This window comes from Miniopterus natalensis, chromosome X (genome assembly GCF_054644295.1).
Source record: "Miniopterus natalensis isolate mMinNat1 chromosome X, mMinNat1.hap1, whole genome shotgun sequence".
In the NCBI taxonomy this organism is placed as follows: Eukaryota; Metazoa; Chordata; class Mammalia; order Chiroptera; family Miniopteridae; genus Miniopterus; species Miniopterus natalensis.
Genome location: NC_142103.1, coordinates 19,672,636 through 19,816,814, shown reverse-complemented (window position 1 = coordinate 19,816,814; position 144,179 = coordinate 19,672,636). Strand labels below are relative to the sequence as shown.

Genomic DNA, 144,179 nt, shown 5'->3' with positions numbered 1-144,179 from the left:
CTCTGGATCGGTGTGAAATGGTGACCAGTTGTCTGGATAATGTATGTCAGGTGGTCTGGATACATTCTTTCCTTAGTCTGTCAGGGAGTAATCGGAGGGTTATATGTAGGTTTGAGTCCAGGCATTGACTCAGGACTAGAAAGTTTAAGTTCCCAGGCTAGTTAAAACAAGAATAGAATCATTTCCTCATGCTCCAACCTACTTGATTTTAGTAATTTAGCAGCTTGACAATAGTGACTCCATTTTATTTCTTTACTCTTTTCCTCAATCACAATCATATTAATAACAATAACAATCTTAATTTCTATCATTCTCAGTCCTCATTTCAACTCTATGAGATTGACACTATTATTAACTCCATATTAAAGAAGAGGAAATTGAAGCTAACATTGATTAAGTAACTTGTAGAACAGGTCATACAGTGAGAAAGGTTCTTTAAAAGAAATATCAGAACCCTTTCTTCTTTGGTTCCCTTGGAAATTTTTACATAGCAGTCAAATACTAATTATATGCAAATCAATGGCAAACAATGGTGTGTAATCTAGAAATGAGCATATGCTCTTTGGTCTTAGGTACAGGACTGTGGTAACAGAGTTCACACTGGCAAACTCCTGATGCTGAATGTTAGAAGTGACAAAACAGTAGTGGTGGCGTAGCCTACTTAACGTTGAAATTAGGATTACTTGGCTTTATCAAAGACTGATGAGAAATGTTAGTTACAAAGGGTTTCTGTGTAAAACCAAAGCTTCCCTGTTTTTCATGTTACTCTTTGATATTTTTGTTAGCTCTATATCTTTAACAAGGCAAGTTGGTGAACAATTATTTGAAATCTTTCTTATTTATTTTCTCTGTCTTATATCTTCCTTAATTCTTGACAAAATCTCAACTAGTTTGAGAAACTCCAGTAGTTTCTTCTTTGAATGGATATTTACTGAACTCTTACCGTGTGCCAGATCCTGTCTTAAGGAATTTAAATGCAATTATCTACATTGATAGATACAAGGTTTGGGTTGATTTTGATATTTTTACGTGATTAAAACAAATTAGTTCCCAATATATTGGTACAAATAAAAAGGTTGTTTTGTAGAATGTGTTTGTCCAAGATGACTACAGATTGCTAGAGGTGGAAAAACAGACAAACATCTGATATAATTTCTGCTAGCTTGGAATTTTTGAAACCTTGGGACAGAAAGTGCAACAGAACAATGTTGAGACTTTATTTCTTGCCAAAGGCTGGATCTGAATCTTCCCTAAAAGAGAAATATAACACTTATTCTAGGTTATTATCTTTATTTTCACAGAGAAAGAATTCCTTCAGAAGAAGTGACTATCAGTTTTTCCGTATCTGCCCCTTTCACATAAGAAGAAATAAGCCAGAAATTAAGAACTTTGGGTCCTATTTCTGGTTCTACGGGCAGCAATATGGTCTCGTTAGACAAGTAGAAAGTTGAAAGAGAAAGAGCTGGACAGAGAGGCAAATCGGAACTTTACATCCCATATAGTGCCAGAGGTCAAAAGCTTGTCAAGTGTTTGAGAACCAAGAAATCAAAGGTGCCTACAAAGCTAATGGATCTGTAGTGCCGATCTGTACAAATGAGAAAATCCGTTGAAATCCTTCAAACTGGGAAATTCAGGTGGAGTTAAAGATTTGAAAGCAGTCATTGTCAGGAGCAAATCAGGGTTTTTGCCATTGGATAATAGAAGTAGAGTTGGATGAGAGCAGCCTGACTCCAATATTCGGCAGAAGTAAGGGTTCGGAATCCCAGAATGTCATCTTAGAAAACAGGTCTCTGAGCTTGATAGGCTGCTTTCTGATCCCTTTTCCTGCTGAGAGTAGGGATGCCTGGAGGTGCAGGTACATAGATGAAGTAGTCAGGGACTAGCTGGAGGGGAGGAACTGGAGGACTGAAGGTGCACACTAATTGCAACTATGGGAGTGGTAGGAGTTTGCAGAAAAGGTCCAGGAAGGATCTGTTCATGTATGATCTTTGTGCTGTCATTTTTAAAATCTCTTCATTGAATTCCCAAGCCTTTCTGTTTAATTATTTCATGGGAATGATTGCAAAAATGAGTTTAAAATGTTTAGATCTCTTTTGGTGAAAAGGTTCTTTATGAGTTCAAAATGTTTAGGTTGATCCAGGAAGTGTTAAAAAAAAAAAAAAAAAAAAAAAGGAGCAATTTTAATTTTAAAACAGAAAAATTAGTTCAGGTAAAGACTGTGATTTTTAAAAATTGTATAGTTTGGCCTGGTCTTTTGCCTCATTTTAGCATCTCCCTTATTACAGCATAAAGTGAAAGAAAACATCAATATACATTTTTAGATTGTTATGCTGAAATATCTGATCTTGGAGGAAAAATTGATTGGTAATAATTGTTCCCCGTAATATAGTGTTTTGCTTTTTTAGAGGTATGAATGCAACCGATAGGAGACTTCATTAAAGTTTCTGAGAAGCTTTTTTTTTTAAGCCAATGGCTTACTTAAAACTTATTCAACACATATTTCTTGACTGCCTACTATGCACAAAGCATTGTGCTAGGACTTTGGAGCATAAACATAATATAATACAAGGGAGACTGAAAAGAACTGTGTGAATGGAGCCATGTGAAGGGGCTAAAAGGAGGTCAGAGGTAGGAGAGGTATTTCTTGCTATCACAAATCACATAAGTAGAAAGCAACCTGTGTGGTTTTTTACAGATAAACAGTACAATATTCCTTCAACTTTTTAAAAATTGTTTTTAATGATTTCAGAGAGAGGAAGGGAGAGGAAGAGAGAGAGAAACATCAGTGATGAGAGAGAATCATTGATCGGCTGCCTCCTGCACACCCCCTACTGGGGATCGAGCCCACAACCTGGGCATGAGCCCTGACCGGGAATCGAACCATGACCTCCTGGTTCATAGGTTGACAATCAACAACTGAGCCGCACCTGCTAGGCAATATTCCTTCAACTTTTAAATTAAAAATAAAAATATAGAAATTTTAGTATCTATGCCAAATAAAGCAAAAAGCATGTTTCAGTGTTTTATTTTTGTTAGGTAAGATATAAGGATAAAGGGAGGAGTGAAAAAAAGTAAGTGAAAAGCACTGACAGAAGAGATATGCAAAGGGACAAAGGAAATATCCAGAGACACTGGAAGTATGACATTCATTGTGACCTAAATTTGTTTCCTTGTTCTGTAAATTATTAGCTATGTAGCCTTGGGAAAGACTCATACCATCTCTGAGCCTAAATGTCTTCATCTGTAAGATAAACATAATACCATTTCAAACAGGTTTTTGTAAGTATAAAATGGAAAGCATATCACATAGAAAAGAATACAAATAAAGAGAACTTATTTTAATATAATAGGCTTTTGTGGAATAATATTAACACTACTGCTAAATGTATTTTCTGTATCTAGGTAAAATGGGGCTGTCATAGATATCAACACCCAGGATATGGAAGTAGCATGTCTTCCCTGTGCTACTCCACCCCTCCCAACTGCTAGTTTGTCCAGTGTTCTGTTACAGCATTTGCTACCCTATTTGCACTTTATCTAATTATGTAACCCTCTCAATCAAGTGTGAGGTGCTCATCATTTTTATATCTCTTAGCATCTGGCATACATAACAAGTACTTAAAATTTGAGGAAGTAATGAAATCCTCATTTGTTAAAGAACCTACTTATAAGTTATTATAGTTACATTAAAAATAGGCTAACATAAATTAATCTACTCTGCATGTTCAGTTGTTCATCAAAACACCATCTTTTTTTTGCTGTAGGTTTTCAAACAAACCTAAATTAGAATCCTGGTCACTTACTCAATCCCTATGTGCCCAATTTCTCTCTCTATAAATTGGTGTTAATGGCACTTTTTTGCAGATAAATATAAGTGGCATAGAGGATGAACTTGCTAATTTCTTTTCCTTTAATTTTTAATCTCTACTACAAAGAACTCTATGGAATTTCAAAATTCCCAATTTTTGTAATTCTATACAAAATATTGAAATGAAAGATTTTCAATGGCTTTGAAAACTCTATTTTGATTTAACCCATTTAATTCCCACTTAAGATCAGTACATTAACCTTATCACAAGAAAAAAAAATGAAAAAAAATAGTCATTTTTAAAATATGATTGAAATTTATAAAGAACTCATATAACTAAACAACAAAAAATACAAACAATTCAATTTAAAAAATGGGCAGAGGACCTGAATAGACACTCATCTAAAGAAGACATAGAGATGGCCAGTAGACATGTGAAAGTATTCTCATAGTCACTAATCATCAGGTAAGAGCAAATTAAAACCACAATGAGATATCACCTCACACCTGTCGGAAATAATAAATCAACAAACAAGTTTTGGCAAAGATGTGGAGGAAAAGGAACCCTTGTGTACTATTGTTGGAATTGTAAATTGATGCAGCCACTATGGAAAACAGTATGAAGAGTCCTCAAAAAGTTAAAAATAGAACTACCATATGACCTAGCAATTCCACTTATGAGTATTAATCCAAAGAAAATAAACACTCCAATTTGAAAAGATATATACACCCCTATGTTCACTGCAGCATTATTTACAGTAGCCAAGCTATGGAAGCAACCTAAATGCCCATCAATAGACCAGTAGATAAAAAGGTTGTGGTACATATATACAATGGAATATTACTTGGCAATGAAAAATAATGAAATCTTGCCATTTCCAACAACATGGATGGATCTAGAGGGTGTTATGCTATGTGAAATAAGTCAGACAGAAAAAGACAAATGCTGTATGATTTCACTTATATGTGGTATCTAATAAGCAAAATAAACAAAATAGAAACAGACTCACAGATACAGAGATCAGACTGATGGTTGCCAGAGGGGAAGGGGGTTGGAGGATTGGGTGAAAACGGTGAAGGGGTTAAGAACTACAACTTGGTAGTCACATAGTAGTCCCAGGGATGTAAAGTACAGCACAGGGAATATAGTCAATAATATTGTGCCCAGCTGGCATGGCTCAGTGGTTGAGCATTGACCTAGGATCCAGGAGATTTCGGTTCAGTTCCCTGTCAGGGCACATGACTGGGTTTCGGGATCAATACCCAGCAGGGGACGTGCAGGAGGCAACTGATCGATGACTCTCTCATCATTGATGTTTCTATCTTTCTCTCCCTCTCCCTTCCTCTCTCTGTAATCAATAAAAATATATTTAAAAATAATAATAATAAGGGATTAAGTGACTGGCAAGTTATAGCTAGACCTGGGTTCCTGATATTTTAGAGCAAATAATTCTTTGTTGTGGGAGACTGTCAATCATGAGAATAAAAAATGACTCTAGACATTGCCAAATGTCTCCTGAGGGGCAAAGATCACTTCCAGTTGAGAGCTACTGACCTAGACTTGAAATATTTCAGCTGAGGTAAAGGAAAAATTTAGAAAAGGAAGGAAAGTCACTATCCCCAAAAGTATCTACAAAATAAATGCTATAGGAAGAACAGAAAGTATTACTTAATCTAGAGATAGACAGCTCTCCTGTATAGAAGACAATGTCCAGGGATTATTTTAAAATACCTCTGTTGGACTTGCTCAATCCTCCTTTTTAAAGAAAATAGCAGCTTTTGGCATCTATGAGTAAGTAATAAAGAAAAACAGAAGCCAGCAAGGCCAGCAACTTTTCATTTATTGCAGCCCTAAGTTAAGTCTTTTGTTAGTGTCAGCCTGACTTTAATCAGGATGAAGTGCCTTATGAAATCAAGATGAAATCCATTAAAATATTTAGTTATAATTTGACAAACTAAAATATTTTAACGCTTTAGTTATTCACTGTTATCAGTTAGCCATTTTCCTCATTATGAGATACTAAGATGAATATTTGAAGTTTGCAGTGAGGGTAGAAGGGTGTCACCCTAAAAAAGAAAAACAAGCCTGGCCGGGCATGGCTCAGCGGTTGAGCATCGACCTAGGATCCAGGCGATCCGGGTTCGATTCCCTGTCAGGGCACATGCCCGGTTCGTGGGCTCGATCCCCAGCAGGGGGCGTGCAGGAGGCAGCCTATCAATGACTCTCTCATCATTGATGTTTCTCTCTCTCTCTCCCTCTCCCTTCCTCTCTCTGAAATTAATAAAAACATTTTTTTTAAAAAAAGAAAAGAGCCCGGCCAGGCGTGGCTCAGCGGTTGAGCATCGACCTAGGATCCAGGCGATCGGGGTTCGATTCCTGGTCAGGGCACATGCCTGGATGGCAGGCTCAATCAATGACTCTCTCATCATTGATATTTCTGTCTCTCTCTCTCTCTCCCTCTCCTTTCCTCTCTCTGAAGTCAATAAAGACATATTTTTAAAAAAAAGAAAAGAAAAATAACCATAATGAGAATAGGTTATTGTTTTTTGTACAGTTTGCAAAATCTTATGTCTGAAGCTTAGTCATTTATTTCTACCTGTGAGAAAATAAGCAAATAATGGTATGACGAAGCAAAACACTAGGGAAAAATTGTCATTTTGTGTCAAAACATAATCATAATTAGCAATCAAATTTTACATTTTTTTTCTGAAAGTTTTAACAAGGGAGATCTTTAGTTCTTTCTGTCTTAGATTTTGGCATTGCTCCACCTACCTTTTCCTTGGCAAGATCATGTTGCTCTTTTAAAGAACAAAAGGATAATTAATGAAATTGTTTATTTCCCTTCACGCTCGACCTGAAGAAGAATTCACTTTATCTTAAATTTTTTTTTCTTGGCTTCCATTTATTAACAATTTCCACATGATGAAGTCCAAGTATTTTACATAGAATTTTTTTATTATGAACACCCAAAATAAATTCCATATGTGTTCCAAGCCCTGTTCATTCTATTCCACAACTAAATATTTATTGGACCATTTTAGAGTAGACATGTCCAGCAAAAAATATACAGACAGATCAGAGGGGCATACTGTTTCCCACTGAACACAATTTTACATGCTTACCTGCCTCACCTCTTTTGTTTTTTCATAAATGTAATATAGCCCAGTCATTTTAAATTTATTTTCATTGTCTTTTCACTTCTTTTAGGCAATCTTCCAAATTAGTCACTTCAGAAATCATAGCCAACTCAGGATGATTTATGAGAAATACACAGGGAGTAATCTAGTTAGCAAGGTAATTAATTTTTATATTTAAGAATTTGCTACTCCTTGAAATTATTTTCTCAACAAATGTAGTTTTCTTTCTCTGTCAGTTTTAATCCAATTCAATACATCTCTATTGCAGTGTTTACCAATGGTCTAATTTTTTTCTTCACGAAATAAAGTCACAATTATTTGGATTGTACATGATACTTTGGGAGATTTTTCTTCTTATTAAATGAATTATATTCTGCATTGCTAGAATATTTATTTAGCACAGTGAATAAATAAAATTTCTTGCAATTATCCAATTATGTCTCTTGATATATGTATGTAATTTATATTTTCAGATTTTTGTACTATCTCAATATTTATAAAATCTTAACAATTTCTAAAACTGTCCCTTTTACAAGTGATAGTGGTTTTCCATTGGACTTCTAATTGATCCTGGAAAGAATGCTGTGAAGTTTTTATGATGAAATCAAGAGCATATGTCATATTAATAAAATGCTCAGTGTGTCAACTCAGGATCTAGATTAGAGGTATATTTTGGATTTTTCTCTAGAATATAGTTAAGGATTTCTCTCCTTCATAAAATAGTGTTAACCCCTAATAGTTTTCCCAAACAAGGATACTAAAATCTCAGTTGAGCTGGAAATACATGTCTGCTTTGCAGAATAATTTTTAAAATGTGTATAATAATAACTCCAATGTCAGCATTGACTACTGAGAGATGTTGGGGGTAAGCATACAAATAAATTAATGTTATTAGAGCAGAACATTTCTTTCTTCATATAAAATTATTTTATAAAATTTCTATGTGTCTTTATGAGACTAATATTCGGTAATAATCACATTTATTCCTTTTGTTTCTCCTTAAGCAACTTCCTGGGTAGTAATTCATTAGGAATTCTAAAATCTGTGATTTATGTACATCATTACATATTTTCTGATAAATTGGTATATTCAGTTGACTGCAGGTTTCATTTTAAGCTGTTAAAAGAATTTTCAGTATGGAGAACTAACTTTTCATAGAAACAAAGGAAAAAATAATACAAATATCGTAACCATAAGGTTTAAAAACTAATTTTATGTCTCTGAAGGCTGATTATTTGCAAAGCGTTAATGAATGGCAGATTTGGAGTTGAGGGAAAATCTTAGGTTGTTCTTGACTCTCTTTTTTTTTTACAACCTATAGTGTGGTCTTCTACAATTGTCCCCTTACATTGAATATTTTGAGAATATCTGTGATAGGGACTCAACAGGTGCTTTGTCTAGTGTTTCATTCTTACTTTCCCAGCCCCACTCTAATTTGCTTAGCCATGATGAATAACATATTTTGAACTAAGTATATCTAGGCAGATATTTAGTGACTTCCTCCTCTCAAGATATTTGCCCCAAGTATACTCAACGTCCACTCTTCTGAGCCGTGTATTTTCTGAGGACACTCAAAAGGCCCTTAATTTGTGGAGAAAATAATTCAGGTCAGCGAGTGAATGGCGATCTTTGCTATGAGTTTTTCATACAAGCTTGTGAACTTCTTGATAAGGACTGTGTTTTATTTATATGTTTGTCCCCAGAAGTCTGCCAGGTGCCACATAGTGAATAATGAATCAGTGAGCGTGTTGGTTTGGACATTTTTGCAAATCACTTGTTTCCTCTACAAAATTATGTTCATTCTTTTCTATACTATTAAGAATCAGTATTTGTGCCTGGCCAGGTGTGGCTCAGCGGTTGAGCATCATCCTAGGATCCTAGGTGATGGGGGTTCGATTCCCGGTCAAGGCACATGCCCGGGTTGCCGGCTCGATCCCCAGTTGGGGACGTGCAGGAAGCAGCCGATCAATGACTCTCTCATCATTGATGTTTCTGTCTCTCTCTCTCCCTCTCCTTTCCTCCCTCTGAAATCAATAAAGATATATTTTTTTAAAAATCAGTATTTGTAATATTGTAAGTGGCTTCATGAAATTATTTTTCCAGCTTTATATCTTTGGACAAACTAGGTATTATCCATATTAAATCAAGGCATTTGCCAGAGGGCACACTGTAGAATGATCACATCACTTTTAGTCAGTCAAAGCTTCATTGTGCTGAATGCTAACATCGTCTTCTCCAAGCATCATTTTAAACTTGACATGATTTTGAAAGCTAGCCTTTGAAACATACTCCTGGAAAACAGGTGCAGAGAGTTTTATTAGCTATTGTTATCTCTGTGCTTTTGAGAGTACTGTTTTATATATATAATACACTCAGGTTTGAACACGCTTATTTTTAGTCTATCTAAAGTTGGCGTTATAGTACAATGTCTGTGTTCTTTGCTAAACATATTCTGTTAAATTATGTATTTAAATAAGTGTGCAATTAAAATACTTGCACATGTGCTTCAGGTCACTTACTATGTCACCAGGTAATTTAATCTTAGCAGGGTGGTTTGTATTAATAAGATCATAAATAATTTCAGATAAAAACAATGCAGCTTCCAAAACTCATTTTGTATTCATATTTGGACTTCTTATTCTTAAATCAATATAATGGATTAAAATAAGTAATCAACACAATATCTTCATAAAAGACTGCTTCTACATTTGGTGAGAACTCTGGAGTTCAGACAAATTCAACCTCCCTTGTCATAATCATAATTTTATTTTTTATTTTTTTTATTTTTTAAATATATCTTTATTGATTTCAGAGGGAGGAAAGATGAGGGAGAGAGAGAGATAGAAATATCAATGATGAGAGAGTCATTGATCGAACCCAGAACCCGGGCATGTGCCCTGACCGGGAATCGAACCCTGATCGCCTGGATCCTAGGTCAACACTCAACCGCTGAGCCACACCTGGCCGGGCAGATAATCATAATTTTAAATAAAAACTTTATGTTCAGTCCAGGGGGAAAAGATGGGGTGGTTATAAATTTGTCTCATAATATATTGTATCCCTAGTATTCAAGAACATTTTAGGAGTAGGAGTGGGAGTAGTAATAGTTACATTATTCTGTATACAATCCCATGATGTGTTTAAAACCACCATCACCTTGGATTTTGCTCTCCCATATTTATAATAAAAGTTGGCTGAAATGGAAGGTTAAGAAACAAAAACAAAGAGAAAACTCATCAAAAATTCAGGCAGAATCTTTCCAAGAAATCTAAGGGAATTAGATGAGAGTTGATTTTGAAATATTGTCTCATGTCATCAGCAATTTTCATACCACACATACTTCTTTTAACTCTCTTTGTATTATTTTTTGATGTGATAACCATAAAAACCAACATAGAAAGTGACCCTGTGTTTGCCACCACAGAGGTTCAGTGAGAAAATTATTGCTAAATTACTTGCGGGAATCTCTAAATTCCTGGTACCAACAGTAGACTTCAGTGTCCTCCACAATTGTGGCTACATCCGGATCAAGTCAAAGTAAGCTTGTAAACTTGAAGCACTGAAAAGATGATAGTGCCTTCCCAGGTGACACTTAGATCACCAGGAAGACAAAATAAAAAGTTAAAACTAATAAGGTAATATAACTTAAGATTATTTTTAATGATCTACTAAATGTTGCATAAACTCAGTTATGAGACAAAATATTCCTTTACCTGAGATCTTAGAGCCTCTGAGTGAGCGCTTCCTTTAAGTATCCCTAGCACAGTAAGACAAGGAATACTTATTTTGCTAGAGATACCTATTAATTTGCTTTTTCTCATATTCTTCAATATCCATTCCTTTACATTCACAAGTTCATTGCAATAAACACGAGGGAAGCATTTTAAAATATTATATTATATAGCCCTGGCTGGGTTGCTCAGTTGGTTGGAGCATCGTCCCATACACCAAAGGGTCAAAGGTTCGACTCCTGGTCAGGGCACATACCCAGGTTGCTGGTTCAATCCTTGGTCAGAGCCCATGCGGGAGGCAAGTAATTGATGCTTCCCTCTCACATCAGTGTTTCTCCCTCTCTCTCTCCCTCCCCCTTCCTCTCTTTCTAAAATAAATAAAACATATCCTTGAGTGAGGATAAATAAATATATATCTACATATATATATATATTATATATATAATTTCTAGCACCATGATCTTTATTTACTGAAATGTTTTGAAGAGCTATGAATTATTAAATAGCAGAATTATAAAGATTAATTTAAATCTTTCCCATTCAGTAGTAAACACTGGCTGGAAACCACTAGTGCTATGCAAATAGTAACTACAGTGAAAAAATGATTCTTATGGGGATTTGTAAGCTTTTCACTTGGTTAATTGAACAGTAGAGTTATGTGCTCAGCCTGACTCCCCAAACTTGGTAGGAGAGTTAATGAGGTGATTTATCTTACACGTGACAAGTATAAAGTGTCATATAAATGCACCACAATAATAATAATGATGAGCTGCAGTGAAGCTTAATATCATACTTCCCATTTAATTATATCTTAAGATTTGATTCAGCAAACTTTTCTCTGTCCATTAGCAGCAGGAATCATATATTCACACTAGGAAACAAATGTCAAATAGCCTGCTTTTAATATATGGGCCAGTTCTCCAAAGTCATATAAATAGCCTGCTTTATACAGTATTGAACAGAATTATATAGGTATTAGTTCTTCCTGCCTTCAAGTAAGACCACGCCCTAAGCATACTAGAGTAAATGAAAATATACGCATTCTCTAAAGGCTAAGAAAAAATGTGATTCACTGGTGCCTCTTGTTAACTGCAACAGTCAGGTCACCCATTCTCTCTTGCAATATAGTGACTTCTAGGCTATACCTGAGTTTGCTTTACCATTCTTTTTTCACCCTTAATTGGAAATAAAATTTGTAACTAATCAATAGCATATATGGAGATGATGCTTCAAGTTTACTGAACCACCAATAAGTGTTTGCAGAAAGAAAAAGGGGAGTCTTATATGTGCTACTGAAAATCATTAAATGAAGTGTATGTAGCATTCACCTATACCATTTGGATGTGGGGGGAAAGAGTAGAAAGTCTGGAAACAATGCTTTAATTTGACCCAGAAAGTCCACAAGCATGGACCAGAATAGAAGTTACAGGAGCAAAACTGAATGAAAGTACTTATTAAGTAAGAGGTTTCCATTATTTCAATGTATGTTATGTTCAAGTTGAAAGTGGTTTTATTTTTATTGTTTTGAACCCTGTTAAAGATTTACAACACAAGAGGAGAAGGATTTTATGATTATTGACAAAACTATACAATGTTGATGATGTTTCTTGTTCATCTTCTATTTCCTTAGAGTATTAATTCTCTGTGGGCCTAGCATTTGCCCTCTTATTACATAAACTGCAAAAAAGAAGAAAAACTGTCTTGTTCATAGCAGTAGCTTATTAATGGTTTTCTAGGAAGTTTTGCTGCAAGGAAAGGATTTAAAAATTTAAGAATCCTGCTAATTCTTTGAGCAGTTTAGAGCACAGAAGATATTTAAAGTTTTATGGTATTCTCCTGGGAAGCCATCATCTCTTTGCCTTTCCTCACTTCTAAGGTTTTAATTGCTTCAGTGTTTCAGCAGCAATTACAGCCTATTCAGAAATTTTCTTTTCATGAGCTGACAGCTCTGAGTTTTAATTTAGAGAATCTTTTTTAAGTAGGTTATATTTGTTGCCCAAAGTCTCAGAAGGATCTCAGTCTGTGCAATAAGGGATTAATTTCCCATTTACTTACTTTGGATCCATCAATGTTTTACCTGATTCTGTATATTAAGCAAGCAGGGCTCTCCAGTGTTTTTGTTTTCTTTCCTTCTACCATTCTAACAATGTACTGACTCAATCACTTGACTTATTGGTCTACATCAATCCAAATAAAGTGTCTTCTGCTTTTTTTTTTTTGCCATAAGTTTAGTTCAGTTCCTATTCATGCTTGTTCAAATCCAGTAAAGCTTTTCTATTGAGATAGATTGTGACAATGTGCAATTTCTAATTTTTCCCCCAAACTTTGTTGTCCATCAGAAAATATCTTTAAGAAATTTTAAGCCTAATTCTCCCATTTATAGCTAAGAAAAAATACTAGAAAATTAATTAAATAAATTAAAATGTAAACATTTTATAAATGGGTGTGAAGCCATTTTCTCTGATAAAGAAGAGATAATTTTACATAATGAATAACAAGCCTACACCTGCTATATTCTGCTGTTCTTTTGTATCTCACCTCTGTTGTCTTCTAGTCATTTTTCTTCTTTTTAAATTTTATTGAAGTTATTGGGGTGATATTGGTTAATAAAATTATATAGGTTTCAAGAGACTACTTCTTGCTCATGACATCATCCTTATTCCTTCAAGTTTCCTCACAATCATTCCTCCTCCTCATACTTTGATCCTTAATTGCTCATGTTTCTGCCACTATAATAATTTAGCATTTCTCTCTACCTCTTATATTAACTGTATTGACTAACTGTATTTGATTTCTATTGTTGTGTAACAAATTACCAGGTATCTAGTGGGGCTGAGCTCCTATCTGGAGGCTCTGGATAAGAATCTGTTCCCATGCTCAGCCAGGTTGTTGTTGGAATTTAGTTCCTTAAGGTTGTAGGACTGAGGTCCCACAACCTTGCTGGCTGTCAGCTGGGGGCTGCTCTCTGCTTCTAGAGTTAGCCTACATTCCTTTTCACACAGCCCTCTCCATCTTCAAAGCCAGAAACTGTATATAGAATGCTTTTCATGCTTCAATCTCTCTATCACCTCCTTCACTTACAAGTCAGAGAAACTTATCTGCTTTTAAAGCACTAATGACATAAGATTAGGTCCACCTGGATAATCTCTTTTGCTGTATAAAGCAACAAACTCTTGGGAGTGATATCTCATATTTACAGGTTCCTGTCATACATTTAAAGGGGAGGGGATTATGCAAGGATGAGAGCCATTCTTAGAATTTTCCTATCATAATACCCCATTATCATGGAAAGATTTCCAGTGCCTTTCAACTTTTTTTACTGATACCTACAGCATTTAAATACATTATAGTGCACAAATCAGAACATAAATACACATTGCCCCATACACACAGACCCTAAATGTTTCACAAAAGAGTACTTATTCTTACCATGTACAATGTGATGTTATTTTCTATTCTCTTCTATTTCATAAAAAGAAAAGATTACTTTAACCAACAAAATTTAGGGCAAAACCTTTTTTTCCCCATCAGGTTGGAAAAGACAGTCACTTCTGTTTCTCTTTTTGGAAATCCAGTTGGAAATCTGCAAAATTGATCAAAATTGGGTTGAAAAAAATTGGGGATGAGATAATATTTGAAATGAGTCGTCTGTTATTTTAAACAGTAACTTATCCTAGTCTCCTTTTTACATTAGTGACTCTGCCATGTGCACATAAAATTACTTTTCATGTAAGAAAGGGGCTCAGGAATGCAACATGTAGTTGCATAGACTGTTGCATCTAGGTAAGGTCATTTTATTCTGTGTAAAACCAACACATTGCCCACCAATATAAATGACCTTACTTTAGTAGTCAATGTAGTAGTCACTAGATGGCAGCTCTAAAACATGTGTTGACCAAAATGAAAGGTGCCCATAAAAGAGTCTTATTAAAGTGTTAGAATTCTACCCTAGACATTCTACAGAATCTTGATTCTGTTCAACGAAAAAACAAGCATTCATATGGTATAGTTTAATGTCCTCCAGTTTTCTTTTAGAAACATTTATAATAAATATACATTTTTTTACTTTAAGCTATGACTTTTTAATATACTCATCAGACAACTATTGCACTATAAGTGTCTTTGGATCTGTTAGTCGTGAGGCTGAAATAGAATTTTTTAACAACCTTGTAGCCTGATGAAAAACTGGCATAGCATGGACCCTTCAGATCCAAGTTAATTGTTATTCTTAAAAAAGCCTGATTTGACTACCAATTTAATTAAACTCTCTAATAGCACCCTATCCTTCCCTCCTAACACTGATCACAACCTCCAAAGGTATGGAATTGGTTATTATTCATATAAAGTCTATTACATGCAATAGACTTTCTTCTGCATACAAAAAAGGACTATGTCTGTTTTGCCTATTATCTGGTCACCAGCACCTAGCACAGTACCTGACACATAGAAAACCCTCAATTAAGGCTTCTTCAGTAAATTAATAATTAATTATCAGTATGGATTCTTTTCTTTTTTCCTCATCAAGTGTTGTTTTTTTGTTAGGGACCTTGCTAACACTTGGGCACAAATGAGCTTTTTCTCAGGTAGCACCAAGGCTAAAGTGAATCACCTTTACTGCCATTACAAAAGGAAGCAACCACTTTTAGGTCTAGTTTCCATGACTGCCTCTGCAACTTTTTAATGAAATGTTAATATTGAAAAGTCATTATAGGTATGCTAAAATTTTAATGGAGGAAGAGAAGAAATATCAAGCCAATGTGCTTCTTGCAACTGTATATTCTCCGATCCATCTGATTTTATATAACTGCCAGTTCCCTCGTTAACATCAAAGGTCACTGCCACAGATATTGGTCTGTTGCATTTCTCATTATTGAATTATGAATTTCTTGGCAAGAAAAGCATGAGTGTACAGATTTGAAAGAATATATAATATGAGCATAATAGATGTGTTTCCTCATTTTGCTCTAGCAGTTTACACTGGCAGGTGATTTTGTACTCATTCATATACTTTTTCTTTTTTAAAAAATATATTTTTATTGATTTCAGAGAGAGGAAGGGAGAGGGAGAGAGAAACATCAATGATGAGAGACTTATTGATCGGCTGCCTCCTGCACTCCCCCTACTGGGGGTGGAGCCCACAACCCAGGCATGTGCCCTGACCAGGAATCAAACCGCGATCTCCTGGATCATAGGTCGATGTTCAACCACTGAGCCATGCAGGCTGGGCCATATACTTTTTATTATAATAACTAATATAATGAAGCATTGAGTTGTTCCTTGAAGTGAAATATGAATTTTGCTTAAGTGTAAATAGAACTGACATGGTACTCTAAATCATTATGAATAGATGTGAAGGTGTATGATTCTACCCACTTTCATCAATAAAAAAGCATTCTAGCCTGGCCGGTGTAGATCAGCGGTTAAGCATCAACCTATAATCCAGGAGATCGCAGTTCAATTCCTGGCCAGGACACATGCCTGGGTTTTGGGCTCGATACCCAGTGGGGGGCATGCAGGAGGCAGCCAGTCAATGACTCTCTCATCATTGATGTTTCTCTCTCTCTCTCTCTCTCTCTCTCTCTCTCTCACTCTCTCTCTCTCCCTCTCCCTTCCTCTCTCTGAAATCAATAAAGACATATTAAAAAGAAAGAAAGAAAGAAGAAGAAAGAAAGAAAGAGAAAGAAAGAAAGAAAGAAAGAAAGAAAGAAAGAAAGAAAGAAAGAAAGAAAGAAAGAAAGGAAGGAAGGAAGGAAGGAAGGAAGGAAGGAAGGAAGGAAGGAAGGAAGGAAGGAAGGAAGGAAGGAAGGAAGGAACTGGGAGACTTAGCAAAGTTTCACATAAACAGCTTATGTTCCAGGAGAGTCCTGCCAGCTCTTCCTGCCAGAGTTAGTCCCAGGAACAGTATGCATAACACAACCACCCGGTGTTTCCAACATCTAGGGATTAATACAGATTTGAGGAAAACCGTTTCCTTTCCCTTTCTTTCTTCTGTTCCCTCCTTCCCTGTCTCCTGCCCTTCCTTCCTTCCTTCTCTTCTTCCTTTGCTGCTTTTTTTCTTCCCACCTTTCTGCCTGACTTCTATTTGCGAATATTTGAAGAGCCAGGTGATCAGGAGTGCATTCCAAATTGACTTCCTACTGTGTTTTATTTTAGTCTACAGCATTTCCTTCACTTAAAGAGAGAGTATGAGGCATCTGTATTAAAAGTTATACATAAACTAGTGAGACTGTAATCATGTATGACTTAGAGGCCGTTTGCTCTTGCTGAGGCTCAGCATCAAGGGACTGGAAAGAGAATAGAAGACATGGTTCTAATCTAGGTATTGACAAAACTCAACATAAGTACATTGAATAACATTTATCTCGTCTGGATCGGTTTCCTCAACTATCAAAACAGGAAGCTCGATGGCCTTCAAGTGCCTCCTTTCAACACCTTTCTGAGAGTACACTTATTAGACATAGAGATCAACATATATGATGTTCAATTTGGAGAATTTTATAGCTTCTTACAGACGGGGATCAAAGAACAACTGTAAGGGTTGTGGATGAAAAGGGGCCACATGCTAAACCTGGCAAGTTGAGGGGAGGCTTGCATGGTGGCCTTACAAGCTCAGAGACCTAAAGGAACCACATAGGATGGTCTGAAATGAAAACTTATTAACCAAAAGCAGTTTATGGTGGGTGGTCATGTCCTAGGCTAGAATCTTCCCTGACAAAGGTCAGTCTTTACCTTAACTGAGCCTGTCTGTTGTCTTTTTGCATCTAGGATAACACACCTTTGGAATGTCAAAGTAATTTCCTTTTTCCAGACCCCTCAGGGCACAATCTCCCATCAGAGCTGGAGACAACAGAGCCCCTCGTTATTGTTATGGAGTTAATTGTTAGCTGTTAACTATCCTGTACCCACCTATATAAAACTAGTATGTGTCTATCATTTTACTTTTTGTCCAATCCCAGAGTTCCCCCCACCTTTGCTTCCTCCAGCCTCCCTCATCTTTCACCAATAAATTTCATATAACCCACTTAAGTCTTCTCTTTTTATTGTAATATATAAAATAAGGTGCGAAACTGCTGTTTTTCTGGAGCATTTTCTCAATCCATTGAGATTTTTCTTCCTGGCAATTGCAGTCAGTTTGGCTCAAATAAACTCACAAAATATTCTCTACAGGTTTGAATGTTTCTTACCTTGACAGGGTTACTGGAACAGAGGAAAAGAGTGTACACATTGGAGTGAACAATTCTGAAACTGAATCCTGCTCTATCACTGTGGGATTTTAACATCTCAATTTATTTTTTATTCTGATATTGTATTGTCGTCATGGTAAAGATTAAATGAAAAAAATAGCTGAAGTCTTTCTCACAGTGCTTGTCATATAATAATAAATTAGTAACAGTAACAATTATTGTTTGCCCGGGTTGCGGGCTTGGGTTGTGGGCTCGATCCCCAGTAGGGGGCGTGCAGGAGGCAGCCAATCAATGACTCATCACTGGTGCTTCTCTCTCTCTTTCCCTCTCCCTTCCTCTCTCTGAAATCAATACTCCTTTCCATACTCTTTTCATGTTGAGAAATTTCTACATGGATTACTTAAGAAGATTCCTTACTCTTCTCTCAACTTATTTTAAGTTGACAGATAGTGACTTCAACAGTAACACTTCCCAGGGTGCACCACAGTGTCAGATTCATGGCATAAACTTCATATAAAGTCCTATACTAATAGATTCTCTACTGCCAGATGCAAAGTATCGAGCCAAAAGGTATGTGGGAAGTTGATGAATAAGTTCCCACAAATATTGGCATGAGCTGGGTACTTGTTTTATGAATGTAATTTCTCAGTTTTTGCCAAGTTAATTTCAATGACCACTTAGAATAATTTCTGGCTTTCTCTAAGTGGCAGGTGTTTTGTGAAATCTGTAGAATTTTTTAAACCTATATATATATGTGATATAATACAATCAGCTATGAAGATACTATTTTGCCAACTCTTCTATCTTTGGCTTTCTTTTTTTTTAGCTGCTTCTCTATACAGATGGTTTTAATTTGAACCAAAATATTTTAGATATTTAGAAAAAGGTTTTAAAACTCAAAGAGTCTTTCTTACAATGACAAATAATGCAGTAACAACTGATTTTATTTCAGAACTCCAATACCAACAGATGGTCAGAAAAATTAAGTTTGAATAGAAAACAGTACTGATTATATTAGCACAAATATATTAGTTGCTTAGTAACCTTAAGGATAGAGGTAATTTGCCAAAAGTTGCTTGCATAACTTTTATTCCTTTACCTATAGAAGGGATGAGTAAAATCTGGAAAACATTTAGAAATTATACAAATTTATTTTACCATAAATTCTCAATTAAGAAATAATTGATAATCAGTGGAAAGAACAAGAATGTTACCTCTACAAAGGCAGGGATCTTTGCTTTATTTACTGATATATCCCATGTGTCTAGAATATTGTCAATTACATAGTAAGCATTAAAAAAATGTGCTGAATAAATGAATAATACCTTGATAAGCAGATAAACTCTTTGCTTATATTGTCTTACCAAATATGCTGGGGGGGTTTTAGGCCCCCCCCAATATTATTTTAGAATCTTGGCCTTGAAATTTACTAAGAAAAATTGCTGTTTAACCTCTTTAAACCCAGCAATCTCTTTTTCTGTAAAATGAGTTGTGAAACTTAAATTACATGAAACTAATTATAGTGCCTGGCACATAGTAGGTGGTCATTTAATGTTTGCAGATTTTGTTTTATTAATACAGTTCCTACATTTTGAAAAATTAGGGCCCTGTAACATTGATTTAGAAACATTATTTATAAAATATGAAAATAAGACTCCTTGTGACAGTTTTTTAAATGTAACAAAAGAAGTAACAACACCGCCTATGATTTACTACTTAAAGAACAAATGTTCATTTTGATGCACACAATGTATTTTGGTTAAACAAATGCACAGTTTAATCAGCATTGTATGCTGTTTGGAAAAATAAAGCATTATTTAAATGAATTTCTGTGCTATCATAAAATATTGAGTCCCTGAAAGGAGAGAAATAAATAGTCGCTCTCTTGTGGGCACACCCCATGCGACTGCATTGAATACTGCCCTGACCTTGATTTAGATGACCGCAGCTCTGTCTTATTCAGGCTTCTGTCTTTTAGTCGTTTTCTTCAAATACTTTTTGTGTGTGTGTGTGCCAGAAATATGGTTCCTCAAAGAAAGACTTGTTGGAGACAGGATGGATTTTCTTCAAGTTTATTCACAATTTGATGGAAAGTCTCTGCCCAGGAGAACCGGTGTTTGCTTAGCAAAAATTCACTAATTCTTCAACTGAGACTTTCTTTCATTAAAAAAAAAGCGAGGAAGAAGAAGACTATTCTATTTCCTAGCATAATTTAGAAGCTCTATAAAATCACATGAGAGACAAAGTTGCCACACCATAGCTCGGTGGTGATTTGCACCGAACACATTTTGCTTTATAAATTTGCTGAGTGAACAGAGATTTTCGATGAAAAATGAATACATCTAATCAATGCAAATCTTCAATATATTTAGGAACTGATATTGTAAATTATGCCCAGTCAGGCATGATGGAATCCATTTTGAATTTACAGCTAGCAGAGAATTCATACTGAATTTAAATATTATAATACGCATACTACATGTGTGGCTGTCAGAAAACCTTATTTGGATTCACCTTCTTTTAAATTGATCACACTGTTGTCCTGCAAGATTTATAAGAGCTTTACCAAATTAGAGTCATGCCCTGTGTTTAGTAAATCACCACTATTATATCTCCCTTAATAGTTTAGATGTGCAAGCTCAAGTTGTTGTAAGCTGTTGTTAAGTGGACAGGATGGTAATGATGAAAATAGTTTAAGGAATTGATATTGGAAATGTGGTTTACCCAAGGACTACAAATGCATTATCAGCCTGACCTACGTGGCTCAGTGGTTGAGTATTGACCTACGAACCAGGAGGCCATGGGTTCAATTCCCAGTCAGAACACGGCTCAATCCCCAGCAGGGGGTGTGCAGGAGGCAACCGATCAATGACTCTCATCATTGATGTTTCTCTCGCCCTCTTCCTCCCTCCCTGAAATCAATAAAAACATTTTAAAAATTATTTTTAAAAATGCAATATCATAACATCCACTGGAAAGAAAGTCATCAAAGAAGAAAGATATCTATATAATTTTATAGTAGCTAGAAAAACCATTTTTTTCTAGAGAACACACCATCCTTATTATTTTAGGACATGGTTAAAATAATGTTTTGTGTTTTGTCTGTTTTTGTTTGTAACTGAACTGGTGTCACATTAAGGTGCTAAAAATAAAAACTAGATTGGGTATAAAATAATGAAGTCTGCCATCTTTGAGAAAACTAAATATTTTTAATACTGTATAACCTTAGAATGTATCTCATTTGTAATCATAATTTCTTTTGAAAAACTTTCAAACATATACAATTGTATATGTAGAGACAACAGTAGAATGATCCTCCATATAATCACCCAGATTTTATTATTATTAAGATTTTGCAATGCTTGGCTCATCTATCCCTTTCTCTTTCACTCCCACTCTCTTTGTCGAATTACTTTTATATCATTTTGTTTTACTTTAGTATGCATTTTTAAAATTGTGGGTATGTTATGCTAACCCTAAAAATAAAAGACCAAAGTGAGAAGCATCAAGAGTTTGACATCAAAGAATAGATGTTTGGGAACCACTGATTAAGGCAGAAACCCAAATACTGTTCCAATTATGAGACAAAGGCAAGGCATTTTATCAGAAAAGAAAGGGGAACAATTGTAGGAACAGAAATAAGGATCTTCTACAGGTGCTAACAAGCTAAGTTATTCTCTAGCCATACATAGTGGTGCTAATTCCAAGGGATGTTCATAATCATTAGTCCTTGTGGTCAGGATCTCTGCTTTCTCTATTAGTTTTGCAAACAGTTGTTTGGAAAATAATCCTCATTTGGCTCAATCCAAAGGTTATTTTGCCCAATTCAAACATTCCAAAGGTTTGAGGAGTAAGATGTGCAAAGCAGCTCCTCTGGAATGGCTGTCATAGCTCTATTTTAAAATGGCCGTAATTTTCATTTTTAATGTTTGAGGAACCTCCATGCTGCTTTCCATGGTGGCTGCACCAATCTGCATTCCCACCAACAGTGCGTGAGGATATGATTTTACTCACATGTGGAACCTAATGAGCGAAATAAACTAACAAAATAAAACCGACTTATAGGTAGAGAACAGACTGATGGCTGTCAGAGTGAAGGGAGGGTTTGCCAGGCTGGATGAAAAAGGTGAAGGGGTTAAGCAAAGAAAAAAACAACTCATAGACACAGACAACAGTATGGTGATTGCCAGCGGGAAGGGGGATGGGGGAGGTAGAAGGTATAGGGGGATAAATGGTGATGGAAGGAGGCTAGGCTTGGGTTGGCGGACACACAATACAATATACAGATGGTGTATTATAGAACTGTACACCTGAAACCTATATAATTTTATTAACCAGTGTCACCCCAATAAATTCAATAAAAAATAAAAATAAAATGGCTCCACTTATGCCAACTTTTCACAATTCTGACATAACCGGGATGCAATTACCACATCTAACAATTTTAAGAATTCCTTGATACCATTTAATGTCCTAGTTCATACTCAAATTTTCTCAGGTATATCAGAAACACCTTCTTATTTTTTTCTTTTTACTTTAACTTTGGATGAAACTGTGGAATAATGTTGATATTTTAGCAAAATTGCCTACAGTCTGTCTCTATTATAGTAGAAGTCCATGTAATAGAAAACTGTGTTTCTACTGCACACGAATGGGTAGAACAATGGTGACTGCCTATATGTAGAATGATCTTCACTGAGATATCAAAACAGGTGTGGGTGTTATGAAGCATCTGTTATTTCACAGATGCCTTATTTTATTCAATTTTGCAGTAATCAATATTTCATAGAGTTTTAATATCAGGTAACTTAATTTTCCTGCTTGAAAATTATGAATGAAAATATTCAACCACTCAGAAGGGCTTTGAATTATCATGAAATGATTTCAGTTTATGAAATTATGGTGCTTTTGAGGATGATAATAATAAAATCTGTATATTCACAGGACCTTTCTTTTTATTCACCGCCCCCAGTACGCCCACCCCCACCCCCTCACCCCCACACACAGTTTGAAATCATGACCAAAATGATTTAAGGATTTATGTTGGCTTGAACTTCTTGACAGATTTTATTTTGTAAATTGAGTTGTACAGGAGGTACTCTGGGAGGGTAATTAGCAGAATTCTTCCTGCATCTGGCTAGAAAAAAAAATAGTGAAAACATATTGTCACTGATATTTTAGCTTTAATTTTACTGAGAGGAGTTATAAAAGAGGTAGCTATGTTTTTCTACATATTGACACCATCTAATATGAAGTTCACAGAACTGGTGCAAGAAACAGTATTTTTGAAGTCCTTGAGCTGAAGTACTATTTTTCTCAGTAAATTTTAAAAAAGGAAGAAAGGTCCACAAAGCAGTGAACAGGTTTTAGTTGAGCATTAAACCATGAAAGCAGAAGTGAAGCTTTAGATAGCTGCAACACTGTCTGTGACTTCTTTCTTATACTTCACTTTTTCTATAAAGTATCCTAGGCATGATATTTTTTTTAATCAGAAAATTACAATGAAATACTTTTGTTTTAAATTTTTGTGAGCCTGTGTAGTCTCCTAACTCTTTAAGAATGAGACATGTATTTAGGATTCATTTAAGGAAGTAGAGGAGATAGGACAGAACACATGCACATTAATTTGTAGGGTATGCAAGCTGCATTATGAGAATACTCAAGTTAAAAATCCCTTTCAGCCCTGGCCAGGTGGCACAGTTGGCTGAAGTGTCGTCCCCTGCACTGAAAGGTTGCTGGTTTAATTCCCTGTCAGGGCACATACATAGTTTGCAGGTTTGATCTGTAGTCAGAGCATGTACGGGAGGCAACTAATCAATATTTGTCTCTCATGTTGATGTTTCTCTCCCTTCCTCTCTCTCTAAAAATCAATAAAAAAATATCCTCAGGCAAGGGTTTAAAAAAATGATCAAATAAAATACATAAAAATAAAATATGCCAAATGAAAAAACAAAATGGAAATTTACCAAGAAAATAATTTTCACACTCCTTTGAAATCAGGAGGCATTCTCGGATGAACGTCCTGTCTTACATTTAATTTCCAATAACAAGAAATAGAATCTAATCATAACCAAACTTAACTATTTAAAAGCATCTTACTTATAAAATATCATAAAATGAAACACTTATGAAAATACCTGAAGCACAGCATTTCAGAGCCAGAAGGGATAGAGATCATCTATCACAACCCCTTCATGTCATAGATGGAAAAACTGAGGCCCAAATTGTTTCAGTGACTTATCCTAAGTCACACATCAACTAAGTGATAGAGTCAGGACCAGAACCCATGTCTCCTACCACCCAGCCTATTGTCCTTCATGCTATGCTACACATATTTAGCATCTAGAGTACTGAATGATACTCAAATTATACATTATGTAAATGATTTGTTATGAAATCAGTTTTAATTTGACTCATTTTTTTAATTTGTGATATATTTTGATTTCACATTATTAGTCTGTTATTTATAGGTGTTGCTGAATTTTAGTGATTTCTATTCATTGTTTAGTAATAAGTTATCAAACAAAGGAGGAGTTGCTTTGTTTTTTAGATGAGACAGAAGAACCAGGAATAGACTGATCCTTCTACTCCAAAGTGGATTTTTGTTTGTTTCTTTTCCCTTCATATAGGTGATTCTGAAGCTGTGAAATGAAGAGCTGTTGGAAAAATGAGGAGTTAAGAGTTCATTCGGATGTCCAGATGTATCCAGGTACCCTGTTATTTGGCAATAAATACATCTGGGCAACTGATTGAACTTTTCGCTTTTCATGACTCGACTGGAACCCTCTACGCGATGGCCTCCTGCTATACAGCCACAAGTTTGCGATCTCTTAACCTAATGAAATGGGAAGTGGGAATTGCTTATGGGGGAGGAAACACCAATGTAAATGTGAAAACACATTTTCTCTCATAACTAAATTGAATTTCAAGCAACTTAGCAAATAGTGAATTGGGATTTCCACCCCGTAATTTGAAAAATGTAAATCAAACTAACAGAAAATTTTGAACTAGTCCCACCTGTGACACCTGTTATGTGCTTAACTCACCCATGTAAAGGTATTGTATTTTTTATTGTGATTGACAATAACCAACAAATGCTGGCTAATGTTGTTAGTATATTCTAATATTTTTTAAATACATAACGTCAAGCTGTGGATACATAAGTAGGTCCACCTAAATTATTTTCCCGTCACTCTTTTTCCCATATGCCATTTCATTTTATTTATAGCAATTCTTCTTATCTAAAATTATGCTATTTGTTTACATGTGATTATCTGTATATCCTGCTAGATTGTAAGCTCCACGAGAGAAAAGGTCTTGTCTGCATGCCCAGCATCCAGCAGAGTGCCCAGCACACAACAGGCAAGCCATAAATATTTGAATACATGAAAGTGCTATTATCGTGTTGAAAGTTTTCAGTCCTGTACATCAGTCAGAATTGGTCTCCAACACAGAGATATAGCATATGGTTTGCTCCATGAGCTTGGCTGTTTCAAAGCCTTCAGTTTACTCTGCTGTGTGGATGCTTATACTGAGATAATTCAGGGATAGTTCTGCTGCCACCTATGGAGAAAGCAGCTTCAAATTGCGGGGCACTGTGCCCACTAAAACAGATTCTCACAGTGTCTGTTACTACTAACCTGGAGTGATTGAGGCAGCTCTTTTAACTCTATCAATTTGTTTTTGAAGTATTTTACGAAAATGGAGTAGGTCTTGCTGTGAAAACTTAGGGTTTTATATGCTGTAGATTTTAGGAGTTAACAATCTTGCTTAAGTCTCACTAAATTTTACAGTCATCACTCATGAAATATGTAAAACATGAAGAGAAACATTTAGTCAAAACAAATAAGGAGAAAACATGCTGTTTCATTTTAATTCCAAGCACAAGAGGAACAATTACACATTTTTAAACAGTGACTTACCTTATCTAAGGGGGTGGGGCAGGAAAGTGACAGCCATAGCACTAAAATTTGCATTCAAATAGAATAATCTCCTTATTACCAGGTGTAATGAAGTGCCCAGGAGAGACCCAGAGTCCTCCAGTGAATGCTCCCCCTGTTTCACTTTCAAAAGTGAAAATACTAAAATCATCCAACATAAATAATTACATATTCAGAACTGTTAGATTTCTTCATGGCACACTATGAAAGAACATCTAGTTCTATGTTTTGAAAATCTGTATTTTCAAACAAGCCATGGAAAGAGGCAGTAAGCACGCTACTAGCATTGCATTATCCTGTGATATAGATACTTGACTTGGTAAGGATTAAATATTCCCATTAAAATCTCTTAGCTTGAGGCTTTTTGCCTAATACAAAATAACATCTTCTGGCAGAACAGATTGCTAGACAGTTGAAGGTTATGAAGTTGCCTCTCATAGAGTTTGTTCTAAAGAAGATCAATTATCAAATTTTTTAAAGTGGGTTAAATATAGAGCTGTCTGAAGGCAAAGGACTGGATTATTTGATCACTCATAACATTTCAGTCTTAGGAGTTCTGTGAACTCATAATTGTAGAATAAATTAGGACTTGACACTGGAAAATAGAAGATTTGAATTTATTTAACTCCATAGAATAAATTTCTAACTGAGCTTTACATGCTTGCAGATCTTGTGTTGACTGGTAAAAGAGCAGTCTTTAATTACATTGATATAATAAGTGGATAACTCACTAACTTTCTACTAAAATCATAAAGAGTTATTTGATTTGACCATATAGGAAAAAGTGAATTTTTAGTGTGACAGTTATTTGTTTTATTAGAAAATTATTACAAAACACTTGAAGTTGAAAGAATAATTTCTACAATACTCAGTAGTCCTGAGGATAATTTTTGAATTACAAATTCCCCCAAATGTTATAAATCTGTGCCACATTAACACAATCTTCCTAGGACTAATCTAAACATTTGTGATTTATTCACTTTTGATTGAGCCATCTGCTGACAACTCAGTGGCTATAATAATCAGAGGGATGATTTTTGACTTCTGAGTCCATAATTTCTGAACAGTGAAAACTGACAGAAATTAAACCTCTGTATGTATTATTATTTATTCAACTCTTAAATGCTTTATTATAAAATGTCAGACAAGAATGATCTCATTTAACTGTCTATTCTATGATTTTTTAAAACATTCAGTGTCCAATTTGTTCTCTTCAGTATGAGAGAAAATAGTTGGCACCATCACCAGGTGAGCTCATAGAATTTCCAGAAATCTAATGTAAACTATGTCTTTTTATGGGTTAATCTGTACCCCCCAAATTTTGTAAAAAGGTGAAGGGATTAAGCAGAGAGAAAAAAATCTCATAGACACAGACAACAGTATGGTGATTAACTGAAAGGGGAGTGGGGGGAGGTAGAAGAGGATAAAGGAGGGATAAATGGTGACAGAAGGGGACTTGACTTGAGGTAGTGAGCACACAATACAATATACAGATGAAGTATGATAGAATTGTACACTTGAAACTGATATATTAGTATTAACCAAGGTCACCCCAATTAAATTCAATAAAAACAAAACAAAACACATCAAGTAGAAATGATGACATTTTCTTCTTAGTCTCATCAATATCATGTTTGACCAGGTCTGGGAAAGAAAGAAAAAGAATTGAGGACAGAAAAAGTGATTGAAACATAACCAGTCTTCCTTCATTGTCAAAGGGTGGAAAGGGTAATGGTAAAAATGAACTATAAACGGTTAGTTTTAAAAGATGCAAGGAAATGTTCAGGTTTTCAATGAAGTTGTAGACTTCTATCATCTCCAAGCAAAATTTGGACAAAACCACAGCTCTTCCTTCCTTCATTCTTAAATAAATCTTTTGTCTTCACACCTTAAATCTCTTCAAGTCTCTCCTCTTCCTTCCCTTCAATTAACCAATTACTTTGTACCCAGCACTTGCCTAAGGAGTGGGGGAGTTACACGGGAAGTACATTTTTATGTCTCCTCCTCTCAAAAATTTGTTTTTAGTGTTACACAGTTGCTTCTGCCGCAGTGGACAAACCCTTTCAGTGTTTTTTGTTTCCATACCAACCACCACCCCTAATCTGCCGCTCCCTTCTCTCCCGCTCTATCCAACTACGTTCTTGACTTTTCTACATCACTTTGTTGAAATGGTGCTAAGATCACTGGCCATCTCCTTTGAGACAGAACACACAGTATGAACTCTTTTCCTTCTCAAAACACTCTCCCTTGACATTTTTCCTTTCGCTTATTCTTTCCATTTTGTTTGCTGACCTCCCCCTTATTATTGTCTGACTCTAATTTAATATTTAATCTCTACCTGTTTAACAGTTGATTCTTAAACCTAATTCCCAACTATGACTTTACTGGAGTCCAAGTTGTGGGTCCCCCCTCCCCTTTTTCTTGTTGGTTATGTTTTCGCCTTTATCTCCTGGTAGATAACAATGTAGATGCTCTTTCATAAGCTAAATTTAATATGTGTAAACTGATGTGATGTGCAAAGCTGATTTCCCTTTCTCATCGTTGTAGTTTCCACAAATGAATTCCATATGCAGTATCCTACAGACCACAAGGATGGTCACCTGTCTCCCACTGCTGGGTTGGCAAATTGACATGGAAAACTAGGGATCCCTTAGAGAGAGCATGGTGCTGGTCTTCCAAGTGAGTCATCACATTATTGTCTAAAAGGTGCAGCACGTTTCAACTCCTGTCCATGCAAGAGCCGTAAAAGAGCACTAGAAGAGGTCAGACTAGAAACTGTGCACTAAAGAAATCTTAGATCCCATCATAGCCATTTTAAATTTAGAGCTAGACAGGAATCACTTCAATTAGCTGTGAAATGAAGAAATGCCCAAGCTTAGTCTGAGGGCATACTGGCAGAGTCAAAAGTAGCTTTGCTCTTTTTAGCTCATGCCAGCCTTTCTTCACCAAGGTGTTTTTGCTTTCTTTCATTGTTTTCAACTCCAGGATGATCATTTTAACAACCTTTAAGTATTTCTGTGAGTGATACAGATTCTTATAATTTGACATTTATTTCTGAACATGCAGTGGAGATCCTATTTTTGTTTGTTTTCAAATGTTCACACTACTTATGATGATATATGCTTTATGACACGTGACATATGTTGACATATAAGCATAGATTCATGTGTATCAATTAAATATAATGCTCAGGGTGTGAGTTTTGCTTAATTAAAGTTTCATATTAATTGAGGTTACTCTGCAATAAATTCGTGTGAAATTGTATTATTGAGAAGTATATGAAAACTAATATTTGTCCCCCTTTTTACCTTAGCAAATGTAATTACTGTTATTGATGCCTGAAGATCTTACAGTGCTTTAGAGAGATCATGAAAAGGTTTGTAATTTATGCTGCAGAAAGAAATAAGAGATTGGTTTAAATGTGTACTGATTCTAAACTTATTTAGGTGCTCGTTTGTGATTTTTCTCTTCATGCTTGAGACAGCTCATTGATTTCAGGTTAATCAATAATTTTCTGTACACAAAATTATATATATATGTATATAGAGAGAGACATATAAATATGTGTATGTATTCTTATAACATTCTTATATTGTTAAACGATCATAGTTTCTATGAGAATCATATAAATTCTCATTAAAATTTTATTACTCTGTCCATTATCCCCCAAGTGATTTTTTCTTTATTCTATAAAACACAATTATTTTTCAAATTTGAATACTTAAATTCATAGATATTCTTCTTATGTTCACATGACCATGAGAATTTCATTATGAAACATTGGCAGAATCAGAGCAGTATGCAGATCAGAGCATTTAATAAGAATTGTCTTCTTATTATTTGTTTCTCTTATTAATTTATCTTATCCAAGGTTTTAAGAGATTTTTCATTCCTTCCCATTTTTGTACAACTATGGAACATTTCTCATTACAAGATATCACAGTTATCTGGTCTTTTGGTAGAACATGTAATATAACATTACTTACTTTACATAATTTATGTAATTTATGCCTGCTTAGTATATCAGATCTCTAAATTTATCACTAATCCAGGGACATTTTCTATCAGGTTTAGTCAACTTTAAAAGGATGCAAATTTTAACAGCACAGAAAGATATTATTTTACTCTAAAGTTATTTTAGTTAATAAATTGGAGAAATATATATGTAATATGGTACTTTTATGACAATTACTACTTGGCTCTTCTCAATTAATGTAATTGGAACTTTGGAAATAATATTTGTTGTTTAATTTTTCTGTTTATATTTCTCAGGAAAACATACATGTAAAAATGATGACACAGTTGATTAAGTTTTAATGCAATATAATATTTTGAGTAACAATAATGGGATTCTACCATGGCTTCAAATATGGATAATACAATGTTTATGACATGATTATCATATTGAGCTATGGCAAAAACAATTTCAATTGATTTGTTATCTATTGTAATGAAGCATATTTTATTTTGAAACTTTTAAATTACATTACTGTTTGGATACCTGGAAAATAAGAATTGAAAACAATTTTTATATTTTATTATTAAAAACAAGTATTTTGATATTGACTAAGGGCTAAGAAGCAAAATAAGGCCATTTTGTCTCCCTTTATCATTTTTTCTGTCACTTATTTCCAGACCTCCTAGAAAAATGGATTATGTGTTGTCTGGCAAAATTTTATGGGATAGAAATGGTCTGGCTAATGTCACTCTACCTCTCCAACAGAATATTTAGGGTTTCTGGATACCGAAGGCCATAGTTTATGTATTACTATAGTTAAGGGGATTATTTTGAGATAGATTTTTGTGTAGGCAGCACTGTTAGAACTTACAAGTGAAAGATGAGAAATAAGAAGAGAGAATAAATAAGACTAGAATAATACTGCCATTAAATGAGATGGAAAATATAGGGAGGTACATATTGTTCTAGTAAAATTTTATTTCCAAATTTCTAAAAGGAACTAGAAAACATTTCAAAAGTTTACCAACAGATTTTTATCATATTTCTTAAAAATATTTACAAATTAGACAAAATAGATATTTTTTGTTATTTCATGTTTTCAGACTATTCAATTCTCTCCTCTCTATTTCTCTATCTCTCTGTCTCTCTTTGTCTGTTTCTCTGTTTCTCTTTCTGTTTCTGTCTATCTGACTCTCTCTCTCACACACACACCCCTAAATTTTCCTCAGTGACAGCCCACTGCAGACAAGCTTAACAATATCACTGTCCTGATTCTTATAATAGTTTGCAGTCCCCAAAACGAATGCAGTTGGATGTTTGGTGTGGGAAGAGAGTATAATCCAAATCCTAAAATGAAAGATACAGAAAAAACAAGATGGAGAACGGAGAGGTTTGCCCATTCTATTCCCAGTTAGGAATCTCTAAACAGAAAATCCAGAGGTTCTCTCTATATTCATTACTAGAATTCAAACTGAGTATTTCTTCAGTGTCAATGTGAAGGCGGAGAGTGACATGATCCGATCTGTAAGATGGTATTTCCACAAGAAGTGCAACAGAAATTCTGAGCAAATTTGCATCCAGCCTATGGGCAACATTTTAGCATACCAAATATAGTGCATGCTCAGTGGTATGTAATATGCTATGCAAATATTTGGTGTGGTTTTGCATTGAAACAAATAACTCCTTTAAAAAAAATAGCCTACAGAAATCTAAGGTATTCAGTCTGAAATTCTTAAATAACCTGTTTGGAGAGTTTTTACTTTTCCTTCCTAGTACCTTTGAAGATACATTGTCACCTCTTAATAAAAGAAACTAAAAGTTTTTGTTCCAGTCATTTAGTGCAACTCAAATTTGTTTGCAATTTTCAGCATTATCCCATGTGTCTGACTATAGCACTATCGGTTGAATACTAATTAGCTGATCATGAGGGTGGTTACTATATTTAATATAGTAAACATGACCAACTCATTTATTTTGTTATAAACCTGTTTCTGCTCTCTAGAGAATATTGTTGGTTAAAACAAAAGTGTAAGTAAAGCTCTCTATGTACATGCAGATGGCTTCACTCTGAAGAAAAAAAGGTTAGAAAAGTTGTACAAAATGTGTTCACTTTATAAAAATGCTTAAAACTTGTTTTAGTTTTCTGTGTTCCTATAAGATGAAAACTTTTTATTTTATAGAAGCTACTTAATTATTAGATCACAAACTTTGCCCTAATGGTTTGCAAATTAAAGAAACATATATTCTTTTTTTTTTTAATATATCTTTATTGATTTTAGAGAGAGGAAAGGAGAGGGAGAGAGAGAGATAGAAACATTAATGATGAGAGAGTCATTGATCGAGCCCACAACCCGGGCATGTACCCTGACCAGGAATCAAACCCCAATCGCCTGGATCCTAGGTCGACACTCAACCGCTGAGCCACGCCAGGCCGGGCAAGAAACATATATTCTTAATTTCTCTCTCAAAACACTAATTTGAAGCTCTCTGTCCTCCAACAGGGAGAGATTTATATGGGGAGTTGAAGCCCCATATTTAGAAAAGTGTATACAAGAAATTTTAGAAAAATGATGATGGTTGTATATTGCTAAATAATGAAACATCTATTCTTTTTGCCATTTTAATCATGTATATGATATAACATGTTTACCTGTTTGATAAATTTAATATTAATTGTTGCTTATCACTTAATAAGTATATCTGTTTATTTAATTGATTGCTGTGTAAGTTATTTGAACCTTTAACTAATTTTCTTTCTTTTTTTCTCTCCCCAGAGAAGATGGTATTATGAATCCAATCCAACCTTCCTCTTCTCAGTTTTAAACTTTGGTTGCTTAACACTGAAACAATCATGGTGAACCTAAGGAAAGCGGTGCACTCGTTCCTGTAAGAATGCTATTACTTATTACTTTTAAAAATATAGCTTTTTATGGTGGCTTGCTCAAAAATGTTAAAAGAGCTTTTATATGATCATCCAGCTATATTTGCCTCCATCTTCATAAATGACTTCCGTTCCAATAGACTAATATTATGGGTGTGTCCTGTTTAAAAACAATAAATGGAAAAAAACCCAGTAATTCGAACTCCAATTAAACACAACCACTAATGTATTCAGACAAGTAATATGGTAATGATACTTTCAATTAAAATATAATCCCAATGCCCAGGATTCCCTTCTCCGTGCTTAAAACATAAAAATGAAAAGTCCTTCCTTTTTCTTTCTGCACGAACTGAAGAGCCAAGAAAATTAAATGTCTTTATAAGTCTCTGGTTTTATAAAAAAATATTTGAAATTGAAAAAGAATGCATCTGAAGTCAGGGAGCCGGGGTTGGAAGATGTAGCTAGACAGGAAAACAACGCCAGTTGGGGAAGTCTTGATACAATGACCCAGTGGTTAAAAACAATACAATGTAAGATAAAGAGGATAAGTAAAGAATTGGATTCAAATACTGAGTAATTCTCAGCATGATCTAACACAGTCCTATCTTATTTTTAACTTAGTAAGATGTAGGGTTGGTTTCTTCTATTGAGAAAAAATACACAGGGCTCTATGAACCCTGACCAGTACAGTGGAGAAGCCTTGCATCCCTTCGTGTCTACAGTCTCCTCTCTAATTCATGTAAAGGAGCTCACCCAGGAACAGAGTTCACAGAGCAGGGTAGGTATAAAGCACATCGACATTGGATCGTGTCTAGTGTGCACCACTGCAGCCCATCTCCGATGCCATCGGACATTGTAGTAATGACAGTCTCAAGGATGTGGGATGCCAAGGGAGCTAGAGCAGGAGGAAGAGGAAAGGGCGGGCAGTGACGAAGAAAAGCAGAGTCAGGTGTAAGAAAATGAAAGGACAAATGTTCCAAGCGCCTGTGGCAGCTCAGTGTTTGGCCACTGGTCTATATACCAAAATGCAGAGCTACTTTAAAGTGTACCAAATTATTGTGGTATGAAATGAAGGAACTCATATCAACCATTTTTTTCATTCTATTAAGAAAAACAGTGATCATTCATCTCTTCTACTAGTGCTTATTGCCATATGCCATGGAAAACTCAGTAGATTTAAAATGTACTCAGACTTTTAAACTAAATTATCATTTTATTTATCTACTATGAATGTAAAATTATAAAAAATTTAGTAGCAATGAATAAATTATTTGCACTGTTCCAAGAGGACTTGTAATTTCTGTGTATATATTTTATGAGACTTCCGTTGGCTTAATGACAATTGATATAAGCTTTAGGAGCAAGACCTAAATCACTCCTCTTTTCTAAAAAGACTATATATACTTCACTAAACATGTAAATATTAGAAATGAGGTTTAATTATAATACAGCCAATTTTTATTACAAAACAATAGAAAATATGATTGAACTACAATAAAACTCATAGTACTTTGCCCATAAATAGTACTCAGTAATAATTTACTAAATTGAATTGAATTGAAACCAGAGAACTGAAGTAAATACTCTTTCAGGATCTTTCCCGGCACTAATACTTCATTTTATAATTCACAGCAGATGTATTTATTTATTTATTTTCACAATAGATTTATTTATTTATTTATTTATTTATTTATTTATTTATTTATTATTTTCACAATATATGTATTTAGATTCTACAAACTTCCTCAGTAGTTCAGTATTGGCCTCATGGGCTCTTTCATAATTTAAACCAGAAAAAAATTAATGCCAGAAGGACAAGTTTTTATATTAGGTAGGCCAGAAAAGACCCCGGATTTAAAATTACTATTTAAACCTAATCCTGCATAAATAGATATTGTCTAAAATAAAATCAGGGCTTAAATTCCTGACAAATTTTAAAATACACAAATTGGGGTATAGTTATCATAAAATACTTCTGTTTAACTCTGAAAGCAGAAGGCAATCTCCAACATTTACTGAGTGCTTATTATGACAAAGCTACTATTTTCAGGACTTCACATATATCATTTAATTTTCACAGCACTCAGATGATAGAGGTCATTGTCCTTGGACAGATGAGGAAATTAATATTGTAAGAGGTTAAGTGACTAGTCAAAAAATTATTGAGGTCATGTCGTCAGGACATTGGCCACATACCAAATGCAACAAATACAGTGACAGGATGATCATAGCTGAGAGCAAATAACTCACTATTTAGTTAGTCCTCTATTTCAATAATTTCTATTTATATTAATCACAGATTAATTATGATACAGATTATTTAAATCATGTATTATTTTAGCTTTTTTATATTCCAGGAACATAAGACAGCCTATATTTGAAAGAATTTACTGATTACTTCTCATTATTTGATAAAAATTACTATGTCTGTCTCTCCCCCTCCATGTTGCTTAGAATAAGTTAGCTTTGACTAATGAGAAAGTAATTTTAAGCTAGATGTCTGAAGGATTAGTTTTCTATCCTTTGCAGAATGATAAAGTCAAAACATTTTCCTGATTCCTTCATTCTCTTAAAGTATATAGTATATTAGCAAGATATCAGAGAATTTTAAATGTGCTATAGAATGATTATAATATTTTACTTAAGTTTAAATAATGCCAATTATTTTTCAGTCTAACTATTACAGAATAGGTCCACAAAGTATGGTGTGTGTACATGTGTGTATGTATAATCATATAAGTATTATACAATTACTATAATCAGAATCATCTAGTTTTACTACTGTTTCTCTGATTATTGATAAGAAGCAATGAGTCAATCAAATCACACACACATATTTTCTCTATATAGAGATAATATTTTAAGTTCAAAGACCAAGTGAGTGAGATGATAAAATAAAAGCATTTATGTAAAAACCTCATAAACTCAGGATATTGTGATGTCATGTGTTCTATCTTCCCCATTCCAGAAAGAACATTACTTGACCTTCTTGCATACAAAATTGTTCAGCATATATTGTACCAGTAAAGGAAATTTTCTCTTTTAACATAATAACAACCACTACATATAGTCTAGTTGCTGCTTAATATTCATTAAATAGCTTATTGAACATAGAATACACATAAGACAGTCATGCACAGGTAATAATTCTTGATTTTAAGGAAATTTTGAATATGCTTGTCTGTCTTGCCTATTTTATTAAACTAAATGTTAGTTTGCCCAGCTGGTATGGCTCAGCAGTTGAGCATCGACCTAGGATCCAGGAGATCGTGGTTCAATTCCTGGTCAGGGCACATGCTCAGGTTGTGGGCTCGATCCCCAGTGGGGGTGGGGGTGCAGGAGGCTGTTGATCAATGATTCTCTGATCATTGATGTTTCTATCTCTCTCTCTCCCTCTCCTTTCCTCTCTCTGAAATCAATAAAAATATATATTAAAAAATTAAGTAAAATAAATGTTAGTTTTATTGGACACATTAAGAACTTACACTTTGAGAGGACACTTAATGTATGTAACTTGAATAAATCTTCTATCACCATCAGGAGAAATTAATCTGGAATGTGTAAAACATAATCACATTCGTCTGTCTTGCGCTTATCTGCAACCTGGCCTGAAATCCTACTAGTAGAATCCAACAAATTACCCTCATGAGAAATATACCTTTTAAATGACTTAAGAGATTTTCCAGTATAGGAAAGAAGCAAACCCATAGGAATTAATCATCACCACAAACATTTTCTAGCCTAGAAGAGGGCCCAGGAAACATAACACAGAAATGAGGAGAGTTTGAGGTAACAAGAAAGTTTATAGCACAGATATTAAGAAACTATGAACCAGCACAAAGTAACTCTGGACTGTGAGAAAGTAAGAAGAGTTCTAAAAAGAAATGATAAATATGTACCTTTGCCAAAACCCACTGTCTCTCTTTCAAAATCTTGCCTGAAGTCAGCCTGATGGAAACTTATTCCTTCTTAGTTTTGGATTTTAAAAAGGTGGTTTCCAATTCTCTTGTCATGGTCCTGGATACTTAGCTGTGAATCTCCTTTTCATTCTGTTTTCAGTTGTCTTAAAGGATATCTAGAAAAAGTGAATATTTTTAAAATATAAAGAATAAACCATTACAGCAAATGAAGCAATACTGTGATTTCAGATTACTTTCATAGAGTAAAAGTTTAAAATATAGGCTTTGAAATATCAGTAAAACCTGAGTATGGACCCTTCTTCTGCCACTTACTAGCTATATTGCCTTGAAAAAGCTACTTAACCTCTCTGAACCTCAGTCTCCTCATCTACATAATGGGTATAAATCAATACTGGCCTCATGAGGTTGTTTTATGAGATCAAATGAGATTATAGATATATATTTCAGTAAGCTGAGTGCCTGACTCATAATAAGCAGTCAATAAAGAGTATTCTTTGGATAGAAAATATTCTGAGGCTTAATTAAAAGAGTTGAAATGATGATGATGATGATGATTGATTGTCAAAGGAAAAACAATTGTTTTGTATAAGCCATTTATTGTGTTTAAGCAATACAGTGTAGGGCAAAATTTGGTTTACAGTTGTTCATATGGAAAATAATACAATAATTAGTAAATATTAATACAAGAGCTCAGCTAGCCTGGCTCGGCAGTTCAGCATCGACCTATGACCCAGAAGATCATGTTTCAATTCCCAGTCAGGGTGCGGGCTCAATCCCCAGTCGAGGGTGTGCGGGAAGCAGCTGATCAATGACTCTCTCATCATTGTTGTTTCTATCTCTCTCTCTCCCTCTCCCTTCTTCTCTCTGAAATCAATAAAGATATGTTTTTTAAAAATTAATACAAGAATAAACTCTGTGTTTCACATACAACTGTAAACCTACTTTTGACCCACCCACCCTGTCTAATATGTGGCTGATTATTTCTTTTTCTTAATTTTCAGTGTGCACCTAATTGGCCTTTTGGTTTGGCAATGCGATATTTCTGTGAGCCCAGTTGCAGCCATAGTAACTGACCTTTTCAATGCCTCCGATGGTGGACGCGTCAAATTCCCAGACGGGGTACAAAACTGGCCAGCACTTCCAATCGTCATAATAATAATCCTGACGATAGGTGGCAACATTCTCGTTATCATGGCAGTAAGCTTGGAAAAGAAACTGCACAATGCCACCAATTACTTCTTAATGTCCCTAGCCATTGCTGATATGCTCGTGGGACTGCTTGTCATGCCACTGTCTCTGCTTGCAATCCTTTATGGTAAGTACCATTTTGTTAGCTTTTCAATGTCACATTATGTCATGAATTTGTGTCAGGTATCACAGTAAACACTCATAAAGTTTGTTATTTTGCTCGTATCATTTGGAAAATGAAGAAAAAAGCAAATTGTGTGGCAGAAGGAATTGCATGTGTGTGTAATATTAAATCAGTAGCAGTCTTCAAAAAATAAAACCAACATTTCATAATATATTAGGATCATACATAGATACTCTATTGCTCAGTTGTCACCTGTAAACAATGACAGTTGCCTTCCAATGGGACAGTGATGGAATCACGTCCCCACCCCTATATTCTGGGCAGTACACATACTTAGTACCATCTCTTATGCAAAGAAGGTAAAAGAGACTCATCATCTTTAATAAATGTTGGCAAACAAAGTGATTGGCACACAATAAGCTCTCAATAATAGCTATTCTTCATGGAGTCTACAATTTATGTTTTTACAAAGAGACAAGGGATAACAAATTAATTAGTAATATATAAATGCAAGGTCACATTATCACATAAAAATTCAGGCAATGAAAGTTCTGATATATATATTTATTTATTTATCAGTACGTAGGAGACATTTATTTGTTTGTTTATTTGTTTGTTTATTTATGTTTCCATCAATATTTATCCCCCTATAATATCCTCTTCCACCTCCCCCTCTTCCCCCACTCCACAATCACCACACTGTTGTCAGTGCCCATGAATTCTTTCTCTTTTTTTTCTTTCTTCTTTGCTTTTTTTTTTTTTGGCTCATTCTCTCCACGCCACCCCCCCCCCCGAGTTTTGATATATTTGTTTTAGAGAGCTTTTTAAGTTTTCTTTTGATTTTCTGCCATCTCTATGCCCCATTCATTTTAACCAAAATTTGTTTCTAGCTAATATTTATAATGAGCAATCAAAATTACCTCTACAAAAGTATAGAGAACCTGTGCTAGGAAATTGGAGAAACCAGGTTTGATTTCATTGCTGATAGGATCATCTCACAAAGGAATGAAATAATAGAGTCCCTGTTCTCTGGGGTGTATAATGGGATTGGACTAGAAGGAATGATACTGAAAGTGTACCTAGTTCTCAAATCCTAAAATATAATCTCTCATGGAACAGAAACATTATTTATTCTGTTCTAAATACACAGTGATAATAGATTATCTTAATAGACATTTTCTAAATAGTGTTCTCAGAAAATCTGCTTTTCTTAGCTGTATTGTTTTAATGATGCATTAACCTCAAAACGTAAGTATTTTACCAGCTCAGTGAGCATTTTTCCACTCTACGACTCCAAAATTATGTAAGAAAGGGTTATTGGAATTAATGTGCTTCAGAAGGTATACTTTGTCTTTTTCTATCTGTTTCATTTTGCCAGTTTGTCCTTTTAAAAATATATGGGTGATCCAACAACTGACATTAACCTAAATCCAAATCTTGTAACACGTCCATATCCATACTCAACAGTAAAGAGTAACGAGAACAAATAAAGCTATACAACACCACCTCCAAATCTGGAGAAAAACCAAATTCCAAATTATCTGTAAGCAAGAAAATAAACAGGAGATCACAAAGAGCTATCTATGAGGCTCCCACCACACGCTCGTGTGTAGAGGAAGGGCAGTCCAGGAGACACTGCATGAAAGAGAGAGAAGGAAAGCTAGTGGGAAGCTTAAGATTAATCCAAAATCATTGCAAAAAAGAAAGCTTACCCTGGGGGGGGGCTAAGAAAAAATACTTCCCCTCCAACTTTCTAAGTTCTTCTAGCTGGGTTAATAATCAAATTAGCAAAGACTAACAGGAGAAAATAAAAATGTTAATATGCATGCACAGGGAATTCACATAACAGTGAGAATTCCAAAGACAGTGAGGCAAAATTGGATATATATGTCCTTTGGACCGAGATGGCAAGGAGAGCAATGAGATCTAAGATTTCAAACACGAGAATGGGAAAATTACAGGTAATTGAGGAAGAGCAGAACATACACATAGCAGGCAAATTTTTACTTCAGTGGGACAGAGGGACTTATCTAGCTACCAGGTCCCCACTTGGAGCCCCCCCATCTACCATACTCAGTTCAATTAGGCTAAGGCTAACATCCCAAGGTTTCCTTCCTGAAGCTGGCCTTCTTGTCTGAATTTCTTAGACAGGAAAGGGGGGGGGAAGGGGGAAGGCAAAGGCTCTTTCTGAGTCACTTGCTTCTCAATCACCAAAAGGTACAGTTTTGGGGGTAGCAAAACTTTGATTCCCTTCAACCTCAAGTATGAAAATTCTCAAGTTTTTCTGGAGGCTCAGCCTTTAGGGAAGTGACTTAAAAGTGTCCATAAGACTCAAGAAAGCAGTCCTGGAAAAAGAACTCTTAGGAGATTTAAAAGGGTATTAAAAGAAAGGGAGAGTTGAATTATTTTTTTTTAAATGTACAACAAAGGTAAAAAGAAGCAAGAGGGAAAATTTATCACCTTACAAGACCAAAGGTGTCAACTTGTAAAGACCTATGAGCCCTCCCCCATACGGCCCCCACTGTATCCCAAAAGCCCTCCAGTAAAGAATCATACTTGTCATATAGAAAGAAGAGGATGCTCTTGAGCTTAGAAACCATCCACAACCTGCCAGCCATGTTCATACAAATTCAAAGACACAACCAATCTTAATCTATACCAAGCTACTATAATAAATTTAAATAAAAGATAAAAAATCATAAAAAAACAAATGATAGTAGGTACTTAATAAATATTTACTGAATAAATAAAAAATTCATCAAAATAAAAAATAAATCAGAACATGAGAATTTTAAAAAGGCTTTTGATAAAAATTTTCACTAATAAAAAATAGCCAAGAAAAAGAAAACTATATCAAAATACTTCAACATTAAATTTCCTCAAACAAGCATTTGAAGGTGTGAAAAAAAATACCTTGAAGTAGAAATCTAAGAACTCAAAAATGAAACAGACAAAATAGCTGGTCAAGCAAAAGTTGATGAACCCAAGACAATAAAATAGAAGAAAAAGAATAAAATCATATCAGAAATGAGCATTAAATTAAAATTCCAAAGAAAGAATAGATTCATATGAAAACTTCATTAGGAGCATTGAAGCAAAACAGTGAAACAATAGAGAATGAAGGTGAGGGAAAGAAAAAAGTAAAAGGTCATAATGAAAGCGTTTGAGAAGGAAGACCAGCAGAAAGAAACCCAATGTGTGTAATGAGAATCCTTGAAAAGGGCGGGGGGGGGGGGGGAGAACAAAAATTAATATTTAAAACTGTAATTTAGGAAAGTTTTTCACAAATAAAAGAGAGTCTGAATCTACCTATTGATAGGGCCCACCCAGTACCAGGAATTTGACTGGAACAATCAATTCTGACAGATATTTGAGACATTCCATTTTAAATATAAAGAAAAAAATCCCTATTTGCCAGGAATTCCAGGCAAAAATAAGGAATAGCTTACAGGAACAATAAAATTAGACTAGCCTCACAGTGAACAAAAATAACGAAGCAAAGCAACAGTGAAGCAGTCTTTTTTTTAAAAGACAAAGTTGTTTTTGAAAGATTTTTCAAAAAACAAATCTATACAGACAGAAAACAGGTCATTAGTTTCCAGTGTGGGAGGAAGATTCTAAAAGGGCATTTACTTTGGTAATATGGAACTGTTCTTTATCTTTTTTTTCTTTAATCCTCACCTGAGGATATTTTTTCCATTGCTTTTCAGAGAGAGTGGACGGGAATGAGAGAAAGAAACTACATTGATGTGAGAGAGACACATCGATTGGTTGCCCCCTGCACGTGCCCTGCCCAGGGAAAGCCTGCAACCAAGGTACCTGTCCTTGGCTGGAATCGAACCCTGGACCCCTCAGTCCACAGGCCAATGCTCTAACCACTAAGCCAAACTGGCCAGGGCTGGAATTATCCTATATCTTGATTGTGGTGGTGGTATACATATATCTCAAAACGTGAACAACTATAAATCCTAGTATGCAGTTCTAAAAGGGTGAATTTTACTGAATTTAAATTAAACTTGAAATTAAAATATAGAAAAAAAGTTTGAAACAGATATTTCACATCCAAACAAGTTTGAGAAGCGTTTGAGAAGCGTTTGAGAAGGAAGACCAGCAGAAAGAAACCCAATGTGTGTAATGAGAATCCTTGAAAAGGGCGGGGGGGGGGGGAGAACAAAAATTAATATTTAAAACTTTAATTTTAAAACTTTTTTTTAAACTCAGAGAATTCTGAAGCCATAAGCTCTTCTTGAGAAATTGAATAGTAAATGGGATTCATCCTAAAGAGAGATGATTGGGGCCCGGCCCGGCGTGGCTCAGCGGTTGAGTGTCGACCTGGGATCCAGGCAATCAGGGTTCGATTCCCAGTCAGGGCATATGCCCGGGTTGTGGGCTTGATCAATGCCTCTCTCATTATTGATGTTTCTGTCTCTCTCTCTCCCTCTCCTTTCCTCTCTCTGAAATCAATAAAGATATATTAAAAAATTTTTAAAAATTAAAAATAAAGAGAGATGATTGGGGAAACATCAAAAAGGCTGAAGATGAATGATTAATATATTTAATTTTAAAGCTAAGACAAAAATAAAAGTGGTATAAGGGCAGAAGACCACTGTTATATGATGTATATTATTTGCTAAATACTCTATAAAATTTGAAATAATGCAGCTAAAAACTGGGAGAAGAGAAGGGGAAAGAGAAAAAAGGAAGTATAATAATTTTATTGATTTTTTCCTATAATCAAAAGGTGGGAATTAAATGATATTTTAAAAACCTGGCAAACCAGAAAGCAATAGATTTAGTAAAAAACAGGTCTGAGGGTATTAAACATGATACAAATAAAATTTGAAGATGGAAGAGGGGATGGGGGATAAATGGTGATGGGGAAAAAAATAAAATAAAATATGAAAATAAATAAAATGATATAAAGCAAATCTTTTAAAATCAAAAGATATGTAATTAACAGAAGAGAACAAAAAACAAGTAGAGGGAGAAACATAAGAAAATAAAACACAATGTTCTCAACAATATACCATGATGTAATATGACAGTTGAAAACAGTAATAGCAGTATCAGTAATAGCAATAAACTTGAGTGAAGCTAATTCACTATTAAAAATAAAATATTTTCAATTTGGCCTACAAAAAGAGATCCAACTGTATTCTGTATATAAGAGGAACCCTTAAAACACAGTGATTCATAATGGCTAAAAATAAAGAGACGGACAAAGGTACATCAGGCAAATGGAAACAATAGGAAAACAGTGATTTCGATCTTAATATGTGACAAAGTAAATTTCAGGTGGAAAGAGCAGTAAGAGTAAAATAAGATGCTTTTTTTAAACAACAAAAAAGGATGCTTATTTGTGATAAAAACCACAACAATAAAGCTATAACAATTAAGAATGTCTAGGTCCCCAAAACACAGCAATGCCCTTATAAAGCAAAACTAAAGAACATGGGAGGATACATTTATGTGGATATATTCTACTACTGGGAGATTTTAACACATCATACTCAACATATGTCTTTATTATATTATATTAATTATATTATATTATATAAACATTTTCTTCCTCCATTCATCTGTCGATGAACATATAGGGAGTTTCAACATCTTGGTTATTGTGAATAGTCCTGCAAGGAACATAGGCATGCTAATATCTCTTTAAGATGCTTATTTCAATCCTTTTGAATACCGAGAAGTGAGATTGCTGGATCATATGATACTTCTACTTTGAATTTTTGAAGAAGTCCCATACTGTTTTCCATAGCAGCTTCACCATACTATATTCCCACCCACAGAGTACAAGGGTGCCCTTTTTTCCATATCTGTGCCAACACATGTTGTTTGTTGATTTATTGATGATAGCCATTCTGACAGTTGTGAGGTGATATCTCATGGTGGTTTTGATGTGCATTTCTCTGATAATTAGTGATGTTGAGCACCTTTTTCCATGCTTATTGGCCACTTGTATACTATCTTTGGAGAAATGTCTATCCAAGTGCATTGCCCATTTTAAAATTAGGTTATTCAGTTTTTTAAAAAATTGAGTTGTAGGACTCCCTTATATATTTTTGAGATTAGCCCTTTATCAGATACATGGTTTGCAAATATTTTCTCCTATTGCATTTTTGCTCTGTTGATGGTTTCCTTTGCTGTGTGGAAGCTTTTTTGGTTACTTTGATGTAGTCCCACTATTTTGGAGTATAATTTTGATGTCATATCCATGAAATCATTGCCAAGACCAGTGCCATGAAGATTTTCCCCTATTATTTCTTCTAGAAATTTTATACAGTTTTGGGTCTTATATTTAAGTATGGTGGACATTTACCTTACAACAAGATTTTTATTGTGTTAGATGAGTTGATATTAAAGTTCATTTGGAAAATTAAACATGCAAGAATAGCTTTAAAAAGCTGAAAAATAAAAGCTACGAAAGGGGTCTAGCCCTATGAGATATTGAAACATATTATAAAGCCTTTATAATTAAAAGAGTGTATCATTGGACCATACATAGAAAAACAAGAAGAGTAGGGTAAAAAATATGAAATAGATTCAAGTACAAATGAATGTAATATATGACAAAAGGGTTATTTCAAATCACTGGAAAATATTGTTGGCCAACTATATAGTCATTTTGTAAAAGATGAAATTAGATTTTACCACATACCAAATACAAAATCTCTAAATGGATCATAAATCTAATTTTAAAAATAAAACCATACAAATACCAGAGGAAAAGAAAGGCTAACTCATCTATACCCTAGGTTTATGGAAAGGATTTTTAAATATGACTCAAAATTCACATGTAGTAAAATAAAAGATTCATATCTTTGGCACAGAAATAATAATTACAAAAATACATGACAAAACACCAAAAGCCAAGTTCAAATACAAATAAACTCATAGAAAGTATTTGCAACACACATTGCAGTTAAAGAGCTAATATCTTTAATATATAAAGAATTCTTTAAAACTGAAGGAAAAAAATCCAACATTTAATATTTTTGAAAACCATCTAAAGATATGAGTAGCAATTTGTGAATTTTTATATACTTTATATATTTTAAAACATTTGTGAATATTTCAGTTACTCATACACATTTATATATACAGTCCTTAAATATATATCAGTGTTTAATTTCAGTCATATGAGAAATGCAAGATAAATGACACTGATACTGGTTTTTGTCTATCAGATTGGCAAAATTTTAAAAGCTAGAACTGATAAATTATTTCAGCAAGGTTGCATGATACAAGATCAACACACAGAAGTCAATCACATTTTTAGACTAACAATGACCATGTGAAAGCTATAATAAAAATTCAATGTCACAATTGCTCAAAAGAAAAGAAAATACTCAGGTCTAAATGTAATAAAACATGTACTGAATGTGTACACCTAACATTACAAAGCTCTGATGCTAGAAATCAAAGAAATAAGTAAGTTAGGAGACACTGTGTTCATAGATCGGAAGACTCATCATAGTAAAGATGTCAATGATTCCTTTATTAGTTTGCTAGGGCTGTCATAACAAAGTACCATAGACAGGGCAGCTAAAACAACAGAAATTCATTTTCTCAAATTGTGGAGGCTAGAAGTTGGAGGACAAGGAATCAGCAGGGTTGGTTTCTTCTGAGGCCTCTTTTCTTAGCTTGCAGATGGCTGCCTTCTAGCTGTGTCCTCACCTGGTCTTTCCTTGTACTGTCTGTATCGAAGTCTCCTCTTAAGGACACCAGTTATGTTGGATTAGGGCCCAGCTGAATAACCTCATTTAAACTTAATCACATATGTATACATATAAATCTGTACACTGATGTTTATAGCAGCTTCATTCATAATAGCCCCAAACAGGAAACCACGTTCAATGGGTAAATGGTTAAACAAACTGTGATACATCCCTACCATGAAATACTACTGAGCAATAAAAAAGAATGACTATTGGTTCACCTACAACCCTAGGTGATTCTCCAGAGAATTATTCTGAGTGCAAAATGCCAGTCCCAAAAGATCACATGCTATGTGTTTCCATTTATGTAGCACTCTTTACCTGAAAAAAATAGAAATAGAGAACATATTAATGGTTTTCAGGGTTTAAGATCAGGGTGCCAGGGGAGGGAAAGGAATGTGGTTATAAAAGGGGGAACGGGAGGAATCTATGCAGTGATAGAAATGTCCTGTATCTTAATTAGGTCAATGTCCACATCCTGGGTGTGATATTTTACTATAGTTTTGCAAGATGTTACTATTAGAGAAAACTGGATAAAGGACACTCCTGATCTCCATGCATATTTCTTACAACTAACTGCATGCGAAAGTACAGTGACCTCAAAATAAAAAGTTTAATTTTAGAATGTATACATGTGGCATATATAAGTTTTGAAGCATTCTAGACTCATTCCACACTCGGACCTAGAACTATCTACCTCTTGGGGGACCTTCATACCTCTAGTGAGGAATAACACGTATATAAAGTATAAACGTATATAATAATACATATATAATATTTAGGCTATAAAATATAAATGTAGGCTCCAGAAAGTAGATATCTACATACAAAATTGATACCATTTTAGAAATTAGATACTTCAGTGAGGACCATGTTTATGCCAAAGGAAATAGAAAATTAAAAACAATTGGCCTAACTTGTCCCTGACATCATTCTGTTATAGATTAACACAGGTTTCAATTAAATCATAAACCGAAAATCCTATTTTCTCTAAATAATATTCCATTGGTTGTTAGATTCCTATAGCACCACTAACCTCAAATCTATATTTCAACCACATCTTAGCTATTTTTAGTACAGTTTTAATTTTCTCTAGCTACCATTTTAGCCATAGCTCATAGTCTTCAAAAATGTAACAAACACAAACAAACAAAAACAGGAGAATCCGCATAAGTATAAGGTCTAGTCTTTACCTTTCTTTTGTAAATTCTCCTGTAGATTCACAAGTACCCAAATTATTCAGGTGAGCATGACACTGTCTACCTACAAACTCAACTTGATAGTCCATGGTAATGACACTCAAAAAAGTCACTAATAAAAAAAAATCTCTTAGTATTTATGTTCACCAGCAGAAATTTGTTTTTCCTCACCTGCTTAAAACAACCAATGTATTGGTATCAAATAGTTAAAATTTGTCTAGTTAGAATTTTTCATCAGAATAATTTTATATTCTACAATTTCTTCTTTTTAATGTTTTTATTGATTTCAGAGAGAGGAAGGGAGAGGGAGAGAGAGACAGGAACATCAATGATGAGAGAGTCATTGATCAGCTGCCTCCTGCACACCCCCCACTGGGGATCGAGCCCGAAACCCGGCATGTCCCCTGAGCGGGAATCGAACCATGAACTCCTGGGTCATAGGTCGACACTCAACCACTGAGCAACACCAGCCAGGCTATTCTACAATTTCAATTTACAATCATAACTCTATAATTTATCAGTAAACAATACCCAGCTTTTAACATTTCCATTAACATATATTAGAAAACCAGTGGTCCTTGCCCTCTCTATTTCCTGCCAGCTTGACAAGATTCCTGCAAATGGGTAGATATGTGTTGCCAACGTTGTGAAGTTAAGAGGAGTAAAATCTTAGAAAACATACAAACACACACAAAAATAATAAACATTTGTCTAGCCAGGTATTGTGAGATCCTATGCATCTTTTTCCTGTAATTATATTTGCTACACAAAAATTTAATAATGATCAAACTCGTATATAGTGAAATTATAATAATTTATTAAAATCAATATACATAATTGATTATTATTACATTTATTCTGTTTGATGGTAAAGAAATTATAATATCCCAGTTTATTTCAGTTTTTAAAAATCACTATTCAATAACTTCAGAAGGAAACAAAAGTTAACAATGATAATGAATGTCAAACTGAAAGGTGTTTTGTTATCAAATTGCCTTAAGTTCTTATTAGGTCTTTCCAAAATAGATAGTTTTACTGAGATTTTCAAGTATATAAAGTTTTCTTCATTATATACAGCCACACTTAAACAAAAAAAGCAATGAATTATGACCAGAAGAAATTAATACTCAGTTAAAAAGTAAATTAACAATAGAGAAAAAAGAACACATTCAAATCAAAGTTAATACTGACACATAGGTAAATATTGCAGTCAGACACAGATATTTCAGCTTATTGACCCATATTAAAAATTCCACAAAAGCATGCAAAATATTTATTGACTCTTCTGTTTAAACTATCTCCCCTCTTTTGACATGGACCCTTTGACCTTAGATGTATAGAACTATAATAAGAAGCTGAGATGAATAATTTTTTTTCATATATCTTTATTGATTTCAGAGAGAAGAAGGGAAAGGGAAAGAGAGAGAGATAGAAACATCAATGATGAGAGAGTCATTGATCGGCTGCCTCCTGCATGGCCCCCTGCTGGGGATCGAGCCTGCAACCCGGGCATGTGCCCTGACCGGGAATTGAACTGTGACCTCCTGTATCATAGGTCGATGCTCAACCCCTGAGCCATGCCAGCCGGGCAAGATGAATAATTTTTAACATTCATATAATAGTGACAGTTTCTTCCCATGCTCTTGTATAAAAAAAAACAAAAAGAATTGCTTTTCACAAAATTATAGTCTCCATTTTTCAATGGTAGGAATTAAAAATACTCATGCTCAGGTTTATTGATATTTACAATTTCCATATTTGAAGAAATCAATTCCTAACTTCCTAGTGCCTACAGTTCAAGTTAAAATTTTCCTTGGCCTATAATTCTAGGGCTTAAGTAGTTGTATGTCAAACCTTTCAGATTAGCTGTCTTGATTCCTGTCCCTTTCTCCTCTTGAAAAATAAGTATTTTTCTATTACAGAAGCCCCTTTTTTCAGCAGCTTCCATTTGATGGATCTGGTAGTATGTTTGCATATTGGTGTGCCCATAGTTGAGGTCAGGCTGCCTGGTTTGCTAGGTCTTCATTTATTCCTTCTTATTTGGTGGTCTCCCTGATAGTAATACATTTTAATGTTTAGACTCAATATATTCCATGTCTATTTAAAATTAAAACACAAATATACCTACATATAAAATTTATCAGTTTAAAATTTAACTGCTTTGCCATCTAAAGTGCACCATTTAAAATATTAAATGAAGAAAATTTGGTTTCCAAACTCAATCTAAATATAGATCTTGCAGGTTTAAAGTCATCCTTGCCCTTGATTTGCTTTACTAAGTTTCCAAATATCTAAGTCATATTTAACTTTACTCAAGGCTCCTCAGACTAATGATCCCCAATTTATCACTCTCAACTCCTTTAGTTGTTTCTGACTTTTAGTGCTTTTTACCGATTCATTGCTAAGTGAAATAAAGCTATGATGCCTGGCACCTTGCTTGCCCTAGGGTCTGATTTCTCTCTCTCTCTGCATGGAGTAACAACTTCCCAGCACACTTTACTGAGCGTTGGAAATCACCACCTTATTCCCCACCCGTAGAACTCTTAGGCCCGCCTTAGTACCAGCTACTCAGATTCAGTAAGAATCAATTTAACATAATTCATTCATCTGTTCTGACCACTCATGATACATTAGGTGCCATGCTAGACACCAGGGGTAAAAGCAGGAAAAGAAATGAGACATAACTTTATGGAATTTACAATCTAGTTGGCAAGGTAGAGGCAAAACAGTAGCAAAGAGCATCCTCATTTTGGAAACTGTCTTTCATGAGGCACAGATACTTTTGGAGTAAGAAGGAGGGGGCAGTGCTGGCTGCTGTGGCTCAGTTGGCTGAGCATCACCCTATGCACCTAGAGGTCGCAGGTTAGATTCCTGGTCAGAGTATATGCCGGCGTTACGGGTTTGATCTCCAGTAGGGGGCATGCAAGAGGCAGCCAATCGATGTTTCTTTTTCCCTTCCTCTTTCTCTAAAATCAGTAAAAACATTTAAAAGAAAAATGGAGAAGCCAATGAGTGGAAAAAATGCTGTCCCCAGTCATAAACAAAAAGCAATAGGCAAATAAGAAAATTTAAACCACATACTTGCCAATCTACATAGCTTTGCAGGATTAAATTACAAATTATTATTATTATTATTAAAACTTACTGTATGATTTTGTAATGGGTGTTCCCCAAGAGTCTTCCAGACAAGTTTTTATAGCTTTTTTCTTGGGTAATATTTGCCTGCCAATATTTGGGGATACCAGATGAGAGTGATTTCTCTTTCAATGACATTGGGTTGATTTATGTAAGTACAGGGAATCCATTCTTGAACGTTTGATTATCTATCCAGACATTATCACACAATATCTCCCACTGAGCATTCATGATGCTTCCACATACATCTTCTTAAGATTTTAAAAAATTCTTTATAATATTTTACTTATCTTTCTAAAGTAGGACTATGTGTAATAATATACATACATGAATACCTAAATATTCAATGTGGATCCTTGGAGAAGGTAAGTGTATTGGGTTTGTTCCTCTGTTCACTTGAGTCAAGAAATCTGTTCATCAGAAATAAGTCTGGTAGCTAAACCCCTGTGGAAGTTCTAAAGGGGTTAGCTGTTGCCAAAATATGTCATACGATTGTCTATATACAAAGGCTATCAAACAACTACTTAAGTATGTTAATGGGAATTTGAAAGGATTTGAGGAATAGAGGTAGAGAGAGAGAACTAAAACTGTTGACAAGTAACTTCATAAGGCACTAGACTACAATCACTGCATTTCCTCTTCACATTCATAAAAAATATCATTAATTGAGAACATACTATTTCCCAGGTATTCTGGGAAAAGTTTTGCATGCATTAACTCATTTAATCCTCACAAAATAATACATATGATTTTTTTATATTTTGAAGATGAAGAAACTAATGTTTAGAGAAGTCAAGTAATGTGTCTAAGGCTTCAGAGACTATCTGTGGAATCACCAATTGTTAAACACAGGCCAAACAAACACCAAAGCCCTCTTCTTTGTCTTCTTTTCCTTTTATTGTATAATTGACATGCAACAAATTACACACATTTAACATTACAAATTGATATATTTAAACACCCATGGAACCATCACCACAATCAAGATAATCAACATATCTTCACCCTCAAAGGTGTCCTCTGATGCCTTTGTACTCTTGTCCCCTGCCTCTCACTGTCACCTCATTCTTAATCACTGTTTCATGTTACATGTCACTTAGAACATTGTTTTCCAAGAATAGCTGTACTCAAAACATAGAGCTGCTAAATGAGCTGCCTATGTGTTTTACAAGATTACTACATGTTCATATATCACATGTATACATTTTCCACTGTCAAGATGAGGATTTTCAAGAATTCCACCAAAAGTCATTCAGTAGACTCCAGGTCATCCTAAATATTCTGGAAAAGCTTATAGTTTTCAGAAATAAACATGTGATAAATTGAATCTCTCTGATTTCTTTGAATTGTTTAACAAATAACAGAAGACAATCTTCTCACATATATAAAATATCTTCAAAATTTGTATTCCTAGATTTTATTCTCAAAATGAAACAGTTTTCTTATTTGTGTAAAGGTGATACTACATTCCTAAGTAAATGATATATTAAGCTCTAAGGACATTGAAACTTAGTGTTCCCCTAAACTAGAGGTCAGGAACTGGCAGCTCTTTATTTAGCTTCTACCAGCTGGTGAGTTTTGTTTTAGCCTAGCCAGTGATTTTTAAGCTTTGTAAATTGAATACCTTTTAATAGTGTGAAGATTCCATCCCCATTTTTTTTTACAACCTACCTGTCTTACTGATATTACCTGTGTTGTCCTTAAAAGCACTGAAGTTTGTGACAGGCCTCACAGCTTGTATGCACAAAAGAGTCAACCTTGATATTGACATTCTAACATCACTAGCTCATCACCATGTGTTTACAAAGTTACCCCAGTCCCCTAGAAAAATACACAACCGCAGGAGTTGTCTCCCTTGTGATCATGAATAAATCTACCTGTATCATGCACTGCTTGCTGCAACTGTGCTGGGCTTTCATCAAGCACGTATGTATCCATCATTACTTTCCACCATTCACTGTATCTGCTGGTCATCCATCATCTCCCATTGGGCATTCATCATCTGCCATTGGGTGTACATCATCATTTGCTGGGCATCTGCTGAGTACCGCCATGTCTGTTGGGCATTCACAATCTTCCACCAGGCATTGTGGTCTCTGCTGATGCTCTGCCATTTCACCATGAGTGTATTCCATGAGAATGCTGCTTATCTGTCTTGGGTGTTGTCACCTGGTGCTGCCAAAGCTATAATCCCTCAAGATATCCCATGGTGCTGTATTTGCTCCAGTCTTTATTATACTTACGTTCCTTGTAAAAATTAGGAGCACGTATCTCCAAACCTGTGGCATATTTTGTAATCTAGACATGGAAAAGAAATGCTTGTCTGTCCCCTTCACAAAATCCCTCTGTAAAACAGCTTTCTATTTTGTTATCCTTTTTTATTTAATCATTGTCTACTAAGGGCTTACCCATCCTATAGGGCTGATTTAGAGTCTCTTTACTGATGCCTTAATTCTTGTCCTCAACCCTCCAGACAAAAAAAACTTCTCTCTGAAAGGCTAAGCAGTGACCTTGTTTGTCTTGTGTACTTGTATATACCAAGCATTTGCCCCTGTCTCTGACATTTTTTAAATGAATAAGTGAAGGCCTCCTTACCTCTTGTAAATCCATTTATGAGATTAGATACTTGGTATTTCCTAGCTGCATACATCTAGACCTGCGAATCTTTAGTTTTTGGTTCAAATGTCTTCTCCCAATATTTTCTTCCCCTCTTCCAGTATACATAATTATGTCACTGCAAGCTTTTTACACTAAGAAAAAAAATTATTTTTTTAATCCTCACCCAAGGGTGTGCTTATTCATTTTAGAGAGAAGAGAAGAGAGAGCGAGAAAGAAAGAGAAACATTGATGCGAGAGAGAACATCAGTTGGTTGCCTTCCATACATGCCCCGACCAAGAATAGAACCTGCAACCTTTCAGTATACGGGATCATGCTCCAACCAACTGAGCCACACAGGCCAGGGCTTTTCCAGGTAACTTTTAATTCTAAGTATCAAAAGGAAGGATGGCACTCAGTATACTTCCAGAAAATTATAGTGACATATGTTGAGAATAAAGTCCAGAGATCGTGGTTCTTGTTCTTATCTCTAGAGTGTGCTATCCCTAGTCATTCTTTACACTTTATCTCTCTTCTTTCCTCCTTAGAGACATACAACTTTTGCAAATTAATTACTGCTCTAATTCTCCTATAAATTCACAAAATAAATTTATAATGTCATTTTCGTTAACATTCCAGTTCTACCTGTAAAAGTCACTTCACTACAGGTAGATAGGCAGCACTGTCTCGGTTAAATAATAATAACTAACAGCTAACTAAATGCTTGTTTAGTGCCAAGCCCTGATGGTAAAGGAGGTGATAATAACAATAATTATAATAGCTAATCTTAACTGAACACCGTATGGGAGGCAAAACTTTCCTCTACCCTCCTAAATTCAGTGCTGGAGCCCTGCAAATTAAATTAGCAAAAGACAAAATAATGTGATAGTTTATTACTTATGTATATATTGGGCCTTCATAAAAAGAAGTGAAGACCCAAAGAAACAATTAGACCCAGGGGCTTATATACCATTTTAACAAAGACCAATAAAGAGTGGAGAAGTGACAAGGCAAAGGGAAAGGGATTTGGGCTTTGAGGTGTGGTAAATTGTGGGAAGGTAAATATATGGGGGGAAACTACCAGAAGATAAAGGTTTGTTATGCAGGCTCATCTTGTGTAGTCTTGGGGTGATGTGTGTCTCCAGAGATTAAGAGTCATTCTTGTCTTCCTGGTATTGAAGGGGAGACACCTTCACAAAGAGATATATATACTCTGCCTTTAAACAGAAAGGGGGGGAGAATAGAGAGCTTTTCCAGTATCTGCTGTTTCTCAATTGTCTTCAGCTAAAAATAATCCTTATGCCAAAGTGGCATATTTTGGGGTGGGATACTCTGATCCCCATCAGCACTTATTCTCTGTCTGTTACCTCATTTAATCCTCAAAACCAACATGCAGGAAGAACTTTCTTTCTTTTTTTACTTTAGAAATGAGGAAAACTGAAGCACACAATTTTACCTGATTTAGAGCCATAAAAGAGTAATATCCATTTTCACTTAGACCATTGGTATTAAGGGTTCCATTTCCCCAGCTAGTTAGACCGGTATTTGTGCCACTGATCCATGGAAATGTAAACGATGCTGTGTTCTTGAACACTTAAGCCAAATCCTGATTCTTGCTTCCTGCCTTGATGTGGCTCTAGAGACACAGGGTAGCATAACTAAGAAAATAATCTCATGTATATACAAAAGTAATTTCTACAAACCCTACAATGACAATAATAGTTAACAGTTATTGTACACTTGCTAGTACTACACATGATCCTAGCTGACAGACACTCTTAGAACCATGGCTTTGCTCAAAGTCATTTCATATCTGTGCATCTCAGACTCTATTAACACCCCCTTAAGATGCTGAGTTTTTACGTCCAGGTTTCAGTGCCTTTGTGACCTTGGGATTAGAAAATGAAATTAAAAAGAAGTGGGTGAGGGGCATGATATATCTTCAAACAGTTGAAGGATTTTTATGCTCCTATGGATCCAAATGATGAAAGCAAAATAAGTAATAAAAGGTCACAATAAAGCAGATTAGGCTTCAATAAAAATGGTCTTTATTAATGAAAAGCTCTCTTTCAAGGAGAGGAACCACCCATTACTGGAGGTTATACGTAAAATTTCGCTTTGAATAGAAGATTGAAGTAGGATATTTTTCAAGATTTCTTATGTCTTGAGATTTTATAATTAAGTTTCCTACTGATATTACTTTGAAAAAGTTACTTGGAGTCTGAAATTTTCATTATGGAGATAGAAGTAAAGTTTTTCCCCTTTGGCTGCACTCAGTTTCACATTCTGCAGTTTCAGTTACCTGTGGTCAACCATGGTCCAAACATATTAAATACAATTTTCCAGAAATAAACAATAAGTTTTAAATTGTATACCGTTCTGAGGAGCCTGATAAAATCTTGTGCCTTCTTGCTCTGTGCAGCCCACAATGTGAATCATCCCACCCGTTAGTCACTTAGTATGGTCTCTGTTATCAGATCAACTGTCTGGGTATCATAGTGTTTGTGTTCAAGTAACACTTAATATGTCCCCAAAGCACAAGGGTAGTGATGCTGGCAATTTGAATATGTCAAAGAGAAGCTGTAAAGTGCTTATTTTAAGTATAAAGATATGTACACATAAGAAAAAATGTAGAACATATAGAGTTCACTACTCCCCACAGTTTCAGGCATCCACTGAGGGTCTTGGAACATTTCCCCTGCAGATAAGAGGGGACTAATATATAGTGCCTTTGTGAATGATAAGGAAATGAAAAGAAAAATTACTATTTTATACAACAGGGTTACATTTCACATGTGCTTTTTTGTTTCTATGATCTTTATAATCAATTTGATTAGTCCCAGTAAGAGACCCTAGGTGAAAAACCTACTCATTAATTATATATTATTTTAATACTCAGAAGACCTTTTATCTCTTGTTGTCCTCTTAGTGAACATAAAAGAAAATTTCTGTAGAATGAATGGACTAAATATACATAACCCTCATTCTTAAACATTATAAAATGCATAAGAATAACCTACTTAGCCTTTATCTCAAAGGGTAGTAATTCAATCAATCTTGAAAGCTTTCATATGCTAAATAGAATCTCTTACTACTATGAATCTTAACTGCCTTCATTTACCTCTATTTACTCCCAGCACAGTGCTTGATCTGTGTACTATCAGGGGTCCTTGGACTAATTACTAAGTTTCTTTCTTTCTTTTCCTTCTTGTCAAATTTCTATATTCTGAGTGCTGAAATTTGTGTTCCAAATAAAAGATCAAAAATCTAAAATCTTTATACTCTAATTTTTCTTTATTCAAAACAGCAAAGGCAAGCTGTGCACCTTTTGTTCACATAACACTAAGCCCCAGAAATACACTTTATGAATTGGTCTTCCATGACTTGATGGGATTGTTTGTTTTTAAATAAGTCAACGTGCAGTCCGGGTTGAATAAAATTTTTTTCTCAGTGTGGATTTTCTCACTGAAAAATATTTAATAAAATAGGTGGAGACAGAATTTTAATCACCAACCTATTTATCTATATTTCTGTTCTTTAATTGCATATTAAGGGTCTTTATGGAAGTATGTACAATTATAAATTAGCCCAAGCCATTGTAGTTTCTTTATGGCTGTTTTCTATGTCATTGTAGAATCACATCATCTGTGGATTTTAACCCAATTCGGAATGCAGCAGAAAAGGAAGTATTCTGAATCAGTACTTGGAGTACACATAGAATAAGTAGGTCAGGCCATCTTTTGTGGGGGAAAAGCTTTCCTTATTGTAGATCAAGAAAAGAACCTTTAAGTGGAACTCAAAGGACATTTAATTTTTACTAACTGCTTATTTTTCTCATTTACTCTAACCCTGTCTCATGCACTCTCAGCTTAATATCTCCTTCATATTTATAGGGAGAAAGAGTCTTTTTGGTTTTCCTATTTTAGGAACAAGTACAGAGGAGGAAGCTAAATATGTGTCTATTGAACTAATAGCTGAAGCTAATGCATATATTTAATTTCAAGTGGAAAATATATTCAAAATAGAGCATAGATGAATAATGAAAATAAGTTCCATATGTTCTAAGAAATTTCTTATGAGGGGAAGGAGTGAAGTCTCTAATTTTCAATTTCTCAAAGACCTGTCTGTGTATACATGAATTTCACGGGGGTGGCACATATAAATCACTAATTAACCCCTGTTTCTCTAAAAGGGAAAATGGATTAAAAAATAAAGATAAGAAACTATTTCCACTAAACATTGTAATATATGTTGCTTAGTTACGAATAAAAAGAAAATTGTTTAATAGAAAAAACATATATATAAGCTAAATGTATATCAGTTAATTACATACATATTTGAATTTTTATAGTTTCATGTCCTTAGCTCCATTCCTGGCTAAGAAATCCTGTGGTTTAACTAGATCTTTTTGTTCAAATGATTCTTAAATAATTCCATATTAACATTGCGATTTTAGGCAAGTTAGTGGATATCTCTAAGAATTAGATTCTCCTTTGTGAATGACTAGCTTTTATTGTGTAACTATCATTTTGCACATATATTTTAACCTACATTATCTCAGCATCTACTTTATAGGTATTTGTGAATGTTAATGAAGGAAAAAGAAAAATACTTAGTAAAATGTAAATTTTATACAATTTTAAGATATTATTATTTTTAGTAATACATAAACTATATATTTCCATGTCTACCAAAATAAATGTTCTGGAAGTATTTTCTTGCTTATAATATAATATAATATAATTTTTCAATTTAATTATAATAACATAAGGTAAACTTCTTGTAGTTTAAGTAGAGTGGGAAAATTAAATGAACACTTCACCAAAACATTTCATTTCAAAATATAAAGGCAATTTTGAAGACATTTCATAAATATTTTTTAACATGCAATACTATGACAAATTACTCAATTTTTCCTGTCTGTCTTTTTCTTCTAAAAGTTTTATTTTTAGTCACAATATTATTTTACACATAATTAGTAAAATCTAATTAAATTAGTTATATAAATGACTGAATGAAAGAAGAGAGATGCAGTGAGGGAATCTAAAACTGTATTTCTGATATAAAATATTATGACAATGTAATTAAGAACTGTCCAATTTTTACTATGAAATAAACCAAAAAACTCAAAAGATATTGCACATGTCATTAATATGACACTTGTAGCCTTACCTGATGTTCTCTTGCAGTTTTTTTTCAGGCATGTGTTAGGATTACTTGAAAAAAAAAGACAATTAAACAGTACACAACAGTGATAGTTAATAGGAAAAATAAAACCTAGACTCACCTCACCTTTTTTTTTTAATTTTAATTTTTTTTATTGATTTCAGAAAGAGGAAAAAAGAGGAAGAGAGGGAGATAGAAACATTAATGATGAGAGAGAATCATTGATGGGCTGCCTCCTACACATCCCCTACTGGGGGTGGAGTCCGCAATGCGGGCATGTGCCCTGACCGGGAATCAAACTGAAATCTCCTGGATCCTAGGTCAATGCTCAACTGCTGAGCCACGCCGGCCAGGCTGTCTTTACAATTTTGAGGATAAAATGACCTCAATTCTCTGATGGATCTAACATGAAATCTTGATTTTCCTTGAGGTTCTTTTTTTCCTTGTGAGGATGGGAAAAATAACTTCCTGAAAATCACTCATTGTGTTTGCAATTTGCATGTCCGTGATGGATATTGATGCTAAACATGTTTTTGTGTGTTTATTGGTTACATAAGGAGACTTGACTTTGAGTGATGAACACACAATACACTATACAGATGATATATTATAGGATTGTACACTTGATACCTATATAATTTAATTAACCAATGTCTTCCCAATTAATAAAAATTAAAAAACTAAAATATCGACAAAAATCTTACCTCAATTACCATCTGCTGCATTAAAAGATGGAACCAAAACATAAGTAAAGTGATCATGAATAAAATGACCAAAAAATATACAACTGCCCTTACAAGGGCTTCCTCTAGTCCTTATTAATTGTAATTTTTAAATGTTCAGATTAGGTACTATAAAGTTAGCCCATTTCTATACTTTTTCTGAAATTTTCTTGATTGCCCTTCTCTGCATTTATACTTCTTCATCTGCTTCTAGCCCAATTGGCTTTATGTTTATGTTTCAAGACATACCTCATTCTTGAATAGTTCAGATGGTCTAAGGGGGAAATGGCCTTTGAAGGCACTTTCTGGGTTCAGATCACGTGTCCTCATTTCAGGTCACCAAATATTTATTGAATGCTCAGTCTGTATGTAGTCCTTTGCTTGGCATTAGTAATATAGAGATTAATAAACAGAGCTCTAACCCCCAAGGAACTTACTCATTTTTAGAAAAATGTTCAAATAATTTAAATAAGTTACATGGTCTATCACTTGCTAATTTAGTTTCACTAGGTAAAACATCTGATTTTCAACATCAACCTTGAATAATTTCTGAAAAGTTTTAAAAATCTATACTGACTAAATTCAGTGGCTCTAACTAAGGGTAGCTAATGTAGAGCTGAAATATCAAACTCTAATTAAAATTCTTGAGGCAAACAGTGATGAATTTCTCTAGAAATGTGTAATGCCTATGTGACAAAAGATGTTTGGTAGGAAATAAAGTGCTGCCCCATTTGTGTGTGGTACTGTCAATGTGGAAATTGGTATCATTCCTTTTCCAAAAAAAATTTTTAATAACACAAGTATAATGTATTGGAGGTGCTATGTCAGTCCATCTGTCAATGCATCCATCAATAAGCATGAACTACCATTAACTCTCAGTGATATATTTTTAAAATTTATCTTTATTGTTGAAAGTATTACAGATGTTCCTTTTTTATCCCTATTGATCCCCATACCTGACACCTTCCCCCCTGCCCCAGGCCTTCACCATGCTATTGTCTGTGTCCACAGATTATGCATATATGCATATAAATTCTTTGGTTAATCTCTCCCCACCCACCTTCCCCTGAGATTCTTCAGTCTGTTCCATGCTTCTATGTCACTGGATCTATTTTGTTCATCAGTTTATTTTGTTCTTTAGATTCCACATATAAGTGAGATCATGTGATATTTGTCTTTCTCTGCCTGGCTTATTTCACTTAGCATAACGTTCTCCAGGTCCATCCACACTGTCCCAAACGGTAAGAGATCCTTCTTTTTTACAACTGCGAAGTATTCCATGGTGTAAATGTCCCACAGCTTTTTTATCCACTCATCTACTGATGGGCACTTGGGCTGTTTCCAGATCTTAGCTCTTGTAAATTGCACTGCTATGAACGTAGTCAGCGGAATTTTTTGAAGTATTGTAGTGCCTTATAAAATAGATTTTGGTATCAGATGGACATGGGATTAAATCCTTATACTATCATCTCATCTTGGGCAATTGAGCATTTATTTCTAAATAACAATTTCTTCATCTTATTCAAAACAGGAAAATAATTATCTAACTGGCATGGCATTGAGGGTTAGAGATCCAATGTATAGAATATCTGGCACTTAGTATGTATGTAATATTTTAATTGTTATTAACAAAATTACTCTTAGGAGTTGATTTTAGTAGAATCTTATCTTGGAAGTCCTGAATAAAAGTGATCATGCAAATTATATTTGAGTTCACATGTCAGAAACTTCTGAGACTCTGTCCCTGATAAATGATAAGATAGAATAAAATCAAAGAACAGGAAAAAATAATTTACATTGCATAAGTCAGCTTACAAATAGATGTGCCCTCCAACCTTGTGAATAGTATTTGATTAGTGTTTTTTGTGCAATATATATATATATATATAGAGAGAGAGAGAGAGAGAGAGAGAGTGTAAAATGATCAGGCATGCTTCATTTTCCCCTTCATATGTACCTATATTGAGATTTCCATCTAAAAAATTATTCATCTGTTATTATGAAAACAGAATTACCTAGATGATGCTTCCTATGTAAGAGACAGTGAGTGATTGGCAGTCTGTGACCTAGATAGAGGTTTATACTGTACGGTAAGTAATCTTTGCTATCCAGATCAGATATGGAAAACCTCAACTTCCTGGCTAGTAATCCAGTTCCTATGTTGATTCTCTTTACTATCTCTTTGGCCTCCACATAAGCAAAACATATGAAGAGTGAAAATATATAGGAGACAAATAATGAAAGAGAACATTCAAAGTTTTGTGTATAAATCCATGTGCTTAATCATAGGCTGACCAACCTCCCTGGCATTCCATTTCAGAAGACATTTGGCAAAAGATCAAATTGCCTCTTGTTGCAGCAGTATTTTCCAGTTGTCTACATAGGTTTTTCAGATACGAAAGGGTACCTAGACCTGAAAATGGTTCAGTTCAGTGAATATATCATGAGGACAGTGGAAGTAGAAGCAACAGAAGTCTGTTATCTTGGGTGGAAGACTGTAGTTGATATCATAAATATTTAACTCATTTATACACAGTATTTCAATTTATCCTCAAACAACCTTTTAAAGTAGATAAAACTGGTAATTTTCTTGAGCTTCCAGCAGGGAAAACAAAATCCCACAGTGGATACACACACACACAGATATTACGTGGCAAAATGTACAAGAACAAGTCTTCCTCCCTTCCCTACACTCATTAGAACTGTAGAATATGTTTTTTCCTGTGTCCTACAGGTTGGAAGCAACCTTAAGCACCTGTTAACAGTATTGATGTTTTTTCACATAAAATCTCTAATACAGCTTCTTATTTTAAGTAAAAATCCTTTAAACTCAATCCTTTAAACTTTAACTGGGCAGTGAGGCCCTGAGCTCATTCAGGCTCACATTGCCACTACTCGGGAAGGCCACTGAGGGTATCGTTATAGTAAGAAACTAACAACTATCTCAAATAACTCTACACTCTGATGAAAATCTCTCCAGTTCAGAGCCTGTCTTCCCTTTGTTGGACGTCAACTTATTGGTAAGGGGATTGGCGGCATTAGGTATAGGACAAGATTTTATAGGTTTATTTAGCTAAGAGTTCTGTCTTCTGTATGTTTTCTGAAATATGGCAGACTAAGTTTTTTGGAACAGCACTACTAAATAGATATATTGGATATTTGGAAGTGTGTGTGTCATGTGCATGTGTGTGTATGTGTGTGTATCAAAGAGCTGACAATTAGTAAGGAATTATTAGGGCAATATTATAGTCAAGGCTGGAACCCAGATGTAGGCTGAGGACTGAAGCACCTTTTACCCTGTGGAAATATGTCAAACAAGGGAGTTTGAATGTATGCAGATAAGAATTCAAACAGAAGATCATCCCCATTTTAAGCTGGGCTCCTAAAGGACTATACCCTAATATAAGGGTAAGAGAGAAACCTGAACCACACCCTCATTCCTTGGGTCTGCAAGGAAAAGTGCCTTGGAGTTGAGAAATAGAGGGAACCTGTTCCTTACCATTTTTAACCACAAGCCAGAACTCACAGTGGTTTTCAGTAGTCAAAAAATTCAAGCTACAAATTTAGTTGATAATATTCTTGTAATATAGTGTCCCTATGCATCAATAAGGAAACAACAAACAATGCAATTGACAAAAAAACAAAACTGAAAAGGTACTTCACACAAAAATCCAAATAGCCAACAAACATATGTAAAGATGCTCAGACTTATTTGTAATTAGGAAAATTAAAACCACAATTAAAGACTAGTAAATAGCTACCAGATGGACAAGAATTAAAGTGGGACTATACTTATGTTGGCAAGCATATGGAACAATAGGAACTCATACAACTGTTGTGGGAATGTAAGCTGATACAACTATATTGAACCCAGCGTTACACAACATTATTAGAAAAGTGTATGCCCTGTGATCCAGAAGTTCCATTGGTGGGTATAGAGTGTAAAGAAAGGCTTATTCCTGACCACCAAGACATGTGTAAAAGAACTATTTGTAGAGGTATTGCTTGTAATTACCCCAACTGGAATCAACTAAATTCTACGATCAACAGTAAAATGGATACTTAGATTTCTGCCTTTATTAATACAACCAAATTATTATACAGATGAGGACATGAAGGCACAGAAAGGTAAAACAGTTTACTGCAAATCACAGATTTTAAGTGACTGAGGTGGGGTTTGCCTCTAAGCAATCTAACCCTAAAGTCTTTAGCTATTATAAATTTGCTCTGTAGGAAATGAATAGGGTTGAACCATGTGAAATTGACATGTAAGTCAAAAGAGTTGAATATTAGCAAATGCATATGCTTCAACCTCATAGTTCCTTTAAGTTCTGAGCCCAGTTGGCCTGAAATCACCTTGCTCAGCATATCAGCCTCCTTCTCCCTAGCTTTCTCATGCAAAATGATTTTCTATGCTGTCTTTTCTTGGTTTAAAAAAAAAAGTTTTCTTTGCTTTTTTCCTTTAAAACCCATCATTGCTAAAGGGCCTTGGCTGCCTCTTTATTCTGGTTTTCATTTTAATAAGTGACTGTGGCACAAAATAGTCTGGCTAACTATGAGGAATGGAAATAATGAAAGCAATTATAACTGTTGACATCTGCCAAGAAATATAGTCTTTGGCATGCATTTGTACTAGTCACCCACTTCTGGGCAACAGAGTCTTCCCGAATTAAAAAGCCCATAAGAATCTTCTTCTGGGCCACTCTATACCCCAAATGAGAATGAACTATCTCCTCTTGGGCCTGGTTCCCCACCAATTTTAGATCCTTCTAAAATTTAATGGAAACAAGTAAGTAAATGCAATACATCAATTTATACATGCAGAGAAATTTCTCTCAGAATTATATTTTAAGGTTTTAAGAAGGTAGGTAGAGGAGAATGACAAGCAAGTCATGAAAAATTTGGTCACAAGAAAGTCTTTATGATTTCATAATGCAGAATTATCTATCTTTTGAGTCTGGGGAAAAATGAATTAAAAGTTTACAACTGCTAGCCCGGCCAGTGTGGCTCAGCAGTTGAACACTGACCTATAATCCAGGAAATCGTTGTTCAATTCCCCGTCAGGGCACATGCCCAGGTCATGGGCTTGATCCCCAGCAGGGGGCATGCAGGAGGCAGCTGATCAATGACTCTCATCATTGATGCTTCTATCTCTCTCCCTCTCCCTTCCTCTCTGAAGTCAATAAAAACATATATTTTTAAAAAGTTTACAAATGTTTGAGAGAACTCATCTGAAGTATAAGAGATTGGATTAAATGAAATAACCTGTAAAAAGAAAGTTATAAAATGGCTATGCAATTTTGGTCTAAAAAGTGTACCTTTTTCTAATGATTCAAAATTAGGGTTTTCTTTCCATGCAGAAATGAACACATCAAAGCTAAGTTTGAAACTCCTCAAATATTCCTTGGAATAATGAGAAAATTCATTTTCTATATATTTTCTGTTTAGATAAGAGTTTGGAGGATAAGAAAATTCTGTTAAAATCCAGGGACCAGGTCTGCATTTTTTACCCATAGTATTAATAAAAATAGGAGAGTACTATAATTCTTTGTCCCTGCCCCTCCCAGAAAACTATTATCCATATTTATTTCAGATTCTAGTGCTGTTTTATGCTTTATCAATATAACCTTCCCAATTCAGACAAAATAAGTATACATTAGGACAAGGTCAGGGGAATTTTTTTTTGTAAATTCATTATATCTCAATTCAAGTTTTTAACCTCCTACTTGAACTTATGTCTGGGGAAGAAATGACTTTATTAATGTCAGTCTTCTCACAGTACACTTTCCATGGTCTGCTTTTAAAAGAACTATCAGAAAAATTACAGCTCTCAAGAGAGCTGAGGACTCCCCTTCGAGACACTTTTCTCAAGAAGAAAATTGTTTGCTTCAGACTTTTGGCCCAGGGAGAGTTTTGTAGGAAAGATTTTGAAGCAGATTAATTACCCTTTTGTGGTAATTAAAATAAAGGACAACTGGAAATTCTAGCTGCCACAGAATGCCAAATATTTCTGTGTAGTTATTTTGTTACTGTGCAAGAGATTTATGATTCATGTTTTATCATGTCTCACACTTACACAGAACTGAATATCCCATTGTTTCTCATTAACTGCAGGCATACACGCTCTACAGTGTTGACTCAGATCCTCCCAATACTGCAGCTCCTCAGTGAAAATAGAAAATGTCATTAATTCTTTCTCAGTTGATTCTTGAAAGGACGATAACCTGTTTTAGGCCTTTCTCTAAAAGAAGATAATTACCAGTCATTGTAATTACTAGTGGTGTTAATTAGAATTTATCTTAAGTATCTAAGAACTTTAAAAGTAGTTTTTAAAAAATGATATTAAAGTATAATTGGCATACAATATTATATTAGTTTCCAGTGTGCAACATAGTGATTTGACATATATGTATATAAAACTTGCAATGTGATCACCACGATAAGTATAATAATCTTCTATCACTGTACAGTTATTATGATATTATTGATTATATTCCCGAGGCTGTACACCACATCCCCATGTTTTATTTAGTTTGTAACTGGAATGCTGTACCTCTAATTTTCCCTTCACCTTTTTAAACAATCCCCCAACCTCCCTCCCCCTGGTAACCATCAACTTTCTCTATGTATTCTCTAACTCATTGGCTGTGCAGAAGCTGTTCCACCAGCCTTTAGCTGTCTCTCAGGAGGCATTATTCTGTGTGTAGGTGTATATTTAGTTGTTCATAGGAGGAGGTGAGTTTAGGGTCTTCCTACACTGCCATCCTGGACCCCTTCAGAAAATGAGCTTGAGTATGGAGGCCACAATGGGAAATACTGCTGGCACACCCACAGTGATGTTGATAAGAAGGTAGAATGTAAGAACCTTTCATTTGTGTTTAGATAAGAGTTTGAAAGGTGGGAAAATGGTTCAGATATACTCCAGATTCCTCATCTATAAAATGACGACGATAATAGTATGTGCCTCACACGATTTGAGGACTAAGCAATGAAATAAAAAAATCACCTAGAATAATTCCTGGGACATAGTAAGCAACATGTAAATATCACCTATAACTATTATAAAATAACATTTAGTATTCTAAGCATTTTAGTTTCCTATAAAGTTTTAATATTTATCTGCAAGCTTTTAGAGTGTCTTTTGAATAGTGCTGACTTATGTGTGCATCTAAGCACTTATATTTTGGCTACATTTTACATAAAATAAATTTTTTATTCTTAATAAACAATAAGTGAGTGAGTGGTCTGTGAGGGATATTACTGCTTTTTTGTTGTTGTTCAGTCGTGTTAGAGCCTAAAAATATCTCTATAGCACATGTACTAGTTAGATGCCTTATTCTACAAGATATCTGAGAACAAAGAACCCACTGTTCTTTTCAGAATAATCAAAGACCTTGTGGTATTCAAAAATTTCTACAATAGTTCTAAATGTCAATATTTACTTCTATGTCCTTTCAAAGACTCATTCCTTCTATCTCTTCTATTGTTTTAATAATCAGATTGAAAAGCAATTGCTTTTCTATTATATGGATATGTTTAGTGGCATGGATCTCCATAAGTATTAAATTAAATGTTTGAAGGAAATAAAATCCAAAACTAACATTACATTAAAATGTTTTACAAAAACAAAGAGATCTCCGAAATCCAGCCAATGGACCACTTAGTTTAAGCAATATGTGAGTTGGCCCAGTTCATTACAGAAATTTTTGTTTCTATTTTATGGAAATTAATTGTAATAAGGTATATAACAGAGAGATAAATAGATATTTTCCTGTACTTATAAAAATTCATTCATAAGTTAAGTTTTAAAATAAGCACTCAAACTGTTATTTATATATATGTATATATATCAGAGATACAGAGTAAAAAATGATTACCCCTTTCTTTCACTTAGAATATAGCACTTTTATCTTCCCACAAATATGTTAAATAGACCATGACCCTTGTTTTATCTGCATTTAAATGAATTAGAATGAAGCTTTAATCACAAAGCTTCTCAATCACATTTCTTCTCAATCACAAGTTTTATTATGGAAACAATATATTCTAAATATTCTTGATCAAGGTTCAATTCATCACTGGAACATTTGGAAATTTTATTTTATTTTTTTTAAATATATCTTTATTGATTTCAGAGAGAGGAAAGGAGAGGGAGAGAGAGAGATAGAAACATCAATGATGAGAGAGTCATTGATCAAGCCCACAACCCGGGCATATGCCCTGACCAGGAATCGAACCCCGATCGCCTGGATCCTAGGTAGACGCTCAACCGCTGAGCCATGCCCGGCCAGGCCATTTGGAAATTTTAAAGCAAACAAACTAAATGATTAATATCATTTTCTAGCAGTAGCAGTAAAGAGAGTATAACAAGACACTTTTATTTTTTAATTTTTTAAATATATCTTTATTGATTTCAGAGAGAGGAAAGGAGGAGAAGAGAGAGAGAGAGATAGAAACATCAATGATGAGAGTCATTGATCGGCTGCCTCCTGCACGCCCCCGACTGGGGATCGAGCCTGGAACCCGGGCATGTGCCCTGACCAGGAATCGAACCCCGATCGCCTGGATCCTAGATCAATGCTCAACTGCTGAGCCACGCCCGACCGGGCAACAAAACACTTTTGAATTCTGAACAGAGGTGGCTCTTCTGACCATAACAATGAACAGCACCATGAGCACATCAGCCAACTCCATAAATAGAAGAGCATATTATATAATAATAATTCAGTAACATTACAGATGTGATCATATGATTGGCAGAAAAATTAAGTGACCAAACACATTTATCATGGCCTAGTATATAAATCTAAAGATGTTTATGAATATAGGTATGGGTATATGCATGACTGAGGGAATGTGTACTTAACACAAAACATATATACATGAGTACATCAAGAATTGACATAGTCTGTAGTGGGATTGTAAATTGGTGTAGCCCCTATGGAAAACAATATGGAAGTTCTTCAAAAAAGTAAAAACAGCCTGGCCAGGCGTGGCTCAGAGGTTGAGCATCGGCCTAGAATCTTGGAGATCATGGTTCGATTCCCGGTCAGGGCACATGCCCGGGTTGCAGGCTCAATCCTGAGCTGGGGGCGTGCAGGAGGCAGCCGATCAATGATTCTCATCATTGATGTTTCTATCTCTCTTTCTCTCTCCCCCTTCCTCCAAAAAAAAAAAAAAAAGTAAAAACAGAACTACCATATGACTCGGCAATTCCACTTTTGGGCATATAGTTGAAGAAATCTAAAACACTATTTCAAAATGGTATGTGCACTCTATGTTCATTGCAGCCCTTTTACAATTGCCAAGATTCAGAAACAACCCAACTTTCCATCAATAGATGACTAGATAAAGAAGAAGTGGTACATACAGGCAGTGGAATATTACTCAGCCATAAAACAATGAAATGTTACCATTTGTGACACTAGAGTGTATTATGCTAAGTTAAATAAGTCAGGCAGAAAGAGACAAATACCATATTATTTTGTTTATATGTGGAATCTAAAGAACAACATAAACAAAACAGAAACAGACTCATAGATACAGAGAACATATGGTAGGGAGGCTGGGAGGCTGGGTGAAAAAGAAGGGATTGAGAAGTACAGATTGGTAGCTACAAAATAGTCATGGGGATGTAAAGTACAGCACAGGAAATATAGTCAATAATATTGTAATAACTATGTATGGTGCCAGGTGGGTACTGGAAATGTTGGGGGGAACACTTTGTAAAGTATATGATTATCTAACCACTGTGCTGTACACCTGAAACCAATACAAAATAATATTCAAAGTAAATTTCAATTAAAAAATTTTAATAAGTACAAGTTGTTAGTAACAAAATAGTCATGGGGATATAAAGTATAACATAGGGAATATAGTCAATAATATTGTAATAACTATGAATGGTGGGTACTTGAATTAGGGGGGAGACCACTTCATAAATTATATAATTGTCTAACCACTATGCTATGCACCTGAAACTAATATAAAATAATATTTAATGTCAACTGTAGTTGAAAAATGAAATTTAAAAAAAATGACAGCCTACAAACATTTTTCTCAGCCCCTTTTTTAATCCACACAAAGTACAATTTCTTTAAGAAGAGCTAATCCATTGAACTGAAATGAGAGAAGGATAGTATGGAGTAGAAGAAACAAATGAATTTTCTCTTCTCAGAAAACATTACAAAGCTTCCCTCCTACCCCTAAGTTTATAACAATTTTATGTCCAAATAATAAGAAAATGGGATAGCTTGAACCACATTTTCTCCAGTATTTGCCACTTACAGATAAGTAGTGAATTCATTCATTCATTCATTCATTTAAATATTTAGAGTATACTAGGTGCTGGATTTACAGTGGTAAACAAAACTAGTATTGCCCTTTTAAGGAGCTTATAATTTTAAATAGAACTTCAGATAACAGATACACAAGCAAATAAATGCATGCAGATGGTAGGTTTGAACAAATAATTATGAAGTGGTTAAGGGGTTTTAGAGACTTCAGCTTACCAGTTCATATTTCAGATACCTAACTTGAGCTGTGATTTTTTTGATGGTCATTCCCCTTCACTGGAGCTAAAATTATTGGAATGTGACTATCTGACTCAGAATTACCTGGTGTTTGAATCAGCGCTTGAACAAGCTCCTCAGGTGATTATGATGTGCCTTAACATTCAAGACTCCCTTTTTCATATCATGCTGTTTCTTTTAGAAAGACAGTTTCTCCAGTTAATCTTCAAGGTCCACCCATTATTGTCCAGATACATATAAATTTCTATTGTCCAGCAGCACAATACATTTTTTAAGGGTCATTCTGCCTTATTATCTTCTTGACCAAGGTCACATACAGTAATACATTCATCTCAGCCAGTACAGAGAGAATGAGAATTTGCACAATTGCTTTTTAAAAAAATATTTAACAGTGAGATTCTTAAGAAGATATTGATGCTTAGCTGATCTAATCTCTATTGAAGCTATACATTACTGGATTCTCACTGTCCCTCAGACTTAGGACAATTAACTTTAAATATATATATATTGATTTCAGAGAGAGGAAGGGAGAGGGAGAGAGAGAGATAGAAACATCGGTGATGAGAGTCATCAATTGGCTGCCTCCTGCACCACCACCCCCACTGGAGATCAAGCCCACAACCCAGGCATGTGCCCTGACCAGGAATCGAACCACGATCTCCTGGATCTTAGATATTGATGCTCAACCTCTGAGCCATGCCTGGCCAGGCAACAATTAACTTTTGATGGGAAAAGTTAGCATATAATTCAATAGCCTTCAAATAAGCAAATAATGATCTTTTCATTGCATGCATTACCTCTATCATTCAATTCTCACTTTTCTATAGTGGAAAATTATTATAGATTTTCATAGGTATCTTTATCTTCCATTGATCGGCTACTACAAGAATGGTATAATAAGAGAAGGACAGCATAGTAAGTCAGGAGGTCTGAGTTCGAGGTCTAACTGTACTACTGAATGATGACTAATTACAGGCAAATTGGTGAACAACTCCTTAGACTTTGTTTTTTCATGTATTCATTTGTCTATCCATGTATTCATTCATTCAACCAATATATATCTTAAGCACCTACATTGTATCAGACACTCTGTTCATCAGTGTGGTTGGAGCAGTGAAAATAACAAGCATGAAGTTATATTAATGGGGTAGATAGAAAATAAATAAAATAAATGAGTAAATACAGAATAGGTTAGATGGTAATAAGTACTATGAAGTGAAAAAAATGGCAAAGGGGAATAAAGAATGTGTGTGTGTGTGTGTGTGTGTGTGTGTGTGTGTGTGTGTGTATACACAGGTACAGTACTTTAGTAATGCTGCTTGTGCAAGAATACTTAATGGTGACCAATGATTTTAGTATTTGGTTTGCTTTTATGACAATTTCAATCTATGCTTTACTCCCACTCCCTAAATAAGAAAATGACATAAAACTAACAAATGCTTAAGGGAGACACACTAATGTGTATCAGACACCCAAATTATATAACCCAACTGCCTGCACCTTATTCCTAGATTTGTGTTTTGATGCTTGTGTAAGAGGCAAACAATAATAGAGGCAAATACAGGATGAGGGGCAAAAGTAGGTTTACAGTTGTTCGTATGGAAAATAATGCAATAATTAATAAACAGTAGTACAAGAATAAACTGTGTATCATGTACTCACAACTGTAAACCTACTTTTGCCTACCTTGTAATAAACACCTGTTGTTTATTTGTAGTTCTGATTTGTGGCTGTCTCTTTGAAGCAGCAGGATTCAATCAGGTAATATTCTAAGGATGTACCCTTCTTCAATTTGTTGTTCAGATTAGGCACACTTCTTTGAAATGTTGGAGTCTATTCTGGCCTCACATCAAACAGACCAACTCGTCAGGAATCAACCATCCATGCTCCAGACTGGAGTGATCTTGTATTTGCTGTGCTGACAGAGAGCTCTCATTTCTCAGCTAAGAGCACTGGGTGTCAGATTGTAGCATCACAGTGCCTCGGAGACAATGTTGTTGTTGCTTTCCCTTGAGATTTCCTCTTACTGTGAAAGATACCGACCTTCTGGCTTATAGGAATCAGTTTGGATACCCCCATGGCAAGAACTTAAGGTCTTTATTTACAATGAGAGTATTTTGGTTGATGCTAAGTAGCTGCAAACATCTGGGAAATAAAATAAATGCTAGAGGTCTTATTTACTAATTATTGCCACTTTAAAAAGTCTAATTTACATAAGCTTAAATGTTAGCTTTTAATATTTCAGGGAAAATGACAGAAAACATTGGATTTTGTAGAAGAAATATGTCTGTAAAGTCGAATTCAAACAACTCAAAACAAAAACTAAAAATAAGTACATAGAAGCTCAGAACTGGATATCCTATGAGTAGCTCTTCTATACAACCCATCCGGTAGTGTGACCCCACTGTTGGATGGGCAAGACGTTAGATGCAGCACAGGTAGCTGTAAACACATGTATATGACTCTTTGGAGACAGATATACCTTTAGTCAAATCCTAATTCCTAATGCTAATGAATAATATTACTTTCAGCAGGTTTTAAACTTCTATGAACCTTGCTTTTTAAAAAATCTATAAATTGCAGAGGACACAAACTGCTTTTAGTTATTAAAATAAAGTGCTACATGTTCAACACAACAGCACTATCTCCCAGATTCCTCAGAAATAGCTTTCTTTCTTTCTTTTTCTTTCTTTCTTTCTTTCTTTCTTTCTTTCTTTCTTTCTTTCTTTCTTTCTTTCTTTCTTTCTTTCTTTCTTTCTTTCTTTCTTTTTTTCTTTCTTTCTTTCTTCTTTTTTGGTTCTTTAATGATGACAAAGAAATTCCATCCAGACAATGTTCTATTCTATTCTTTACCTTTCTAACACCTGATTTTCGTGTTACCTTTTGTTCCCACCTTTTGCCACTCAATGATGTACATGGACAAAAGCTACTGTAACTGAGGATGGAATGTCCCAACCCCTCCCACCATGCTGAGGATAACATCTTTAGTCAGCCATACCTGGTCACGCAGATAAATATTCCAGCAAAATGTGACTCTCATATGGTAACAGTACACATTAAATTGTTTAGAGAAATGTTCATTGTAGTTGAAAATACCCCTCAGATAAATGTGAGTTACCTCTAAAGCAATTCATCCTAGAAAGGTAAGTTTAATTGAATCTAGCTCCAATATCTCTGGTTTTGCAAAGCTGCAGCCAGAAAAGTGTTGTGATGAAATATCTCATCTTGCAGGAAAGCTATCTTATTGATGGAAAGACCAAAGTTTATTGGCTTCCTTTAGCTGGTTTTCGTGATTGCTTATTACTGGGTATGGCTTGCTGCATATAATTCATGAGACTTCAGTCAAGCAACTTATTTAAAAAGCTATCCTGGCCCGGCAGTCATGGCTCAGCAGTTGAGCATCAACCTACTATCCAGGAGATCAGGATTTGATTCCTGGTCAGGGCACATGCCCAAGTTGTGGGCTCCATCCCCAGCAGGGCCGTGCAGAAGGCAGCCGATCAATGACTCTCTCATCATTGATGTTTCTATCTCTCTCTCCCTCTCCCTTCCTCTCTCTGAAATCAATAGAGACATATTTAAAAAAAAAAAAAAAAAAAAGCTATCCTGTTTTGGTACCAATAGGTTATTACTTTAAATCTCTGTGGTAATATTTTTGCCTCCCTATATCTTGAAGTTTGATGCCTCTAAGGGTTAATTACATAGATTTGTCAAAAACAGAATAGTATCATTTCACCACTGGCCAAGAATTCCGGCAGCCTTCACAGTCTTTCTCTTCCCCAAATCCAAATCCATGTGCTCTTCCTTTACTTCTATGTGTCTCTTCATTCTTGGTTAAATGATTCAGTAGAAGGTGATGTGAGCCAAATATTACAAAAAGGTAATAAAAATAAAGTAGACAAATCAAGGTTTGCCAATCCTAAAGACAGCCATTCATAAATAAGAAATTAAATAAAGATAAATTAAAACAAAAAATAATTTTTTAATTAAAAAAAAGAAATTGGAAATTCTGTAATGTAAGCATTTAACAGTCTTACATGTTAAATACCTATACATTTGAAAAGCACTTTCACATGTGACATCTCATTATTATTATTTGTATCAATGACTCCATATTGCACCACTAAAAGTTGGACACAATTAGTTTCACTTTTAAAGAGAAGAAACTGAGAATCAGATTGAAAAACTGCCCTAGCTCAGAAGTGGCAGAGCTTAGATTACAGCTCTGTCTGACTCCAAAGATTGAGCTTTTTATATCATTTAGTATGTACAGTGACACAAAGAGGTAGATAGGGGAGATAGTATCATTATTGGCATGTATCAGGATATGGAGAATTAAGTGAAGCATCTGCAACCCAAGGTTCCTTTTCATTCCAATGACAACCAGAGAGGGTCATATGCTTCTGATAGTAAAACTTGTCATTGTTAACGCTGAAACCAGGGATTGTGTGTCACCCTTGACACTGTTTTCTTTCCACTACACCATTCTTTCTGCTAAATTGTGACCCTCTTAACTATGATCCACCTGCAGTTGGCCTAAGGTAAATTATGATGAAAACCATTTAATATAAGGTTTTCTAATTATTACAAGTTCAATTTCACTGAGTAAGCAAAACTGTGTTTTGAGTTTCTAACCTAAGCTATGATGTCTGTAACAGCCACATATTTTATTTTTTGCCCTTAAATTAACTCAAGAATAAATTAATTGTTTTGCTATCAGGAATAAATAGGGTTAATGGCTTTAAAAGAGTGCATTGTTCCATAATGTTCTCACTTGGGAAGTTGACAACAAGTATTAATCAAGCTAAAGAAAATGTTGCCAAGGCAGACAGTGTGTGACTGAAATACCCGTAGCCAGACTGGAATGAAGTCTGGTCTCATCAATTAGGGAAACAGAACAAGCAATGTCCCACCGAGACATAACAGTAAAATGAACTTTGTACTTGTCACCTATACCGGATATTGTGGCATGCATGTGCTAAGACAGGGGTATTAGGAAATCAGATACTTGAAATGGTTAGCCAGATCTTAATAAAATTATTTGCTTCCTTCATGTGATTTTAAATAGCCCTAAGTGTTCATCTCGCTGTAGATTAATAATATTAACATTAACATCACCCTGTTAATATAATTTCAGTGAGCCTGAAAGAATGGTTTAAACATCTCTAGATTCCTCACATGATTAGAAAGACAACTACTAGTTTATACCCAGGGTCTGAGAACTAGAAGACATCTTAAAGTTCAAATAGCTCAGCTTCCCTCATTTTACAGACCTGGAAACTGAGGTTCAGTAAGGTTGAACTGGTTACTCTAATGACACAACGGTAAGTAGTATGAGAGCCAGCAGCGGACTGCATTCAGGTTCTGATGGCTGAACCAGACTTCAGCCCTTTAAGACCAGGAGAGCGATAGACACTTAGGGCTTCCCAAGCCTACCTAGCATTGGTTCTGCCAGGAACTGGTTCATCATTGGTTAACCAATGAACAGCGCTTGGTGTTTTCATGTCAGAAAATGACCTAATTCTCTATTCTTCCTAGCATGTGTGTATTTCAACATGGCCTTCGATGACTAAAGCTTTCAGTCACATGTAATAATGTTTTTAAATGGTAATATGAACAAAAGGGGCCAGTAGTATGTTGCCTACACAAAAGAAATTTCAGATAGTACTTATATTCTTCAGATTACAACTAAGTGAAAGCCCAGCATATTTTTCATACAAAGTTAAATACTATGTTATGGTGTTAATCACATAAAAACACTCCTTAACCGTAATATGCTGTTGTTGGTCATACTAAAGACAATGCATTATCTTAGCAGTGGAAAAAAAACTTTTCTCACTCTGCACAAAGCTACCTTATATTTCTAAATCCTTGACTTCTAAAACATTAAAAACATCTCTTAGGAGTTAAGTAGTTAATTGTTAATTAAAGTATTTTTGATAATATTTCCATAAAGTTAAACAGCTCACAACACACACACACATTGAGAAATCATTGCTCAAGTCTTCAGTACTATGTAGCACTGAATTAATTATATTTAAAATTATCTCTCCATTCTAAATTTTAGTATTATCTATACAGTCTATATTTTACTTAAACTTTGACTATACCAGTTCCTTGCTATTACCTTGCTATTAAAAACACAAGAGAGGAGAGAGAGGGCGAGAGAGAGCGAGAGCGAGAGCGAGAGCGAGAGCGAGAGCGAGAGCGAGAGAGAGAGAGAGAGAGAGAGAGAGAGAGAGAGAGAGAGAGAACTATCAGCCTCATTCGTCTCTCCTTTAAATATCTACATGCCTGGGCACAAGTGACACATCCCTACCCTTGATGTTTATAGAAAGAGGTAAAAGACAATGCAGAGCAGTTAGACCAAGTGACAAATATACAGTAAGTGTCATGTGAGGCAAGAGAAAGGAGGGGTGACTAAGGATTAGTGGTAGGAGAAGGATTTGTCTACACAATAATATCAAACTCAAATGACATTTTCTTGAAGCTTAAAGTTGCTATTAGTCCATTTTAAGGAATAGGATACTTTAGTTTCCATATGTTAATTTCTCCATCAAGGTGATATTCTTTAGATAAACAGTCTCTGCTACAGCTCACTAATAATGAATGCCACTCAGAATGATAAAATAACAATAGGTAAACTGCAACATATGAATGCTGTGGCATTTGTTAGCAGGATTTATTTCCCCACTCGTGAGTTACAAATTGTTGGCATAAGCCATAAATCTAATTGTCACTCAAAATTCCTCCTCCCTGAAAAATAGAAAGAATTGTTTTAATTACAAAGATTCTTTCTTCTTTTTTCGAGGGATATTTGGAAATTTAGTACATATTCTTTCTTACCACAATGGGCAGAAAAATAAACTCTTTTCAATACCTAAAAATAGACTAACAACAATACATTAAATAAAAAGAAATAAGTATTATAGACTTGAATTTTGCAGTATATGCATAGGTTCTAGAAATGAGCAAGTCCAGGTTTGATTTTATATAATATATTTACATATATAGAGAGAGATTTGTAAGTATATTTATATATATATGTGTTTGTATACATTACACTATAATGTTTGATAGATACTAAATTAGAAGTATATAAAAGCTTCTGAGGGGAATATATTGGTTCAGAAGCCTCATTCACTAATTCACTCATTTGTTCATTTGGATAATATTCACTTAGGGTCTAATGTGTATGAGGCACTATTCTAGACGCTTGCGAAGAAAACTGACATTCAAACAGGTTCTAAAGTCTACCTGGGATTTTGACAGGTAGACTTTGAGTACTACTTCTGAGAAGAAGTAGGACTTGACATTTTAGTCAGTGGGAATGATATAAAAACAAATGCAAATGCATGATATGGTCAGGGAAATTAGCCCTGTGTGGTAAAAATTCCATATATGCCAGTGTTAGAGGAACCTAGAAAAGGTAGTCAGATGTCAAATTATAATGTGCCTTGCATTTCAAAATTCAAAGGAATTTTGAATTTACTATTTGGATAAGAGAATACTACGTTTTTCCTATTAAAACTTTTCAAAAGAATTTGATTTTTATTTTAGAAAATGTAAGTTTTATAAGATTATTGGATTTAAGTAGAAAAAGATTAAAGAACCATCTTTTATACATTCCCATCCTTTATACATTTTCTGAAGCTTTCTCATGTCACCATCATATATGGAGGACTTTTTAATGGCCTGGATGTAAGTCATGGCATCAGACTGACCCTCTCCACACTTCAGATTGATGGAGAATTTAAGCATTAGAATATTTTTTTTGTATTTTTTTTTGGCTAATCATATATATTTTCCCTTAACTGTCCTTATTTTTCTTCTATATTATGCCAAAAAAACAAACATGTATCCCAGACATCAGTAGTTGGTAAAAAGCTGAAAGTGCTCTGTGTCTTACTGCAACATTTACATAAAAATAGATGTAACTAGCAGAACTGTAAAGTTTAGTCATGGCCTTTGTGATAAAGACAAAGATCAATCTGACTTAGAAATTAATCCAAAGTATTATCTATTATGGATCATATAGTACATACTAGCTGATTCCATGGAATCAAGATTTTATGGCAGTTTATTTAGCCTTCTTATCACTGAAACAACTCACATCTCATTAAAGAATATGACTCAATAGGCCCCTCTGTGTGTGTGTGTGTGTGTTAGCTCATGTCACAGAGGGACTCAAAGGAGCCTACCAAGCAGTGGGAAACATAAGGCAGCCGTGAAAGAATTTAGGGAGCCCATATTAAGTAATTGAGAGTAGTCAGCAGTCTTTATTAGGCATTGGGGAACAGACCTACATATTAACACAGCTACCAAGGCTAAATTTACATTCCCCTCCCTCAAGTATCCAGAGTTAACTTTTTTCCTCTGGCTTTTCTGTGTTTATAATACAACTTTATAATACAACATCTCTATACTCTATTATGTGCATGTGATCTTAATTTTAAAAGACCGGTACAGTTTCCCTAAATTTGGGTACATTTTCTAAGCCACAGAGAATCTGTGATGAAAGCAGTATTGCAATGAGGTATAGGGACAACAAAGAATCTCCCCTATTCTAAAAAGCTCCATTTACGAAAATTCTTGTACCATATTCCTGAGAGGGATACCTAATAGATTATTTTAAATTGCAACATTGTCATTTTGGAATTAGCAACAGGGATTTTGCAATAACATTATGGAACCTATCTAGTGAATATTTAGTACTACAATGTAGTCATGTGTGATTTTAGCTGCATGAAGTTCCAAATATAAGATAATGAGCTTTTTTATTTTTCTCTTTGACTTGAGCAGCCAGGAGTCTCTGTAGAAACTAGCTTCAAAGTCTGATCTAATGAAACTATTAGACACAGTGATGGGAAATCATAGAGCAAAGTCAGGAGCTTTTGCACGAAGTTTCTGGGCTATTTCTTGACACTTCCATTAGGTATATGAGCTAATTAAATACAAAAAAAAAAAAAAAAGGCAGTAATCTTAAAATGTGCCATAGAATTTCACAATTCAACTTTTTTCATAAATATGCTTCAATATTTCCAAAGAGCCAAATTAATTGCGAGAAACTCCTCTGTCTACCTAACTAACCCAAGCCATTATGTAGCCCATGATGACATTTCAACACGAGGGCCCTACGTGCTTCAAGTTTTGCTCATAATGCTGCGTTAGCTTTACATTTTCTGGTCTTATTTTACTGACACATTCTACTTAGGTTCCTTTTATCCACATATCTGGGGGCGGAGGGGATTATCATCCCTTCCTTCTATTCTCCCTTTAAGGAAAAGATAAATCAAGCCACTTAAGTGTTGTCTATTCACCTATTTTTTCAAACATTGAAAGGAGCACCTAAAATATACTGGGCTCTGTGTTGAGTAAACATGCCCTTTTGCCTGTAGAAGTTGTAATGGGGGAAAATGACACAGCAGCTGATAATTTTCATACATTGTAGTATGCTTACAAAGTTAAATCTATATCAGTTTCTTGTGAACACAAAAGAAAGTAACTAATGAGGGAAGGGGAAAAGTTTCAGGAATGGCTTCATGGAGGTGGTGACACCTAAGCTGGTGATATTATATCTCAAACTCAGGTCTATCTAGTTTCAAAGTCTATTTTGTTACAGTATAATAGAGTATAATATAGTACAATGCTGAGCTAGCAATTAAATGTTGCTGAATGATGCCCAGCTGGCGTGGCTCAGTGGTTGAGCATCAACCTAGGATCCAGGAGATCAAAGTTCAATTCCTGGTCAGGACACATGCCCGGGTTGCGGCTCGATCCCAGTGGGGGGCATGCAGGAAGCAGCTGATCAATGACTCTCTCATCATTGATGTTTCTATCTCTCCCTCTTACTGCCTCTCTCTAAAATCAATAAAGAATTTTTTTTTTAATGTTGCTGAATGATAAGGTTCTCAATCTAAGAATAACATGCTTCTATCTCCTATATGGTTCTTGATATAAAAAGAATGAAAATCATTAAGAAATAGTTCCACCCGGTTGGGTGTGGCTCAGCAGTTGAGCGTCGACCTAGGATCCAGGAGATCCCGGTTCGATTCCCGATCAGGGCACATGCCCGGGTTGCAGGCTCGATCCCCAGTTGGAGGCGTGCAGGAGGCAGCCAATCAATGACTCTCTCATCATTGATGTTTCTATCTCTCTCTCTTTTCCTCTCCTTTCCTCTCTCTGAAATCAATAAAGATACATTAAAAAAAAAAGAAATAGTTCCTATCAAAATGATGTTATGTTAAAATTGTATGTAATTACTTTTTGTTTTTGCAAAATTTTGCAACAGCCAAGAGACATTAAAGTAATCAAAAGAAAAAAATAAAATTTTAAGAATCCTTCAGCTTTAGTATATGAACTATAGAGTAAGTATCTGTAATCTACTTTTTAGGATGAGAAAAGCATAAAAATGTTTAACTTTTTAAATAATTGTTCAGAATGCTGATTAATTTTATGTGCTCTCAAATGACAAGTAATCTTATCTATTGAACCATATCAGCTTATGCAAGTGGTCCCTGGAAAGCTTTCAACTGGTATTTCCAGGGATTTATTGCAGTAACATAAATTTCAGGTAGAAAGTAATTTAAAAAGCTATCAGAGTCCTTGGTCTGATATCTGTTTCCCTTACATTCTTACCCTAGGCAGTACATCCACTTTCCTAGTTGAGCTACCATCTGCTGATGACACCAAATTCTAAAATCTGGGCCATAAACATTTCCTGTGCTTTAAACCCTTTCCTTTTCCCTACACTTTAAGCATTTTTTATGAATATTTTTATGCCAAGAGGATAGCTTATCTGTTTGTGATAAAGTCATGCAAAAAAACAAAGCTGGTCACCATCCAAGGAACAAAATATGAAGGTTGAAAGTGAGGAATGTAGCCAAATAGTTTATTTAATCTAGAGGAAACAGGCAGGACAGGAACTGGGATTCACCGGAGGTACCAATGGGTTAAAGGAGGCTTTTCTTGTTATGTTTATCCTAGTGTGTCCCATAGGGTACCAAATTACTCCATTTTCTCTTGCCTTTTTTTTTTGTTGTTCCCTGCCTACCTGATCCTCAGACTTTGGCATATAATTCACCTCTTCCTGAATCTGTAGACATACAGCTTCATTCCCAGGTTAACCTTTGTTGCCTCCTTGACCAGGGTCCACGGACTTCTCTTGTGAGATAGTTCCATAGCTCATCCATCATTGCCACTCTGTACCTGCTTTGCTTTTGCCATTTCAAGTCTTCAATTCCTAATTGGAAGCAAAACTTTCATCACATGAAAAAATCTAGAAAAATTCCTACACCTCACCCCAAAGCGATTGTATGATGATAATCCAGCTAGAATGTATAGTTTATGATATTTTTTTTTCTGGTAAAAGGCAGCATATTAATACTACATCTTGAGGTCTGAGGTTCAGATTCAGTAAGTTATAGTGCGACCTGACTATCTTGCTTTGGTAGTAAGAAGCCTAGTTCTTTTTTAAAATATATTTATCTTTATTGTTGAAAGTATTATAGATGTCCCCCATTTGTTCCCCATTGATCTCCTACTCCCCCCTTCCATTCTCTCCCCAGGTCTTCACCACACTATTTTCTGTGTGTTATGCATATATGCATATACGTGTTTTGGTTGATCACTTCCCTCTGAAAATCATCAGTCTGTTCCATGCTTCCATGTCTCTGAATCTATTTTGTCTGTCAGTTTATTTTGTTCATTAGATTCCACATATAAGTGAGATCATGTGATACTTGTCTTTCTCTGACTGGCTTATTTTGCGTAGCATAATACTTTCCTGGTTCTTCTATGCTGTCTCAAAGGGTAAAAGATCCTTCTTTTTTACAGCTGCATAGTATTCCATTGTATAAATGTTTAAAACCAATTTATATAAACATGTTACAGTACATTATATAGAATATTAATAAAATAGACAAAATGTGGCACAGTAAGACTGATAAACTGCTTATGTCATACACAGGATGGCTAAGCGTGTTCTTGGAAACAAAATTCTTGGAATTCAGAGTAAGCCTCTGATCAGATGTGATTATAAGGACACTGCTAAAGTTGCTTTACTTTCCCATACCAGCCAAAATAGTCCCCTATCACCTGCCATTCCCTACAATTCCAATGATAAAAATTTAATTTTAGTTCAACATGCCTAATTAAAACACAGATGCTATTAATGGGAGAAAGAGGTTTGAAAGTAATGAAAGTGTCCAAAGACCAATTTGATTTTTTCATAATTTCCCCCAGGCCCCAATCTATGTACCTTTTAATAAGATTAACATGCTAACATTTATAAAATGCTTTAAAGACATTGGACAACAAAAGAGATCTAAGTAGTACAATGACAACAGTAATATAGTAAAATGTTCAAAGAACATATAGCTATGTTCTTTGTCATATGTCATATGTCATATGTACATATGGAACACTCCTATCGGGGAAACCCTTACATGTTTCCTCTTTATTTTGCATGACATTTTTCCTCTCTTTAATTGTGGCAACACCTGCCTTATGGAAAAAGCAGGGTCATGGTAATATGTTCCAATTGCAGCCATTCATTACAAAGATTTATTTTACTAAAAAATATGTTAGCATATTACATCTGCAGTTTGCCTATCAGTATATTTCTAAGTGCATATTCTAAATAGAAGATATAAGAGGAATTCTTTTTTTTTTTAATATATCTTTATTGATTTGAGAGAGAGGAAAGGAGAGGGAGAGGGAGAGACAGAAACATCAATAATGAGAGAGTCATTGATCGAGCCCACAACCCAGGCATGTGCCCTGACTGGGAATTGAACCCTGATTCCCTGGATCCCAGGTCGATGCTCAACCGCTGAGCCACACCCGGCCAGGCTAGGAATTCTTGCAGGAAGCTTCTTCCTTGGGAGGTTTTTGCTTTCTGTCAAGCTGCTTCTTGTTCCCAGACTCTGCTTTCATTAGTCATCCATTAACAGCCTCCAGTTTATGCTTCAAACCTTCAAGGTTCCCCACGGCAAAACAAGTATTTTTTCCTAGTGTCATTTTTGCCTAATACTCTATGCAGCCTTAGTTTTTGAGATATTTTTACTCCCACTGCCTTCTCTTCTGTCCCTTCCTATTCTGTGAATGGTTATTTACTCACCTAAAATGATTTTCCACAGAAAGAAAGCAAAACTCTGTGGCTTCTTTCTTAGTTTCCCTGATTTTGTCCCCCATCCCTTATGTGGGTTATACATTTAACAAACCTATGTGATGAAAACCAAGCCATATTCTTTGAAGACAGTCTCCAGTAGCTCAGTCAGCCAGCATATGTTTAAAGAGAAAGATGAAAATGCCATCATGCTAATTAATTCATGATGTTAATAACCTGTTAGTGAATTGAAGTAGCTGATACTAATTTCCCATCTTCCTGAGCAATACCAGTTTATAAATTGAATCATTATGGTAAATAGTGGATATTTTGTTACATAAGTATAAAAAATATCAAATAGCATAAATAATATTTGAATATTTTACCAGACAAAAGGTCTTTTAATATTTAAGTTTATGATTAATTAATTTTAAAAAATATACTGTAGACTTAAGAAGTCACAAAGGCCTTTACAGTTTCATCAAATTAAATTCTTTGCATTCATAAAAATAGCCATGCCACTCTGCAAATGAAAATTACCCCAAAAAACCATCATATACATCCGAATATATTTCATAATCTTCTTTATTAATGCATGCAAACTTTTAAAACTACACCCTTGAGGATTAAATAATGTCAGAAACAGACTCAAGAGGAAAGGATTTGGAAACTCGACTACAATTTGGTGGAAGATGCTCATTAATAAATTCATACATTTCTTCCAGGGCAGGATAAAATAGCTGAGTGAAAAATGCTATCTCCATCCTAAAGACTGGTTCAGTAGGTTGAATCCAAATTCACAAGCTTAAGGTACCAAACTACAATTCAAACATGGAGTATCTGGACAGTCCAAGGAAGTCATTTGTGATTCACATCAGATGTTTTCAATAGTTTTGGGGGTCTTTTGCATTTCAATAACTTTATTGAAATGTATATCTGTTAGTAACAAAACATAATGGTAGGCGGTTGGGTTACCCCTGCCAACTCAAAATTAACACAGATGTAATCAAAATATTGGAATATATCAGTCCTTTGGAAAAACTGAAAAGTTATCTACAAAACATGATTTACAAAAGTGTAAGGTATGCTGTGGTCTTTTGGTTTATTTTCCAGTGCATATTTTTCCAGAACATGATGTCAACATTGGATACAGCCACCCCAGATGGACTCAGGCTACACGTTACACTAACTGTTTATAACACTTTAACACTGTAGATCTCACATTCACTGACTTCATAGAAAATCCTGAACGCTACCTCAGCAACCTCATGATTATGAAGATGCGGATTTACTTAAGACTTCCCGTTGGCACAGGAGGGGCAATTAGTGAAAGTAGATTCTCTTAATTTTAAACCAAATTCTAAATTAGAAGCAATGGCAGTTTTATAGAAACAGCCCTTAGTAAAAACTTCTGGAGTGTTAATTCAGCAAGTTTTCAGAGTGATGTAAATTTATTTTGAGTCACTAATACAATAAAACTAATTTTCTTGATGGGACAAGGTTGAAGCAGTGGATTTTGTAGAAAAACATTTTTTCCTGGACACAAACATCAACTGTTTTTTTAGAAAATAAATATTAGCCCGGCCGGGTATGGCTCAGTGGCTGAGCATCAACCTGGGATCCAGGCAATCCGGGTTCGATTCCCGGTCAGGGCACATGCCCGGGTTGCGGGCTTGATCAGTGACTCTCTCATCATTGATGTTTCTATCTCTCTCTCGCCCTCTCCTGTCCTCTCTCTGAAATCAATAAAGATATGTTTAAAAAAAAAAAGAAAATAAATATTAAAGGTAAATTAATATGACAAAATTACTAGTTATGTAGTTTTGCTTTAAATAAAATGCCTGCAAATTTAAATATAGCCCTGGCCGGTGTGGCTCAATGGTTGTGGCACCATAAACCATACAGAGACTGACATCTACATTAGTAACTGAGCTGTGTGAGTCACAGCAGAGTACTAAAGCAGGTTATAACCTCAAGAAGTTTACAGTGTGCCAGGAGAAATGAAAAAAGAAAAGTAAAGGAAAAAATATATACTAAGATATATATACTAAGATATATATATATATATATACCTGGGAAAGTGTGGGAAGATATAGGACAGAGTAATTAACTCTATATGTGCTGTTTTAGAAAAGACTTCCCAGATGAATGACTGTCTCAGCTGGGTCTTTAATTATGGGAAGGAGTTTGCCTGGTGGACTAGGAAAGGGACCTATAGAAGGGGCATTTTACAGATATCATTCTAGGATAAAGAGTCAAAATATGAAAAGGCATAGAAAATTGAAAGGGAAAATTGGCCAGGGATGAGACTGGAATAGAAAGCTATCAGAGTAGCCTAATTCTTCATGACATAGTTGTGACCTCTTTACTCAAGTGTTATAGTTGATGGTATGACGAAGTATCTGTGCAAGAATACTTCTAATCCATAATTAATGTTATATTTCTCCAAAAGCTAAGCAACATTAGCTCTTTAATGAAAGCCTATAGATTTATTTTCATAAGGCTTTTAATCATCCTAGGGACTTTCCTGTGAAATTGTGGAACCTAAAACTATACTACTGTGTCCCTAGCCAATGTTAAGAATTTGTAGGACAACAGACCATTTTATATGATTAATTAGTAAAATGTTAAAATGTGACTTAAGTATTACTAATAATATCAAGTCATATTAGGTAATCAGCATCTATAATGTTATGCAGTTATTGTAAAAATGACAAAATAATAAAACATAAATTTTCCTGATCCAAACTGGAGCCATGAATTGAACAAATTATTGGATGGAAGAAACCCTGTGTTGACCTATCAAGTTCTACAAAGAAAATGATGTAATAAATAGTATTCTGTTTTGTAAGCATTTCTTTCCCACATTAAAATAAAGTTTTTCTTATCCTTGGCGGGTTTTCCAGAGACTATTAACTAGTAGAGTGATTTTTCTGTCAGTTTTTCATTTCTATCTGCTTCTACTTGACAGCACTGCCCAATTTTGGTCTATTTGACCATAAAATTTCCTTTCATCTCCTTTCAAAATCAATTTGTTATGCTTAGAAAGGCTAAAGAGATATTTGGATGATTCCCTGAAAAAGGATAGTGCTGCTTTGGGCAATTAAACATAACTTTCTCCTTGATACCTCCCCTCCACCCCATGGTAAAAGTAAAAGGATGTCTTTTGGTTTACCTTAAAGTGACAGGGTATGTAAAAGGACTGGAAACTGCTCTTAATATTTCATATAAGACCTGTAGAATCAAACAAAAAGAAATTTTAAACCCTACCAGAAATTAATAAGGAGCACTGACTGCATGGTACAATTTTAAATGTTTATAAAAATTATAATGATGTGACTATGATTAGAAACAATACTAAAGTTCAACATAAGTTTTATCTCCTCAGTTAGGATGGGAAAGTGGTAAAAGATCTTAGCTCATTTCCAGCTATGGTTTCTAAATTATTGATAGAACAAGGGAAGCTGGAGGATGAGAAAACCTGAATTAACCTGAAAAGTTGGCAGTAGAGAAAGTATATGATACTATATAGTTGGAGTACATGCCAAATAATGTAGCAGTAAGCATTGTTTTAATGCACAACCTTCCTGGAAATTCCCAGAGCCTCATGATTTTAATGAATACTCTTACAATATGTCAAAAATTAAGAACTGCTCTACCTCTATAAACAACTTCCTACTTCTCAACATAAAGTTCTTCCTTCCAGCTCTTTAACTCCCTCATTCAGAAACAGTGTGTTGCTGATCTCCTTGACATTTTCTCCAAATCTCCTGCTTCATCCAGACTTCACCTTCTTCCCTCACCAACCATCTCTGAGAAGCCTTATTTCACAGACCTGGAGAGAGTTAAGTATATCGTATTCAGTTTTTACAGAACAAAACGTCATAGCATTGAACTCATTGTACTGAAATTTATTTTGCATGTTTGTCTCTCCATTATACAGTGAATTCCTAGTTACTAATAGAGAAAAATTCCAAATGAAGTACAGTACAAATTGAGCAAACAGGGTAAAATCACAGCTTTCAATATGTATTCAAATCAAAATTATCAACTGCATCACTTTGAGCATCAACATTACCAAATCCTTGGGGGAGGAGGGTTAATCTGTAACTACTTTATAAGATTATTGTCAGGCATAAACGATATAATCCCCAGAAAGTTTCCTGGAAAAATGCACTCAACTAATGCTAACTTTTTTAATAAAATGAATTTAAGGATTTTTCAATATATTATGAAATATATAAATATGGTATTGTAGTAGGTTAAACACAATAAACTACAGTTCATCCTGGTAGAGGCTCAAAATCATTTAATAAACTGCAATGCATATTCCAAATAAATACTTTTTAGAGATGGGAATAGAAAAGCTATTTTTTAATATAGTCCAATCCAACAGCCAGTACAGTAGTCCTCCCTTATCTATGGTTTCGCTTTCCACAGTTTCAGTTGCCCATGTCAACTGCAATTCAAAAATATTAAATGAAAAATTTCATAAATAAGCAATTCATAACTTTTCAATTTCACGCTATTCTGAGTAGCATGATGAAATCTCACATTGCCCTGTTCCTTCCTGCCCAGGATGTGAAACATCCCTTTGCCCAGTGTAGCCATGTATACACTTCCCCCTATTAGTCAGTAGCTGTCTTGGTTATCAGATCAACTGTGGCTGTATCAAAGTGCTTGTGTTCATGTAACCCTTATAGTAGCCTATAGAGATTCCTCAAAAAAATTAAAAATTAAACTGCTTTATGACCCAGCAATTTCACTTCTGGGAATATATTTGAAGAAACCTGAAACCCTGACTCAAAAAAATACATGCACCCCTATGTTCATTGCAGTGTTATTTACAGTAGCCAAGATCTGGAAGTAGCTCAGGTGCTCATCAGTAGATGAGTGGATAAAAAAGCTGTGGCACATTCACACAATGGAATACTACTCAGCCCTAAAAAAAAAGAATGAAATCTTACCATTTTCGACAGTGTGGATGGACCTGGAGAGTATTATGCTAAGTGAAATGAGCCAGTCAGAGAAAGACAAGTACCATATGATTTCATTTGTATGTGGAATCAAATGAACAAAATAAACTAAAACAAAATAGAAACGGACTCATAGTTACAGAGAACACACTGAGAACTGTTATAGGAGAGAGTGGTTGGGGGCAGGGTGAAAAAGGTAAAAGGATTAAGCAAAACATACATTAAAAAAACCTCATAGACAGACAATAGTAAGGGAAAGGGAGGTGGGGGAAAGAGGGTAAAGGGGAGATAAATGGTGACATAAGGAGACTTGACTTGGGGTGGTGAACACATACTACAATATACAGATGGTGTATTATAGAATTGTACACTTGAAACCCATACAATTTTGTTAACCAATGAAACCCCAATAAATTCAATAAAAAAAGAAATGGATAGTGTTCACCAAGAACTTAAAAAAAAACAGAAAACAAAAAAAAAGAAACAGATTATACAATTACAGAGACAATGAAATTAACAGCAAGGACGTAAAATAGTTATAAATATACTCAAAAACTTCCCTCTTGCCCAGCCAGGCGTGGCTCAGTGGTTGAGCATCAACCTACGATCCAGGAGATCGCAGTTCGATTCCCGGTCAAGGCACATACCCAGGTTGCGGGCTCCATCCCCATTCGGGGGCTTGCGGGAGGCAGTCAATCGGTGACCCTCTCCTCACTAATGTTTCTCTCTCTTTCCCTCTCCTTTCCTCTATCTGAAATCAATAAAGATATATTTAAAACCAAACAAAACACACAACTTCCCTCTTGAAAGTTATATAGGAGAGAGAAATCTTGCATCAACCACTAACCGACTTCTTCCTCATACCACTTCTGGAGCAATTCTGATCCACACCTCTTGTATCCTGTCTCTGGAGACTAAGTGATAGACAATTGCCGGGCAATGTAGCAGAGTCGTGGGTAAAAAGAGGTTCAGAGGAGATAAGATAAAAAGTGGAAACTCAGTCAGTGCTTTGTGGGAATACTGTCATGATTAGAACTTACCAAGCATAAAAACAGCTTTGAGAATAAAAAGGAGAGGACAAAAACACAGAAATTAAAAAGGGAGAAAAAAAACAGCAAATGAGCACAGTAATTATAAGAGAAAAAATTGTGCTTGGGAAAAGAGGTAGATTTCAATCATACTACTCTAATAAAAAGTATATGATGTAATTGAAGTACGTAAAAAAGGCGGGGGGGGGGGAGTTGAACAAGAAAATTGCTTTATCCTAGAAACGCAAAGGTGCTTCAACATGTGAAAATCAATTAATATAATTTTCCTTATTAATAGAATTAGGGTAAAAAATACCTAATTACCTCCGCAGATACACAAAAATGCAGTTGACAAAATCCACCCCCCTTTTGTGATAACAACAACAAGCAAAGACGAGAAGGGACTTCCTCATCCAGATCAAGACCTTTGTGTAAAGTGAAGGGCACACATATATGAGTTTGTTGTGCTTATTTGAATTATAAACCTTTGATTCTTATTGAAAATAGAGGCTCTCAGCACCTAATGAAATTAAGCTTAAAATGTTCAGATTTACCATGACATTTTTTGTGGCTTGGCTGAAATGTTTAAATTTCTTTCTCTTTTCGGGGGCTGGGTAGAGGTAGGCAAAATGGGGGAAATGGGGACATATGTAATAGTGTCAACAATTAAAAAAAAATTCTCTTTTGATAGTAATGTCCTTCAAGAAATTCAATGACTATCCCTACTAATATTGCTTATCTTCTGCAGTTAAAGCAAAATATTTTTGCATGCCAATATTATTTTTCCAACCCTAACCTCACCCTAATGTATATAGAATTAGCTGTATCCCTGATAACTCCAAACAACAGTATTGAAGATAATACTGAATCCTCTCCATCCATCCTCAACCACCTCTCAGCTTCACCTTCCTAGCCCTCAAGGCCAGTGGTGGGCTAATTAGGGTCCATGTGCCAAATCCTGTTGGCTACCTGTTTTGATAAATAATGATTTATTGACATAGAGCTACACCCATTCTTTTAAGGATTGTCCAAGGCTGCTTTCACCCCACAACAATAGAGTTGAATAGTTGTGAAGACTAAAATGTATACCATTTGGTCCTTTACAGAAAATGTTTGCCATTCTCTGGTCTAAGATGCAGTCCCAAAGTCCCAGGGTGGTTTTGTTTGGGGTGGTTGTGGGGGTTTTTGTTGGTGTTGTTTTTCTTGCTCGTTGGTTTGCTCTTTGTGGTTATATTTTGCTTTTCTCTTGGCTTTCTTCTTTCTCTGCTAATGGCTGCATGTGGGGGGAAAAATGTCCTAGTACTGCATGTGTGTTTTTCTTTCGCCCAATTTATTTATTTCATTAGTTTTCTAGCATTTAATACTGCTCACTGTACTATAAACTTGTGAGAACAAGTATAACATTTGCCTTCTGAATCATTATCTCCTATCTAGTGTATATTAAAAACTGAATATTTATTAAACACATAAATTAATGCCATATGGGTAAATACCTTAAACTCATTCTGGAACAAAATAGCAAATAAATCCATAAATTAATAAAATACTTCAGTTCTACTAAAACCCATTTTAATATTTTTCTAATCATACTAATAATTTGAGTAATGTATTACTCTGGGGAAAAAAACATACAATATAGTAGTTACTCTAATACTTAGCTCCTAAAACACATTGTCACTATTTTTTAAAATAAATTTGTGAAAGTTTTAAGAAAATATATTTAAATGGCGATAATTTAATTGTAGGCCACAATTTTACGAATCATATACACATACACACACATATATAAATAATATATAATATATAATATACTTTGATTTTTATCTGTAAAATTATATATCAATATTGTTTTCCAGTACCCTTTAAAAGCTTTAGAAGTACTTTCTGTTTTTCATTAATTAAAATTTCATAGTCATTTTTAATCTATTCTCATAATTCAACAAAACAAACTATTTAGAGAATAAATAAAATGCATAAGGCATTACTTAAGATGTGGAGATGTTTGGAAATTGGACACATGAAAAGTAGTTTCAACCTATGATGTAAAAGAAGGAAGATCTTTGGGGTATTCAGGTGAAATACCTGGAATTCACTTGAAGATGTATTTCCAAGTCTTGGGTGATTACTGCAAGTAATCAAGAAGTTCACTAACTAGAGAAAGCAGATGGGAGTACAGGTTATAAGTTCACAAACAGCAGTTGCTAAGGTGACCTGACTAAGGCTGTAGATGCTGTCTCTTTGTCTTTGACCTAGTGCTACTTTGAGTGATCTAATCATGATTGCTACTGAACGCTTTAAGACATCTGACTGGTACCTGACACTATGTTGTCAATGCTAGTATCAGTATCTATTACTTTAGACTTGAATAGATTGTTTGGTAAATATTAGTATATAAATTTAAGATAAAAGTATATTTTATAACTTTTAACTTGAAATGCATTGTAGAAAATAATACATCCCACCAAATTTTATGTCAAATTAATCAGTAGCAACCAAAGAAGTTAGAAACATTGATCTAAAAACTTCTAAGTTTCTTTATTTCAGAATGTGGTGGTCAGATTGCATAGCTACAAAGCATCAAGTCCAGGGTGATGCCCCTAGATCTGTGTTTTTGCCAAATAATTTGTGATACATATGAGATGGTTAGTTTCAACTGGGATAGCTTGGGCAAGAGATGTATGCAGCCCATCTAGGATCTTCCAGCAATAGAATTGCCTGTACTATAGTGTAAGATGTCTCTGTGTATTATGTACAGAGGCTTTCATTATTTAGAGGTTTATGTTATTTAGTAAGGGTTGACTAAATTGGTATTGGAACTGGAGTGTATTTGTAACCCGTGATATAACTTGGCACCTGTGTCAGGAGGATTTTTTCTATTTGTTTAAGCTGATGGAAAATTATATTACTAGAAATATGTGGTTTAAGTTTGAGTAAGAGGTGGGTTTTTAGTTAACTAGTCTTCTAGATCATTTAGGTTATTACTAATCACAGCCAGTTCATCAGGAACAGGAGACCAGGTTGGGAGAGGCTCTCACAAAATTGTTCACACAGAGAAACATCACTTGACAGCAAGCCCTTGGACAGAAACTGGAACTTCATGATGCAGCAGTCAACCTTGACATGGGCAGGGAGGTTGAACATCCTGCATAGTGCTGCCAGGAAATCCCTATTTTATACTGAGGGGACTGGCTGGTTGCATATGTAGGATGTCCCATCTCCCTGTCCACATCGTCGGGACCAAAAACACCACTTCGCCTCACTGAAGAACCATAAAATCTGCGTGTCAAGAAAATATAGGTGATGGGCTGCATCACTAGAAAGGCACTCTCACAAATGTATTTAGTAGACAATAAGGCACTGACTGCTGTGACCTTGGCTCATAAGAGGCATTTGGGTAGGTGAATGGATCTGCAAGCTCAAGGCCAGTAGGAAATTATTGAACCATAGTAGTCAGCTAAAGGACCTGCAGAATTGCCCACAACTCCACTAGCCATGCTGGTAAAGCCTCCAGAATTACACCTCCTACACTCAGCATTAACCAAGGTAGGGGAAATTAGCGGTTGGGCATATTAATTTAGGGTGGCCAGAGACAGAGTAGTTAGAGGAAAAAAGAATCCAATTCCTACTTTGTAGGAAGAAGAGACGGTTATAGCCTGTAAAGCAGCCCAGAATGTCAGGTCTGAGGGTTAAGGTAAAATGGTAAATTTTTTTTAAATGTCTCAATTTCAGAAGCAAGAGATTTGGGAGCAGTAGCCCAAAGAAGATCCAATAATTCTACATCAAGTTCAAGTTGGTGGAAACACAGTCTAATCTCAGGGAAGAACCAGGTGACAAGGAAGAGAGTGGCACGTTCCTGAAATCATTTAGAAGATAAAACTGATGTCATATGCAGTATCCAATCATATCCAGGGAACTCTGTAAAAGGCAAGGTGTTAGGAAATAACAAGAGCAGGGCTGAGCTCTCAAAAACATGGGATCAGGAATAAAATAGTAAAGGAAAATCCAACCAATCCTGTGGATTGGACTCTTCTAATTCTGGATTCTATAGAAAAGACAAAATCAACTTAAGATAAAATGTCATTTAAATGGAATAAATATAGTTTTATAAAAATGTACTGTTATACTAAATTTCCCAATTTTCACCCAATTTTTTGCTGTGGACCTATATATGGAAATTACTGCTCTATAGGCGACGCTGCTGGCAGTTCTGTTAGTAGCACCAACTTGAGTGACAGCCTGGGATGCTATTGAGTCTCTCACAGACTTTCAATTAGGGGCCATGTTAACTAGGCCATCTCAAAAAACTTTGGAATCCTAAAAAGGGTTTATTCACTATACAATCAAATCTGGGTTAAGTTTCCAGTCAACTATCCTGGCTTTAGCCCTCTTCAGTGAGTGGCAAGTGGGCCAATCTTAGGCCAAGGAAAAGGCTGACTCAGGGTTGAGGATTCAGAGCATATGCATCTTTTTCTCCCCAGCAGCACAGATGCTCCACTGGAATTCTGTACTTGGTCCCTTGTTCATAAAATTTGTGGTTTCATGTCTAGGGATCCAAAAATCCCATGCAAATGTATGGGCAAACTGTTGTTTATAACATTCCCTTATAATTGTCTGTGGAATCTGTAGAGGTACACCAGTCCATCACTGATACTGGTTATTTATGTTTTCTACTTTTATTTCTACCTCAATTTGTCTAGAAGTTTATCAATTTTATTGATTCTTTAAAAAACCATTTTATCTCATTGAATTTTCTTTATTTGTCTTTCCTTGATTTTATTGATTTCTGATTTTATATTTATTACTTTATTCTGATACTTTGGATTTAATTTGCCCTTCTTCATCTAGAACTTTAATGTGGAAGCTTAGATCATGGAATTGAGATTTTCTTTTCTAAATTATACCTTTAATTTTTCTTTAAGTGCTGTTTTAGTGTCACCACACAAGTTTTGATGTTTTTTAAAATTTTCATTTGTTCAAATGAACTTTCTAATTTAATTGTCTTCCTCTTTGAAATACGGATTATGTAAGACTGTGTTGCTTAATTTCCAAATACTTGAACTTTTTCAAGATATTTTTTTGTTACTGGTTTTTAGGTTAGTTCTGTATGATACCAACATTTAATTTCCTAAGATTTTTTTTTTTTTATGGCCCAGGATATGGTCTTTCTTGATCAGTTTTTCATGGTCTCTTGAAAAGAATGTCTATTCTACTATTGTTGGGTAGAGTGTTTTGTAAATGCCAATTTGGTCAAGTTCATTATTAGTGCTGCTGAGTTCTTTTATATCATTGGTAATTTTCTGCCTAATTATTCTATCAATTACTGAGGAAAAGATGTTGAAATCTCAAAGTATAATTGTGTCTGTACTTTTGATTTTTTCTTTCTTTTCTATTATTTTTTGCTTCATGAAATTTAAAGTTCTGTTCATAGGTGTATAAATGTTTAGGATTATTATGTTCCCTTGATGAACTGATACCTTAATCATTATAAAATAGTCTCTGTTATCCATAGTAATATTCTTTGATTTGAAATGTACTTCGTCTGATATTAATATAGCAACTTCAGCATTCTTTTGATAAGTGTTTGTATGTTTCCTATCTTTTTACTGTGGATCTATCTATACCATTATATTTATACTTGTAGTGTATCTTACAGAGAGCATATAATTGCAATTTATATCATTTACATTTAATGCAATTATTGATTTCTTTGGAATTATGTCTAATATTATACTGTTTTCTATTTATCCCTTCTCTTTTTCATTCATTTTTTTCTTATTTCTGAATTATTTGGGGGTTTTTGAATTTTATTTTATTATTGCATTTTTATTGATTTATTGACTTTTTTACTATATTTCTTTGCAGTTTCTTTAATGATTGCTTTCTAGATTAAAACATACACACTTAATGTTCACAATATCCTTAGAGTTAATATTTTGTCACGTCAAGTGAATATAAAACTTTATGACCACATGAGATCTTTTACCCTTCCCCTTTTTGTTTTAATTGTAACATGGAATACATCTATATACATTGAAACCTTCGCACACAATGTTATAATTTTTGTTTTTGACAGTCACACGCATTTTAAAGACTTTAGAAAAATAACCTATTATGTTTTCCCAGATTATTTACAATTTCTGTTGTTCTTCATTTATTCCTGAAGTTTTCTTCTAGTATAATTGTTTTTTCTTTCTGAAGAACATCCTTTAGCATTTTTAGAATAAATCTCCTGGCAGTAAGTTTCTTTATTTGTGCTCACGTGAAAATATTTCTATTTTGCATTCATTTTTTAAAGATATTTTCATGAAATATAGGTTTCTGGATTGTGATTACACTGCCTCCTGGCCTCCATGGTTTCTGATGGAAAATCTCTGAAGTTGTTCAGATCACTGATCCCTTATACATAGTCACTTTTCTCAGCTGTTTCAAGACTTTTTCTTTCTCTTGTGTTTTCACCAGATTATGATGTGGCTAGGCATAATTTTCATTGAGTTTAACCATTTGGGTTTTTCAAAATTTAAATCCATAAGTTCACTTTTCATCAAATATGGATGTATTTGGACCATTATTTCTTCAAATATTTTTTCTATACCAATTTTTTCCTCCTTTTTTCAGATTCAAATGGCACACATGTTAGATATACATATGTTGTCCTATAGGTCCCTACTATGTTCATTCATTTAATTTTTTTCTCAATCTTGTTCAGTTTGGATGGTTTCTATTGATCTACATTCAGTTTTAATAACTATCTGTCATTGCCCTTCCTCTACTGAGCCCATCCAGTGATTCTTTTTTCAGATACTATATATTTTTTAGCCCTAAACTCTTCATTTGGTTCTTTTTATAAGTTCTATTTCTTATTTGAGAAGTTCTCTTTCTGTTTATTTCAACAACATCCCTTCTTCCTTCACTAAGCATGGTTATGGTAGCTGCTTTGAAGTCTTTGTCTGTAAATTTCTGTCTTGTCTAATTTCTGAATTTAATGTAATTGAAATGTATTTACAGCATTACTGTTTATAATATTTGTTGTTGGATTTTGAATTTTAAAGTATAAAATTTAAGGGAATTCCTTTTATCCTTCTTCCTATATATTTAAATTTTTTATTGGGAAGGGCTTTTGTATTTTATCAAATTATTCATTAATATCTATTAAAATATTATAAAATTTCTCTAGAAATGTTAATATAAGAAATTATGTTGGGAGAGTTATGATATTGAATTAAACTTGCATTCCTAGAATAATTTTTGTTTTTCTGTGATGTATTATTCCTTTGATACTTTGCTGGATTCTACTTGTTAATATTTTGTTTGCAACTTTAGTTTGTATCAGTGAGTGCTATTTATCTCTAGTCTTATTTTTTAGATTTTAATATTGAAACTACATTGTTTCATGCAATGAATTGGGGGAAATTTTAAACTTTTCGTCTTTTTTAAAACTTCAATTATAACTTCTTATTTCCATTCTAACTTTGGGATTATGTCACAGCTATCCACAGATTCCCACAGCTCTTAATTATGTTATCAGAATAATGAATAATCATTCTGTCATTACAGAAACTTTAGACCTGGAATGATTCTCTAGTGTGAAAACTTTAGCACTATGAAACACCACTTGGATCTGAAGATTTTCATTAAGAACACCAATATTAAAAACAACTTATTTGTAGTATTCTGTCAATCTTGATGCATACTCAGAGTCAGAAATAATGCCACACCAAAGATTACCATCAAAATGGAAGCAGGAATTCAGCTGGTAGCTGGAAAAGTAGGAGCAACAAGAATTCTTGCCATTTATGAATCTTTTTTTTCTAGCACCTAAAATAATGTTTAGCCCATAGTAAACAAATGAATAACATAAAGTAAATTAAGGAATAAATACTTTATGTGAGAGGAAACACCAGTGTTCTGCCCTTCCACAAGTGCAATAAATGACCTGGCAAAATGGTCACAATTTTTACAGAACTATGAAATCCAAGCAAAAATTAAGACAAATAAGGGAAGTCTTGGTGAAAAAGAAGCAGCTTCTTTGTAGTAAGAGATGACAGCCTGCACTCCTGGTACAGGTTGTTAGTGCCAGAAGGAAGAATACAGACCTTATTCTTAAAAAATTGTGTTTGTCTTTTTAGACTTCTCTGGTGGATCCCTGAAGTACAGGCACAAGGACTTGCCTTTGTTTTGCCTGACTTAGAATATTCCTAAATCTACAGTGATGTTTTGGGTGTGGTTTGCCAGAAAAATTTAAAGGTATACAAATTATCTGCATCAGACTGAGACAAAAAACAATAGACCAGACAAGCAAGAGACAGGCTAAGTGACCTGGGAAGGAAGAGGTTGAGAAAGGAGATATTTGAGAAATAAGACATTTTTAAGGCATTCATGTATACCAGGGAATGGAGAAGGCCACATACATGCTTGATGCATGCTTATAAAAAGCCTGAGAAGCTACTATTCTTTCACATGTTTTTGAGCTGACCTTCAGCTTCTGAGCCTCTGTGCAAGCCTAAATTAAAGGCTAACACAAATTTATAAACATCCTCATTGTCATTAAAAGAAGGCCCTCACAGACTCAATCTGCTTTGCCTAGAGGTGTTTTAAGGAACTGTGTCAATATACTAGATAACCATTAAGCTGATAGAACAATGATTTCAGTGACCACAAAAGACAACAAAAACAGACTTCAGAAAAGTAGTTTAGAAAAGTCACTAAATAAGCAAACAAAATTAACCCACAAGTAGTAACAAGTAACCTCAGAAAGAAGGATAAATCTGATTTCCAGAGTTGCCACATGGACAAAGAACTAAAGAAAAGCAGGAGAACAATGTCTCAACAAATAAAGAATATCAATAAAGGATCAGAAATGATAAAAAATAATCAAATAGAAATTTGGGGACTTAAAAGTACAATAACTGAACAGAAAAATTCACTAGGTTCCTTCAGCAACAGAATTGAGCAGACTGAAGGAAGAATAAGGGAAGTTAAAGATAGATCAACTGAGATTATCCCATCTCAAGAACAGAAAGAAAAAATCAAGAAAAATCAACAGCACCAAGAGACACATGAGACACTATCAAGTTTACTGACATACACATGATGGGAATGTCCAATGGAGAAGAGAAAAAGAAAAGGGAAGAAAGAATATTTAAAGAAATAATGGCCATAAAATTTCCAACATTGAGGAAAGACATGAACTAAACATCTAAGAAGCTCAATGAACTCTAAGCACAAATTACTCTAAGAGATCCACACCAGGACACATTATGGTCAAAATTACAGGGGCTCTTTAACAAGATAAACAATGAATTTCTCTTTAGAAGCCACTTAGGCCAGAAAGCAGTAGGATGAGATATTTAAAGTTCTTAACAAAACAAAACAAATTGAGATTTAGTGGACAGTATACTCAATATGGACAATAATATTGTATTATAATCATCAAACTTACTAACAAACTAAAAGTTCATTATTTCAACTATGAAAAAAAAGTATAATTATGTAATGTGATAGAGGTGCTCATTACCACTACAATGGCAATCATATTAGAATATATAAATATATCAAATTAACATGTTATACACCTTAAATTACACAATATTATATATCAAATATAGGGTGGCCCAAAAAAATGGATACACACTCTAACAGCTAATAGCTCAATTTTAAAAATGAAATGTATTTTAATAAACACTGCCTTTATAATTCAGAGTGTGTTTACACATTTTTTTAGACACCCTATATATTTTAATTTTATAAAAGCATTCCTTGGTAAACAAAAACTGAGGAATTTCATCACTAGTATACCTGTCCTACAAGAAATGCTAAAGGGAGTCCATCAGAAGGAAATGAAAGGGCATTAAACAGTAACTCAAAGGCATGTGAAGAAATAAGCAAAAAATGTAGCTACATAGATAAATATAAAATCCAGTATATGTATATTATTGGTTTGTTACTCTTCTTCTGCTTTACTATGTTATATAAAAGGCAAATACATAAAATAATACATATAAATCTATGTTAATGAGCACACAATGTTTAAAAATGTAATTTGTGACAATAATAAATAGAAAGATATACTGTTGAAACTAAGTTGGTATTAATTAAAACTTTGTTGTTATAATGTTCAGGTGGTCATTTTAATTCCCAAATTAACTTAAGAAAAAATATTAAAATAATGTACAGAATAAGAAACAAGAAGGAAATTAAAAGATACCCTATAAAAATAAATTAATCATAAATGAAGACAGTAACAGGAATTTATGAGGAAAGTAATATGTATCCTATAGAAAACAACAAATGGTGGAAATAAGTCCTTTCTTAACTGTAATGACTTTAGATATGAATGTATTACACTTTCCAGTTAAAAGGCTAAGATTGTCAGAATGGTTAAAAATACATGATGTCAGAACAGATTTTAAAAATTCTTCCTCTATATGCTGTCAATAAGAGACTCGTTTTAGGTCCCAAGTTACAAATATGTTGAAAGTAAAAAAATGAAAAGATATTCCATGCAAATAATAACCAGAAAGAGCTGGGTGGCTATAGTTCAAACAAATAGAACTTAAGACAAAAATTGTTGTGAGAGACAAAAAAAGACATTATATATTGATAAAAGGTTCAAATCATCAAGAAGATATAGCAATTATAAAAGTATAAGCACTTAACAACAGAGACCAAAAATACAGGAAGAAAAACTGAAGGGAGAAAATAAAGATCTATAACAATGCCCTTTTTTCAATAATGGATAGAACAGCTAGACAAAGAGAATCAGTAATGAAAGAGAGGACTTGAAAAATACTATAAAGCAATTAATCCTAACAGACACATATAAAACTCCCCATTCAACAATAGCAGAAAAGGCATTTTTCTCAAGTGCACATGGAACATTCTCTGGAATAGACCATATATCAGGCCCCCCAAACCACATAAAAATTAAAATATTATTATCATTCAAAGTATCTTCTCCCCAATGGAATTAAACTAGAAATCAACAACAGAAGAAGACTGACAAATTCATAAATATGTGAAAATTAAGCAGCACACACACTATTAATCAATGGATCAACTATGAAATTGGAAAATATTTTGAGAAGAGTGAAATGAAAACTTAACCTACCAAAATGTATGAGATATAGCAAAAACAGTACTCAGAAGGAAATAACTGAAGTTTAGATTAGAAAAGAAAAACAAACTTAACCCAAATTAGCAAAAGACAGGAAATGGTAAAGATTAAAATGGAGAAAGACAAAATAGAGAATATAAAAAAATAAAACAAAGATAATTAAGAAGACCAAAAGTTGGTTCTCTGAGAAGTCAACAAACTTAATAAACCTTTAACTAGAGTGACTAAGAAAAAAAGAGAAGACACAAATCATTAAATTATAAATGAGAGTGGGGGGGATTATTACTAACCCTATGGGAATTTAAAGGATTATAAAAGAATACAATGAAAAGTTGTATTCCAATTAATCAGATAACATGAATGAAATTGACAAATTCCTAGAAACACACAAACTACCAGAAGTGACTCAAGAAGAAATAGAGAATCTGATGAGACCGATAACAATAAAGATATTAAATCATTAATCAAAAAACCTTCCAACAGCCCGGCCAGGCGTGGCTCAGCGGTTGAGCATCCACCTAGGATCCAGGCGATCGGGATTCAATTCCCGGTCAGGGCACATGCCCAGGTTGCGGGCTCGATCCCCAGTTGAGGGCATGCAGGAGGCAGTCGATCAATGACTCTCTCATCATTGATGTTTCTATCTCTCTCTTTCTCTCCCTCTCCTTTCCTCTCTCTGAAATCAATAAAGATATATTTTTAAAACGCACACACACACAAAAACCTTCCAAGAAAGAAAATCCAAGGCCTGAGGGCTTCACTGGTAAATTGTACCAGACATTTAAAGAATTAACACCAATTTTTCTCCAATTTCTACAAAATAGAAGATATGGGAACACTTTGTAATTCATTTTATGAGACCAGTATTATCCAGAAACTAAAGCCAGATAATGACATCACAAGAAAAGACGAGTATGAACCAATATCACTTATAAATATAGATGCAAAAATCTTAAACAAAATACTAGCCAACTAAATCTAGCATCGTATTATGCACTATGACCAAATGAGATTTATCTCAGGAATGCAAGAATGGTTCAACATACAAAAATCAATCAATATATTGCATCACAGTAATAGAATAAAGATTTTTAAAAAACAAGATCATCTCAATTGATGCAGAAAAAGCATTTAACAAAATATATCACTTTTTCATGATAAAAATATTCAACAAACTAGTAATAGAAGGAAATTTTGTCACCTTAATAAAGGGCATTTATGAAAAACCCACAGCTAACATATTACTCAATCATAAAAGAATTAAAGATTTTCCTTTAAGATCAAGAAAAAGAGAGGGCCCTGGTCAGGTAGCTCAGTTGGTTGGAACATCATCACAATACGGCTAAGTTGTGGGTTCAATCCCTGGTCAGGGCACACACAGAAAACAATCAATGAACACATAAATACGTGGAACAACAAATTAATGTTTCTCTCTCCCTCTCTCCCACTTCCTCTCTGTCTCTAAAATCAATCAATAAAATTTTTTTAAATAATAAAAAATAAAAATAAATTAAAAAGAGGAGAGGATGCATGCTTTTTCTACTTCCATTCAACGTTGTACTGGAAATTCTATCTAGAGCAATTAAGCAAGATAGAAAATAAAAGGCAGAAGAAAACTGGAAAAAAATTATCTCTATTCTCAAAAACATGATCTTATATAGGGAAAGTCCTATAGTACTGATGCACAAAAATATAGATCTAATAAATGAATTCAGCAAAGTTGCAGAATACAAGATTAGCACATGAAAATCAGTTATAGTTCCTGACACTGATAATGAATGATTCATTAAGTTAATTAAGAAAACAATTGCATTTACAAGACCATCAAAAATTATCTCAAAGAAGAGCATAAACAATAAAAAGGAATGAAGTACTGGTACATGCTACAAAATGGATGCACCTCAAAAGAGCATTCTAAGTTAAAGCAGACACAAAAGGTCAACTATTTTAGGATTTAATTTATAGAAATATTCAAATTAGCTAAATCCAGAGACAAAAAAGGCAGATTAGAGATTGTCAGAAAATGGGGGAGGGAAGAATGGGGAATGACTGCTTAACAGGTAGTGGTTTCCTTTGGGAATAATGAAATGTTTTGAAACTAGAAAGAGATGATGGTTGCATAACATTAACAATGTACTAAATACCATTCAATTGTACAAAGTTATTAATTTTATGTAAATTTTACCTCAATAAAAAAAATAATGTATGTAACACTGAAGGCATTACCATCATAATCTTCATCCCCGCCATTACTATGGCAAATGTTTCCCAAATTTCACTTTCTTTAAAATGCTTAGATTATGAGAGAAAAAGATAAGTAGACTAAAATTTAAAACTAACGTCAGGATAATTTGCATAATATGTTCTTGTCTTCTCTCTGTTCTCTTTCAGATTATGTCTGGCCACTACCTAGATATTTGTGCCCCGTCTGGATATCTTTAGATGTTTTATTTTCGACAGCGTCCATCATGCACCTCTGCGCTATATCGCTGGATCGGTATGTAGCAATACGTAATCCTATTGAGCATAGCCGTTTCAATTCGCGGACTAAGGCCATCATGAAGATTGCTATTGTTTGGGCAATTTCTATAGGTAAATATCTTTCTTGGCCATTAGAATTGCAACAGCTATGCTCAATACCTTCGGATTATGTACTGTGAACAACGAACAGACGTCGACCGGTAACATTTGCGTATAATCGGGATTGTTCTGTTTAATAATTATTCTTAACCTATTTATCTGATATTTAGGTTAACAATAATAAAAGAAATGTAATGTATATGAATATTGAAATGAATAGTTTCCATTTATTCTGCCAAATTATTTTATGCATCAATATGCCAATGAATTCTGCAACACAGACTCAAAACTTTAGAGATGTTTAAAATGATTTGAAGATGACGAGGATATGTGGCAAAATCTAAATTTTTAAAAATGTAGCATTTAAATATTATAAAACATAAATCTATTCCAGAATATTAATCTTAATATTTTAATTTTATTTTTATATATTCTTCGGTGGAAATATTAATAGTGCAATAGGAATCTTCATGAGGTAAACATGCCTCAAGTTATGTTGCTAATCAACCAGAAATATATAATTTTCCCCTCCATTTTTAAATATCTTTTTGGGTTTTTGTTACACAGCAAAAGAAAAAAATTTCTTGATTTTTTTTAAAGATTTGGGGAAGGTTGAAGGAGAGAAATGATCCTTTTATTGCTTGCAATAAATGTCTTAATGCTAATATTCAAGACCAAAATTTAACTAATTGCCATATAAGAGCCTTTACAATCTTCTTATTTCCCTTTTTTTCTCAGTTGGAACTTATATTTAGTGTCTCATTAAATAATTCTTTTTAAAAGTTATGTTTCTGTAAAATAGTCTCATAAAGTTTACAACAAGATCAAGACCTCTCTACAATTTTCTCTAATATCATCTAAAGATTTTTACTCCAGGTTTATCCATAAAATTAATTTATTTAACATTTAAGATTATTCTGCTGTAGGGGAATACACACAGACATCCTTTTGGACAAAAAGCAATGACACGTACACCACAAAAAAAAATTAATCTATATGCACAATTTGATCTACATATTCAAAAGTTTACAGAGTTTACCTCCTCTACCCTGAATAACTCATCTAAAAAGATGAGTTCTTATGGTGCTTACAAAGGAAATATACAGCTAAATTAAATTAGAATATTAGGTAACTAACTGCTTTTCTCTTGCTGCTTTTAAGATTCTTTCTTTATCCTTAACCTTTTGCATTTAATTGTGGTGTGTCTTGGTGTGGGCCTCTTTGGGTTTATTTTATTTGAGACTCTCTGTGCTTCTTGGACTTGTATGTCTATTTCCTTCATCAAGTTAGGGAAATTTTCTGTCATTATTTTTTTCAAATAGGTTTTCAATCTCTTGCTCTCTCTCTTTTCCTTGTGTTGTACTCCCACGATGTGAATGTTGGTACACTTGAATTTGTCCCAGAGATTCCTTATTTAGTTTCCTACAAGGGAGCTTCCATAAGACTGTCAGCTGATTTCTCAACAGAAATTTTGCAGGCCAAAAGGGATTGGCAAGAAATATTCAAACTGATGAAAAGCAAGGACTACAACCAAATTACCCTACCCGGCAAAGCTATCATTTAGAATCAAAGGACAGATAAAGAGCTTCCCAGACAAGATAAAGCTAAAGGAGTTCTTCACCACCAAATCAGTATTATATGAAATGTTAAAGAGTTTTCTTTAAAATGAAGAAGAAAAAATATCAAAAATATGAGCAATAAAAAGGCGGCAAATACATATTTATCAACAATTGAATCTAGGAAACAAAATAAACAAGCAGAACAGAAAGAGAGTCATCGATAACAGAGAACATTTTGATGGTTGCCAGATGGGAGTTGTTTGGTGGGATAGGTGAAAAAGGTGAAAGGATTAAGAAGTACAAATTGGTAGTAACAAAATAGTCATGGGGATGTAAAGTACAGCATCGGGAATATAGTCAATAATATTCTAATTATATATTGTATCAGATGGGTGCAAGACTTATCAGGATGATCACTTAGTAAGTTATGTAAAGTCTAATCATGGAGTTGTACACCTGAAACTAAAATAACAATGTATATCAACTGTAACTGAAAATTTTTTAAATGATTTTAATTTTTTTTAAAAAGTAAAAATAAATTTTAACAAACACATTGTATCACCTAGAAAAAAATTAGAATATTAGGGTCATCAGCTTCTAATAATAACTCTTATATTAAAGACAAAAAAAATGGGAAAAAATACTGTAAGCACTGAGAAGCTAATAAGAGTGTGGGATTCAGAAAAAGACAGAAATCCAGGAAAAATGATTATAACTTTTGGGTCATTTTGCCAGTGATGTATTTACAAACCTGAAGCTGTGACTGACAGGTCAAGAGCTTATTTCACAATCTCATGATCAGTGGAAAACCATAATAAGAATATAGAGCCTGGCAAGGGTCAACCAACTTAAACTTATTTTTTCGATCCCAATTATCTGTACACTAGAAATAAAGATGGACCAGGATTAAACCACCCTTGTCATAGTGTTTAGGCCTAATTCAACTCACCTATGTAACCAAGAAAAACCTTAGTCTGAAAATTAGATTGAGATGATTTCATGTTCTTCCCAAATTTTTTGGTATAGGTAAAAAAAATCATCATTCCAGGCTTCAAATTATTTCTTTCAATAATTTTTCAATTCTAGTAACAGAAATACAATAATAAACAGACACATGAAGACACAGGACAACATGAACCAAATATAACACAATATACGATAATAGAAATGAGCCCAGAGGCACTAAAGATGTTGAATTACCTGAAATAGACTTTAAACAACTATTTGTAATGTGCACATGAAAATTAAAAGCTGAACTTAAATATTTCAGCAAAAACCTGCAAACTATAAAGAGTGACATTTAGGATTTGAGAAACAACTAGAAAATCTGGAGGTTAAACATAACGTGAAAACCTAAGAACCGAAAGGCAGATTAGACATGTCTAAAGAGAGCATTATTGGAGGTTGGTTAGAAGAAACTGTGCTGGAGGAAGAAAGAAAAATGGGAAGGGTATGAAAGAGAGAGGATAAGAAGATAATAAACATATAATATAAAATGAGCAGAATTCCACAAGGTGAGAAACGAATGTCAGAAAAACAATATTTGAAGAAATAATGGCTTTTAGAATTGATGAGAGACACTGATTCTCTTATTTAAGGAGCGCAGCAGGTCTCAAGCAGAATGAATAAAAATCAATCAACATTTAGACTCATCACAGTGACATTGCAGAAAAAAAGAAAAAAATAGTATCAATCTTAAAGAAAAAAAATAAAGGGAGATCAACTTCAATAGAACAACAATAAGATGGATGGATTCTCCTCAACAACAGCGAAAGCTGGAAGAGGTTGAAAGTATAGTATTAATGTGCTGTTGTTGTTTTTTTAAAAGTGAATGCTGAGTTGGAATTATATACTCAGGAATGTGTGCCTCAATAATCAAAGTAAAATAAAGACATTATAAGACAAGCAAAAGCTAAGAGAACATGGTAAAAACATACTCACTTAGGAAACACTAAGGGGTTTTCATAAGACAAAGGAAATGGCCACAGATGGAAAGTGTGGAGATGCAGGAAGCAATTAAAAGCAATGAAAATGGCAAATGTATGGTTAAATATAAATAAATATTGACTGTATACAACAACAATAACAGGGTCTTCTGGAGCTCAGAATATTTATGGAACTAAAATGCACAAAACAACAGCATATAAGTAAAGAGGGTTGAAAGTAAACTTTTTCATTGTCCAGGAGAAAAATAATGATATTTGATATTAAACTTTGATGATAGACTACGTAATCTTTTGTACATTCAAGGGCACGAATAGACAAGGACTATTAAACTTCCAGATTTACTGAGGAATATTATAGTATAATAAAGCAAATCCAAAAGCAGGCAATAACAGAACAGGAAGGAAAATATATAAACACATTCTAAGATCGCAGAACTAAAACCAAATAACTGATGCTTGAACACAGTGAGGGTTAGGGGCATGAGCCCCACCCACAACTGAAGATCCATGTAGGAATTTTGACTCCCTCAAAGCTTGTGTAACGCCTTAATGTTAACTTTCCCAGTAACACAAACAGTTGATTGACACATGTGGTACCTGTGATTTGTATTATGTACTGTATTCTTATGATAAAGCAAACTAGAGAAAAGCAATGTTATTAAGAAAATCACCAGAAAGAGAAAATACATTTACAGTACTGTAGTGTATTTACTGATACAATAAATTTGCTTCATCTCTTTATAAGGTGAATTGTCTGTCTGTCAGTACCTTATATGACACAAAACACTGTAAATGTTATATGTGTTACTAATAGTAGGCATAAAAAGACAATGGGAAAAATTTGTGTGTATTTATAGGTATAATGATTCATACATTGATTATAAAGCAGCAGCAGTGTGATTGCTTTATGACAACCTAGTATAATTGATACAGTTGCTTCACGGTAGCTTAGCTTACACGCTAATGAATAAATCGTTATAAAAATTTTTGGCACACAGTATTACAGTCATATTCATAATACAGTATTAGAAATATTGTTGCATTTTTAAAAATCACTTACTTGTGATGATAGGCTAATATGCTATCTCTTCAATTACAAGAGAGGTATACTGTAGGGTCATGTAATTCTTTGAGAGCAAAGGTATAAAAGAGCAAGAAAACTAACCCATCATTCGTTTTATATTGACTATCACTTCCCTACGAGTCTTGCACACAGTACACATGATGAGTACTTAGGCAATGATGACGATGACACAAAAATGTCTCATACAGATGGCTCTTGCAGTACAGTTATTAGATTTTCACATGAAGACCCATCCACATAAACAACAGATGAGTTTCTTGACTGTGCAGCCTGATGACTGTTTACTATCCATTAAGGGGGAGTGGATCATCAGAAAGGTCTCCATCCTTGTTTTTTTCACATTGAAAAGGAGGAGGAGAAAGAGGAGGCTGAGGAGGAGAAGAAGGGGAGGGGTTAGTCCTGCTGTCTCAGCGGCGGCAGAGGTGAAGAAGAAGGCGGAGGTGGAAGGGGAGGCAGAAGAGGCAGGCACGCTCGGTGCAACTCTATAGAGATACATAATCACTTCTGTCGGGATACTTTGCTCTTTCATTTCTCTAAAAATGTTTCTATACTGCATCAATCTCTCCCCACCATTTGCTTTAGTTTCAGTGCCCATATCCTAGAAGGGTCCATGTCATAAAGGAAGTCAAAAGCAGTCTTGAGTAACCAAAACCCTTCTGCCATCATGTCTAATGACTTGTTTTCTGGCACTGTTGGTTCTATGTCTTCTTCCTCATTGTATGGTGCCGGTTCAAAAGCACTCATCTCCATCAAGTCATCTCCTGTTAATTCCTTTGGCACGGTGTCTTTTAGCTCTTAAATTTCCCCAAGATCCATATCTTGAAACCCTTCAAATCCCCCACCCCACCCCCACCTTTTTTGCCATATCCACAATCTCTTCCATGATTTCCTTGTTTGGCTCTATCATAAATCCTGTGAAATCAGGCACAGCATCTGGACACAGTTTTCTCTGGCAGGAATTTATTATCTCAGGCTTGATGGCTTTCATGCCTTTTTTTGTAACAATGATAGCATCATCCAGACTTTCATGATGTTTTATGGAGATTCTCTCCCATAGTGTTGACAATCCTTTCCATAGAGAAGCATGAATAATGAGCCTTAAAAATCCTCATAACCCCCTGATTTAGCAGCTGACTTAGAAATGTGTTTGGGGACAAGTAGACCACTTTGATGCCTTTTGTGCTCAAGTCATGGGATTCTGGATGGCCAGGGACATTGTCCAATATCAAAAGAATTTTCAAAGGCAGTCTCTTTCTGGTAAGGTACTTCTTGACTTCAGTCTTTTTTGTTGTTTAACCAAAAGACTGGCAGTTGGTGTTTATCTTTTTCCCTCACTGCTTGGAGGTTACAGCTTTATAGATAAGGGCAGCCCTGATCATAAACCCTACTATATTTACACAAAACAGTAGAGTTAGTCTATCTCTTCCTGCCTTAAATCCTGGTCCTCGCTTCTCTTCCTTAGTAATAAATATTCTTTGCGACTTTTTTTTTTCCAGAATAGTTCACTTTTATCTGCATTAAAAACCTGTTCATATCCTTTCTCTTCGATGGTTTTCTTAAGGACATCTGGGAATTTGTCTGCTGCCCTGGTTGGCAGACACTGCTTCTCCTGTTACCTTGATATTTTGTAAGCCAAACGTCGTTCTAAAATTATCAAACCATCTTTGCTGGTATCAAATTCTCCAGCTTTAGATCTTTCGCCTTCCTTTTTCTTTAATTTATCATATAATAACCTTGCTTTTTCTCAAATCATATTAGAATCTATAGGTATACCTTTCTTATAGCAATTCTGCACCCACATAAAAGCTGCATTTTCAATATAAGATAATAAGATATTTTGCAAAAAGTGCAATGTTTTTGTACCTGCTGGTATAGGTGTTGGCTTTCTTTAATTGCTGTTGTATTTTGTAGTTTTCAGTTTAGAGACCTTGCACATCTTTGTTATATTTATCCCTAAGTGTTTAAATTCCTAGAATGTTATCATAAATATTATTGGTATTTAAATTTTTTCTTTCCAAAAGTTTGTTGCTAGTATATGGAAACACATTTGATTTTTGTGTACTTACTCTGTACCAAGATATCTGGCTAAATTCATTTAGCATTTCTAAGATTTGTTAACAATTCATTGACATTTTCTACATACCCAGTAATGTTAGAATGGCAAATTTATTTCTTCTTTTCCTATCTTAACATGTTCTTTAATTTATTTTTCTTGCTTTATTGCACTGATAGGACTTGCAAAATAAAGTTTAACAAAAATAGAGATAATAAATATCTTTTTCCTGAGTAGAATAAAGGAAAGTACTTAACATTTAAACATTAAGAATGATGTTTGCTAGTTGTAGATTTTGTGAAACACCTTTAATTAGATTAAGGAAATTTCCTTCTATTCTATATTTACTTTTTATCATAAACAGGTATAAATTTTGTCAAATCATTTTTACACATCTATTGGGATGATTATAGGATTTCTTTCTTCCTTTCTCCTCTTAGCATGGTAAATTATATAAATTTTATATTGTAATTAATTTTGCATGCTTAGGATAAGTCCCATTTGATAATGGGGTCTTTCTTTTTTCTATATCACTGAATTCTTTTTGATAGTATTTTAGTTAGAATTTTTGCATCTATTATTATTTCAAATATAAAAGGCAGACAAACTTGCTTCATTCTTTAATGCGGAAAACACACTTAATCATTCTTAATTAAGTATGATGGCAGTTTTAGTTTTTTGTTTGCTTGCTTTATCAGGTTGAGGGAGTTTTTATTCAACACTAGTTTGTCAAGAGTTGTTATCATGAATAGGTATTGAATTTTCAAAAAAGTTTATTTGTATCTTTGAGATGATCATGTGTTTTTTCTTCTTTAATCTCATGATATGGAAAATTATATTAAGTGACTTTTTAATGTTAATTAATCCTTTATCTCTGAAATAAGCACCACTTGGTCATGATGCCTTCACTTTTTGTTTATTGGTGGATTCAATTTGCTAAAATTCTGTTTAAAAATGATGCATCTGTGATCATGAAGGGCATTGGCCCATAGTTTTCATGTTATATATTTGTCCAATTTTGGGATTAAGGTAGTATTGGTTCATGAAATGTGTTAGGAAGCATTTTTTTCCTTTTGTTTTTAGAAAGAATTTAGAATTAGTGTGATTGCATCTTTAAATATATAGTAGAGCCCTGGCTGGTGTGGTTCAGTTGGTTGAAGCTTTCTTCGGTGCACCAAAGGGTGGCAAGTTCAATCCCTGGTTAGAGCATATACAAGTGGCAGCTGATCAGTGTTTCTCTCTCCCTTTATTTCTCTAAATATGCATGTAGTAGAATTCACTACTAAAAATATTCAGCCTGGAGTTTTATTGTGAGATTTTGAACTGCGGTATAAATTTCTTTAATAGATATACTGTTATTTGAGTTTTTAATAACTTCTATTGTGAGCTTTGGTAACTTTGTGTCTTTTAAAGAATCTGTCCATTTCACCTAAGTTGTTAAGTATATGGGCTTAAAGTTTTTCTCTGATTATTTTCCCTTAATATTTATAGGATCTGTCATGGATCCCCCTACTTCATTCCTGATATTGGTAGTTTGTATCTTCTGTTTTTCTTAATCAATCAGACTGGATTTTCATTAACTCTAGCTATCTCTTGATTTGACTGACTTTTCTTTATATATTTTAATGATTTATAATTTTATCTTTAATATTTGCATTCTTCTGATTTACTTTGAGTTCAAATTGCTATCCTTTGTCTAGTTCCTTATTTGCCGGAGCCCGCCAGCAGAGTCGAACGGTCCTGAGGAAGGAGTGAGGATGAAGAAAAGGCAGACACAAAAAAGATGGGATCGGGAGGACTGCAGCTGGTAACTGCCGCAGCCCCGAGTTTATTTTCTCAGCTCAATATATACAGGCACTGTTGATTGTGCTGAATAGCACCCCGCCCCGCATTTCTTCCCCTTGCCCGATACAAAGTAATTCCTTCAAGGCCCTACGAATGCTTTTTCAGAGTAAACACCCTGCCTCCTGCAGGAGCTCAGGCCTTGGAAACTATCTTTATCTCGGCTTCTAATGGGAACTTTTGGGGAGGATTGAGTCCTTGGCTTGGTATGTGGCTTAACTATCCCTTAACCTTTCAGGCCGGGGCCAGCTTCCTAATTAGCCTTTCTAGAATTTATGACCGCAAGCTAAATTAGTATTGCTTTGGTGCCTCAAGGACTGGGTCAGGGAGCAGGAGAGCACCTCTGCAGCTCACCCAGGCAGCTCCTCTGTGCCTGGGGCCACAGCAGCTCACCCACATCTCCCAGGGAGCAGGGGAGCACTTCTGCAGCTCACCCAGGCAGCTCCTCCGTGCCTGGGGCCACAGCGGCTCCCCACACTTATTGTAAAAGCATAGGTCATTTATTTAAGACTTTCCTTCTTTATGAATATAAACATTTAATGCACTGAATTTGCCTGTAGGCACCACTTTAGCTGCATTGTATACATTTTGAGATGACATGTTTTTTCTCCAAATTACTTTGGCTATTTGGAATCTTTTTTTGGTTCCATATAAATTTTAGAATTATTGTTCTACTGATGAGAAAAATGCCATCAGTATTTTGATAGGGATTGAATTGAATCTGTAGATTGCTTTGAGTAGTATGGACATTTTAATGATATTAATCCTTCTATATTGAGTGCTGTATGTCCTTCCATTTGTTTGTGGCCTCCTCAATTTATTTCATGAAATTTTTTGAATCTTGTTTTATGTCCCTGGTTATGTTTCAGTGCTTCCTTCTTAATAGTCTACAGGCTCTTGAACAGAATTTGTATCCTGATGTTGTGTGAAATGGTATATAAATCTTAATTATGTTGAACTGATTTATAGGGCTATTCACATCTACTATATCCTTATTACTTTTCTCTCCATTCACTCTACTAACATCTGAAAGTTTAATATTGAAAGCTTTACCTATAAATCTTAATTTATTGATTTCTCCTTTCAGTTCTATTGGGCTTTGCTTCATGTATTTTGGAGCTATTTTTAGGTGCACAAATATTTTTAATTATTATATTTCCTACTATATTAACCCATTTATAGTTATACAGTCTCCCTCTTTGCCTTTTAATAATCATATTATTAAGTATATGTTATCTGAAATTAATATACCTACTATAATGTTTTATACATATTATTTCAGTTAATGTGTATTTCAATTATTTATCAACCTATATGTGTTTGTAACTGAAATATATCTCATGTGCCTGGCCAGTGTGGCTCAGTTGGTTGGAGTGTCGTCCTATGCACCAAAAGGTGGTGGGTTCGATTTGCAGTCAGGACACATACCCAGGTTTCAGGTTTGATCCCCTGTCAGGGCGCATGCAAGAGACAACCCATGAATGTTTCTTTCTCACATTGATGTTTCTTTCTCTCTCTCTCTCTCTCAAATCAATTTTTTTAAATCTTAAAAAACAAAAAATAAAATATATCTCATGTAAGAAGCAAAGAATTTAGTCTCTTTTTAAAACATTTTATCCAATCTGATGATCTCTATCTTTTGTTTAGAGTGTCTAGTTGATTTACACTTAATGTGATTATTGATATTATTGAATTTAAGTCTTCAGTTTTGACATTTTTCCTATTTATCTTATATCTTTATTGTTCCTCCATTATTTCTCTCCTGCTTTTTTCTTTATCATGATGTAATTTATATACCATAAAATTCACCATTTAAAAGTGTACAATTCAGTAGTTTTTGATGTATTTACCAGGTTGTATACCATCACCGCTATTTAATTACAGAACATTTTCTTGAAACCAGAAAAAAAAAAAGTACCTCTTGGGAGTCATTCCTCATTTCCCCTCCCTCTCAGATCCTAGAAACCACTAGTCTTCTTTTGATTTCTCTGCATTTACTTACTCTTGTGGACTTTCAATTATATTCTACTGATCTATACATCTAGTCTTATGTCAGTACCACAAGGTCTTGATTACAATTGTTTTGTAGCATGTTTCAAAATCAGGAAGTGTGAGTTCTCCCTTGTTCTTCTATTTAAAGATTATTTTGACTCTTCTGGGTCCTTATATGAATTTTGGAATTGACTTGTCCATTTCTACAAAAAAGTCGGCTGCGATGCAGAAAGGAATCTTGCTACTCTTTAGATCATTTGGGGGAGTACTGAGTGCCATCTTAACTATTTTAAATATTCTAATCAATGAACATAAAAATTTTTTCATTCATTTAAATTCTTGACTATTTTCAACAATGTTTTGTAGTTTTCAAGGTAAAAGTGAGGTATTCAAGTCCCCTACTTTTATTGTGGTTTCATGTATTTTTTCCTTCACATCTTAGTATTTGCTTAATATATTTAGGTGCTTTGAAGTTGGGTGTATATATATGTACAATTGTTATATCTTCTTGATGAATTAACCCCTTTATAATTATATAATGGCCATCATTGTCTCTTGTTACCAGTTTTGGTATTATGTCTATTTCTTCTAATATAAGTATAGCTATCTCTACTTTCTTTTGGTTTCCACTTACAAAGACCTTCTTTTTAAATCCCTTTACTTTGAGCTTATATGTCCTTAAACCTGAAGTCTCTTGTAGATAGCATGTAGTTAAGTCTTAAATTTTTTTCCATTCAGACACTCTGTGCCTTTTGATAGGTGAATTCAATCTATTTATACTTAGAGTAATTATTGATATGTGAAGACTTAGTAATGCCATCTTACTAATTGTTTTCTGGTTGTTTTTTATTTCCAGTGTTTGTTTGTTTTTCCACTGTGTTTCTGCCTGTCCTTGTAAATTGGTGATTTTTCCATTGTGATATGTTTTGTTTACCCCCTTTTTTTTTTTTTTTTTGCATCTGTTCTAGGTTTTTGCTTTGTGGTTACCATGAAGCTTACATAAGATACCTCATAGATAAAACAGTCCATTTTTAGCTGATAGTAACTTAATTTTGATTATCTACAAATGCTTCACCCTTTTACTCCCCCTTTCATATTTTGGAAGTCATTATTTACCTTTGTTTATAGTGTGTGTTCATTAACACATTATAACAGCTATACTTATTTTTAATATTCTTTTCCTTTGACCTTAATGTGATAGTTAAGTGGTTAACCCACCATCTTATTACAGTTTTAGCATTTTCTAAGTCTGCTTGTGTATTTACTTTTACCACTGTTTGTATATTTTCATAATTTTCATGTCACTGATTTTTAGTATCTTTTCATTTCTGCCAGAAGAACTTTCAACATTACTTGTAAGGTAGGTCTAGTGGTGATAACCTCCCTCAGCTTTTGTTTGTCTAGGGAAGTCTTTTTTTTTTCATATGACAGAAAACTGCCATACAGAGCAAGCTTGGCTGGTATTTTCTTTCTTTCTTTCTTTCTTTCTTTCTTTCTTTCTTTCTTTCTTTCTTTCTTTCTTTCTTTCTTTCTTTCTTTCTTTCTTTCTTTCTTTCTTTCTTTCTTTCTTTCTTTCTTTTCTTTCTTCTTTCTTTCTTTCTTTCTTTCTTTCTTTCTTTCTTTCTTTCTTTCTTTCTTTCTTTCTTTCTTTCTTTCTTTCTTTCTTTCTTTCTTTCTTTCTTTCTTTCTTTCTCTTTCTTTCGTTTCTCTTTCCTTCCTTCCTTCCTTCCTTCCTTCCTTCCTTCCTTCCTTCCTTCCTTCCTTCCTTCCTTCCTTCCTTCCTTCCTTCCTTCCTTCCTTCCTCCCTCCCTCCCTCCCTCCCTCTCTCCCTTCCTTCCTTCCTTCCTTCCTTCCTTCCTTCCTTCCTTCCTTCCTTCCTTCCTCCCTCCCTCCCTCCCTCCCTCCCTCTCTCCCTTCCTTCCTTCCTTCCTTCCTTCCTTCCTTCCTTCCTTCCTTCCTTCCTTCCTTCCTTCCTTCCTTCCTTCCTTCCTTCCTTCCTTCCTTCCTTCCTTCCTTTCCTCCTTCCTTTTGTATGTCTTATTGATTTCAGAGAGAGGAAGGGAGAGGGAGAGACAGAAACAGAAACATCACTGATGAGAGAGTCATTGATCGGCTGCCTCCTGCATGCCCTCCACTGGGGATCGAGCCCGCGACCCAGGCATGTGCCCTGCCCGGGAATTGAACTGTGACCTCCTAGATCATAGGTCAATGCTCAACCACTTAGCCACTCCGCTGGGCCTTTTCAATACTTTGAATGTGTCTTTCTACTCTCCCCTGGCATGTAAGATTTCTACTGAGAAAAATTTTGATTTCCTCATGGGGGACGATGGTCTTTTGTAAGTTGCAATTTTTTCTTCTCTGGCTACTTTTAGAATTCTTTCTTTATTCTTGAATTTTGACAGTTTCATGATAATGTGCCTTGGAGAAGGCCTTTTTACATTGAAATAATAAGGTGATCTACTAGTTTCATAAACTTGAATGTTCAAATCTCTCCAGGATTGAGAAGGTTTCAGCTATTATTTTTTTAAATTAACTTTCTTCTCCCTTCTCCCTCTCCTCTCTTTCTTGAATTGCAATTATTCTAATATTTGTACTTTTGGTATAATCTCATAGATCATGTATTCTTTCTTTTCTCTTTTAAATTGTTTTTTATTTGTTCTCCTCTAATCGGTTTATTTCAAAATACCTATTCTCAAACTCACTTATTTTGTCTTTTATTTGCTTTACTCTACTACAAATACTCTCTATTGCATTTAAAAAATATATTTTCTTTATTGATTTCAGAGATAGGAAGAGAGAAAGAGAGATATAAATATCAATGATGAGAGAGAATCATCCATCAGCTGCCTCCTGCACGCTCCCTGCTTGGGATCAAGTGGAAACCCAGGCATGTGCTCTGACCAGGAATAGAACCGTGACCTCCTGGTTCATGGGTTGATGCTCAACCACTGAGCCATACCAGCCAGGCTCTCTATTGCATTTTTTATTTCATTCATTGAGTTCTTTGACTCCAGAATTCTTGGGTTTTTTTCATGATTTCTCTTCATTAAAATCTTATTTTTATCATGTAGTTTTTCAAGATGTAGTTGAATTGCCTTCCTGAGTTTCCTTGTAGCTAGTTGAATTCAAAATAGCTATTTTGAATTCTTTATCAATTAGACCACAAAATCCCTTGCCTTTGAATTGGTTATGTAAGAATTGTTATTTTGTTTTTATGATGGCACATTTTCTTAATTTTTCAAGTTTTTTTGTAGTTGCACATTGCTGCTTTTGCATTTGAAGTAGCAGACACCTCCATAAATCTTTGCTAGTTGCCTTCAGATACAATATTCTGTCTGATGGTATAGTTATTATCTGGGGTTTTCTCTACCTTTGTGAGGAGACACCTGCTCCACTCTTTTTGCTCTCCCTTGTGGCAGAGTTCTTAAGCGTTTATGTCTTCTGTGGTTCTTACAATTCAGCAGGCTGGCTACTAAAAACCTCTCATTTTCCAGAAGGTGGTGCTATAGCTCATTTGTGGTTTCTACCTTGTTCACAGATTTTGGCTTGTTTTCTGAGTATATTTCCTGTCTGCCAGAGCTCGCTCGTTCTCCCTCTCTCTCTCTCTCTCTCTCTCTCTCTCTCTCTCTCTCTCTCTCTCTCTCTCTCTCTCACACACACACACACACACACACACACGAATGCATGCACAAGGAACCAGACTCAAAGCGGATGGAGTTGGGGGTTTTGCAATCAGATGCTTTGAGGCTGCCTGCAACCTGGTAGGGAGAACAAAGTGTGGTATTCCCAGAGGCTCTTGGGTGGAGTTGGTGCTGAGTGTAATCCCTTTAATACCTTTTGAAATTCTAATCTGCTTCTATCCTAGTTTTCTCCCTCCCCACAGTTATGGAAGACTCTCCTCATTATCCTGGGTGCCAAACACTCCTGTACCACTCCTCTTTTCTCCCAGAAAAGAGGTTGCTGCAGCTGAATACATTAGACCCATACATTGGTTGATTTCCTTTCTGGAGGAGGGTATGGCACTCTGAAAGTTTCTCTTATCTCCACTGGGACCTAACTAGTTTTATTGTTTGGGGGTTTTTTGGGAGGGAAGGGTTTTTTTTGTTTCTCCAGTGGTGAGCTGTAATAGCTGGACTTCTGAGGTTTGTCTGCCTATTACCAGATACACAGTTTGGCAAAACTTCTGGGTCCCTTGATATATGGTGCTAGATCCCACAGCTCCCAGTTTTGTTCATGGATGAATGTCTAATTTGGTGTTAAAAGGGGGGGATTTTTAAAAAAAAGGAACATCTAATGCTGCCAGGGTGCAGATTTCACTCCCATATTTCTGAAAAATATTAATCTATAGTTTCTTTTCTTGTGATACTTTTACCTTGTTTTGTTGGCAAGGTGATACAGGCCTCCTAGAATGAGTTAAGAAGTATTACCTTCTCTTCCATCTGTTGGAATAGTTTGTGAATAACTGTTACTCTTTTTCTTTTTTTTAAACTTTTAATAGAAATCAGAGGTAAAGCTATTGGGTCATGGGATTTTCTTTATGAGTAGTTTTTGGTTACTAGTTCAAACTTTTAACTTGGTAAAGGCTATTCAAATTGTATAATTTTTGGTCATTTTTGGTACTTTGTGTCTTTCTAGAAATTTGACTTTCATTTAAGTGATCTTATTTATTGGCATTAATTATAATAGTATTCTTTTATAATATTGTTTTTATTTCTGGAAGGCCAGTAGTAATGTTATATTTTAGTTGATCCTAGTAATTTGAGTGTTCTCTCTCTTTTTTTCTTTTATCAATCTAGGTAAAGGTTTTTCAAGGTTGTTGAATTTTTCAAAGAACTAGCTTTATTTTTGTTGGTTTTACCATTTTCTATTTTACTAATTCCTGCTCTAATTTTTATAAATTCCTTCCTTCTGCTTGCTTTAGGTTTAGTTTGCTCTTCTTAGGTGTGTCTTAAGTTTATTTGAGATATATTTTCTTTCTTAGTGTAGTCATTTTAAGCAAGAAATAAATCTCAATGCACTGTTTAACCGAATCCCCTAAGTTTTAGTATGTTGTGTCTTCATTTTTAGTCATCTAAAGTTTCTTTAATTTTCCTTTTGATTTCTTCTTTGTCTCATTGGTTATTTAGGAGTGTGTTGTTTAATTTCCACAAATTTTGTTCCATTATTGATTTTCAATTTTATTCCACTGTGGCCAGAGAATATAATAATTTTTTTCTAGCCTTTAAAATGCATTGAGGTCTGTTTTATCACTTGATATATAATCTATCTTTGAGAATATGGCAAATGCATGTGAGAAAAATGTATTTATTGTGTAGATATCTTTTAGGTCTAATTGGTTTAGAGTGTTGTTCAAGTCATCTGTTTCCTTGTTGATCTTTGGCTAATTGTTCTGTTGCATATTAAAAGTGAGATGTTGAAATTTTCAACTATTGATGTTGAATTGTCTATTTCTCCCTTCCTTTATTTCAAGTTTTTGGTTCATGCATTTTAATGCTCTGTTATTAAGTGCATATATGTATATATATAATTGTTATATATTCCTGGTGGATTGATCATTTTACCATTATAAAATCTTACTCTCTATGTATAGTACGCTTTTTTGTTTTGTTTTGTTTCAAGTCTATTCTATCTGATATTAGTAAAGACTCTCAAGCTTTCTTGTGGTTGCTAATTGTATGATCTATTATTTTCACTCTTAATTTAATTTTAATGTTTAATTTAAAAATTGATTTTAGTTTATTTTTATCTTTGAATACAAATTCTAGCTTCTGTCGACAGCATAGATTTAGATCATATTTTTCATCTAGCCTATCTCTGCCTTTGAGTAAACTTTTAAGTTTATTCACATTTAATACAATTAGTGATATAGTTGGATTCATACCTGCCACACTAGCATTTGTTACTATATAATTTATGTCCTTTTCCCTTTTAGTTCTCCTTTACTACTTTCTTTTACATTATGTGATTATTTTCTAATGTAATATTTTATTTCTGAATGATTTTTACTATTTTTAGTCACCTTAAAATAATTAAAATAATTATTTTGACTTATGTTGGTAGCTTTTGACTTATTTTGGAACCACTGCCTTATAAGCTGAGAAAATGATGATCAGGGACCCAGTATCCTCAGTAGCACTATGCCCAAGGTATAACTCCCATCCCATGAGAGTGGACTGAGCATAAAGGTATAGTCTCCACTTCTCAGCTTCACAGAGAATAGCTTCAGCAACCTGTAAGCAGTGGCAGGATGAAAAAGGTTTTTGTCCTGCTCTTCCTTGCAAGATAGACTTCTGACTGTGATTTGTGCGTGAGAGGGACCCTGTGCTTTTGGCTTCACCAGCCTGAATGGAATTAGGAGGGAGAAGGAAGACAATAGGTCCTATTTCAAACACCGCCAACTCTTACCATTCTTACCAAGTTCTAGTAGATTTTCTTGAACAAATGTTTCTACATTTGTTGTATGCTCCAAGGACCATTTCCAGAAACTTTTAATGGTTGCTCTTTCATAATGCTCACCAACTTTTCTGGGGAGTAAGACTGTGAAGCTCCTTATGCTGTCTTAATAATATTCTATTCTATCTATATACCACATATTTTCCTTTATATCACTGAACATATTTTAAATAGCTTATTTAAAGTCTTTGTCTAGTAAGTCTAATATCTAGGCTTCCTCAGGGATAGTTTCCATTGATTGCTTTTTTTTTTATTATTAATATGTATAATTTTTATTTTTGTTTGAAGTATTACAGATGTCCCTTTTTCTCCCCAATGACCCATTCATCCCCCCCCCTTTCCTTCCCCCTCCCCAGTCACTCTCCCTACCATTGCCCGTGTCCTTGGGTTGTAGCATATATGCATATAAATTCTTTGGTTACTCTCTCCCCCTCCACCCCCTCTCCCCCCTCCCTCTGACATTTCATCAGTCTCAACTATGCTTCCATGTCATTGAATTTATTCTGTTCATCAGTTTATTAAGTTCTTTAGATTCCACGTATAAGCGAGATCATGTGATATTTTTCTTTCTCTGCCTGGCTTATTTCACTTAGCATAATATTCTCCAGGACCATCCATACTGTCCCAAAGGGTGCGAGATTCTTCTTCTTTACAGCTGTGTAGTATTCCATGGTGTAAATGTCCCACAGCTTTTTAATCCACTCATCTACTGATGGGCACTTGGGCTGTTTCCAGATCTTAGCTATTGTAAACTGTGCTGCTATGAACATCGGGGTGCATATATCCTTTCTGATGAATGTTTCAGGATTCTTAGGATACATTCCTAGGAGTGGAATCATTGGGTCAAACGGCAGCTCCATTTTTAATTTTTTGAGGAACCTCCATACTGTTTTCCATAATGGCTGCACCAGTCTGCATTCCCACCAGCAGTGTACTAGAGTTTCCCTTTCTCCACACCCTCACCAGCACATGTCGTTTGTTGATTTGTTGATGGTAGCCATTCTGACAGGTGTGAAGTGATACCTCATTGTGGTTTTAATTTGCATCTCTCTGATGATTAGCGACGTCGAGCATTTTCTCATTTGTCTCTTGGCCATCCGTATGTCCTCTTTGGAGAACTGTCTATTTAAGTCCTTTGCCCATTTCTTAATTAGGTTGTTTGTCTTCCTCTTGCTGAGTGCTATGAGTTCTTTGTACACTTTGGAAATTAACCCCTTATCAGGTTCATCCTTGGCAAATATGTTTTCCCAGACCGTGGAGTTTCTTTGTATTTTGAGGCTGTTTTCTTTTGCTGTGCAGAAGCTTTTTAGTTTGATGTAGTCCCATATGTTTATTTTTTCCTTTGTTTCTCCTGCCCTAGGAGTTGTATCAGTGAAAAGTCCACTACATGGGATGTCTGTGACTTTACTGCCTATGTTTTCTTCCAGGATTTTTATGGTTTCGTGACTTACATTTGCCAGTAAATGTATTCCAGAAATGCCTCTCCTGGAGAGCTCTTTAGCACTGATTGAACTCTGAGTCAGATCAAATAAACATAAGCATTTTGAGTTGGGTCTTCCAAGGAGCCACCAGAGAAGAGAAATAATAAAAATTCTTTGGGTTTGTCACTTTCCATGAGCTTTTACTTCATTTGCTACATCTAGTACCAGGAGCATCAGCTGGTATTTTTCTAAGCTACCACTGATGTGGAAATCAGGGTATGAGAATGGGATCACTTATTACTTACATTGAGATATTTTTCTTGAATGAATGTTTCCTACATGCTGCAAGTCTTTGGTTAATTTTCATAGTTTTAGTTTCTCTGTTGCTTTTATGGAGGGACAAACTTTTGGAAGTTCTTACTCTGCCATTTTTACATATATATAGCTCCTATGCTTTCTTTTGTTTTAGCTAAATTAATTAGTTGTCATGTTTATTCCACTCTTGGATTTTTATGTATATTTATTCATTATTTTTTAAACTCTTGAACTAGGAAATACAATATACCTTTTTTGCCTATCCTTGTCTACTAAATGCTAATCTTGATTCACTTCTCAAACAAGTAATATGGGAATAGCATAGTAGCATTTACCTGTCCCCATCATTTTTGTATGGTTGTTAAATAAATTACATGTATACACATCATAAAGCTACTTATAAGGTGTTATAATTTTTGCTTGAAACAGCAATATGTCTATGTAAATTTAATTGTTAAATGAAATTATTATATACCTTAGAAGATATTTAACCATGTACTTACTTTTCTTCCTTATTTCTTCCGCTTGTTTGAATTTCCAATTTCCATCTTATGTCATTTTCTTTCAGCCAGAAGAACTTGCGTTAACATTTCTCATAGTTCAGATCTGCTACTAATAATTCCTTTTTTTGTTATCTGCATATGTTTTCATTTCCTCTTTACTTTTGAGGGATAGTTTACCTGGATATAGAATTATTGGTTGATGGTTGATCATTGTTTTCTTTCAACATTTTGAATTTCACATTTGAGTATCTTCTGGTCTTCGTATTTTCTAAGTCAGCTGATATTGTTGTTTCTTTGTATAAATATGTCTTTTCTTATTGCTTCTTATAATTTTTTTACTATTAAATTTAGCAATCTTTGATATTTTACAAGTATGGCTTTATTTTATCTATCCTATTGAGAATTCAGTCAGCTTTATGAAAATGTGGGTTAAAGTTTTTCACCGATTTGAGAGAGCATTAGCTGCTATTTCTTCAAGTTTTTTTTCCACCCATTTCCTCTCTATTTGGGACCCTAGTTACACATATGTTAGGCTACTTGATATTATCTCATAAATCTCAGGCTTTGTTAAATTTTCCCCTTATTCTCTGTTCTCTGATTCTTTTGGCTTTTGAAATATGCAATTTTGCATCCACTGACTTTTGTTGTGATGGGTTTGCTTATATAGAGTTTTATAAACCTTATATTATCCACTTGGTATTTTTATAGTTGCCATTTCTCTTTTCACATTATTATCACTCCAATCATTAAAGCCACATTTTTCTCTAATTTACTGAACGTTTAAAATACTTATTTTGATATCTGCTCTTTTTTAAAATTTATTTTTTTATTGAGCTATAACTGACATATAACATTATATTAGTTTCAGGTATGCAACATAATGACTAGATATTTGTATATGTTGTGAAATTATCACCACAACAAGTCTAGTTAACATCTACCACCATACATAGTTACAAAGATGTTTTTCTTGTGATGAAAACTTCTAATATCTGAGATCTGGCCTTTTAAATAAAACATTTGTGATCAATATAGTCTATACTGACTTCTTTTTGTTTCTGTTTCAGTTTTCACTTTTCTGTTTCTTTAGATAGCTAATAACTTTTTGTTTAAAACTGGATATTCTTATACATTTTAATACTTTGTACGTTGTTTTCTCTTATGAAAGTTATTGTTTTTGTCTTCTAGTAGGCAGTTGTCTTTCTGGACTCAATCTGTAAAATTTGTTTCTTTGCAATGTGCACATCTAATGCTTCTGTTCAGTTTCCTTGGCTTCCCACTGCTTCTTGTTTAGTGATCTTACAATATTTTCTTCTGTGCCTATGTAATTTAAAGATCAGTCAAGAATTGAATTGGGGCAGAGTTTATATACAGATTTAAAGGTTGCTAATATATTACTAAGGAATTTGGCATCAATGTACATTAATGATATTGTCTATGTCCTATCTGATGAGGTCTTTCCAAGGTTTTTATATCAGAGTTATGCTGGCCTCATGAAGTTAGTCAGAGGTGTTTCCTCCTTTTCTATTATCTGAAACCACTTGTGTAAATTTTCTAATGTTTCTCTCTTAAATGTTTGACAGAATTCACCAAGGAAACCATGTAAATCTCAATTTGGTTTTGGAGAAGTTTTGAAATATTAATTTAATTACTTTGTTATGTGAAAAATAATTTCAGTTTTCTATTTCTTCCCACTTTGATTTACTCTATTTCATAGCCACCTATGTAAAGCAAATATAAATAAATAAAGATAATATGAGCAGAAAAAGTTGAAACTTTTTTATTTAAAGATAACCATCTATGCGGGAACTCTTAAGGAATTTACAAAACCTTTACTAATATCAATAACCAAATTTATTAAGGTAGCACAATACCAGATTAATATAACATACAAAAATAAATTGTATTTTCATACACTATAAACAATTGGAAGGATGTGAAAACACTCTATACTATAAACTTCAAAACATTGCAAAGAAGAATTAAGGCAGACTAATTAAATTGAGAGATGTTGAATGTTCTTGAATTAGAAGACTAAAACTTAAAATACAACCCAAATTAATCTATATACTCATAGAAACTCCAAAAACAATAATATCTATTTCTTGCACAAACTGACAAGATGATTCCAAAATTTATATGGAAATGCAAAACACTGAAGGTAGTCAAAATAATTTTGAGAAAGGAAACTAAAGTAGGAGCACTTACACTAATCTAATTTTTAAAGCTAAAGTAAGCAACAGAATTGTTACTGGCAGAAAAATAAAGGAATGATGTCTGGGTGGCTGGGTGGCTTAGTTGTTTGGGGTGCCACCCTATAAACCAAAAGGTGGCTGCTTTGATTCCTGGTCAGGCTACATACCTAGGTTTTGAGTTTGATCCCCAGTCTGAGCACATATGGGAGACAGCCAATTGATGTTTCTCTCTCTCTTTCCCTTCCTCTCTCTCTAAAAATCAATTTTAAAAAATCCTTAGGCAAGGATAAAAAAAAAGAATAAAGGAATGAATCAGAGCAATTTTTTATAATTCAAACATATGGCTCTAAATTATTTATTTCAGTACTTGTTTTGAATGATAGCTCTTTAAAAAATTTTTTAAAATATGTTTTTCATTGATTTTTATTTTTTAGAGAGAAACATCAATGTGAGAAACAGTGCATGCACTGTCCTTATTTCTCATTGCTTCTTGAAATCAACAAATACCCATTTAAATTATTTTGTTCATCCAGTTAATAATTCTGCTCTTTTACCACCTATTTATCCCTTTTTCACCTTTTTACATAGACCCTTATCATTTCTGCCACCCATTCATAGCACCATCTCCTCTTATAGAAAAGTTGTTGTTCTTTAGCCTTAGTGTATGTAATTCTTCCAGCTCTTCCTGACTTTGCCTCCTCAGGGACCTATATCCATGTGGGAGCTAAAAAAACTTTTTTCCTCCTATCTTCTAAATTTTTCTAGCTGGGCTGATAATCAAATTAACAGAGGCAGATTAAGAGGGAAAAAAATCAAATTTTAATACATGGGCATGTAGAATTTACATAAGCATGAAAATTCCAGACACTATGAGGTAAAATTGAGTATATATATATATGTCATTCTGAACAAAGGAGAAGGGAGGAAGGTAGTAATGGGATTTCAAAGGAAATCAGAAATTGACAAGAGAGAAAGAGCAGAATGTACATGGCAAGATGTAAATTCGTGCTTCAATGGGACACAAGGTGTGATCTAATTACCAGGCCCCTGCTTGACACCTTCCTGTCTTCCATACTTAATTCAAATAAGGTCGTTGACTTTGTTAAGATTTCTTTCAGATGGGGCCAACTTTTTCATTGGAATCTCTTAGCCAGGAAAGGGGGGGAGGTGGTCAAAGGTTCTGAGTCTTTCGCTTCTTAATCACCAGCTTAAAATCAATATTCCAAAAGGCAAAACTTTTGATTCCCTTCAGTCAGCATATGTAACCTTTCTTTTCTGTATTTTTTTTTTTTTTAATATGTCTTTATTGATTTCAAAGAGAGGAAAGGAGAGGGAGGGAGAGAGAGAGAGATAGAAACATCAATGATGAGAGAGTCATTGATAGGCCGCTTCCTGCACACCCCCGACTGGGGATCGAGCCCGCAACCGGGGCATGTGCCCTGACCCGAAATCAAACCCCCATCGCCTACATCCCAGGTCGATGCTCAACCGCTGAGCCACGCCTGGCCGGGCTCTTTTCTGTATCTTTAAACTCTTCCACTCTACTGGTTTTCACCTTTAATGTGTAAGCACATTATTGCAAGTTAAATATAATCTTAGTTTCTTCAAACTTCATTAGCTTGTGAGGAGTGTAGAGGAGAAAAAATATTTTTCTTCCCACCCTTTTGAGTTCTTGGCTTAGACCTTGTGTAATAAAAAAGCCCAACAGATTAACAAGAGAAATAGAAACAGAATTTTAATAGGTATGCTTTAGGTATACATTGGAGATACCCAGAAAAACTGAGTAAATCCCCTAGATGGCGCAAGCCACCCACCTTAAATACTGTCTTCAGCTTTAGACAATGAAAGACATTGGGTCTGGGGCCTTCAATTTTGGAAGGTTACTAGGAAAAACTCGGTAAACAAGGGTCAGGCTTGTTATGCAGATTTTATTGTGTGCCTTCTCCATTGATAACATTACCTTGTGATTTAGAGTAATCCTTCTCTACCGGGTACTAAGAGGGAGACATTTAAAATGGAGATTTCCTTTAGAAATGCAAATTTCCCTTGCAAAATAGTAAATTCTGCTGTTTTCAAAGCTACTCCTTCCCTTGCCATTTCTCAAAATAATCAACTCAAAATAATCCTTATGCCAAAAAGGCATATTTTGGGGTGGCAAATTCTGCTACCTTTCAGTACTAATTGTGGTCATATTTCAGTGCTACCTCAAATTTCACTTCCTCATGCCCTCAGCTATATTGTAGTTGAATAGTAGGACCTCTCCCACCTGCTTCTCCACAAATTCTTTTCAAAGTATATCTTACAAAACCTGGGCATTCCTCAGTTAGCTCATGGAATGTCCTCTCATGCTTTCCTGCTTGCAAGCTTTCTCTTTTAGTTCAGCTTCCCTCAAATTCATTAAAAGTCTTCTCTTACCACTACCTTTTGTGATTGCTATCTTTCATTTATACATGCCTGTGTTCTTACTATTGTCGGGCTAAAGGGGTCCCTTTGCCTGCCTACATCAAAGCCCAATAAGACACAAATAGGAGCTGGTAGCAAAGAAAGGGTTTATTTTTGGAAAGTGGCCCAAGTCCGGAGACAAGTGAGCTAATGCTCAAAGATCAGGCTCCCTGATGGCTTTCAGGGGATGGGTTACATAGGGGGAAAACTTTTAATCTTGGTGACTACGGGAGTTAGGGTCATGGTTTCTACTGATTGGTCGGCAATAGGGGGGTCATTAGTCATTTCATCTGATCCTGATGTCAGCCATGGCATTGCTTCATCTGGTTTCACTGCTTTTCTGGGCCTGAGCTAAAGCACAACTGAGGCCTAGATGTTATTTCTAGTTTGACCAAAACTCTTACTCTGTGGTCAACAGACCCGAGGCTTTGTTCCTAAGATTATTTGATGCTGATCAGAACCTCATGGTCCGAAGGGCTTAATGAGCAAGGGAGAAGAAGGTAGATGAGTCAAGGTGCTGGGTGAGTCCAGATTGAATAAAAAAGATAGAAAAGAAAAAAGGCCATATTAAAAAAATGAAGTTTCTACGTGGTTACACTATTCCCAAAGCTAAAAAACAAAAACAAAACAACAAAACCTTGAAGCTCAAATCTGACTCTGAAGTCCTTAAAATTCTCACTACACTAATGCCATACTGATTTATTTGCCAAAGCATACAAAATGCTCCCACCCCCCCATCAGTAATACTTTATTACCTGAGAGCTGAGCAGCAGCGCTGTTTGTGTTTGTTTTATCTTCTGTGTTCTTCTCTGAAAATAGTTCCTTCATCTCCCATGTTCAAGGGATTCACTTATTACTCCATGAGGCAAGAGACCATTCCTGTCAGCTTGACATTGTGTGGGCCTCCTAGGTGTCCTTGGAAGAAATGTCTTTATGAAAATAAATCCCTCTAAGATAGCCCTGCAGTTTAGTAATAATTTCCTTAATACATGTTTTCATTTTGATGCTGGCCAATCAGTTCCAGGAAATTGATTCTGTAATCTCTCTCTCCTCTTTCATATTATCATTTATTATTCATCCAGTCCACTACTCCACTGTAACTGTTCTCTCTATTATCACCAGTAACCTCATCATTTTCAAAGACAGGAAATGTTTCAAACTCTAGAACCTTCTGTGGCATTTGATGCTGTTGAGGATGCCTTCTTCAGAACATTCCCTCCTTTTGTCTGCTATAATTTTTTGCTCACACTGAGTTATTTTACCTGCTGATTCTATGCTGCTGATACCTATTTTGCAAATGTTGCTGCTGGTAATTTGGGCATCTTGCCAGAAGATGTCAAGAGAAGCTTATTCAGACCTGGTTCATACACGCACTGCCAATGTCAACTATATTACGACTGCTGTCCAGCCCACAATGATTGTAAGACACTATCAGTTGTAACACACATCCCACTTTTGAAGATGCTAAAATTTGAAAGAAATGAGCATCTAAGAATCATTGACATACGGTATTATTATCTGAGAGTTTTGAAGAGAATTGAGCTGTGTTGCTTGAATTCAAGGCTTTGAGAAATAACGTGAACATCGTTATACATTCTCTGAACTTGCCTTATTTGAAGTAAAATGGCCTCACTGAGTTAGTTTATGCTTTTAATGAGCCTCTTATGAGATAATGCATGTAAAGTATGTAATATTGCTAAAGTTCCAGAGTCAGTAAGCACTCAGTGAATGATGGTAGTTATAGTAGTAGTAGCAGTAGTCCTCATAGTAGTCATAGTAACACATGATATTGATAATAAAAAATTGACTATAACTATATTACTGAATTTAATGTTTATAAAATGCTAAGACTCTATATGTTTATTGGAGGTATTTTTTTCTCTGAGTTTAAGTAATCTTAATAAATAATAATTGCTTCTCAGGGTTTCTGATCAGATAATGCATGCAAAATATTTGACTGTTTATTGGTTAAAATAGTACCTGATATTTCTAGCAGAACATGAATTATAACTTATTTTTGTTGTTTCTAAAACTCTAAAGATTATAGAGATTTATTGAAGTTAATTTCAGAAAGAGTAAGTGATTCTAGTTAATAATTCTTTCTTTATATGTTTTTTATCTGGATTGAATAAGATAATATATGAAAGTATATAATAATTATAAAATAATTCACTTAATGTGTAACAAATAGGAAGCACTCAGGAAAATATATTATTATTGCAATTGTTGTTATTTATACCTGGTATTTTCTATGATAGTTCATTTTCACTATTTCCCCTCGGCCAAATCAAAGGTTTTAAAAGTATCAAAGATTGCTCCATTATACTTGCTAAACTTACTTAACTTTTCTGAAGTTAACTTCACCAAATAACATGTGCCTTTCAGAACTTTTATGAATATGAATGACACAATGCATGCAAGTATTTTGTTGCTATTATTAATGTTGTCTATATTTGCCTGACATTATAATATCACCTGAATTTCTACTGGTTGACAAATATAAAATACTGAGAAAGACTTAATACATTTGCTGAACTTAACTCTCACAGGGGTGGGGAACCTTTTCTCTGCCAAGGGCCATTTGGCTATTTATAACATCATTCAAGGGCCATACAAAATTATCAACTTAGAAATTAGCCTGCTTTATTTGGTCAAACATTTAATTAACTCAACCCGAATGTGATGGCTGGAACTGCTTCTCTTTGGCGAGGCCTTAGCAGGGCCAGACCAAATGATTTTGGGGGCCATAAGGCCCGCGGACTAGACGTTCCCCACCCCTGCTTAGGGCTTAAATAACTTCATCCATTAACATAGAATAGCAGTTCTCAAACTCTGGTGTCAGGACCCTTTTGTACTCTTCAAAATAATTGAAGACCTCAAAAAGGTTTCGTTTATGTCTTATATCTATTAATACTTATTGTATGAGGAAGTAAAACTAAGAAATATTTATAAATCATTTCATTTTAAATAACAATAATAACCCCTTTAATGTTAACATAAATAGCATATTTTATGAAAACCATATTTTCAAAAAAATCAGAAAGGAAACAGGCACTGTTACACAGTTTTGAAAATCTCTTTAATGTTTAGCTTTATGGAAAGACAGTTGGATTCTCATACATGTGTCTGCATTCAACCTGTTGTGATGTGTTGTCTGCATTGAAGTTTATAAAGAAAATTCAGTTTTAAAAACAAATAGTGGAAAAGGGGAACCTAGTAAACTCTCTAAAAGGGTCTCAGAAACCCCCAGGGTCCTTGAGCTACACTTTGAGAACTGCTGACATATATATTTAATTTTAAAAGTATTGAATAAGACAATTTATGCAATATATATTGTAATTTATGCTACTTTAGTGGTTGCTATTATTTATAGTTTCCAGATATTCTCAAAGAACTTGAGTTCCTTCTCGTTTTGTTGATTGCATTCACAGTTTCTGAAAACAAAAACAAAAACAAAAACTAGTGATAGTGTAGGTTTGCTAAAGAGGTTAAGCAACTTTACTAAATAATATCTGTATTAACCCAACTGAATCAAGGCATTTTACGTCTGTTTTTACCCAAACTGAGATAATGCATTTTATATCTGTTAATGTCAGTAATATGCATGGTTTAGTGCCTGGCACATAAGGTAGACTCAATAAAAGCCAGCTTTAGAGTTACTCTTTACTCAATGTACATAAAATTATACAAATAAATGCCCGGGACAAAATTGGCCTCACATATCCAAAAACAGCTTCTGCTCATCTGGGATCACTCTGCTACTCTCTCTTGTTGTCCCTTGACAAGGCCTATTTTTAGGCCCAAGAGTCCCTTAGGAAAAAGAATAAATATTTAAACAGAAGCAAGCTAACACCACTCTAGAGCTGGGCTCTGAGTAATGCTGACTTCCGCTGATCTTAGAGTCAGCGTGTGAGGCCTTCCCCAGAGACTTCCGGTGTCTGTAGGAATATCTAGAATATTGTGCAGCATTTCCTGTGGGGACTGAATCTCCACTCCAGCACTCATTTCCTGAGTGTAGGTATGTTTACTCATGTCAGGATTAACTCCAGATTCTAGTTCCCACATTGCTGGGGGGCAGTGGAGGGGGAGGTTGGAAAGGGAGCGATTCCCCTATACTCCTCCTCTGGTCTTGTTACAGGATCCTGAGAAAGTATAGCCATTTTGTCAGAAAATGGACAACTTCCCTACAATTATATCAAAGCGGTGAGTGTTTCCACTTAACGGTCCCAGTGTTTTGTTCTGGAAGTAATCACTTTCAAAGCTAGCAGTGGCCACTAAGTCTTGGAAACCTTTATGATCTGAGGTCTAATAGATTTCATTGCCAGTTTCAGAAAGGACCTCTATGTTTTTCTTTTTATAATTTTTAAAATATTATTAAACTTCTGTTATGGAGATTTTCAAAGATTATAAAAGTAGAGAGCATTATAAGACCTATGTATTCATCATCCAGCTCCAAAATTTATCAATTTATGGATTGTTTTATTTCATCCACACTTCCATCCACTTCTCCCTCCCATGTTACTTTGAAATAAACTCCAAACAACATAAAATTTTATCCACAAATATTTCAGTATGTAGATCTAAAAATATAAGAACTATTTTCTACATAACCACAATATCAACATCATCTTAAAAACTAATGAGCAATAATTATTTCATATCATCAAAAGGCCATCATTGCTCAAAATTTCCAGATGTGTCATGAATATTTTTTAAAGTTCGTTTGCATCAAGAGCCCAAGGAGGTTGATAGGCCTTTTAAGTCTTCTTTAATTTGTAGGTTCTCCCTCTGTTTTCTCTTGTAAATTATTTGTTTTGAAGAAACCTTTCCCTCCTTCCTTAATCCCATATTAGCTTCCTTAACTCCAGAAAGTATCTTGCAACCTAATCCTTCACTAAACATTTCAATAAGTTTAAGCCAATACCAGCTTCTTTCTGGCAAGTTTGCACTGCACTCTTTCTAGAGATTCCCTTATATTTATGACTTTGGAATCAATTGTTCTAACGATACAAGCTGGCAGCATTCTTACCTGTCTTTTTATAACTCTTAAGAAATGTAACCTGTATGGTTCTGTTGTACTCTATTCCCAAAAGCTTGTTGAAATTCCTCCAAGCATTTAAGCAAACTTGGTCTCCCCTTCTGCTAATTGCCACTCTCCCCATCCAGCTTCAAAGGTTTCTTCACCAGGACCTTGCACTCTATTACCTGAGAATATTTTCTGTTTGGGTATCTCCTGGTTTTTATAGCCTTTCTTTCTTTCTTTCCCTTTCTTTCTTTCTTTCTTTCTTTTTCTTTCTTTCTTTCTTTCTTTCTTTCTTTCTTTCTTTCTTTCTTTCTTTCTTTCTTTCTTTCTTTCTTTCTTTCTTTCTTTCTTCTTTCTTTCTTTCTTTCTTTCTTTCTTCTTTCTTTCTTTCTCTTTCTTTCTTTCTTCTTCTTTCTTTCTTTCTCTCTCTCTTTTTCTTTCTCTCTCTCTCTCTCTTTCTTCTTTCTGTGTTTTTTTTTTTTTTTAAATCCTCACTCAAGGATATTTTTTTTCATTGCTTTTCAGAGAGAGAGAGAAACATCAATGTGAGAGAAATACATCGATTGGTTGCCTCCTGCACGTGCCCCAACTGGGGCTGGGGATCGAGCCTCGAGCCGAGGTACATGCCCTTGGCCGGAATCTAACCAGGGACCCTTCAGTCCACAGGCCAACGCTCTAACTACTGAGCCAAACCAGCCTGGGCTCTTATTTTCTTGAATGGCATGCCTAGGTTCAGAGTTGTAAGGATGTACCAATACCCCCAAGGAGTCTTGTCACATCTATTGCTGCTTTTGACACCATCCCTTGGTCTCCTTTTTTCCAGAAAAAGGCCAGCCATTTTAGAAATTCAGTGTCTGAAACAGAAGGCTTAAATATCACTTTCCAAACATTCCCTTCTTTGTGTAAATAACAATCAACATCCTGAGCGAGCTCTCGCAAAACAATGTTGACCACTTTTTCCCTCTTCATCTTCCAGTCACCTAATACCTGAGGAAGGACATTAAGACAAACAGTAGGGACTTTCAGTTTCAGATTTATCACAGTTCCCTTCGTGTTCTCTAGAGCCAGCAAAGATCTCTGAGCATGCACTCCTCTCTTTTCTCACAGTTCGTAGTGTAGATGTCTGCCATCCCTGGATTCCTGATAATTGTCTCTGATAGAATCCTGGATTTCCCCAGGCTTCAACTTCCTGTTGGCACAAGAGAGAAGAAATGAACATTAAGATTTGAATTTCACTTGCAGGTTATCTCTACTTACTGTTGCAGGACCTTTTCAAGGTCTACCGTAGTGATTTCTGAAAACTTCCATCTTTTTTACTTAGGCTTGGGCACACGATCACCTTCTACTCCTACCACCTCATTGATATTTTCCTCCTGTGAGTGTATTTATTAATGGAGGTGCTACTTCTCAGTATTGTTAAAAAAACAAAAATGCTCAAAATTTCACACAGAAATGGGAGGACTGCATCTTTTCCAACTCTGCATTTCACTCTGTCTCTTTACCTTGAAACAATGTGGCTTATGCCGAGAATCTTGCTAAAAAGAGAGTCCTTTCAGTTTCTACTTACATAGTATTTTTCTGCATAGTGGCCACATCTAGTCCCTATAGCACATTTGGGGGTCATACTGTCCTCTCTGTCTCTAATAGCTCCAGAGTTCCCAGGCCCTATCACCAAAGGACTCACTCACACATAAAGTTTCCTCTTCTTGACCCCTTTCCTCAGGAAAGGGGGAGTGGAAATGTATGTTGCTAGCTAAAAACTCATCTCAAAGTCAGCCCAGCCAACCCTGATATGCTATTATTACTCTTACAGGTGATACACACATAATTTTTATTGCATTTGGAAGAGGATATGCTGAAAAAGAATGATTGGATTTTTGAATGTCATTGAGTACAGATGTAAATGTATTCATTCATTCAAGAAATATTTATTGAGCACCTTCTATGAGCCAGGACAGTTTTAGGAACTGGAAATAAAACAAAGAGACACAACCCAGTCTTACAAAAACCATATCTATAGTAGTTCATCTCAGTAACGGTAACCCCATGCTCCCCCATAGGAATTTGGGGAGAAAGCATTCCTAATATAAAAAAAATGTTTTCATTTTCCAATATCGCACTGCTACTCTTTCATGTGACTATCAATTTGTGCTGTGAATAGCTTTCAACAAATATCGACTCTAAATTTCTTCAGCAAAATGCAGTTGAATATATGCCATTGCATATATCCACTCAATCCTTCAAGGTACTGTAACAATGTCCTACCTTTTTTTCTTTCTTTTTTTCTTTCTTTCTCTTTTTGTCCCTTCAGGTGTGTCAGTTCCAATCCCAGTGCTTGGACTGAGAGATGAAAGCAAGGTGTTCGTCAACAACACCACCTGCACGCTGAACGATCCAAACTTCGTTCTTATTGGGTCCTTCGTGGCTTTCTTCATACCGCTGACGATCATGGTGATCACCTACTGCCTCACGATCTACGTCCTTCGCAGACAAGCCCTGATGTTACTGCGCGGCCACACCGAGGAACTGCCCAGCGTAAGCCTGGATTTCCTGAAGTGCTGCCGGAAGACCACCGACAGGGAGAACGCTGCCAAGCCCGCCCAAGACGTGAAGCCCCGCAAAAGAAAGAAGAAAGACAAACGTCCTAGGGGCACCATGCAGGCTATCAACAATGAACGGAAGGCATCTAAAGTCCTGGGCATTGTTTTCTTTGTGTTTCTGATCATGTGGTGCCCTTTTTTCATCACTAATATCCTGTCGGTTCTCTGTGAGAAGACCTGTAATCAGAAGCTCATGGAAAAGCTTCTGAACGTGTTTGTTTGGATCGGCTATGTTTGTTCAGGAATCAATCCTCTGGTATACACTCTTTTCAACAAGGTTTACCGACGGGCTTTCTCCAACTATCTGCGCTGCAATTACAAGGCAGAGAAAAAGCCTCCTGTCAGGCAAATCCGGAGAATTGCTGCCACTGCTTTGTCCGGGAGGGAGCTCAACGTTAACGTTTACCGGCACACCAATGAACCCGACACAGAGAAAGCAAATGACAATGAGCCGGGGATAGAGATGCAAGTTGAGAATTTGGAGCTCCCAGTGAATCCCGCCAATGTGGTTAGCGAAAGGATTAGCAGTGTGTAAGACGGTGCAGTAGTCTTTTCCTACAGCAATGCTAGAGATGTAGGAAAATATTCTTCTATGATGTTCTGTTGGTTCTAACTACTGTAAATATTACTGTCTGAAAAAAAGTGTTTTTATATAGCTTTGCAACCCTGTATTTTGCAATCATGCGTACAATAGTGAGATTTAGGGTTCTATATTTACTGTTTCTAATAGATGGGGAATAACTTATTTTGATTCTTTGATGAATGAAATGTTGATTGCTTTTTTTCCCTTCCTTCCTTCCTCCCTCCCTCCTCCCCTTTTCTTTTGTGAATAAGGAAATGTTTATCTCAGGTGGCATTTGCAGGAGACCAGAATGATGCATATGACAGTGGTTATATTTCAACCACACCAAAATGAAAAATTTGGTGGAATCTTTTTCTGGGTTAACAGTAAATATATACTTTAAATTCTTGCTGTGCTGTGCTCATCTACACACATAAACACAGTAAGATAGGTTCTGCCTTCCTCTACTATTTCACATCATCAGTGAGTCAAAGGCAGAACTTAGCTTTGTTGTCACGCATGGGGCAAAGTTGGACATTGTCAGAGAGCTGTGTTGATATTTTACTTCAATGTCTGCCCCCAAACATAGTGGTATTTTAACATAAGCAGCTGGTTAACTGGGACTACAGAAGTGGAAGGATGATACGAGATATATCCACTAATAGCTTTTCACTTCTTAAGGACAATGTTCAAATTCTGATTATAATGACAAGCAAATTGAAATTAATGTTTTCATTCTGGTCCTTAGTAAATACCTAATTCCCTAATTAAACTGGGAAATGAGATCCCAGATTTATTTCCCAATCCAGAATTCAACATCAATTGGATTTTGATCTCAGGATCCTGGAAATTCGTGTGCTGCACACAAAATGAAATTAGCATCTTGAGCCTTATTAAAATATTTTTTAAATTATGGTACCTCTGTCTATAGGACCCAATTTTGTAGTCAATTTTTGAGTAAAACTTACATTGGAAGCATACATGATCAAAACCTTGGAAGTTTTACTTGATTAAGGACTACAGAATGAGGCCCTTAGAATGTGAAAAAAAAAAAAAGTAATTTAAAGAAGCTTTTACTGAACTCTAGGAATAAGAGAAATACGGAGTTTCCATTTGGATTTTAAACAAAATTTATCTCATTTTCAGATCCTTCCAAACTCTAGTGCAGGAAAAGGCTGCAGCTAATTTGTGAAAGTGGCAAGCTCTTCATTGTACTACAATTATGTACCAGAAGTTTAAACCTTTGTTAAAATATAGTGTTGTGTTACAATCAGTGTTGGCCATTGTTTCATTCGTGGGCCTACTGCTCTCTTAAGAATTCAGCACCACTTTACTAGCTTGCTAACCATGAAAGGTTTCGAACATTGCTAAAGTCAGACCATTAAATCTATGCTGTGTGCAGAGTACACAAGTGTTTTTAGTAACTGTATTTCCATGTGTGTCCATCTCACACAACTGTGGATCAATTTCTGAAGAATTCATGATGCTATTTCTTATACCTGACAGTTACTTACACACCTTAGAGTGTGCCTCTCAGTATCCTGAAAATGGTGAAAGCAGAATCTGAATTTCTAACCCCCCTGATCTGTATCCTCAACACAGCATAGAGAAATACAACAGTCTGCCACAGGGGCAGTGGGAGAGCTGCTGTACTTGAGGAAACTCGTACAGTCTCTACTTGATTTGCAACACTGCCAAATGTCAGTCAATTACTTGAGCATGCCCAAATCTAACATGAAAGTAAAGCCTACCTGCCTGTTAGCTCTGTCGAACTGCATGTTAAAACAACTATATGAAATTGAATGAGATGATCTAATTCTTACTGAAATTAAAATGTCTGAAGAAACATAGCATGCACTGAGCATGAGTTCTGCACATACAGATGGTGTCCCGCATGTATGCCATGTATGTTGCATGAATCTATCAATTTGTATTAATGTAGGGCAGAGTAGGTGATATCAAAGGACTGAAGAACATCCTTCAGCAGTCCTTCAAAAGACCACACATTCAGATCTGAAGTCCTGTGAGTATTAGAGAAAATTGGAAACATCTGATTTCTTTTCTTAACTATCAGGGCAAGCTCATAGCACATGTTTTACAAAGAAATAAAATATAAACCACAATTTTCAAAAGCACTAGCAATAAGTGGAACGATAACAGCTTATAGCACATTTGTTAATAATTCTTATGTCATCAAGTAGTAGTACTTAATAGTACCCAACACAGTAATTATTCTCAAATTGTGTGCTATTCGTAAGTTCTGTGCAGTTTGGTATGAAACAAATATAGTCATTTGGATATAAATCTTACAGTTCGAAGTTAAATCTACAAGCTTTTATAAATGTTTTAAAAATTCCATGTGATAACTGTAAACGTGGTGAATTTACTGTCAAACAGATAATTTTGATGAACTATTATATATGTATATCTGTTTAAGAAACGTGCAACAGACTGCCTTATATTATTTCCTGTAAAACTTCTCCTTCATCATATGGTACTTTTTGTGAGTGGTGGCAAAGTGTTGTCTTATTCCTGGTTGCTGTATGTTACCCACTCCAGGTTTTTGTGATACTTCCCATTAATTTATTAAATTTATTAAATGTTGGCTGATCTGTCATCTGTCTTTTTCCCCGCTGCATCATTGGAGGGGAAAATATATATCATTTCACCTTATTTTCTTTTAAAATAAGTTCACAAACACAGCCAGAAAATATCACTCTTCTGATTAATTCCGCATGTACTCAAAGCCTACAACACCAGAGGAAAGACAATTAAGAGGTGTGAACAACAAAAACAATATTAAAACAACATTACTGATTACTCATGAGCAGAATAATTACACTCCCAAATTATCCTACCTTCCTTAATCCAAGCAAGGACATAGGGTGGCTCATGTGCTCTCCTTGCTATAAGTATCATTGCTGTCTCATTATCAACAGACTCTAAGCTCCCCAGGAACAAAAAGGACCATGTCTATCTTGTTGATGGTTTTATCCCCAATAGTTAGTAATCACTCTACATTCAACACATATATATACTGAGTATCAGTACCTGTGGGCCTTTTATTATCTTTTAATGTTGCCAAAATGGGCCTTACAATTCCCTGCTCTTCAGTCATGCAGTGTGGCACAATCACCTTAACTTACCTCTATCCCAAATGGCTTTGGACATCTCTGTAGTCATCAGGGTCACCATACTAAGCTGCTCTGTTCCTCCACACCTGGAGTCGGGGATGATAAAATACATTGGCCTTTTCTTTCAACATTTATGCCTTTGTAATGCTGGGTGAGCCTAGGGGACATTGGCATGGCTTCAGTTCTCTGAGAAGAAAGCAGGAATACCTTATTTCTTTGCCACTATGAGTAAGTTGATTCCTAGGAGTGGGTCAAAAAATATAGGTTGAACTGATACTTAACACAACAGGGTCACAGCTGCCCATGGCCAGAAATATCTTGCACTGTTGAAGCTGGGGGCTACTCTTCCCCAACAGCAAGGCGATGGAGAGAGGTTGAAATTTCTGAAGGATCCCTGCCAGTGCGGCTCAGTGGTTGAGCATTGACCCATGAACCAAGAGGTCGCTGGTTCGATTCCCAGTCAGGGCACATGGCCAGGTTGGGGGTTAGATCAGCCAATTGGTGTTTCTATCCCTCTATCCCTCTATTCCTCTCTCTCTAAAATCAATAAAAACATATTTTTTTTTAAAAGAAAATTTTGAAGGTAAAGAATTGGAGTGGCTACTACTGTGGGAAAGGAAGGTGGGCAAGGGAAGGCTGAGGCGCTTCATTCCATAGCACTGGAAGATCTTTGTGGTCTGAAGAGAGAATGATGCTTCCTGCTATCAAGTAGCAGTAAGTTTCTGTCTACTGCGGAAGTTAAATTGAAGTTTGTAAAATAAATTCACCAAGACAAACACAACCAGAAAGTATCACCCTTTCTGACTAATTCTGCATGTACTCAAAGACTACACCACCAAGGGAAAGATTATTAAGAAGCATGAACAACAAAACCAGTATCACACTTAGCTGACTCCCATGGAATTTGAATCGAGGATATCCCCTCAAAGTTGTCCCAAGTTGAAGTGGGGGGGCCTGACCTCTACACCTGCACTGCCCCCAAGAGAGATGTATGACCTTGTGCCAGTTCACTCTCTTCCAAACAGGCAACACCCAAACAGGCTTATAGCTGAAAGCTGTCAGTCTACAGTCAGACCAGCACCCAAGGAACAAACCTTCAGCCCTGAAGGTGGGACCTTGGCAGGATAGCATAGCGTCCATAACAAATAGCATATTTATTTATTGGGTAGGAAAGATTCACTGCCTAGTCCATTACCTATAACATGAAACAACCTGGTTGACTGTCACTTCAGCCAAAATCAAAGGAAAGGGAAGCAAAAGGAAATACATGTTTTTATATGTGGTTTCTCTTCTTATTAAAGCTATTCTCAATCAACAGCTTATTGGGATTCTTAGATTTCTGAATTCATGTAGGTAGCTTAAGCTAAGCTGTAATAAAAATCCCAAAGTCTCAGTGGCTAAACAAAAACAAATGCTCATTTTGTTGCCAGAAAACCTCTGTTCACCATAGTTACTCTGGAAAAAATTGGTGATAGAGGCTTCATCTTTACATGTGCTCCCACGTAGCAGAGGGAGGGGAACTTGGTGAACATATTTCTCCCGTGAAATTTAACCTTACTGCTAATTTTCTTTTTTCTTTTTTTAAATATATATTGATTTCAGAGAGAGGAAGGGAGAGGGAGAGAGAGAGATAAACATCAATGATGAGAGAGTCATCATTGATCGGCTGCCTCCTGCACGTCCCCGACTGGGGGTCAAGCCCGCAACCCGGGCATGTGCCCTGACCGAGAATGAAACTTCTATCTCCTGGATCCTAGGTCAATGCTCAACCGCTGAGCCACGCCCAGCCGGGCCTTTACTGCTAATTTTCAATTTACTATTTCTAAATCTATCCATATCCTCGTAACTTACCTATAACATTATTTATATCCTTAACTTTATCCTTAAAACTATCTCTATATGTAGTTTTATCCCTGCCCTTAACTTTAGAATTAATTCTAACCCTAACCCTTGTCTCTAAATTCTAACATTATTGCTATGATGCTGCCTTTCTGTAAACTCTAACATTATTCATACCTCTAACCCTAGCCTTATAATTAACTCCAATTCTTCCCCCTCCTTTTAACCCTCCTTGGGGCTAACTCTAAACTTACTTCTAACCTTCCATCTAAGCTCAAGCTCTAGCACGAACTATTTTAGCTTTATTCTGAAAATGTTTTTGTTAACATCCTGAGAAGCTGGACTGGAAGACACAGAAAGAAAAATATGATTGCTCTTACATCTCAGAATTGGGGAGTGGACGGGAAGAGATTAATCAAAACACTTATATGCATATATGCGTAACCAATGGACACAGACATCTTGTGGTGAAGGCCTGGGGTAGGGCAGGGGCTAGGAGGAGGTGGGGAAAGAAGGGGGGAAATTGGGGGACATCTGCAATAATGTCAACAATAAAATAAAATAAAATTGAATATAATAAAATAAAATCTAAAAAATGCAAAAAAAAAAAAAAAAAAGGAAAGATATGATTGATCCTTTTTTACTTCTCTGTCTAAAAGCTTCACACTCAAAATAGCTTCAAGTGACCTACTCCCTATGCACTATCTTGATATTATTAATTTTATTATAATTATCATTTTGAGCGCTAGCAATACGCCAAACATGCTTTGTTTTATGTAGATATGTTGGTATATTTAAAATCTCCACTTTGCAGTTGTGGAAAGTGAGAATCAAAGAGGCAATGGGTCTTTACCTAAGTGGCAATGCTAGAAAGAGCAGAGGTCGAACCATCTCGTTTCTAAGTCTGTGTGATTCCCACTATGCCATATGATTCCTTCTTAGAGTCCCATAGACAAAACTGGCTTTCCCAGAGCAGAAATCATCACCCACCCCAAAGCATATCTTTCCAAGTATTTCCACTTCAAAATGGGGTAAGGAAGTAGATGAGTGGAAGAGAGGAATAAGTCTTTTAAAGTTCCTTCACTCCTGCCACTAAAATTAATAAGAATGGTCATGCACTGTCCACTGTGAATTCCTATCATGCAAGAGCCCTTCCCTGAACAGGTTGGAAAGAGGAACAAGGTTTGAACAAACAGCAACTAACATGAGATTGATAGTGACAAAGAACCCTTCTTTCAGAAGTGACTTGTTTATGCTTAAGATGAAAGGGATACTTGAAACACTTATGATGAAGATTATGTTGCTGCTGATGTAAAATAAACAATTCATAAGTTTTAAATTGATTGCCCTTCTGAGTAACATGATGAAACCTAGCAGGTATGCCCAAGAGAGGCCATAATGTATATGTATGTATAGGAAAAATATATATATAAATAATAGTTGGGACTACCCATGGTTTCAGGCATCCACTGGGAGGGTCTTAGAACATACCAGCCATGGATAAGGTGGGACTACTATATTTTCTGCTGAAGACAATCAAGGCCCAAAAGACTCAGAAAGAGCCATTTACCTACCCCTTAACCATAAGAATTTAGATAGAGGGGCTGGTCCAGGAGAAGAGCTATCACTAGAGATAGCAACAGAGCATGGGCTAGGTGGGTTAGGTATGGCGAGCTGGGGGGAGCAAGCTGGCAGAGTTTGTTCAAATCCTTCTTTGTGTCTCATTGTCTCTACATGGGATGGCAAACATTTGTTTACCTAACATTTGCTCATTCCATCTTCTTGTAAATTGTTTTTCTTCCCTTTTATGCCCCAGACCCCTACACCCTTTTCTTTAGCTCAGGACAGCATATAAGCCTCAATTACCTGGTTGTTTTGGGGCTTCTCATGCCTATGTGAGGCTCCTGTATATACATGTGTAATTAAATTTGGTTTTTTTCTCCTTTTAATGTATCTTAAATCAATTTCATTATTAGACCAGTCAAAAAGACATAGAGGGGTAAAGAAAAAAGTTTTCCTTACCTACATTATGTTTACTGTTTCCATCAGTAAAGGTATTCCCTTTAATGATTAGTTGTTTTTTATGATTGGCTTTGTTCTGACCTGCTTATGATAAATCCTCTCAGGTTTTATTTTTATTTATCTTTAATTTTCAGATGTAAATGATGTGTTTAGCTGTGGTTTCCTTTGTATATATCTTGCTTGGGGTTCACTGAACTTCTTGAATGGATAAGTTAATATCTTTCATCAACTTTCAAAATCATTAGCTATACTCTTTTTTAATATTGCTTCTGCCTTATCTCTCTTCTCTACTGCTGGAACCCTAATTGCTCATATGTTCAACCTTTTGAACATGTTCTACATGTCTCTTAAACTGTCATCTGTTTTTGCCCATTTTATTTGCCTCTCTATTCTTCAGTTTATGTACTATTGACCTAGCTTCCATTTAGCTACTTCTGAAATTTATATCCAATCTGTTATTAAACTCATCCATTGAGTTTTTAATTTCAAATATTGTTTTTACCAGTTCCAAAATACCTATTTAATTATTTTTATAGATTTCAATTTTAAGACAAAACAAATCAGTCGTTTATGTATTTGTTCATTCTCAATTACATTAAAAGTTTTAGTCATAGTTATTTTAAAGTGTTTTATACTAAAACTTCAATATCTTGATCACCTGCAAGGGTGCTTTATATCTATTGGGTTTTTTTCTCTTGACTATCTGTCACATCATTTTTCCTCTTTATATGTCTCATAATTTTTATTGTACGTCTCACATTGTGAATTAAAGAACCATAAAAAGTTCACACAATATTATCTTCCACCACAAATGGTTCTAATAGAATATGGGATGGATGATGGTAGGGCTTGATTATGACAATTTAATTTGGAATTGAGCTTCTTTTTGCTGAATTTGAGTTTTTGTAAGGTTATTTACCTCTAAACCACCAGTGATTCCTTCCATTGTTTTCAATTGAAATTTTGGTAGAGCTCTGTCACTTCAGTCTGAGAGATTGTTAGAGATTCAGCTTTGCCTTTCAGAAAATTTGAGCTTCAAAATTTAGCAAAAGTCTTGTGCAAGAAATAGCCATGTTTTTGATACCCTTTAAATTTCTAGTTTTGCCATTCTAACCTCACATGAATGCCAACATCTCTGGTAACCTCTTTGCCCCTCCATAGTAGCCTTCTAAAAGAGGTCCAGTCTGCATTTGTAAATGCTAGGTAAGTCTGGTATTAATAAATTTCTCCAGGTAAAAAGGGATTATTCAGCCTTAGTATTAATTCACCATTCCTTCTAGGTCTTTTATTTCTTTTCTGTTTTGATTTTGTAGGCTCTTCCTAATGGCTATTCCTTCTATCTTAAATATGCCAAGACAATAGGATATTTTACTTTGCCTTTCAAAAGCATTTATCTCGATTATTTAACTTCCCATAAAGGATCCTAAGAAAGTAGTATCTGTGTATTTGAGTGTACCGCTCATGGAGATGGTTGGGTTGTACTTTGGCATGATCTGAAGCTGTCCACTGGATGTGCTGGCTCTGAGGCTTCCCCAGAGGTGCAGGCCAAAGTCCGCAGCCACCTCTGCCCTGCCCAGGCCTACTTGTCTTGAACTACAAAGTGATCTTCACATGGCTGCTACTTGTGCTGGGCTTGGAGGTGCTTAGGAGAGGTCTAGCTGTGAAACAAAGCTGGCTGCCACTAGTGTTGGGACTGAGGCCACTTAGCATGAGTTATGGGGCATGCCAAGGCTAGATGCTGCTTGTTTGGGATTTGTGAACCTTTGAGAGATTTTAGGAAAGTCCACAGTATGAGCCAACAGAAGCTGTATGGAAAAGCCACTGGAACCAGCTTGGGTGGGCCATCAAGTTGGGTGGGGCAGGGTCTCAGGGAATCACAGGGTGGGGGAATAGTGTGAGTCAAGTTGATGGAGACTCAGATATGGTGCCTGCTTGCTTGGTCTGGGAGGGGAGGGCTCAGCAAAGCATCAATGGCCTCTGTGAGCACTTCTATCTGGGAGAAAGCTGCTCTTTCAGCCCTTGCTCTGAAGCCAGATGATTCAGTTCCTCCCCCATGTCCCTGGTGCATTTTGAGCTGCTGCCCCAGTGCTAGAACTCGGAGAGAGTTAGTCTGTGTGTGAGCTCTTTAAGAGGAATGTTTGGGACTCTAGCAGCCCTTTGTGTCACTCAGCCACGATCCCCACTGCTTTTCACAGCCTGAGGTTATGGGGAATTCTTTTCCTGGCATTGGAACCCTGGTCTTGAGGGCCTGGTGTGGGGCTTGGACCACTTGCTCTTAAGGGGAGAACCCCCACAGTCAAGATATCCTTCCCAGTTTTTAACCACTTCATGTGGGTGTGGGACTAGCTTATTTTGGGTCTCTGCCCCTCTTACCAGTCTTCATGTGGCTTCTTATTTCCTTAGTTATAGGACTTACATCCAGCCAGATTTCAGGCCGTTCTAAATGATGGTTGTTCTGTAGTTTAGTTGTAATTTTGATGTGGTCGTGTGAGTACTGCATTTACCTACTCTATCATCCTGTAAAATGTTCCATCATTTCATGTTCCATCAAGTTTAAGATATTATTTCGCAAAATACCTAATTTTTTTAAGTTCCAGTCAGTGGAAGCATTAACCCTCCATAATTATTATGTGGTACAATGAAGCAGTAGCCCCCTTGTTGCTTTTTGAAATGTGATTATGAAAATAAAACTTGCTTTGGGTAAAAATTCTTATTGTGCCCGGCCAGGCGTGGCTCAGCGGTTGAGCATCAACCTAGGATCCAGGAGATGGCGGTTCTATTCCCAGTCAGGGCACATCACTGGGTTTCGGGCTCCATCCCCAGTCGGGGGGAGGGGGGGCGGGAGGCAGCCGATCAATGACAACTCTCTCATTATTGATGTTTATATCTCTCTCTCTCTCCCTCTCCCTTCCTCTCTCTGAAATCAATAAAGATATATATTTTTTTAATTCTTATTGTACACATATGCAGTGAAGGAAAGGCTCCCTCTAACTAATTCTATACTCCATGATCCCGTATCTTAGAGTTAATCATCATCATAGTTGACTCCTTTGTCCTTTGAAAAATCTTCCAGGCATGTACATTCACATGTGTATCAGTACCGTGTGCATCTTGTATTTATAAAAAGCATTACTCTGCATTTCAGAGTTTTTCACGCAACTTCATATTCCAAAGGATTTGTAACTCAACTATGTAACTTAGAATGCCTTCAAATCAGAAAATGTAAAGCTACTTTATATTCAGTTGCAGAAAAATGCTAAAATGTATATAAAGAATCCCTTTCTGTTGTAAATTGAGGATTTTTTCAGTATCTTGCTAATACAATTCTGCAGTAAGTGTTCTTTTATATAGGCTTTTGAATATATGAAACAGTAGAGATGGAGGAACACTAGATATGAAATTTCTGAATCAGAAAGTTTATATATTTTATGTATTGACAA

The 144,179-nt window shown here is 35.0% G+C and overlaps 1 protein-coding gene across 1 annotated transcript; it reads left to right on the top strand.

The window, feature by feature from the left end:
• The first annotated feature begins 32,610 nt into the window (after positions 1–32,610).
• Positions 32,611–133,717, top strand: HTR2C (5-hydroxytryptamine receptor 2C). The gene is made up of 4 exons (XM_016213559.2): positions 32,611–32,645; positions 37,562–37,875; positions 101,566–101,766; positions 132,894–133,717. Exons 1-4 carry the CDS (start codon positions 32,611–32,613, stop codon positions 133,715–133,717), a joined length of 1,374 nt encoding a protein of 457 aa, XP_016069045.1.
• The last annotated feature ends 10,462 nt before the right edge of the window (positions 133,718–144,179 follow it).

Coding starts and splice junctions, on each gene's coding strand:
- HTR2C (XM_016213559.2), top strand. CDS start 32,611: ATGGTGAACCTAAGGAAAGCGGTGCACTCGTTCCT. Junction 32,646..37,561: donor AAAGCGGTGCACTCGTTCCT/GTAAGAATGCTA, acceptor CTTAATTTTCAG/TGTGCACCTAATTGGCCTTT. Junction 37,876..101,565: donor TCTGCTTGCAATCCTTTATG/GTAAGTACCATT, acceptor GTTCTCTTTCAG/ATTATGTCTGGCCACTACCT.